We start from the raw sequence: 144,179 nt of genomic DNA on the forward strand, positions 1-144,179 counted from the left end.
AGGTCTGGGGTGGGGCTGGGGTAGTCATGATGACGTGTCTCTGCAGTGTTTCTGCTGTGTAACATCTGCCAGTCCTTTCCCGTTCCTATTTGCCAGCAGCAGTTTGGTTTTCTTACAGGTATTGTCTGATCAAAAATGTACATTTCAGTGATCTGGGAAGTTTTACAGTAGTGAATACTTTGGCCATCATCCTGGATTCAGATAACTCTGTTAAGGCTTCCTGTGCTAGTTAAACTGTTCTCAGGCTTAACCTGTCATTCACATGCTTTTTGACATCTTAGTTCTCTCCTGGAGAAAAAGTGTTACAAAGATCTCCTAGATACAGAGGTGAATATATGCCCAGATAAGCTCTCTGTTACAACTGCTACCATGTGTTTGATATTGCTGTTGAGTACATGGAGAACAAGGGGTATGTTAGAAGGTATTTAATCTTTGTGAAGCCTCCTTATGAAAAATATAATAAAATGCATTATAAAGCTCAATTTTTTTGGTGGGCATTGAGACAAAATGGTGGAAGTAACATATGATTAGTATCTTCTTTCATCTTGATGGGTGAAATTGTAACTCCAGGCAAGACAGCAGAAGGTATGTTAAAGACTTAACTAAGAAAAGAGCTCACCTTCTGCAAAAAAAAAATTTGGATTTGAGGCTGCAAGCCACTGTCTGCAGCTATTGCTTATTTGGTGCCTAATATCTTGCAGAGACTGGAAGATAGTGAAATGTTTTGCAAAATACAGATACTCTAAAGCCTGTCTTCATTTCAGTGCTGGCATCCTTTCAGCCATGGGCAGGGGTGCTATTGCTGAGCACTGTCTGCACCTGCCTGCAGAGCAGCATCTTCCATCTGTGCTGTCAGACTGCTCTGCTTAGTTGGCTCTGATGGTTTCAGTGGCCTCCAGTGTATTACATCAGAGATGGACTTTGTCCAGGGATTCAGCCTCAATTTGAATTTACCACCTCCCCTCCCAGAAGCTAGGCTCTGAGGTTATTTTAGGAGTGTATATATATGTGTAATGATTCTCATGTGTTTACCTCAGCAGGATCTGATAGACTGCTGTGCTCTTTTCTTTATTTCCCATCTTTGACATAATGAATTGTAGCCACAATTGCATGAAGCCATCTACTATGTAATTTTTTCCAATGGTGACTTTTTTTTCTAAAAGGTCACAGACTACACTACTGCTCACTGTTTACTTAAAGAGAAAGAATGTAGCCACATATGTTCACATATATAAACCATAACTGGGCTGATACTGTACTGTGTACAATGGTTTTTTTAAAATAACCAAAAACAGACCAGCACATGTAGCTTCAAAAGCTTAATGTACAAGGAAAAAGGAGGGGAAAAAGCTGAGGTTTTTTTGTTTCAATTTATTTACAAAGTATTGTGGGTACTGCACAGCAAATAAATGGATAAGTTGTTTGAAGTTTCTGCCCAATCAGGACATGACTAGCTAAAAAAACTGAAAGCCTGTTGTAAACATTTTGAAAGACAGTTATACTGACATGAGCTCCCCTGGTACAGTGTAACTGAAGCATATCTAGCACCAGTGTTTCTGAACAGGGCAGGAATGGCTTTGTAAAATCCTGCTAGGTTGGTGATTTCTGCAGAAAATAAGTCAGAGACTCTTGATGGTGTTCTTGTTAAGAAGTCTATAATGCCTTATGATAACCTTAATACTTAGCTGAATGGGCTTTGTATCTTCCTGCCAAAGGAGGATACAAATGGCTTTCAAAGTATACCAGTAAATGATTTCTGAGCTTCAGTTATGACTGCTCTGTTCCAAAGGCTGAGGAGCACATGACATTTCCAGCTACTCAGCTCTCACTCCAGGACTGTCAAGTAATTTGACTAGTGTGGTTCCAGGGACCTGGCAGAAGGTTTCTTTTCTTTAAAAATTTGCTAGAGTGATTGCTACATCTTCTAGTTTAAATTGGAGAACATGAGAGGGACTGTGCAGAAAAACATCAGGTTTTATCATGAGGATAAAACACTGAGCAGAGATGTGCTGGAGAATAAGCCACAAAACATTGTAAAGGAGTAACGTGGGCTACACATGGCAGTTAAGGAGGAGTGGAGGAAGATAACTCATCGTGATCTTTGAATACATTCAACAAAATTTGGTATTGATTTATCAGACCTGTACCCCAACTGTGGATTACTCCATATATTATGCAACACTCAGGGGACATAAACCATGCAACCCCAGGATCCATGTGGTTCTTATGAAAGCTTCTGAAATGTCTGATTCCTCCCCTTGTAATTCACAAATGGTCTGCACATGCAGACCTTGCTGCTTATATCGTAGTGTTGTCGTGTGAGCTCTTCTTTGTTTGCTAGTAAAAGTACATTATTTCATCTTAAAGAATACATAATGAGGGTTACAGGAGCAAACAGCAGACCTAGTACAGGTCTGTAATTAATTTTCTATTTCTGTTTTTCCAAGATACATATACGTGTGTTGAGATATGCTAAGTACATGGATGTTGTTGCAAGTGTATATGCAGCATATCAATGACCATAGAAGTATGCAAAAAATTATCTTCACTAGGACCATGTGCCCTGGCAGTAATGTGCATTTCCTGCTAAATGTTTATTTTATTGTATCTGTGTTTACTTAGATGGCTTAATATGTGCTTTGAAGCAATAGGCTGCATTTGTGCTTGTTTCCCTGACCAAGGATTATGTGGTAGACAAGCAAACTACCTCGGTAATGAATCGTGCTGAAGAGAATTTAACACATTTGTATCCTCTGAGTACTCTTCTTTCTGGATTGAAGGGTTGTGCTCTTGGAAGTGAAATGATGCATAAGGTTAGAGGATGATCAGTTGAAAACCAGTTGGAGTGACTGATAAGGCTTAAGAATTCTTGCTTTGATTGACAGTATAATTTAATATCAGCACAGAGGAGTCTGTTGTTGGATTGGAAACTATGCGAAGAAGATTGCTTGGTGATGTACACTGTCTTTGCAGGATAGCTGTGAACAGACTGAACTAAGACTATCTTTGTTTCTTCTGAAGACCTGAGAACAGGATGTGTAACTAGCACAGGATTCTTAAAAATAGCAGACAAGAATGTATCCTTCAGATAACCCTCAAAACTTGCTGAAGGACAAAGGGCTCTTTTACATACCAAGGCCCAAAATACTGAATTTCAAGGAGAATAGTCTCTACCATAGCTGCTGCTGACCTATGCTGTTGGACTCTGTTAGATACTTGGTAATTTTGTTCTTCTCCTAATTTATGCACTGTGTTTTCCTCTGGTAAGTTGTCGATCACACGGAATTCCTTGTGACGAAATAATACAGGTCGAGGTTCCTTCAGAGCTCTTCTCTCTCTCTCTGCCCATAAAGGAATTAATTGAAAAATTAGACCCACCAAGCCTGAACCATTCTTTCCCTAAGCACAAGAATTTTCTCCTCTGGTTGCTGTGCTTGGTAGATGTGGTCATCTGCTGTTTTTTGAGGAATTTCATTGAAGTTTTAGGACAGTGAGTGTAACAAGAAAAATATGTGCCCATTTAGGGAAATAAAAAAGGCAGGCATTTAGTAGGGATCCATTTGAGCTTATAAGAATATAGAAAGAATTTCTGATTTGAAACAGGAGTAATTGTGCTGACAGAGGGAGGCTGACTTATACCCAACTAGTTATCATGTGATTGTATTACTCTATAAAATCTCCTTCACAATTGTATGCAATATGTGATACGGAAAAATTAGTCCTTTCATTTCTCTGTGTTAGTGCTTAATGACATTAAAAAATGCAAAAGATTCTGTGTGAAATGGAGAATAACCCAAAGTCAGTAGAAAACTAAACAAAGCTTACAGTGTCAGCCAAAGTCCATTGAATTCAATTGCATGATTTGTATCAGGCCCAAAGTAACTAAATTTACAGATTATCACAATGTTTATTTCCTGATTATCAACATGTTCATCTTCTTACTAACTTTCTAATGGAGTAGTAGATTTTTCCAATAAAGCTGAAAACTGACTTCGTTGTTTTACGAGGGGAAAGGAAGAACCTGAGATTACACATTGATTTCTGAATGCACAGTGCTGCATAAACATCTGAAATTATTAAATATTTTCTATAGAAAAAATACCATTCACATGCTTAGAAAATAAGGCATTTTAAACATAATTGATCTGCTGTCAAATTTAAAGAAATCTGCAGAAATGTTTTTAGTGAAAAATAATAAATGGTGGATGAAGAACACTTCAGAAATGTTGCGCTCTTATACCACATCATAAGCTATAGTTAGAAAAGGCTGTTAAAACAAATCTGATTTCTGTAAATGTAAACCAGCCACCTCATGACACATTTTTCAACTGAAGTTTGTAATCTAATCCTAGGCCCAGTTAAAAGACTGGCTTAGTAGTAACGTAAGCCAGGTTACACCACGTGTGCATGTAGTCACTAGATTCACAACCGTTCATGCTATGTAATATGACTTGGATTACTGTGAGTTTAACAACTCCAAGGACTCCAGTTTGAAATAGGAGTGTGAGCACTGTTTGATACTGTTTTGGATGTGTGTATCTGTGACCTTTGCAACAGTTTTGCTGGAGGACAGTCAATTATTCAGCTGCTGTAAATGCACCACATTCCAAAACCATCAGTGCATCTACATTCTTTTGCACAAGCTGACACTCTCTCTCAGAAGACTGTGTATTATCTTATCCTAATACTAACAGTGAAAGCATGTAAATAATTTATTAAATTTATTAAGAGGAGTAGACTAGGCTGGATCACATGCTGTAAAATTAACTCCAGCTTAACTGGGAAAAAAATAGATTATTATTTTCAAAAATGGATACTTAGAAATAGATTGTGGTATTCATATTTGGGCAACTGTGCAAGGGAAGGTGCTGAGAATTGAATTTTCCTACTCATATGTGCTGAAAAGGCACTAAAAACTATGACTCTGTTTTCTGTTCCAAAATCTCATTACCCAGTAGGACATGCAGGAGATATCCCACTGAGCTGTGGCAAGCCCACCCATTGTGTCCTGGCCTGAGAGCACCAGTGGTTCAGTGAGCAGAGCAGTGGGCTATGAAATGCAGAATTTTCTGGTTTGAGGTTGATCTGTGTTGACATGCCGCAAAGTAACCCACCGGTTCCACCAAAATGTTTATGGTGGAGCCAGTGGGTGGTCTCCCATCAGCCAGGTATGTAGTGAGTCCATCACTGGGAGCTGGAGCGTGAGGGAGGAGGGAGGGACACTCTGTGACACAAAGTTGCTGTACCAGAAAATAGAAAGATACACTGGTTATGAAGTTATGTGAGCTGTTTAGATATCAGGTTAGCGTAATCTGTCATATAGTGACACTTTTCCTATTTATAATAGGTTGCAATTATGAAATATTCTCCTTTTGAATTATTTTTTTCTATATAAAATTCATTTGGTTCATATCATAAGTGCCTCTCCAAGCTTATCTGCATATTTCATTATAATTCATAGTTTTCTACGAAGGTAGCCCCAAACTAATCAGTGCTTTACAAGCTAATCAGCTCATACTGTCACAAGTGGCATAATGCAAGCAATTATGCTTTAATTCAACTTCTAAACAAGGAGGAGAAAAAATCAGATTGAACAAAAAGAGGCTTATCATAAACTCATGAATTGATAATCATGATTAGTGGAGGGTATCTGGGAGAAGATGTGGTTAAATCTCTTGCCTGTGACCCTTTCTTTGAGTATGGTAGAAAAATAAGCACCCATACTCCTGTGGTATGTTGATCCAGCCAGCAGCCAAGAACCTGTTATCTTCAGCATCTTCTCCTAATCAAATCTATCATCACATCCACATATTAAAAAAAAATATCTTTTTTTCTTAGACAATCTCACTATTAAATATATGTGTCCTGGTTTTCTATATGTCACATGCATATTCAGGTGAAAGGACAGAGTGTTTCTCTAAAAAAGCATAATTTTGACAGTGAGTGAGGATTCCCAGGTCCTATTCTTCATTGTGTTCTTGAATCCCAGTAAACATATGGACAATAATTGTCTAATATTTCTATAGAGGTCTGCAAGGAAAGGTGATATAAGAACAAAATAGTTTTGCTGGAGAAGCTAACTTTTAGTAGGGCTTTGTTTTAGAAAAGTGCATCTGTAGTTTGGCTGATAATTCAACATAACTGAAAGAGAAAACCTCTATAACCTTGCCAGACAAGCCAGGTGGAAGGGAAACCTTTCAAAGGAAAGGGAAGTAGTAGAAGTTCCACCAATATGTCAAAAATGGACAATATAATGTCTAATCTGGTTCAGAAAACACAAACCAAATAAACCTTATTTTCCTGGAAAACAAATCAATATCAAGCCAGAAGATTCATCTTATTTAGCACCACTATAAATTATTTTTAACTTGCGCCCATAAGGAAGCAGTCATTAATTCAATTACAACTGCTATTGCATTAGAATTGGTGTTTCAGGAATAGATGGATTGGATTGCCCTTGAATATTTGTCTTTGCCATTTTGCAGAAATAATGAATGGCTTAAAAAGGGTAAAACAGGATAAACTGCAGTGCTGACAGACTGTGTGTAACTGGGTCTTAACTTGGAAATGAAATTGAGATCCATAAGAGAGCATAGGGTTATAAATGCAAGAACTTTCCTATTTATCTGAATTAAGTCTAGTGTAGTAGTCAGGATTTTTTCATGTGCCAAGAAATTCTGCATGATATTAGAATTTTTAATCTTATTTCTTTTTTTGATCTTATTTCTTTAAGAATTTACCTATTCTCTAAACTAACAGAACTATAGTTATCTGATGAGACTGAAATACAGGAATTTAAAACCAGTTAAAATAAATATGCTTTTGTATAATATATAATGTCCTTTGGCAATGATTTCCATCAATTTAAGTACCAGAAATTAAAAGGTTTTAAATATCATTAAAATGTAGATGGTGAAATCAACTGTTACATATGCTTTTTAAGATTAGGTTATATACTCCTGAGCCCTACAGCTGGAATATATGAGAAGAAATCTCACTTTTATCAGGTCTGGTCACCTAACCAGACTAGAAATGGAAGAACTAGACTTGTTCTTCAGGATGTGTGATGTGCAACCGGAATGTGAAATGGGCTGTCTAAGCACTGCAGAGCTGGACACCAGCCTCCATTTGCTGCATTCAGCAAGCAGCTGAAGGCTGGCTCAGGGTGCCAAGTGTATGTCATCTACACCAGTGGCTACGTTTATGTTGAGGGTTTTATAATAGGGACGTGTAGGTAAAGTGCTCCTGAAACTGTGTAGTATTAGATGTTGAAGGATTCTTGAACTGGGTAAAGAAATGCCAGGCAGATGCCTTTAGTAGTCATTGCAAGTCTGGGTAGTTGAAGTTAATGTAAACACTTTAACACAAAATTAGATTTTTTTTCTCCTTTAATGCCAGGTAAGCTCTGTGGAAGCACAGTTGTAAATAAATTGTCTCTTCTTCTAACCAGCATCTAACCCCAGACAGCAGCCAAGCATGCACACAGCTGCTCACTTGCTCCCCTCACCAGCTCCTCACACTGGGGAGAAAATAGGAAAAACAAAATCAAGAAAACTCCTTACAGCAGATAAAAGCCAATTTAATAGGTGAAGGAAAAAATGGGGTGGGGGGAAAAAAGTGAAGCAAAGGAGATGGCACACCACCTTCCACAGGCAGACTGATGCCCAGTCAGACTCTAAACAGCCACTTCAGAAGCAAAAAAAACCCACCTTTTTCTTCTTCCAGTTTTAGTTTTGAGCTTGAGAATACATGGTATGGAATATCCCTCTGTCAGCTGCCCCAACTATGTCCCCTCCCAGCCTCTTGTCTACCCTCAGCCTGGCTGTGGGGGTGTAGTGGAAAACAGAGGTGGCCTTGACACTGTGCAAGCACAGCTCAGCAATAGCCAAAACACTGGTGTGTTGTCAGCACTGTTGTAGCCACAGATCCAAAGCACAGCACCGTATGGGCTGCTATGAAGACATATAATTCCATCCCAGTCAGATCCAGCACAACCTCAAATCAGACTACTTTTTTTTTTTAAATTTGCCTTTGTATATCCTGATTTACAAATTCAAATTTTCCCTTTTCTTTGAGATCGTTTTCTCACTCAAGCAATGTCAAATACTCGGTTTTCCTCAGGTGGTTGCCACATTTCATTGCTGCTGTGACTCCTTTGCCTATTCACTTCTTCTCTCCTGTTTTTCACTTAGCACAGTGAGGACCATATTTCCTTATGTTACCAGCAAAATCTGTTTTACTTATCCTGGCATTCTTCTTGGTACTTGTGGTAGGTCTTCACAGGTTCTTCAAAACTGTTCATTTGGGGCCAACAGAAAAAGTTACTAGCCCTCTTTGTCACCAAATGTCTTTCAAATTTCTCTCTTTTATGATTGCCATTTTATCCAATACCTCCAAATCATCTCTGTTATGACAGACATCTGCCCTTGTCTTGGCAGATCGTGGCCTTGCAGGCACATAGAACATGCTCACTTTATTCCAGTTGTCAGAATCACTATTGTGAGATTCTGGGGCAATGCTGCATCCCCATTACAGTTTACTCCCAGACAAGGTGTGTCTGGTTTTTAATCAAATTGCTGTGTATAATGCCTAGCTCTAGACTTTGTGTCACTGCATGTTTGCATATACTTTGTATTTGTCTTAGAGCATTTGTGAGCAACTTACTTTGCTATCATATTTCTCTATGACTGGAACCCACTTAATTCCTTCAGTTTCTCAATGTCTTTATTAAAATTGACATCCCACATCCATTGTCATCTTTGCACAACAATTCTTTCAGGTTACTGGTTTTGAGCAGCTGGATGCCAATTTTACTCCCTAATTCCCAGTGCTAAGAAGCCTTTGTAACCCTTATTGGCCTGCAGGAACAACCCCAAACTTGCACTGACCCACTTATAACTATTATTCTGCCAAGGTCTCCTTGCCCAGCTTCAGACATTCCTCGTGGCTGATTCTGCCTTCTCAGGTCAGTTATAATCTCCCCTACAGCTTTTCTGCCTTTCTTTTCATGTCTTTAGGTTAAAAAAAAAAAAAAACCATGTTCTGTTTTCACAAGGAGTGAAATTAGTCATACAATTTGCCCCCTTCACCTGCATTAGATGAAAGATATTACAAATACTTGTTGGATCTGAGGAAAGGGAGTCTTTTGATCTGTTTTCCTTTCCTTGGCATCTGTGGCTCAGGACTTTTGAGCTACTCCCAAGACTTCTCTCTGAGAAGAAAACATTAACAATTTTTCAAATTTCATCACCTTTGGAAGAAATGAAACATTCCAGTGACTTCAAAATGTTTAAAATTCAAAACTACTAGTGATATTATCCATGGCTTTTGTATGTTGTCTTAAATGTGGAAGATGCACCCCAGAAAAGACATCAATGAGGTTCCTACACCAAATGTAATTGGAAAAAGTACCACAAGACAAGACAAAAATTGTTGCAGAGGAGTTGTGAAACTTTTGGCAGTTATGAGACTGTTGACTGACAAGTTAATATAAATATATTAAACTGTAACATATGCTTTTTTATTAATTTAATGTTGTGTTGCTGTTTATACATGCACTTTTTTGGGTGTATATATAAAGTAGGTCACAAATTTCTATTAGAACTGTATAAAGATCCTGAGCCTAGGGAAGCTGGGATAATAATGAAAGCTAAGAAAATACAGCTAATGAGATGAAGTGATGGAAAGGGACTTCTTAGTCTTAAAAAGAAAAAGCAAAGTGGAGATAAAAATGAAAATACAGAAATAGTTTTAAGAAGAACAGTGATAAGTCGTCCTTCCGCTGGGCATAGGGAAATTAGTTTAAAATGCAGAAAGGAAAACAGAAGTTTGATAAGGAGAAAGATTTTCTGATTGTACAGGCTTTGAAATGCTGGAGTATTGAAAGAGGCTGAGGAACTTCCCTCAGCAATGCTCAACAGACACCTGCCAGGATGGCATAGGTCTGTTCTGGGAATCTCTTCTGCATCCCATCTCTTTTCTTATACTAGCTCAACTTCTATTGCTACAGTATAGGCAAGATTTTCCCCACTTTTGCTCTCACAGAAAGCTGATTTTTAATATTGTTAATGTTCAAGTAATAACAACAGTATTTCTAATTTTTCTTTTTTATTTTTTTCTAATTTTTTTTGAATGCTTGACTTAGAGACATACCACACCTTCCCTCATTCAGTTCAGTTTTGTTCACTCTCACAATTTTGTTATGATTTTTGCACTACAGTAGATTTTTCTGCAAGTTCCAGCTCCTTGGCAGCTGTGATCAGGTGAAATGTTGTTTCTGATCTTTCTAAACTAGTAAAAAAATGTATTCATCATGGGAGTGTTTCAATAACAGGAAACACTCAAAAAAACATCAAGGGTAAACAAACTATTTTTCAAAGACATTACTGTTGAAAGACAAACTCGTGCTTTTGGGTATGCCTGGACCACAATTTTTGGGGTAGACGGTGCTGAGCCCGTCTAGACTGTGCTAAGTTATTTTAATGCATTTCCGCCGTGTTTCAGGTGGGAGAGCTGACTGGCACTTACATGACTTCTTGCTTCAGTTCCTACATAGCAAACAGGAGATGTCTCTACTTTGTGCAAATGGCAAAAGTGCCAACTTTTAGTGAAGTAAGAAAAAAAATTGTCAGGACAAAGATTTTGTACATGGAGAGAACTTTATACTGATGTAAGTTGCTTTCATTGAAATCTCTGGGTAACAGTGAGCTTGCTGGGAGCAGCTCTGTATTTGATTTACATAATTTGGCTTTTTAATTTGTATATTTTTTGTATGTATTGCAAATTATTAGGAAATATTTCTGCCCTGCATATGAGCAAAACCTAAGCCTGATACATTTGGCTTTAAGGGGATTAGATTCTGAAGCTGGGTTATTTCCTTTCCTAGGATTGAACAGAAAGTAAGTTTTCCTTATGAGCTTTATTTACCTAAGGCTGAAATATTATAATGCTTGCATAACTTGTTAAAGTTCTTTTGAAGTTTGCAGAAGTAGAATGAATAAGATCTCCAGTCTGGCCCAGTGTTTCTTCAGAAGATACCTCTGAGTAACCACTGAGATCATACACCATTTAGACTTGCCTTCTTTCAAACTCTGGCAGCCTCAGAGCAAAATCAGCCAAGACTAAGAAATTGTTCTCCTCCTCCCAGTGTCTCTCAAACTTTAATGTTTCAGTTTCGTAAAGGGCTTAGGAGCCTGGCCTTGATCCGGGCAACTGTTTGGACTTTGGGAGTTGTCATCCATATAAAGTGACACACTCAGATACTGTTAGGCATTTCCCTGTTCAAACCCTGCAGGATAAGGATCTTGATCCTGGTAATTTCTACCACGTCAGAAGACAGGTGCCCAAGCTGCACATTTCTGGAAATGGGGAGACACTTTAGTGGAGAAGCCACGCTGCACACCTTCTTTCCTGTCACATTCTTCCTGAATTATCGGTTACTGACTGTGACTCTGAGAAATGAGACACCGAGGCCAGATCTGTGATCTGACCCTGTACCACTGGTGTTAACAAGTTTCTGGCTGTAATGTCACTCCCTCAGCTGACAGGAAGTGTCTTCTAATCTTTAAATGCTAGAAATGAGCATTGCTTTACTTTGCCAAGCAAATAATATCTGAAAATTATGAGACTGACAAATATGCCTGTAGTCCTGGTGTTGCAAACCACTGGTTTGCCAGGGCACAGAGGGTGAAATCCTAGTGGCACCGATGGCAGAGGGCCCCTTAGCTCTTCTGTATTATTTTTGTGGGACCAAGTGTTTTAGATGATAAGTTCAGAATGTTACTGCCCTGCTTACCTCTTAATTCTTCTATTCCAAATAAAAAGTGGAAATCAATATTTGAATAAAACATATTTAGTAGGAGGTGTAAAATACTGCTCTTATTGTTATGAAGAAAACTCCCACTGCTTTGAACTACTTGGGAGTTGTACTTAATGTCAGTCCCATATGTCTGATAAGATTGGAAAACATCTTGATGTCTTAAGAGAAGCTGATAGTTTATGCACAGTTAATATTCTTAGGATATGTGTTTTTCCAGACCTCATTTCTGGAGTGATCATTCTAATTATTGTTAAATACAGTCAGAAACTGGCAGTAAATAAAACAATAGGGAAAGATCGTTACAAGAACTCTCACAGAAACTTCTTGGTTCATTCAACTAACAGATGAGCAGGTTGACTAGCAACAAATCACACTTTCTCAGTGACAGTTGAATATCTTTTAGTTGGAGTGATACTCAGGCAAGAGTAAAAGATGTCAGAGAACATTACATTTAATTGATACATCAAATGATTAATAATGGGTGAAATTTGGAGGTCCTTCCTGGGTTTTGGATTCAGTGCTCTACTTTTATGGAAGTTTGCTGAATAAACAGTAAGGAACAACTGATTCTGAACCTCAAAATGTGACCCAGTAATACTTACCACTTATGTTGTGCTCTAAACTTCCAGAGCTCTTCTGTGGGTCAAATCTTTAACACAAAGGGGCTATTGAAGTGAGCATGATTTGGTCAATTAACCTGTTAAATCTTTGCGTGCAAGGCAGTCAGAGGCCCACAGTGATTTTGGAGAGGGGTTACTCAGATCCAGCAATTTACAATATGTTGAGAATCCCATAGAGGTTGTATCCAAGTAAGGGCCTTGTCGGACCCCTGCTCCTCGTGGAATAATAAATTACACAGAACTTTTTTGAATTGGAAAAAATATATTAACATGTCTGTTACTCCATCTGGAGAGAATAAAATCATAATGTTTTATGATAAATTGTGTATATTTCTTGTATACGTACCATCTATGAGATATTTTTTCCCCCGAATTTGAAACCACAATGACCCGTAGAAACTGGTTTTTATAATGCACCATCCATGGAGACTGGAGGAATATTAAGGATTAATTAAAAGCATAAGTCTCCAAAGATGATTAGAATGCAAACTAGGCCTAATTTCCTGCAGGATCCACTAAAGGCAGCCAAGGTTGTAGCAGAGAGACAAAAAGGCTGAACAGCTGCTATATTTAGATTAAAAAATACACTATAGCCAAGGATCCCACGGGTGGGAGTCGAAGGGTCAAAATGACATAGGCAGTAGGAAGCACAAACCCAAACTGGGGGATACTGTCACTGGATTTCAGTCACACAGAAGGCTTCTCTGAGGTGACTTACCAGAGCAAGTTAAGCAGGATTTGGTCAGTCTTGCTCAATGTCAGCTTGAACCTGCTTTCATAGATGCAGAAGTGCCTCATTGCTTTTTGCATGGACAGTCAATTTACTTCTCTGACACCCCATCTAGTATGCAAGAGAGAGACAAAGTGCTAGCATATCCCAGGCAAAATCAGTTTTGTGTGACAGTAATATTCTTATTGGCAACTTGGGAAGGCCAATTCCATGTAGCTTGAATTGTCCACCATGCTGATTCTTCTCCTGGTGCTCCCCCCCACAAACATGGCCTGTGACTGTAGCTGGCTAGGAAGAGAACCAAGGTTTTCTGCCTGTACCAGGTGAAGAGATGTATAGACACACATTATGTTTAAATTGTGAGGTTGCGAGTAGCAGGCATAAATATTTTTCCTTCAAAAATTATCATGACATGATTGGGTTTGTTTTTAATAAAAATTTCAAATGTAAAACTTTTTATATCATTCCTATGTTGTGGTTCTTAGCAATTACCATGCTGCTTTCCCCTTCTTCCAAAGCTTTCTACATGCTAATAGCAGCTTCACATATTAATTTCTAGCACCATCCCTGAAGCCAGATCTGTCATCACAATTGCTCAGCCATTCGACTCACTGTGGTTACTGGTTTGATGGATTACAACCAGGATTTTGAGCCCAGAGCTGCTTTGCAATAGTAATCAATGCTGAACATGACAAATTATATCTTCCTGAACACATATTTGGCTAACTGCCAGCATCTCATCTCACTTGACCACTGTGTAGCTTTCTGTCTTTTTAATCACAACACTTTGGTAAGGGGAATGTAGCCAATTGTTGGTATCCCTGGAACAAGTACCACAACTGCATTTAACTGTACTTTTAAGTCCCACAATAGATTTTATTGTGTGTCTGGTGTTTTCTTGCTCTGAAGAGCCATTTTAGAAGAATAGGTATAGGCTTGTCTTTTCTTTATTGCTTTTTGTTGTTTGGGACTTTGCTGTTCAAAATGCAGCTGTTCCTTTACATAATTTAGTTAAAATTAAAAACTGCTTCCTAGCCTGTTTCATTTCAGCTCAGTACTTCTGGGGCTTAAGGTTTGATATTGCACAGTCAAGTTTGCAATCCTTAATTTACAGCTGTTACAGAAACACAAATACACAGCAAGTATTTGGTGAGGTCCTCTTCATTAGTTCTTATGGTGAATACAAAACTTTGGGAATTTTTGACACAGATATAAGTGCTATCAAATCTCCAAAGTCCTGGAGATCTCATACATGGCAAGGATGAACCCGTTAAATACTGAAGCAAGAACTATAAAGTAGAAAATAACAATGATGTTCTCCCATTGTTTTGTGTGGACATTACCCACCATTTTGAGAGCCCTCTTAAACATGCCTCCTCTCCTTCAGCTTTCTGGTTTTAACAAAAGAATAAACTATGTGGATTTGATTGGCAAAATGGATAAACTTCCTCAAGTAAGTGCAAACTTAGTCTCCATTTAGGAAGTTATTTGCACTTCTGCTTGATATTTATAGTCTAATTTAATGAGGTGTAGGAGAGAGGAGAGTACTTTGAAACCCAGCTCAGCAGCTTCAGCGTTTATTTGTTCACATGGGATATTTTCTTTCATGGCGCTTGAAGATCTTTTCAGTAAGTGACGTTCTCAAAGATGGTCCATAATTCTTTTTCAGTATTTAATTCAGACTTTTCAATTGTGGAGCTATACCATTCAGCTCGTGGTTTGTAGAGATGAAGGTAAAGGTTTTGAACTGTGCCTGCCAAGCAATGTCAGCTGTTACTGTAATACTTAATACTACTGCAGCTAATAGGTGTTGGATGTGGCATGGGAGCTGTGGGAATGGTGGGGGGTCTGCTCATAAATTTTCCGCTATTTTTTTCCGCACTGAACATCCAGTTTAGAGTTCAAGTGGAGTAATTTTTGCAACCATAAACAATGATGCATACTGAAAAGCTGCTTTTTTTAACATAAAAAACCTGTTTACTTCAAAGGGTTTATTTAAAGCTGGGAATCAAATGGCATAACTGTTGCAGCCTGCAGCTTCACTCTATCTCCTTTCTCCATTTCTTTATGTCTACCTCTGTTCCTGGGGGGAAATTAACTCTTACTTTGCTGTAGACAAAACACGGCTTACGTAATATTTGTGACATAATGGGGGAAACAGCTAAGTACTTTGTTATTTTGTGGTCAGCTCATCAGGGTAAACTTGGATTACATGACAGGTTTTACAAGAGGGAACAGGTTGTTCAGGTAACTGTCTTCCAAGACCTACATGAGCAAACTACACTGTTGGGTGAAGAAGACCAGATGGATCTTTTACGATGTCCATACACACACACACACTGAGCCTCTTGTTCAGGAGAGTGAGACTTATTGCCTTTTGCTCCCCCTCCATCATCTCTGTCTTCTCAACCTTCATTTCCAGTTGTTTTCCAGCCTGTTTGTGCCAGACTTCTGTTTCACTAAGCCTTGCTCTCCTGACTTCTCTATCTCCTTTTTATTGTTTCTACCCAGGAATGATGGGAGAACTCATACCAGTAGTTTTATTAATGCAGCTTTGTTGAATGGGATTGATGGAGGATTTTTTAATGTGAGAGTGACTGCTTAATTATTTGACCTGCGTAGCTCCAGATAAAGAGCCAGCTCAGAAGCTGTGGCATTCTCTCCCTCTGTTTTTATTCTTTAGACATGGTCTAAAGTGTCAGAGTAAATCAGAAAATGCCATTCTGATGCCCCAGGAGCCTCTCCTACACCAGTTGTCCTATTAATATTGATAACCTATTGGATATGCAGATGCAAGCTATAATGATGGCTGGCATGTGACATGTTGTTGACTACTCCTTTGGTGCATTCCACTTACTGTTTTACACACTTTCCTGGTGAAGCCATTGTCATTTCACTGTACCATGTTCCTTGTCAATCATATGTGTCCTGTAGGCAGCAGCAACATGCTGATCCCTGTGCTCGTCTGTGAGCAACAAAAGAAGATGCACATCAGGTTTTTTTGGCACATTTTACCCCAGCAAAATATTTGTTCTGAGTTTTGTTTGATTTTTTTTTTTTTTTAATGCATGTTGTACTGCAAACAGCATAATCAGGTGGACAGCCTTCTGTTCCACCTTTTCTTTTCATTAAACTTCATATCAGATTGAGCTTTTAGGACACAATGCAAAATCTGGCCTCAAACATTAGTTTCTGTTAAGATTCTGAATTTGGAAGTCAACTGTCAGTTCTGCTGAGGAAAGAATGGGGCAGAACAAAATGGTCTTTGCCTTGCTGTCATGGTAATGGCAGTGAAGTGCTGATAAGTAACAACATGCATCTATGTGTGAGTTAACTCCTTATGTATCCTTCAGGGAGAAGTACTCTGGCATAGAATAATATCTTTCTCATAAAAATTTGAAGCCAGACTAAGGATTTTAATTAATAAGGGATTGTATTCTTGTATAATAAATTGGGTCACAAATGGTACATGTTCATTATATTCTAGAAGACTTGGGGAGCATGACTACAGAAGGATTGTCTGACTTCCATTACATGCAGTAGGGCACTTGTACAAAGGACGACCCCAATGCTGTTTTGTTTTGTTTTTTTTATACTGTGTATATACATACATATATATCTCTCTTTCAGTTTTGTCTTCTTTTTTTTTAATGTCACCTCTGTCTTCTCTTAGTCCATGAGCTGTCCTTTCTGGTCTTTGGAAGTAGCAGGCTGTGTTTGTGCATTAAATCAAGTAACTGCATCTAGATGGATTTTGTTCTTGTTTTATCCAGTGCTGTTTTAAGCACATATAATTTTAGGATAACTTCCAACAGCTACTCTAAGGTAGGCTCCTGGTGGAGGGCTGTGTTCAGTCCTCACACAGCCTTCCTGTGCAGCCATGGGTGAGGCACTTTCTGAGCTGGGACTCTCTCCTTGCTGAACGAAGGTGTTGCTTTCCTGGTGCAGAGCCATGGGGACACTTTCCTTTTGCTTTTGAAGATTTTGGATTCTACAGTGTTGAGCTTCACTTCAATCTTTTCAGAGATGAACCAAAATCTATGCTTGGCATCATTCCATATTAAACCTTAAGTTACCTTGTAATTTCTGAATCACTTTGCTGCCGTATTTTCTGCTATGATCATTGTACTTCTAAAGCACAGTGCTGATTGATTAACCCTTTTCCCCCCTTGTTTTTTTGATACCTGTAGTTTCTTCTATCATTATTATCTATGTTTTAATACTTTCCTTTGATTTCCTGTGTGCTGTGTAATAACACTAAAGATGTAATACTTGCATTTGTTGTTTTTTTCCAGCTTGATTATATGTTTCTGCCTGTTGGCCAACCCTTTTTTCAAATACTGTCAGACGTCACTGTATCAACAACAACCTCAACTTCCAAACTCCTGAGTTCAGTAGGTAAATCATAATTTAAATGTGCCACTTTTGTTATTTACATTACTTCTCAGATAAGTTTCATGCTGATCTTGAAACCACACTTCAAAGCACTGAATATTTTTGCTCTTCTCTTTTTCCTTCTGGCTAGGATTATTTTGTGCAGATGACTTTTTGATGTGAAGGAGACCAGAGTAATGTCCATATGCAAAGCCCTGAGTGTGGTCCCTACTTTGCATCGCTCCCTGTTACATACATTTGTTCCTTACTCCAAATGTGTCAGTTAAACTCCCATAAATCTCCAAATGACAGGGGAATACTTTGTTATCAGATTGAGTGTTTAAGGGAGATTGTCTTGATTTGTATGATTAGTAAATGATACAGTGGTTTTTACCTCAAGATTTTTGGGTTTTGTTCAAACTGAGCTTGGCATATTAATAGCAGAAAGTAAATTGTCACCTATAAACTCGCCCAGCCCCTGTCAAAAAAAGTTCCAGTTGTTGTAAATTATTCTTGTTAGCAGAACAGAGAGGAGGGCAAGGGCTGAAGTAGCATTTCTTTTTTTTTTTTTTTTGGTCCACTGATGTGGGAGAAAGGATTATAAATAGTTTCTACTATAGGTCATTTTGTACTGTAAAACTTGGAAGCAGATCCACATCTTTTAGATGTCAGTTTTTTTCATCTGCATCTGTCCTTAGCTCCCATGTGAGATTAATCAGACATTTAGGACTGAATCCACTTTAGAGAAGTGGGACAAGATTTAGTAAGTAAATAAATAAATTAATTAAAAAGTTATGGTGCCAAATTAAAGGTTCTCACAGAGTTGCAGCATTTGTACACCACATCTTCAAAGCTGGAGAAGTTTGCACACTGGACTATGACACAGTACTAAGTTAGCATGCTTTAGAGTTACCGTCATGCAAAAGAAAAGGGCTTTTTTGCTACATTTTGTTCAGTGTGTTTGCTTTACTGTCAACACTCTAAGTTGGCTGTACATCTTTTAAAGTCAAAAGGGAAAAAGTGACCTCTGTGTCACAAGAGCCAGCTCTCACAGCACCTCCCTTACTTGACTGTAATGTTCAGAAGCTCTCATTTAGCTTATGAACCCTCAGATTTTTTGCTCGCAGTATCAAGTCCAGACAGAGGACAGCAATGTACCAGAGCTACCCCCTGCTCTCTTGTTGCTGAAGGTTTTGGAGTGGACCAAACCCTTTCAGAACATAAAGCAGTAAGGCTGCTGGAGTTAGACAATGACAAGAGTTGCCCCAGGGTTACTGAGGGTATTTTACCTACTGGCAAGCTGCAGTAAAGTAACTCAAGTAACACTGTAACTGTTAAGGTCATCCCTGCACTGAGGTTTTTCATAGTTTAACTTCAGGCATCCAGCTCTGGTGATTATGGGGCTGAAGGCTCCTGCAGAGTCAAAGGGACACCTATAGCTTCCCTGACAGCCCAGGCACGGAGGCTGCTGGCTTAGGCACTTAAGTTGGATGCCTGAAGCTAAACAGTGAGACCAGTCTCTTTAGCCCAGGGTCTAGTCCAACCACAGAGCAGGAGTCTACCACTGCTCCTAATGGAGACACCTCTTTGGCTGTTTCTTTAGTCCTGAGTGCACACCAGCACCCTGAATGCATGGTGGAAGTCCTCAAAAAGATGAGCATTAACCCAGCTTCAACATCATGGGACTGCAAACCATTTCAGGAACTCTTCCAGCCAACCACAGCTTTTTTTTTTTTTTTTTTTTGAGTTTGGCTGATGTCACTGAGAGCTGTCTCTCTATCTTTCCCCTCTTTTTCGAATGCTCCCTCAGGAGCAGGAAGGCTGTGGACTCAAACAATCCCATATATAAGCATAGAATATTTTTTCTTCCTATGCCTTTCCACGCATTGATGAGTTAAGAGCTTGTACAAAAAGAAACAGAGAGAGGACCAAAGATATCAAGCCTCATCTTATTCACACACTCTGCTACAGCCCAGAATCTGCTGCTGTGCAGAGTGCCCTTCTCCACAGTCCTGGGAAGACGATGAGGTTGTTCACCCTGTGTGTTGCTCAGGCAAGAATGGGTGCCAAAGTCAGAGTCAGAATCCCAGGACCTGATATATCATGGTGCATTGTTAGCTGTGTTTGTTTTGGGGGGCTTTCGGTAATTTTTCTTCTAGGTTTTTGTCTCTCTATTTAATTATCCTTTTCATTACTGATTTCCTGACTTAATCTGAATGTGCATAAATCTGCACCATAGATTTATCATCTCTATAGAAAGTGCTTTCAGAGTGGTTGTGCAGCTTCCCAGAAAAGGGACACTGTTGGAAAATGAAGCTTTCAGATTCAACAATAAGCCTACTATTATGCTGATTTTCGCCAAGCTTTCCCTCACTTCTTTCCCATTTACTACAAGAGTGAGCTCAAGGCTTCTTTTTGTTTGTTTTTGAACTTCAGTCATTCTTGAGTGTTTACCACCCTGCTCAAGTCCACTCACTCTGAAACATTAGACACTACAAGATACAGCTGCATTGCTTCTGGAATCAGATAATGCTCAGGTTCTTTTTTTCAACTGCATGTTTCTGTGAAGGTTTTAACCAGCCTCTTTGCCAATCTTAAAAAAACAAACAAGAAAAGTAAAAATAAAAATATTTCTTAAAATATTGCACTTTGACTGTTACAGTCATTTGAGGACATTGCATTTTTAACTAAATATGAGATCTCGGAGAAGCAGTTGAAATTATCTTTAATATAAATAATCTCATTGCAAAACAGATTTTTGTTTATGTATTATATAGTCTGCGTGCTCATAACTATTTAATCAAATTCAGGTCTTGTCTGAGCAAACATAATGGCCATTGACTTATGTGTGGGTTGTGAATTATCCTTTCTGAATCTGACCTGCTTTGAAAGCTAAAAAAGCTGCCTTCCTTGATTTTTTTTTCTTGCAAATGGAGAGGCTTTTCTATTTCTAAAATTTTTCTGAGTGAGGAATACAACTTTCTACTGATAACACATAGAAACCCAGCCTCTCTAGGGTTTTGGTCCATTGTGACTGTCAGAATTTTTTATAGTTCTCATGAATTTTCTTTTTCTTCTTTCCTTGTTGATACTCTATATAATGCTCTTTAGGACTCCACACAGGGCCCTTGAAAGGACCTTCTGTCTTTTCTTTGCTTGGCTGCTTTCTCCTAAGCCGAGGATGTAAACATCTATCTCCTGAAGACATATCCCTGTTAATCACTTCTGGTGCCTCTCTTTGAACTTCTTTCCGTTAACGTTGCAGTTTTTAACTGCTGTTAACAAAAGCCAGGATAAAATGTTATTATCAGCCCTTCTCCTGGCTTAAAAGCCCCTTGTTACATTTATGCCCTAGATTAGCAACTGCTGTACAACATAAGCTACGTAATTTGCTGTTTTCCGTATCTTCGCTCTCAGATCTGTTGCCAGACCACTGTGACTGTACCAGTTTATTTCCAAATTTTTGTGTTGAATCAATTTTCCCTTGTTGCGAGCCAGAAACAGTTTTCTGCCAGGGGAATTTCAACTGATTTAATTTGTTGCCAATTAACAAACTTTTAATCACTGATTCTGGTATTGAAACCAACACACAAATACGTATTTAGAGAGACACACCTCGGTTCCCTTTCAGACACCTCTCCTCCATGCTCCGTGGTCTCCAGTCCTTTTGCTGCACATGGCACACAGTCCCTTTGGAGAGGCAATAGACCTCACTGAATAGCAGATTAATCTTTTTAGGTAGTTCATTGGGCAGGACTTGGAAGATCCATGTCCTGTTTCTTCAGCTGGGAAGTTGTCTGCACCATTTCTTTCTATGCTACTGTCTCTTATCTGTAAGCCAGGAAAAATGGCAGTGACCTGCTTCAGGTAGTACTTTAAAACTGATTGCCAAGAAGCAGTCCAAAAAGATGTGGTACCACGGATGCAACTGAAGTGTTGGAGTCTGTCAATCTTGTGGGAGCAGTAGGTGTCTGAAGAAGTGAAGCGATACAACTATTTCATAGGGATATATTTTTTTACCTTTGCATTCACTTGGCTCCTGTTCCATCCCTAGCCCCAACAGTAGTCAAGTGGGACAATATACAAACCAATATCATGTGTGAGGGGTGTTCCTCCCCTTCAGAAACAATGAATTTACAAATGCTATGTTGTAACATCCCTCTGTATTACTACAGCTCATTATCTGATGTTAGAGTGGGACATGTCAGTTTTCAAGATCCTTTTCATGACAGGTTGCCAGCTGCTGGAGCTTCAGTATCAACTGGATCTCAGTATAAAAATCTTTAAAGAAAGGAGAGAGTGGTGTGGTATTTTTAGCCCAGGTTATTTCAATGGTTCTAATCCATGGGTAAGTTTCATAAACCAAATGGAATAACAGATTACAGTGCCAGAATGGAGTCAGGGAGGTTGCAGGAGAGCAGGAAATCACAAAGGCACCTTTACTGCCAAAGTTGCTGCATTGTACAGCTACACCTGGAGTGTCTCACAATTGTCATGTACACTGAGGTCTGGAAATTCCTTTCTTCTTTTGCAGATGGAAAATTGAGGCCCCTAGAAATTAAATGAGTTGTCTGGGGTCACATCAGAAATACGACCACGGTTGTGTAGGAAATTATGAACTGGGGATTTAATGCAAAATCCAAAGCTGGTGCTCTGACCAGTCCATCTCAATTCTAATATAGCCCAAGTGTTCTAGCTGGGATGCTTAATTGTTGTTGATTATCATTTTACCTTTATCAATTACTATCCTCTACAGAGAAACTGAATGACTGCAACGTGTGTTGACCATAAGGTTCATACTGCTACTTGGCATAAATGGAAGATGAGAACTAAACTCTGGGCAGCTGGTGTCCTCTTTTTGAAGCTGTAAGCTCAGCATCCAGCCAAATATACTGCAAGTCAATGCAGATTTGCACATTTGCAGCAAAAATTAAAAATCTGGTGGAGTAATGCTAAAACTCCTTTAGTGCTGCTGTAGAATCTGTGTCACCTTGTCTGAAGATCAGCTTCTAGATATCGGCCCTTTATTCCCTAGAAGAAAAAGCTGGGAGATGTTGCATCAGTCTCTATATGAAGGGCTCCTGTTCCCTGAAGATTTGTTTGAAGAAGCTATTCATGATCCTAACTGTAGAATATATGTGTTCCCTTCTATGTTCCCATTCCAGCCTCTACTTTCAGTTGCTGCAGATGGCAATTCCTTGTGCCAGCTTTTGCATGCACCTGAAGGCTTTCCAAAGCTGTTATTCCTTCTCTGTTTGTTTACAACTCAGCCTCCTACTTAGTGATTTCTCACTTGTGTTTAGTACCCAGACAACTCCCCCCTCAAAACTGTCCAAATACATAATTTCTTCCAACAGTAGTAGATGAAAAAAAACCACCCAACCTTGGGAATTAATTTCAGCATAGACAGAGTATAAAAACTGTTTTGGAAAATACATAAAAAGTAGACCACTTAATTTTCGTTTAACTTTTCTAAAGAGATTTACAGTTCATCTTAAATAATTAACACAAAGTCACTACATTTTCAAAAGCCAAAAGTAAAGATCTGGAATGAAGTTTCAGTTCAGGTTTTTCTTCCTGCTATGCTGTCACACAAAAACCTAAGCTATTTCTGGCTGTTCTTATTTTTAGATTGTTCTTCATATACCATTTACTGTCATTGAAGTTAATGAGAAAATAAAAGGAGTGACCTTTGGCTGAGCACATACAGTTTATGCATGAGCTAAACAGCAGGATCCTTTTTCATTCTTCTTTTTCCCACATTCTCTTTCTCCCTGCTCTCCCCCATCCAAATATAATTTGTAAAGCCTTTAGAGCCTTTCATCCTATGTGTTTCCACTGTGTTCCTTTACATGAGTCTCAGGTCCATGATTCACATCTATTCTCTTGTGCTGAAAGGTCAGTGGCACCCTTGTTTTATGAATATAATCCACTATTCTCTTGAAATTCAGAATCATTTCCAAAACTCCCAGGCAAAATTCATACCGTTTAGGGTGCAGATAAATGTCAGCACTATTATAAAGAGCACTCTCACAACACAAATACAAGCCTGGACATTCAAAGTTATGTTGCTTAAAATAAAACAGTATGTACTGAAGATCCGAATAGTTTTGAAGACACAATTCCAAGTGAAATGGTAATTCTGAACCTGTGGCCTCACCGCAACGTTGAATATGTAATTCACACCCAGCTTTCTGCAGCCAGTGGATGAGTCCATTCAAGGAAGCCACTGCGACTCATTAGAGTAGAAACTGCCCAGTGAGGTTTCCTTGGGCACCACTGTCACACTGAGGTGGTTCTCTGCCAGCCCACCTTCCTGCCATGAGGCAACACTGCCAGCCCTGCAGGTGGGTCGGATACATTTTTATTATAAATTGCACGTTGAATGATTTTCAATGCTGCAGTTTGCGAATCCTTGGTTGAAAATTATAAGGCCCAAATGCTGCTTCCAAACTATGTTTGAAGGTGAAAGAAGTTAGTTTCCTGGCTGAGAGCAGGGATTTAAGTAGAGGTGTGCTATGACCAAGAAAGTCTCCTTTGTGCTAGCTGGAAAAGAGGTCTGCAACCATTTTGAGAGGGAACACTGATTTTCTAGTACTTGTGCCACACATTGCTAACAAAAATGAGTACTGGTATGTGTCTGGGTTAAGGGAAATGTGATGACAGTGTAAGGCACCAATACTGATAGTAAATTCAGATTATAGTTATTTACGGAAAATTTGCTTTTTTTTGGTGGTTGTTGTTCCCAGCGTGTGGTTGTACCTCTGCATTCTAGTGTTTAAATTTAAGTGGATAGTTATTTATTGCTCCTTTAGCTTTGTCTTAGCAACCCTGACTGTGTATTTTATTTGGAGCTTTTAGATAGTATTGTAGAACACTGATTGCTGAAAAACTTAAGTTTTTATAGTCTCGTTGTTTGCCACGAGTATTCACAAAGATTACAGAATGGGTCAGGTTGGAAGGGACCACAGTGGGTCATTTGGTCCAACCTCCCTGCTTCAGCAGAGCCATCTCAGAGCACATGGCACACACAGGATTGCATCCAGATGGTTCCGGAATATTTCCTGTGATGGCAACTTGACAACCTCTCTGGGCAACCTGTTCCAGTGTGTGGCCGTTGCACAGTAAAGTTCTTCCTCATGTTCAGGTGACACTTCCCGTGAATCAGTTTCTGCCTGTTGCAGAAACTTTCTCTTATCCTATTGCTCGGCACCACTGAGAAGAGAATGGATCCATCCTCTTGGCACCCTCCCTTTAGATATACACGCAAATGAGGTCCCCTCTCGGTCATCTCTTCTCGAGGCTGAAATTCATCCTCTGGCAATCACTGATGTCGCCCGTTTCCTTTGCTTAGCGAGAGGTTCGTGAACAGTTCTTAACACGAGGCTCAGCGGTGTCACCGCGCGTCGCGGGTCTTTATTTGTGCGTGGCAAGCCGGGCACACGTAAATTATGTGCCCGCGGCCGGAGCCAACGCCCGGGACGCGGGGGCCGCTCCGTCCCACAGACCAGAGCGGCAGGACGGACGGCAGGAAGCTCGAGCCCCGCTCCCAGCGGCCGCTCCCGGCGGGTCCCGGCGCTCCCGCCCCCCGCGCCCCCGGCCCCGCGCGCTGCCCGGGGCGGGCCGGGGGCGGGGCTGGCGCGCGGGGCGGGGCGGGGCGCGGGGCGTGTCCGCGGGAGGGCGGCGGTGCCACGGCCGCGGGTCCGCAGCCGCCCCTCAGCCCCCGCTCGGCCTCCGCCGCGGCCGCACCAGGTAAGCGCTGCCCTCGCCCGCCCTCCCCTCCGCGGCACCTGCGCGGGGCGGCGGCGAGCCCGCCGGGAGCTCCGTGCCGAGAGGTGCCGGGCAGGGAGGGAGGGGTGCGGCTGCCGTGGTGCCGCGGCGCCCCACCCGCCGCTCCATCGCCTCGGGTCCCGGCGCCGAGCCGCGGAGGCGGGCGGGCCCCTCCTGGCGGCGCGGGGACCGCAGCCGGGCCGGCCCCGGCTCCTGGACCCCGCCCGGCGTGCGCCCGGAGCGGCTCCGCCAGCGCCCGAGAGCCGCTCGCCCTCGGCCGCCGCTCCGCCGGAGCCCGAGCGGGGCTGGGCTGTCCAAGGCTGCTCTGTAGCACCCTTGGCCATAAATGATTAACTGCGCGCCCGGGGAGGCGGGTGTCGCCGAGCGCAGCCGCCCGTGCCCGGCCGCCTTCGCGGCCAGACGCGCTGAGCCAGCGGCGCGGTCGTTCCTGAAAAGCCGTCCTGGGCTCTCGTACGGGCTGTGGGAACGCTGCTGCGAGCGCCGGCACTCCTCAAGGTAGACCCCGGCTCGTCTTTCTGCACAAATCCACCCATTTGAGTGTTCTGGTTTGTTGGGGTGTTTTCTATCTGCGCCGAGGTAAAAGACAGACAAGGTGATAGGGGGTTTTGTTGTTGCTTTTGTGTTTGGTTTTGTTTCGTTTTTTTTAAATCTCCATTGTCTTTTTTACTGTGCATAAAATATTAATCATTAGGTATGGAATTCTTTGATAAACAGTGGCAGCTGGCAGTATTTTATTCTCTGTCAGAATGCAATGCCTGCTTTGTTGAGCTGTAAATTAATAGTGTAAGCTTTTCCCCACCCTCAGCCTCATCATTGTGAGCTGTGAATCACTGGTACTACCAAATTTGTTTTCTTTAGGAGAGCTAAGAGGCACCACAGAAAATCCATCTGTTTCATTCCAGGTCACATTCCACTGGATTGATTTGGTTGATTTCAGCTTGAAAATGTGCTTCAAGGCAACTAATGATCTTCTGTGGCAATTCTTTTTTCTTAACTTTTAAATTTGAATTACCAGTGTATGCATAAAACATCTTTCTTCTGTCTCTTTGAGCTCCTAATGTAATCATAAAGTATTTTCCAAAACGTGATGATTCAGGAAGGTAAACTAAAAACTTTCTACATAGAAAGTGGAAAAGAGTGCTGCATGCAGAATGTCAGGCTAACTAGGAATATAGTTTGCACTGGCCATGAAAGAAGCCCTGAATGGTAACCTGTTGAATGCCACTGGCTAGAGTCCTCAAGCTGCCGTGAGCAGGACACTGTGCCCTTGCCACAATTGTTTCTGTGAATGCAGTCAAACCGTGCAAGTGCAGAATGATTTCCAGGTCAGAACAGGTTGACGAATTTTGTGAGGCGCCATCACAAACTGCTGGAGCTGAACGCTGCTGCTAGGCTGTGAGTGTTCTCCCACTAATTGTGTTATGGGAGTGGAAGGAGTTTGGTCCTTTATGAGAACAGCAGGATCTGTTAAATGTAATGAGACACTAATCAAGATAAGGTTTGTACTCTGTCAGGTGCTGTATAACCATGCAAGGAGGTAAGGTCACAACTCTGGAAAATTTACTGTGTAAGAAAGTGTTATGATTAAGATGAATTAAATTAAGTACCCTTCAAAATGTTCTCAGGGTTATTCTTAAAGCGAAAGGTCCTTTTCCACAGTCCTTATGCCCAGGCAAATGCCTGAGAAGAAACTGGTGCTTGAGAATTATTGTTTTGTCTGACATGTAGCAATGAGCCTAAAAATCGAACACAAGCATCTTTCCGTGTTGAGAGAGGTTTGGTTCTGAATTTAGATCAGTTATTCTTATCTAGTCCTTCTGGCTCAAAAAAACGGAAATGAGGCTATGTCAGGACACCTTCCTGCTGTTGCCCGAATTTCAAGGAAATACATGTCTGGAACTCTTATTTTAAAGAGAAAGCACAAAAATATTCCAATGGTCTACGATGTGGTTTATATTTTCTTTGAGTTTTTCTCTATCAATCGTGGAAGTACCAAAGCTATGCCTATCAGCAGTTGTAGGCAACCTGTATTTGGTATTAATTCCCCCTAACTGGTATATTTGTGTTCCTTTTCACCTACACATGGGGCCTCTGTTGTCATTCTAGCGACTGTGTTTCCTGGCACGTTTTTAGAGGCCAAGTCTTAGAGGTCTTTAGACACTGTTATAAGCAATGTTAGTCATGCGGAATACAAAAAAACCCCACCTCAGCCATTTTCTCAAAACAGTCTGGTGTGGCACTTCACAAATCTATAGGAGAGGTCAAACTCCACTTTGCACTGTGCACTGGAGGATAAAAGTAAAGCTGTGTAATGACTTGGAGAAGAAGACCCAAGGACGGTGAGACTTTGCACAAAGATCTAGGGAAGAAAAATAATTTACAGTTAACTGTTAATTTTAGTTGACTTGTAGCTAATATTAAGGATTTTATTGTCTATGTTACTCCAGGGAAATACAACTCCATACCTATAGCTGATGCTGCTGTCTCCTCCATGTTCTTCTACACTGTTCCAATCCTTCAGTTTTTTCTTCCTCCCACCTTCCCTCCTCAGATGCTTCACTAGAGTTCTCATAGATTTCTTGAAAACAAATGGTAGTGAAATAGTTAACTTCAGTAGCAAAGTACCTTTATTTTAGACTGGGCACCTTCCCCTCCTAATAGTTGTTTGAAAGCAATGCTCCATATCATTATTATATCAAAGAATTTGGCCCTGAACTTCATGGAGACTAGCAGGGGGTTTTGTACTTCACACCTCTATGCCCTGGGGGTTTCTGAGCACCTTGGGTTTCAGGAAGGTGGCGTAGCATTATTTTGCCTCTACTTTGCATTTTCAAGATTCTCTTTACAGCCCTGAGAACTCTAAGCTCTTGTTTTGGAGACCATGAGATGATGGGGTGTGTAGTTACCTTGTGGGTATATTTATCGTGGCAGGACTTCTGCTTCTGATGTATATCTGGAAGTGGCATCATGGGTGCTTCCTGCAGAAAAGATTTTGGCACCGGTACTGCAGTCTGGTAACATGCCAAGGACCAGCTCCTTGCCTGATGTAATTTGATAGGGCAGTCAGAAGAGCTAAATCCAACTGGCACCTTGACCAACAGTGTGTGCAAAATTTTGGTTTCGGGTGCCATTAGTGGGAGCGCAAGGAGTATAAATTTTGAGATGTGGAAAGAAGCTGGGGAGTGAAAACTGACACTTTTTGAATGTTTAGCTTCACAGTACATGGGTGGAACATATGGGTGAAGAGGGCAAGTCTGATAGCTGTGACTCTTGTTTCTGAATGGAAGTACAGTAATTCCCTAGTTCTGAGTATAGGGTAGAAGAAATTTGGTTTAGTTTATTAGCTTCTACTGTCATTCCTGCTGAAAGTTTGTCCATGTGAAGCTTGTTTAGAAACTCTGTAATGAAATCAGGTGTGTAAATCCCATTTTGAGTGTGTGTGTGCATTTTTGCATGTAGAATCCGGGAACTGAAGTGTGATTGGGGTGGGTGGAGAAGTAAAACATTTCTTACTTCTGGGAAGTTGTCAGCAGTAATTGACCTCTTTTTGTGAGGGACTTCAGAAACAGACTTCAAAATTAGAGTCTAATGCTTGTTTCTCAATATAAAAAAAGGTCTTTTTCTTGAATAGGCCATCTTATACTTTATGAGTGGTGCCAAATTTGCTCAGTTACTAAACTGATTATTAAGCAACACTGACAATGCTTTCACTTATTATCCCAGTACAATTATACTTCTACTAGATGTTGTACCAAAAAAGCTCCTGATGATTTTCTGTTTACACAAGGCAAATAGTGCTGCAGACCCTAATTAGGGTTTGGGAATAAAGTCAAAACTCTGCATGTGTTTTAAACTTCTCTTGTAGAACAACAATAATACAGAATGGCTGCCCATCTTTTTGTAATACAAAAGAGACTAATCTAAAAATATGCTCTGCATGTACATAGTAGGAAAGGACTGTGGCATAACATTTTCAAAGCTTGTTCTTTTCTTGGTCTGCTTTTAACTGAAGTTATGCAGTTTCTTCAAAACCCAAGAATTACAAATGAATCTGCAATACTTTGTGACTCCTTGTCCTTTCCTTCAGACAAAAGGCCCTTTCAATGCATTGTGGAACAGTCACTGATTTTCATGTGGTCATTCAAGAAAAGGATAGCGATTGGCCTTCATAATAGGCCTTTCAGTACTCTCTCTAGTGGTTTGCTGACTGAAAAAAAAATGCCTATGGCTGTGTACTGTGTCCAGTGTTTAAATTACTGACGAATGTATCTCCCAAGTGTTGGAAAGGCAAGAGTTCAAATGGCAGAGAAGCCTCACCTGTTTGTGAATACTGGCGTGCTGCTGCTCAGGGCTGGGGACAGATTTTGGCCTGTGTGAAGTGGTACAGTTTTATTGGATTTTCTTTGAAGGTCTGTTCTATTTCTTTCTTTTTTTTTTTTTTTTTAAGTGGTAACTTAAGCCTGTGCTTCTAAGAGGGCTGATGTTATTTTATGTCCTGAGTGGTGCTGAGCAATGTTATCTGTTCATGCTGTGCATAGCCAAGTGAATTGTCAGAATGATTTCTTGGGAGGTGACTATCCTCGAAAGTTGTGGGTGTGTTTTGAGTTAGCATTCAAGGAGCAGCTACCACTGGTATATTGACAGTGCAGTCTCATGGAGTTATCTTTCTGGGCTGGTAAGGCCAACCTGCCTGGCAGCATTTCAAAATAAACACCTTGTGTTCAGGAGAGGTAGACTGGTGTTTGTTGCCCCAGCTTTATGTAAAATCTGAGCAAGAATTTGTGGTGTTTGACTGAGTCTTACCTGGAAGAGCACCAGAAGATATTGTCTGTGCTATGAGACATTTCTGAGTGGTGGTAGCTCTTCAGGATCCTGGCTGATTTTTTTTTTAGAAACCTGTGCAATACTTGCCCTGAAGGTTCAGCACTGAAGTGTCTGCTTGAGTGCTGTCCATGGCACCTGGCTTTCCTCACTGCTAAAGACTAGTGCATGGACTTGAGGCTTTCTGATTGGGTTAAGTACAACTGCCAGGAAAGAGTATTTGGACTCTGGATGAGTCTAAGCTCAAGCATGTAGTCAAATGGTCTTTTCAGACTAAATTACTTAGTAATATATAAAACCAGCTTTCAGTATGTATTGTCCCATGCACATCCACTTTGTGGCTTCCTCTTCTGTACTACACTTAAGCTATCCACTTTTAGTATTTAAATTACAGTGTCGTGTATGGTTCTCTGTGTAAAATTAAATGCAATAAAAGCACTGCACATGCAGCTTGGGTGTGGTGGTACTTCTCAATGGGAATGTATTCAGAGCTCTGGCTTATGCTAGTAGTGAAAAAACCTACGAGTCCCAAAATGTCATCACTATGGGACTTCTCCTTTATGTGTTAATGGAAGCAATAACTATCTTGTGCAGGAACATTAGCCTGTGTAGAATTTGATTTAGTGGTCTTTTGGACTTGGTCTGAATGAAATGTTGCCTTTTCTGTGTTTCTGTTATCCAGTAATAACTTAGTTCTGGCTAGAAATTTTGAGTTGGCTGGTTTGTTAAAGTGCTGGCATGAAGTTATGCTTTGGTGTTAGAATTGGAGCTTGTGCTCTGTGTGCTGGATATGTTGGCGTGAGGGGTGGTGTGGAGATAAACTGCTTGCACAGCACTCAGGTGGAGATAAGCTTTGCCATCTGTTCCCACAGCTACTGAGGTTTCTCATCTTGTTATTAGGATGAAAGAGAGAAACCTACTTCTTGTTAAAGTCCTTGAGAGTTTCTTCCTCCACAGTAACCAAATTACAGTGTATACAAACAAGTGGAAGACAGAAAGGACTAGATGATTCATCTGGCCAGGCGAGAGGCAGCCAGGTCTGAAGTGTCAGGAAAGAACAGGAAAAAGGAGTCAAAAGATCAGGTCTACTATCAGATGCAGAGTTCTAGCACAGGTAGGACAGGAGGTGCCTGGGAAAAGTCTGCAGTGTGAGGAGAATACAGGTGAACTAGAGCAGCTGCTGTGTAAGAAGAGTGCCTGGAGGCTTGTAGCAGTGAAGAGAGCAGAACATGGTGGCTGGAAGGAGCCCTGGTGGGGAGGAAAATTGGGGAAGATCCCAGGGCCCAGAAGGAGGTCTGGCAGTCAGAACCAGTCTGATTGTATCTGTTTAGTCACTCAAGTAGGAATGGAAGCTCATGAGGTGAGAGTGAAAGGGTAGAATTACAGGGAATATCTTTTCTATGCAGTGGTAATACAGGATCAGGGCTTACCTAGCTCTCATGAGGTTTTCCTCGGGTTTGGCCTTTTGGTTAAGGATCTGTTGGAAATTGTGTGCTTGCAGCATTTTATATGTTACTAATTTAGAGCCAGATTCTCTTAGGGCTTACACTCAATGAAATCCACAAATACAGAGTTTGGCCCATTGTCATTGCTTCCTTGTCACTCAAAAAAACCAGCTCTCCTTTTTTTGTCTGTTGCTAAAACCATATACCTCTCTTAAGTATTTGTGCTCTTGGGCCTTGTTAGTCTACATATGCTGATTATCTACCAAATTGCTGGTGGATTAGAAGATTTTGCAGAAGACAAGAGAACATGGTTGGCATAGAGTTGATTGCGATAATGTAATTTTTTTAATGTAGTAATTATTATTTTATCCTAAAAGAAGTAAAATAAATATACAAACAGTGATGTGTTGGAGAAGCCTTGAGCAGAGCAGACAATCAGCTTTCCATCAGAACTGTGATTCTTTCGTGTTTATCTTTTTGTGTGAAAGGAGACTATGGAAAATGTCGTCATTTTTCTGGCACACACTGAAGACAGAAAATCTTCAACATCGTTGGAGTTGCACTTTTGTGATACTAGTGTAAAATCAATATCTTTCCTTATGATCTTTTAAATATTTATATTAAGTTCTCCTTTTTTTGTTAGTTTTAAAATTAAATTCATTGGGCTTTTTCGATATGAGATGGTTCTAATTGTGTACTATTGTATCTGCATCACAGTGTGGCCTGTAGCCTCACATATTTTTCCTGTCATGAAGGACACAAACTCTTCACATGTCTGAAATATGTGCAGTCTAGGTGCTCTGCAGCTTAGTTTCTAGGGAAGGGATATTTCAAACTAAGGTCCTGTCAGAGCTCTGCATGTATTGGCAGTTTTGCAGCACTTTGATGTGAGTAGGAGTTTGGTTCTATGTCCTTAGCCAGGATTATGGCATGAGAGACAGCTGTGGAGCAGGCTGCAGCAGCGTGCTGCCTTTTGCTCCACGCAGTGCTCAGGCCTGGAGTGTCTGCCTGTCCTGTGAGAGGGTCCAGAGTCCACAGGGTGTTTTGGGGTGAGGGATACTCCATGATGTGAAGTGTTGTATTTCATTTTGTAGTGAAGAGAGTAAGCCTATGAAACCAAGGAAGATCCGAACAAGGATGTTTGGATGTGGATACCCTGCCCCTGGAGGCCAGATTGGATAGGGCTCTGGGCAACCTGATCTAGTGGTTGGCATTCCTGCCCACAGCTGGGGGGTTGGAACTAAATGATCTTTAATGTCCCTTCCAACCCAAACTATTCTATGATTCCATGATTTGGTGGTCTGAAAGTCACTCTGCTGTTGCATAATATTGCAACAGATGGTCATGTGTGTAAATTCATGGATTGCACTGCCATGAGTACAATGAGGATTGCACTGAAGAGATGACCGAGAGGGGACCTCATTAATAAATATCTAAAGAGGGGTGCCAAGAGGATAGTTCCAGGCTCTGCTTGGTGGTGCCGAGGTCAAGAGGGAATGGGCAGAAACTGATGCACCTGAACACGAGGAAGAACTTTTTTTACCATGAAGTAACTGCACACTGGAACAGATTGCCCAGAGAGGGTGTGGAATCTCCCTCACTGGAGATATTCCAGAACCATCTGTGGACCTAATCTATACAATGTGCTCTGGGATGACTCTGCTTGAGCAGGGAGTTTGATCCCATCCACTGTGACTCATTTTGTGGTTCTGTGATCTCTTGGCAAAGAATGATGGGTTTTCTTTTTCTTTGCTACTAGGATGAGGTTTGGGTTAACAAGTTACACTGTATCCAACCCTGATTATTTTGCATGTTACCCTATAGATGAGGAGAGACTGGAAGTTTTTAATTTCTTTCCTGGTGTTGGAATTTCAGAGATGTTGAGTGCAGGATGTTTTAACTGGAATTGTGTACAGTCAGGTCCTCTGAAAATCAGCCTGTAAGTGAATGATGGTACCTTCCAAAGCGTTTCAACGAGAATTGCCAAAGAGCAAAACCTGGTTTCTTAAGCTGTAACAAGGGACTTTTTACATGGAAGACGGATCATCTTCTAGTTGCAAAGTCTGTTAAGCTGCAAAAAGGTTAGTCATTACCATTGTTGCATCATATTAAAAGAATGAAGCAATGTAAATGCAGTCATTATTTAAACTGAAAAGCACGATTTTAAACTACTGTTCGCTATTTTTCATAAATAATATCTTCTTCGTTTGGAGAGCTGCTTAGCCTAGTACTAAAGATTCCTTTTCTGTGAATTGAAAAATCTCAGGTTTGTTGTTACTGATGGCAAAACCCAGACATTTTCTATCGTGGTATGTGCTCATTCTGAGCTGAACTTGGCCTACCAGGCTCTGTACCCTCTTTGAGCTGCATGTGAAGTCAGAGCCCAGGTCTTCAGAAGTGGTTTAAGAGAGAGAAGTGGTCAAACAGCGTGATAGCAAAGGGCTGTTTTTCTGCGGTGCCAAAAGGACCTGGGCAAGGACAACACGTTTCAAAACGCTGGTCTGTAAGGCAGGAGTGTGGTGAAGGTGCTTCACCACCTGGATGGGAGTGGGGCTCTTGCCAAGCTGCCTTCCTGCTGCAGGCCTTATGGCTGGCGTGGGGAACCGCTGGAGCTGGTGCCAGCTGGCTGCTGGGGTGGCTTGGGAGGGCTGCTGCTGAGTGTGCTGGTTTTGTTGGATTTTGTCTTTAAACAAATTTGGGACCAGACTCCCTAAAAGGCTTTGTCTTTTGCTCGTTTAGGATTTTTTCTGGGAGGGACCTCAAGGACTCTTATGCGCTACATTTTTGGACATTTTCAGTTTGCAGTACTGACCACAGAAAGAGCTTTGGGAAGTAATCTGCTGTTAATTGAAATGGAAAATACAGCAGATGGACTCTTAAGAGAAAGGCCATAAATTATTAACTGTCTGTGTTAATACAGTTGTAGAAAGGTGCCTATTCATGGATTAAAGTTTAACACCCCCACCTCCAAAAAAACCCCAAATAAAACCAACAATGTAGCCACAGGAAGTTCCACCTGAATATGAGGAAGACCTCCTTTACTGTGCAGTGACCATGCACTAGAGCAGATTTCCCAGTGAGGTTGTGGAATCTTTCTCACTGGAGATATTCATAAACTGTCTAGATGCAATCCTGTGCCATGTGCTTTGGGATGACCCTGCTTGAGCAGAGAGGTTGGACCAGATGACCCACTGTGGTCCCTTCTAACTTTACCCATTCTGTGATTCCATGAAAAGATGTAATCATTTCAGTCTTATTTTGTAATTTGGTAATTCTGCTTTTAATGGTCAGCTTTTACAATGTGTTGTAGTCCTGAACATACACCAGGAGTTGTTTCTCTGGCTTCTCAAGTTCATTGACTTAGATAATTCACTAGAAGAGAGGTACTTATGTACCAAGGCAGCTGAGATAATTCTAAATTTTAACACATTTGTGATCAAGGTGAATATGAGGTGGTCAGACAGTGTGAGTGTTTGAAATCCGCAGGTATGGATGTTAAGGGGTTTGCTTACATGTGAAAACTTCAGTTCATACTGAAGACTAAAGTTGTGGGTGATATGAGCAGAGGTCCATCTGTGAAAGCCAGGAGGCCTTGGAAACAAGCAAGATAGGTTGTAGCTCTTGTATGCCACTTCCCTCTTCTATTTAAGCAGCAAATATCTTAGGAAATAAAATGGGAAAATAAACAACATCAATGTACTATGAGTTTGCAAAGCTGGAACAAACAGAAGGCTGATGGTTCAGAAAGCAAAGGTTGGGCTAGAGATGGTAGCTTGGCCACGTTGCATGCATGTAATGTTTTCCATCCAACTTTCTTTTGTTAAAGAAATGTGATGTTACTTTTTTTAGTGTACCATAAAATATGCAGACTCTGTCTTGTGGGTGAGTGGATATTACTGGAATAAACTTTACTCTTGGTGTCTCAAAGGCACTTGGAGCAGAGATACCAAGTTCATAAGTCAGCTGCTGAGGCTCAGTGGCAGCAGTAAATGCATGTTTGTTCCTAGGAAAGTAAATGTAGACATGAATTCAGAATAAATCATCCATATAGAAGATGCTATGCCAATAAACTGAGGCAAACTGATTTCCTCTAACATGGGATGTATCTGAGTTCACTGAAGGCATTCCAGATTTGCACCAGCACTTACTTTTATCCAAACTTACTAGCAGAATAGAAAACCACACTGTATTTTTTCTTTATTTTAGCGAGATTCCTTTGTAACTAAAAGACTGACACAAGCATTTCAGCTGAAGCCCAGGCAAAAATATTTTAAGTCATCAGAGAAACAGTAAGTTCCAGCGTGAGAAGTTTACTTAAAAACTTTGGGTGTTATTTTGTTATTTGTATGTCATTCCCATGAAAAAGCCGCTTTGACGTACAAATTACTGTTTCGTGGAACCTTCTGTCTCAGGGCTGGGAGAGCTTTGTGCTTTCCTTTGTGATGTGAAATATCACATGGGAATGAGATCTCATTTACACTCATGACAGAGTCTGACCAAGATCCCCTGGGTAATTGTGCTCCTCCTTTCTATTAAAACTTCAAAGAGGCTAGAATTATATTTACATTTGGAAATTGATTTCATTCTTCATTTTTGTTCGTTATGATCCCATTCTTAGAATCCGAATGCACAAGGAAAGAGAGTATTTCCCCATGCTAAATGGAGAGAAATAAGGATTGGAGTTTTGTATGAGAAGGAGTATGTCTAATCTCTGTGCTGTACAAACATGCTTTGTGGTTGTGTTCAGCTCTTGTAGGAGTGCCACGGAGGAGAGAAGAGTGTGAAATTGTGTAGACGATAGCTGACTGGGAGTTCTCAGTCCTCTTCCTGTCCACACATCAGGCCAACTGCGATGGAGTGAAGTGCAATCAGACCATATAACATATGCTGGACCCTGGGTATAGTGGTTTCTTTCTGAGCAGGATGCAGTGCAGTAGAACCTGCTCCAGTGGGTGGTGCAGGGTGTACATCCCTCTGCTGGGCTAGTTTCTGCTAGGGATTCACAGGAGGTGCTCTCTTCTTTGAACTTCAGATCCACTTACGTTGTTGTAAAGGCAAACTTAACACTGTCGTTATGACGTGATGTAGTGTTGGCACACAGCTCTACTTTTTGCATTCATGGTGTGATGTTTTTCCAGAAGCAAAGGAAGGGTGTTAGTAGACCAAGATCCCTGAAATTCCCTTGTCTCTGTGTCCTAGTGTTACTTGGAGGGGACATCTTTAGATGTGGTCTCTAGTTGGGGCTTTTTGGTGATTTTAATTCTTACTTATTGTAGTCTTTGATATCTGGTAATGCACAATAAACCCAGTATCAGGTGGATATCAGTATGAGGAAAAGTTGGAAACCTGTTCTGCAGGATTGAGCTTTTTAATGCACCCTGTGGACTCTCAATACCTGCATATTGTGTATGTTAAGCTCAAATCTGCTATAGCCGAGTTGTGTTGCTTTTGGTACTGATCTCCCTGCCCTACCTGTGAGACTAAGGTGCTGTTAATTGCAGTGTAAACTCGGTATCCACAGCCTTGATGCACTGTCCACCACACGTTGGCTGTGCTCAGTAGACACCCTTTGTTTCCTAAAATAAGCCCTCATCAATTAAAAGCATATGCACTCAGACATACTTTCTCTGCCTCTGCTTATTTAGATAAGCAAATAATTTTAACTTTTAGAAAAGCATCATTTGCATACTTCTCCTTCTTAGACTATGATTATGTCTTGAAATGTATATACAAAAATACATACAGTGGCTTTTCTATTAAGAAAATGTCTGTTTTGGAGCAGTTAAATTGCTTTATAAAGTGCTGAATAAAAACTGTTTGACAGAGTGAGGACACAACTGATTTTGCTTAAGTGTGCAAACTATGAAGTACTACTTCCTTCAGAAGCTTCTGTCCTGATGTTGGGAGGCTGAAGACAGATTACCTGGAGGATGTGCCAGTTGGAAAATGGTGCTGATTGCAGTCACATTGAAAATAAGGTGTTTCAGCTGTAATTCGTTATAGAAGCTGTAAAACGCTTAATTGTTCTGATGTGCTAGAGGTGAAATGGAGGGTAGGTTTCTGACCAGAAAATAACATAGTGGATTTTTTTTTTCAATTTGGTTACACTTTTTATCACCAACCTTTAGCATTAATTATAAGGCTATGTTCTGTGTAAATGAACATACTCAAATTTACGTGGGTCCACAGTGAATATTCTAACGAATCTGTGGAGGTTATTTTTCATTTGTTAATGCACTGTCTGAGACACAGTGTTTTTGAGTTCCCAAGCCTCAGCCAGAGGAAGCTCTCCTGACAGATTGACCTTTCAGTGTGCAAAAGTGGCAAGTAAAATTCAGGGTGGCTCCAAGTGGCAGCAGAACTCAATTCAGAGGGAGGCAGTTTTCACACAGAGGCACGAAGAGTCCACAGATCATACAGAATCTTTTCCTCATTCTTTTTAGGGTCTTGTGGCCCCTGAAGTGTAAAAAATGGAGATCCTATAGCTCTCCTAGGCACTGAACACATCCTGGCTGATCAGGGTATCAGCAATTGTCTTAAGCAGTGCTTTCCAGCTTTGTGACGTTGCTTGGTTACCATCATTCCCACAACTCTCAAATAAAGAAAGCAAAGTAAATGTAAAAAAAAAAAACCTGGTTTCTATTTATGGGCCAGGCTACTGTACAGATCCAAACAAAACAGAATTGTAAATCCTCTACAGCTTCTTTAATGATAATTTTTTCCTCAAGTATTCCACTTGGCTACTCCCAAAGGCTTTCTGTATTAAATATGTTTTTTCAGTATATTGGACTATTTCTAGGATTCTCTACAAGTTCATTAAATTCAGAAGCTGGAATCTTGACAAATAATAGCTTGTGTTGTCGGGCAGTCTTGCTAACTCCAGATGGGATACTGCCTTTTCGGCCATACTTTATGTGCATCCTCAGTTCAGGGCAGGGAAGAGGGTGCAAAGATTAGCTTGGAATGTGTTGGGGAGTATTTTCTTTAGTAATAATAATGAAGAACTGTCATAACCATTTGGCTCAAGATGTCATGTCATTTTTTGAATATTTCCAAATGTGGCTTCAGAAGTCCTCTTCTGCCCTTAAGGAAATAATTTTGACATGTGTTTCAGGGAAAATTCTCTTCTTAATTCCAATTAGCTGATCTTGACAAACTATACAGACACTCTGAGAACCAAGTAGACCATATGTGCCTGGGTAGCTATTCTGTTGTTCTGCCTGCTCCACTGGAGAGTTCTGCAAAGTGGAAAGTATCAATTTTTTCCCTTTCAGACTGAAATAGATAACTAAGACAGTCATATTGCTGTGTTACAAATAAGTCTCTTTTCATGAAGTTTATTCCCAAAACAAGGCTTTTCTGGGAGCTTGTAGATGGGTTTCTTGGTGCAGAGAGCTTTCTGTAAATGTACTAGGGTCGTAAATAGTCTGCCTGGAGTTGGTTACAGAAACCCTCTTACTGTTTCTGATAGTGGAGAAAAGTAAAATAAGTGGAGATATGTGTAAGTCAGACAGAGATTGAGGAAAAATAAACGTATCCAAGTAAAACATTCCCAGCTGTGGAAAAACTATCCTCATCTATCAGAAGTATGGTACATATAGGAAGCTGACAGCAATTCTTGTAGGAAGTAGAACTTCTAAGCATTGCCCTATGCTCATTGTCTGAGAGCTGGTGCTTTAATGGGGCAACAATTAGGTCCTCTAACCATTTTGGGCTTCCAGTGGGTCCTGTTCCTCTGACAATGGACTTCTAAGAGAGATTTCTCATCTGGTGAGATACTAGGTGTCGTACTGTGTGGTGTGGAATTTCCAGTGTCATCTGGCTCACATATGTCTGTGTTACGGATCTATTCCAGCTCCAGTTCTGTCAGGAAGAATTGGGTTAGGCCATTAATACTTTGAGAGTAAATTGTTGACTGATGTTACATTAGGAGGAGTAACAAACTGAAATAAGAAGATCACTGTTAGGAGAATAAGGGTGCTTACAGGCTCTGGATGAGGACTTGTTTTAAAAAATGTGTCTATAAAGCTTCTGAGCCCATCTTGATGCTCTAGCTCACATCAGTTTCCATACAACAAGGAAGAGCTTCAAAGACCAGAAGAACTGGATATTTAAGTCCTTTAAGATGTATAGATCATAGTAAACACCAGAGTTGGTTTGTGTTTTAGATCATGCTGTGTCATGCTGGCCAAAACTGAAAGAATGCTGGTTGTATGTCTGATTCCATGCTATGAGGGCCTTCAAGAGCAATTTTTCCCCTTGACAGGACAATACAGCATTTGCAGGTTTCCTTCCTTTCTGGGCCAGTGTTGAACATGAATCCTCTTCTTTGCCATACTGTGGTATTCTTATCCGGCTTGTGCCACTGGACAGAAATCTGGCATAGGATGAGAGCTGGTCCAATCCTGAAGTTTTTATTTGGTTATTTCCCAATCCTGAAGTCAACAGATTCTTTTGCTATACAATCTCTGGCAAATATCAGATGAGGATGGTTTTAGTCAGAGAGCTTAAGCTGCTTTACAACCACATGCATCTTTTGTTGTAATAAGAAATGCACGTTGTGAATGTGGATATGAATTGTCCTCTGAAGGCTGGATCCTGCTGAGTGTGCTTAACACTGCATTCCCTGGCCAGAGCTGGAAACTGTAGTGCACAAGATGGAGCATCATGGGTTAGTTGTAAAGGCAGGCAGGGTTGTTATTAATTGACTGAATACTGAGATGCAAAACAGGATCTTATAACTGTGTTGAAGTGTAGCAGTGACAGACAAGGAGCCTTATTTGCAATGACTGCATCAGAGCTTACAGTCTGTGTTGGGTGTAAGGCTGAGACTTAACTGTCAAAGACAGGAAGGTTTGCTTTCCATGTGCTAAATAACTGCACTGGCCATTAGGGAAATGTGACTTGCTAGCTGGGCCAAAATCAAAACCCCAAAAAGGACCAAAAAAACCCCAGTGCCAAAACTGTCAACAAAGTCTCACTTTTTTTATGTGTGTGTACCAGCAAATGCCAAATAATCTTTGCACTTGGTCATATCAACATTCAGTAGAAGATTCCCTGCCTTCTGTTGACTTCCTTCTCACCTAAATGTTCCATCAGTGGCCTCACCAGAGAAATATTCTGGAAAGAAAGTTAGCCATAGTCCATTGTATGCTTGTGTTATCAGCATTCATCCCAGCTCAGCATGCCTCTGATTTCACCTATAAACCTAGTTTTCAATTTCTTCTGAAAAAAATAAACAATAAACCAATCCAAACCAAAGCCAAACAAACAACTCTTAGCAGACTGGGACAAATTACTTTCAGTTAATTTCAGTGCTGATCTTTGTCACCAGGCTATACTTAGCACTGTATTTTGCACTGTGTATAGGATATGTACATGGGAATTGGAGATTATGTTTGCTGTTAGGATCTTTGAGACTCATAGGTCTATAGTGGAATTAGCAGAGTGCAGCGTTTTAGGTTTTCGAGCTCTTCTGTGTGATAAGTATATTGTGAAATCCTAGGTTAAGGTTAGGGTCAGATTTATGCATCAGAAGAAAAGTGGTCTGAGAGCTTGTTTTACTTTTCTGAAAAATAAAGAAAATTTTTATAAGATGAGGACCCCTGTCTAGAGTGTTATATAGCTCATGGTATGTTTTGATTCTGCTCTGTAGATTCATTAAGGCCTGTGTCACAGTGAATAGCTGTTGTGGTCTAGATTTAAATTTAGTACCTGGTTCTGGTGCTTGTATGTGTCATATATCACATTAATACTAGGGTTAGGGAACTGTTGAATAGGTCAGAGTTCAAGATGGAGAGGGATTTAAGTACTTGGTTTATTTGTATCTTCTACAGGTCTCTAGAACTGCAATGAGCATTGATTCCTTGCTGGTTTTTTTGGCTTATGTTAGATTTGGGGTAGTTATTTGTCACTGGGCTCTGCTGGATGTGCGGTTTGGTGATGTGATATCTGAGGCTCTGCATTTTTCTCTTCATTCCCTGCAGTGAGGGACAATGTGTTGAAGGTTCTGCAATGGGGGTTTCATGTCATCTACATATCCTTCATCAACCATGGCTCTGGTACAAAGGAGTATGGACCACTGTTTTTTAGAGTCTGTATTCTATGGCCTGCTGAATGACAGCATGCTTTCCTGTTTTAGGGTCCTTTTTTGTTTGAAAATAAAAATCACCTCAAGAATTGACCTTTCATTATGATGGGAAATTACCTGAAACATTTGTAGATATTAAGCAACAGTATTTTCTGTGAGGATACATAAGTGAAATAAGTGTCCTTTTATCGATTGTGCTTTTACTCTTGATTTCCTTTCTCCTCCCTTGAGTCATTATTTCCTGCATAATCTTTTCTTTGAAAACACGCTATGGAACATTGAGACAGTACAAAATGGTGAGTTAGGAAAGTGATCAAATTATGGAGAGATGTCCCCTAGAATTAAATTTTTTTTTCAAGGTATTAAATCTTATTTGGTCAAACATGATAGATGTGGTATTGCTTAGAAAGAACAAACCTTTACAACACACAATAAAACTTGGCAATTTTTATAATTTTGCATATAGCATACAATTGTCTTGGGTATTTGTTGCTTTATGGTGATGCAAAACAAGAACCTTTCAATTTAAATTTTTTGTTCTTGTTCTTTTGTCTTTTAAAATAGTCTTTAATAATAGCACTCAAAGGACAACAATTATAATTCTAACTTGACTAATTTCATACCATATTTCTTGACCACATCAAGAAATGGCATTCTGACATTACCTGTCACTTTCTTCAATATCTTATGAAGTTTAAAAGGACAAAAATTGTCAAAAGAAGTCAATGAGCAGGAGGAAAATAAATAGATTTTTTTTTAAGTTTTAAAACTCTTCCCATTTTGATTTTTTTTTTTTTCAGATTTCAATCTTCCAGTGAAGTTGGAGAGGATTCTCTCCCACAGCTGGTGTTGAAGATCAAAAGTGGGGTTTAGCAGGCAGTGTATTTTGCAGGAAAAAAAGCAGAATCACTAGGGTGCCTCAGTCAAATAATGTGCATGATCTATTTGCTGTGTTTAAATCCTAAAAATACCACCTGCAGACTATAGACAGTGCTAGAAGGAGTTAAATGTCCATATGTTGGTGTAAGAAATGCAGTAACTATTAGGAAGATTGCTGTCTTACTCTGTTTTAATCCACTTGCTCACTAGAGAAAAGGAATGAGTTCTCAGCCCTTCCTTGTGTCTCTCTGAAGGAAATAAATTACTGAGTCTTGCCCTTGCTCGCACCAAAGAACAAACTATTGGTAAGGCCATAGCATAGGCCTCTTCCTGAGTGCTTGGTTGGGATATTCTGCTCAAACACGAGGAGCTGGGTATGCTTTCCTCACCAGGTTTCCAACCCCTCTATTCATCTCATGGGTCTGTGCCTGTTGTGTAGATTCCAACACCCAGAAGTGCTCTTTAACACTGACATGTGTGAGTACTTGTATTTCTTCATCGAAGCGTCACATTTTAAATTGCTCTATTCATTCCTTTGATTTTGAACATAGCTGTGACTCAGCAAGCCATGCAGAAATATGTGTTTAAATTGCAATGGACTTTGGGACCTAAGCTGTGAGAGTCTTTGTTGTGAGAGCCTTTGCCAGGTGAAGTGCTTCAGGGAACATCTGGCTGTTTCGGATGCAGAAGCAATTAAGAGCTTTCTGCCATGCTTTAAAGTAAAACCTGTGATGCTGACAGGACTTTAGCAGTCTAAAATTCACTTTGGCAAAACATGTAGTTTTGTAAGGATAAAATGGATTAAATAGGACAGCAGTCACACACTTCTAGTCTGTTACAGAGAGTATTTTGTAATACAGAAGGAAAAATTAGCAAAGACAATCTAGTCATAGTGGCTTAGTAGAGGCTGATTTCAGCAGTCTGGATGTTCAGAAATGTCACAATATACTTTTAGGGGTTAGCTGGGGGACTGCTGAACAGATCTTATTCCAAAGCAAACAAATACCAGTCTGCAACCCAATAGCAACCAGAGAAGAACAATTTCTGTCTGACATGCATGGTAAACCATTGACCAGTTCATGATTGCCTTCTCCTTGCAACTGTGGAAGAGAATGCAGAACTTAACTACTTCCTCCTTGATAATGAAATGGGAAAATCAATTTCCATTTGTCTGTGTAGGAAGGTAAACAGGCTCTCAGCTTTCCATGTGGTTGTGTGTCCTTAACGTTGGGGACTGTTCCTCTGAAATGTATATGCAAATAGGCAAAGACCTTGTACTGTGAACAAACTACTGGTGTCACTCTTTGGGTTTTCCTTTGTTTCATCTGAGTTAGTATTCTTGAGATGATAATGTTGTTTTCTGGAGAATGACCACAGTGAAACTGCACTAGTGGTGCTCAGAGAGCTTGATTGGTAACTGACCAGTTACTGTGACTTGCACCTATGACCCTCTTGAGTGAATGGATAGAACAATTTGCATTGCTTAGGTTTATCCTTCTGCACATCTCAACATGCTGGCTAGTTTGAGGTTAAAACATGTATTTTAAAAATGGGTTTGTTTTAAGTGGGACAGTTGTATGTGTGGTCAAGAGTAGGGCTAACAGCAAGGCTTAGGTAATTGCCTAAGCTTTCATGGCAGTGAAGATAAGCTCTTAAAAATGATAAGCCCTGTAAAAACAGGCAGGGGCACCCCATGTGTTGACCAGAGCAAGAAAGGAATAAGAAGTGGTTTTTTTGCAAAAGGAAAGAGCAGTAAAGTAAATCAAGAGTAAATTAACTAATTACCTTTTTTTTTTTTTAAGTTCCAGCTATTTTTGCAGAAGATAGTCTCTTGGAGAGGATAGAAAAATAGGAACAGAAACTGGAGTCATTCACAGTGGTAAGATACCTTTTATATCTCTCTTTGCTAGTCATTCAGACAGGAAGGTTCTTTACTTAGAGGTCTATCAGTGCGGGAACAAGAAGCCAGGAACTTTGAGGGCTTCTTTCACCAGGGCAGTGCAACCTATTTGAACGTCTTGGAAGCTGAATCATATAGAAATCATAGAGTGTCTTGGGTTGGAAGGGACCTTAAAGGTCATGTAGTTCCAACCCCAGTGCCAAGGGCAGGGGCACCTTTCACTAGACCAGGTTGCTGAGACCCCATCTAGCCTGGACCTGAACATTTCCAGGGATGGGGCAATTTCATTTTAAGAGTCTTTCACCCCTCCAGATAAATTTCTCCTTTATCTTCTTTCTCTGTGTCACTAAGCTGGCCAGCTTATATTATATTGTCCTACTGCTTTTCCTCATTTCCCTCCCTCCTTTTGTAATTGCTTGAACCACTGTGAAGCACTTGAACCACTGTGTAGCATGGTTTGCAGCTGCAAGTTCTGCCTAAGTGATATTCTGAAGTCATATTGTACGTAGTCTAAGGTGTTCACAGGGTAGTGGGAAAGGGCAGCTTTGTTGTAATAAAAGCAAATGAATTAGATAAACACAGACTACAAAACTAATAAATGGGGTCTCTGTAATTACCTCATTTTAGAGCTGGTTTAAACCCCATGGTTTTTGCCACTTATTTCAAAGAAAATATTTGTTTAAACCTATCAAGTAATTCCTTTTGCTGTTTTGTCTGAAAGTAAGCAGTTTGTCCAGCATGTTACAAAAACCTGAGTTCAGTCTGTTCCAAGCCTGAATCTAACAAATGGGCTAATGACCTCATCATTCTGTGAAGTTCTAATAAACCATTTTTTTCAAATGTCTTTTAAGGTTCTCCAGTTTACTTGCAGCTTAGGACATCTGGACTGTGGTTCCTATGAATAGCTTCCTGAGAAATCTTCAATGAATCACTTTATGCCTCAATTTTAAATCTGTAAAATGAGATAACAATACTCCTGCATTTAAATGTGGGTGTCAGGATGCTAAATAGATTATGTATTGAGGTTTATGAAGTGCTTAGTCATTATAATAAATAGGCTGAAGGAGAACTCTTCTCATTTGCACGTGTTACTCACTGCATGCACCCTCTTTCTTTGGTGGAGGGCAGTTATGCTGTTTCCTAAGGATTTCCTTTTTGCTTCAAACTTTTACACAGAATTGCTACATGGCAAACTTTCAAAGCTTTTGGTGGTGGAAAGCTCACAGGGAGTGGCTGAATAGAATCAATCTGGTAGTTAATAATTCAGCATGCTAAACTCAGTAGTGGTGAGCTGTGTGATTTCCTCAAAGGAAAGAATTAAAAATATACGTGGCCAAAGTGGTTCTTGCACATCTGCTGATTGCAAGTGTGGCTGAGTACATGATGAAATATTACTTGTCTGGCTATGAGCTTTATGTAACACAACTAAAGTGAGTCATGGGGTCAGTTGATGACCAGAACTCGAACTGTCAGAAACAGATGGCCTGCCTAGAGAGCAAGATACCTTGGAAGCATCTCCACCCTTGTCAGCAATGTTATACAGCACAAGGACTTCTCAGAAGCAGTGCTGTGATTTCAGTAAAAATATGATAGTTTTTCAGCTGTACTTATCTTCCACATCAGAAAAATGTCTTGTGGCTCTGAGAGTAAGGAAACTTGCTGTCTTGTTAGTGAAGGTCCATATTTGTGAATCAGGTCCTATATTTGGAGGGGCAGTAGTAGGGAGATAGGTAAAGTCCTCAGACTTGCAGAGGGGCTAGTTTTTCAGCTCTGAGAAGCCTTCAGGTTGCTATTAAAAGATGGCTGGTGTGTGTAAATGTTCCTTCTGGACATGAGGCCAAAGTTTTTAATCAAGTCAGAAAATCTTTTTCTGTACTCTCTCTCCACTTCTTTACCCCTTGGTAGAATGATAATCTTCTTGAGACTGTAGTTGGGCTGAGGATTATACTCAGCTCAGATATTTGGATATAAAGTGTCCTAAAACATCTAGAGAAATAATGAAGTTTTGTAGACACTGAGTACTGAGGCAAGTTCTAGATCAGAATTTGAGAAGAGAATAGTACACCAATCTGGAATGGGTTTTCTGTTTGGCTTACTGTGGTGGGTTTATCCTGGCCAGCAGCCAAGCACTCACACAGCTCCTCACTCACTCCCCACAGCAGCTTTTCACAGTGGGATGGGGGAGAAAATAGGAAGAACAAAATCAAGACAACTCTAGAGATGAAAACAGTTTAGGATTAGTAGGTGAATAAAAAAAGCTTGGTTCAGGAGGTAAAAAACAAGCAGAGCAAAGGAGATGGCACATCAGGTGATGGCAGACCAATACCTAGCCGGTCTCCAAACAACATCCAACTTGAAAACAAAAAAAACCATATTTTTCTTCCTCTATCCCGGTTTTTGTTCCTGAACTTAAAGATACATTGTATGAAATATCCCTTTGGCCACTCTGGGTGAGCTGTCCCAGCTGTGTCCCCTCCCAGCCTCTTGCCCACCCTCAGCCTGGCTGTGGAGGGGGAGAACAGAGGTGGCCTTGATGCTGTGCAAGCACAGCTCAGCAGTAGTCAAAACACTGGTGTGTTGTCAGCACTGTTGTAGCCACAGATCCAAAGCAGAGCACCATATGGGCTGCTCTGAAGAAAGTCAACTCCATCCCAGTCAGATCCAGCACAACCCCAAATTATAGTGGTTTTTTTTTTTTTACTTACTAATGTAATACTAAAAAAAAGAATTATCAGAAGAACAAAATCCTATTGTAAAATATTAAGAACAGAGTATTCTTGATTAAAAAGGTTTTCTTGCATGTGCAGATGTGACATTTTCGTTAGAATCATGCACACTTCTGAAAGAGTTCAAAAATACTCCTGAGAATGTGCTGAAGTTTGTTTTTCTCTGAAAAATGTCTCAAAAACTTTGTTTCATGGAATTCAGTAGCACTTAAGTCCTTCTCTGAATAGGACCTGCATATTCAAGCTGACTCTGTCCTGCAGGAGGAATTCTGGAGAAAGGTCTGATGTTCACACTGGGCAAATTATCTCCAAAATGGGTAGTTTGTTAATTGCCTATAGATGCATTTTGTTACTGTCTGTATAAATATGTAATTTTGTGCCTTAAATAATCTACAAGTCTTATTTACCATGAGACTGGACAGATAAAATGCTTTCGAAATTGAAACATAAAGAATTAGAATTATGTGATTATCCTAGGAGATGGAAAAACTAAAAAAAAAAATCTGAAATAGGAATGAAATCTTAGTTCACTTCTTAAAAAAAAAAATCAGGGACATTACTGTCAATGTCCCTATTCTTCCCTGCAACACCTCATTTTTGATCATGTATGCTGCTGTCAATGAAAAATAAATGGCAGCTGTGTGATGCAAAGAGCAAAGATAATTCAAATTCGAGTTCACTGATTACTTTGATCAGTATTAAAGTCTGAAAGTGAAAGCAGGTTGAGCTTTCACATAATTTTTAGAGGGAATAATTGAGATTAAAGGAGACTTTTGAGTTCTTGAATTGATTCTTTATTTTTAGGATATTTGGTCTGCTCTGTTATTTCTGGCCCTTCTTTATTGCACTTGTTAAGACAGATAAGCATTTGTTCATGGTGGTGAAAAGCATCACAAAGCCTTTAGTGAATGTTCTAGGTGGCCACCTTCAGATCTCTTACTGGGTTCATCAGTTGATGCTGTCATTCCAGGAGAGAGGTGACATTATGGGCTTTGGTTGGTCACGCAGTAAGCACAGTGAAACTGAGACTTCAGCGCCTTCATATAAGGTGTTATGCAATTTCTCATGACTTTTTAACACTGAAGCACTGATTTGAATGAAACTTTTCTTTAGTGATGGGGAAGACTGAACATATTCATGAAAAGGCAGGCAGCCGGTGAAGGCAGAACAAAATTGCTCCCTTCCAGCATGTTCTGAAATCGTTCATGCTGTAAAGGTTCATGATTAGTAGTTTTTCTTTGCCAGTGATAACTTCCATTTTTTTATTCTCTTTATGGAGCATGCACTCGGAGTAGTTTGGAAGAATTGTGGATATCTTTGTCCCCAGCAGCAAAGGAACAAATGCCTTCTCTGAGGGCAGTAGGATGGAGTGTGTATTCTGCTAGAATGGAGGATCAAGACAGTAATTTGTGCCCTGTCTAAAAGCAGGGTGTATGTGGGGAGAAAGTGGTGAAAGAGTTCTTGTATTTTTCCTCCAAGTGCACAGTTCAGGCAGTTTAAAAACAGCTAAAGCATTTCCCTGTTTACTGTGCTCTGATTGTGAGCAAGGTGGCTAGACTATCTGATTGCAGTTAATGAGCAGAACCCCTGGAAAAGTAGTGAGGGATAAAATTCAGGTCTTGGAACAACTCTACCTATGTCAATATTATTGGGAACTCTGCATATTTAAGGAAGGCAGCCAGTGGACCTGAATCTCATCCTGGCTTCTCATGCATGGGTCTCTTTTTTTTTATTTTTTTTTTTTATTTTTTCATTGTTGGAGAGTCCAAATACTGAGCAACTACAAGGATCTTCAGCCAAAATCTTTGGTTCTCTGGGTGCCAGTGATAGAACTCTGTTAGCCACAAAATCCAGTCACAGCTCACATCTGCTGCCTGCAGAGCCAGCCCTGTTTGTTTTGGTGTATGGCTAAATTGGAGATATGAATTTGTGGCGGCTCTGACTGTGCTTTTGTCTAGGGTAAGAAATCTGTACGAGTGACTGCCAGAACCGCTGGTTATGAATGAAGATGATAACTTCATGCATGGCGTCATGAAAATGCAGTCAGACACTTAGGAAAAAAACCTGGGTGTTCAGGAGTCACCTTTGCCTTTACTTGGGAAGGCTCTAGAAGAGTGAAGGAAAGACATGACTTATACAGGGCTTTACTGGATAAACGCTGAGGTCAGCGCTTCTGTGTTTGCACAAGCCACAGTAACTTCCTGCTTTGTTAAGCTGAACTTCGCTTATCCCAAGTTTTGCTGTGATTTGGACTCTCTGGGAAAAGATAACTAGCTAATAGGGAATTCAATTAGCTTTTTGGGGAAGCCTTGTTCAGCAGATGTTTGAGAAATGTTTCAGCTATGCTGCGGTAGCTTAACCCATCCCAACAAACCTCCTGTTTGACTGGAAAACTCCTAGCCAGCTCAGCTTATTGTCTGCCAGTTCTTGCTGCTTACAGAATGGTTAGAGCAAGTTGAGGTACTGGGAGTTTGACTTGCTGAGAATTTGACTTGCTCAGTATGGTAACTCGGTTAACCAGCACATTTCTTTGATAGTGCCTACGTGCAATATATGAGAGCTTGTAAGTGCTATTGTAGTGTTCCTCATTAACAGCAATGAGAAGAGAGATTTAGCAGTTTTGAAGGGGCAATTTGAAGTTCACGTACAAAATGTGCTTTTCTGTGTGCTTATGGTCTCTTGACCCTGACTGGGTGCCTAGTGCCCACCTAAGCTGTTCTATCCCTCCCATCTCTGATAGGGGGGAGAAGACATAACAAAAGGCTCAGGGACAGATCACTCTGCCATTACCATCACAGGCAAAACAGACTAGACTTGGAGAAATTACCTTAATTTATTACCAGTCCATAAGAGTAAGATAATGAGAAATAAAACCTAAATTTTAAAAGCCTTACCCCCAGCCCTCCCTTCTTCCCAGGCTTAACTTTACTCCCAAGTTCTCTGACTCCTCCCCAGAGTGGTGCTGGTGGATGGGGAACGAGGGTCACGGTCAGTCCATCACATGTTGTCTCTGCCGTTCCTTCCTCCTCAGGGGAAGAACTCCCCACACTGGAGCAGGGGAAGAGTGTGTGGTCCCTGCCATGGGACACGGCCCTCTGTGAAATTCTCCAACATGGGGCCATCCCATGGGCTGCAGTTCTTCAGCATGGGTCCCTTTACAGAGGGTGCAGTCCTTCAGGAACAGGCTGTTCCAGCGCGGTTCCCCCACAGTGTCACAAGTCCTTTCAGGAACTGCTCCAGCATGGGCTCTTCTCTCTGAGGGTCAGCAGGTCCCTGCCAGGAGCTTGTTCCAGCATGGGCTTCCCACAGGGACACAGCCTTCTTTGGGACCCACCCCTGCTCCTATGTGGGGTCCACCACAGGCTGCAGGTAGATCTCTGCTCCCCTGTGGACATCTATAGGCTGCAGGGGCACAGCTGCTTCACCATGGTATTCACCACAGGCTGCAGGGGGATGTCTGCTCCGGTGCCTAGAACACCTCCTCCCCCTCCTTTTCCACTGACCTTGATGTCTGCAGAGTTGTCTGTCTCACATATTCTCACTCCCTCTCTCTGGCTGCAATTGCTCCTGCACAGCTCTTTTTTTGCCCCCTTCTTAACTATGTTATCCCAGAGGCACTACCATGGTTGCTGACAGGATCGCCCTTGGCCAGAGGTGGGTCCATCTTGAAGCCAATTGGCATTGACTCTACCAGACATGAGGAAAGCTTCTGGCAGCTTCTCTCAGCAGCCACGCCAGTGGCCACCCCTCCACTACCAAAACATTGCCACACAGACCCTGTACAGCATCTAAAATGTGCTGGTATCCATGTTTGCCCAAGATAAATGGACTTGGCATCCTTTTAGCACAAGGTAAGGCCTTGTGGTAACTGCAAATGAGAGCTTAATTTGATGCTTTTGAACACTAGATTTTGTGGAGCAAATAGTATATTTACATTATCCTCCAAAGCTGTGTTAAATATTCATCTGCAGAAATTCTGCATGGATGCAAAGTAATAGTCTGTCTAACATGCTACAGATTTTATCAATTCATGGACTCTGGTGTCCCAAAGATCACTTCCAGGGAGTGGGCACAAACAGATGAGCTGAAAAGTGCTCTAGAGTACGTATCTGTGCTGTACAGTGTAACTGAGTTTAGCTGTCTTTGAGAAAAGTACCTCAAAAATAACACATACTTTTATTTTTTTTTAAATGTTTCTCATCAAATAAACAAAATACCTTCTTTTTATTCTCTGGATAAAATTACTCCATTTGTTGGTCCACATGTCCTGGCTAGTCAAACAGCTTTACCAGGATTGCTTTTGCCAAGTTAAGAAATCTGTAATTTTTTTTTTTTGTAAAAAAAACTGTTATACACCTGGCTAAACAGGAACCTTGGTTCATGCATGTCAGGCAGCACTTCATATGCTACTGACCTTCAGAAACAGAAAAGTTCTCTGGCATTGTCTCCTGAGTATTGGGGTGGATATGAGAGGGAAGACTGGTTAAGGTGCCTTTGCACATTTTGGCAGTACACAGTCTGCATTGACTGACTGTGCTTTTACAATTTTGATTACATGGGGTGGTGTGGGTTTCAGCTGAAAAAGAATAAGTTGTTTCTTTCGTGTTTTTTTTCTCTAAAAAGTACAGTTCAAAGTCCGGTAAATGGTATAATAGCCACATATTTAATGTGTAATAGTAATTAGGTTGAAGGACTGTATGAACAATAAGTAATTATAGTTTAACTTATTTATATGCTTTTGTTGTTGTTTCCAGGAATACCTTTTGATAACATAGAAAATGGATGTTTTCTTTGGCAGTAGGAAGGTGGGGGAGGAGAGGAAGGACTAGCATTTGTTGTAAATCTGGGAATACCAAAATGTCATTGGTAGTGCTTCTAATGTAGTGTCTGACTCTACAGATACTGTTAACATGGGAATACTGCTGGACCTGTGTGTTCATTGTGGGTATAGATCAGGCCATTTTACTAAAGGAACTTGTAAACATTTTTAGAACTTTTATGTACATATATTTTGTGTGTGTACATATATATAAATGTAATAATTTAAAATACTCTTCAAGGAAAAATTTGCATCTTCTTCAGAGGACCTGTATGGGTGACTCAGTTTTAGAAAATGAAAGGCTGCATTTAGTTTCAGTGTTTGGCTTTGGAAGGTTCAGACTGCTGTGGCACATGTAAGTCAGATATTTACTTTCAAGCATATGCACAGCCTCACTGACTCATAAAGTCTGCTTTGAATATATGTTACTCACCTGAGGCCTTGCTGCATTAAGGCCTCTTCAGGTCTGTCTTGCCTCCAGTTGAGTACTTGGCTTTATCAGCTCTCATCAGAAGCCCTTTACTTCAGGGAGTTCTTTTAGAGCTCTGTTAAAGTTCTTCCTTTTCTCAAACTCACCATAAACTTGCCAGCTCATGAGTGCTGTGCTTCCCTGGGTGCTTGGCCAGGCAGCTCTGATGACTGATCCTTTTCTGTCTGCACCAGCCCGCTGGTAGAAGTTTTATTCCTTGTGATAATTTTATTTCTTAACATCGAAAACAAAGGTGAATTTGAGCACTTCCTGACATTCACTTTGGTCCTTCTGTTCTTACTGTTTAGAGAAACCCCTGTGATTGAGGTGAGGTGTGCTACCACTTTATATACTTTGCTGTTAGCATTCCCATGCCATACTCTTCCAGCAGTCCACATTTGGGCAACCGCAGAAGCAAATGAACCGGCGCTGTCTCCTGGCATGCCATTCTGAGCTGAAATAGGAGCCAGTGTAAATGACTTAATAGCTCAAGTCCCTGGCAAGAAGGACTTGGAAGATAATACCTCATTTGTAAAAACTGAAAGTTAACCTTTTTTTTGTTTTGTGTTGCAGGAGGGTCATGCAAATACAGAATTTGAGTAGTTTTTTTTTTTTTTTTTTTTACTATTTCACTGCTCTTTATCAGTATGCTTGGCAAGATTCCTTCAGGCACTTCAGGAAGAGCAAGACACTAATGTTTATTTTGGCAAGTCTTACTATGGAAAGTGAGTTTACTCAGTCTGAATTTTTTTTTCCAGATCCCCCATCCCTCCTTCCTGCCTATCAGAGAGGATCGTTTTACTGACCATGTAGCTGAATCCATTTATTGTGAATTGGGCTCTGCTCTACCAGTGTAATATATGTAGTAAAACTGGGAATTCAGTTTATGCTGAATCACAGTGATGCTCTGCAGATGATCCTCTAGGATGCCAGCCAGCAGAACATAGGCTCTAGTCTCTCAGCAGAGATTCCCTTGCAGACTGGAGAGGGTATAGAGCCCCTGGGTGCAGTTCCCAAAGTGGAGAATATTGGGAGCCAAGCAAGTGGCTACTTTATCCTGAGCAGCCACTGGCAGTTGTAGTAGTGATGGAATGATGCTGGGTTTCTTGCCTTTGGACCTTCAGAGTGAAGAAATGCCTTTGCTGGCTCTTAACTGGTTCTAGGAGATGAACACAAGAATGGCCCAGGGTTAAAGTAGACTTCTAATGTAGCAGAAGACAGATTTGGAACAGGCACTAGACCTTCAGTATCCGTAGGCTGGGGACATTTCCTTGTCACTAGGCTGCTGGGATAATATTTTTGGTCTCTGCCATTTGAGCTGTTTCATTTTCTTTAAATAAGCGTTTATAGGACAGGACTCTTCATTCTTTCAGAAGTTCTGATTTAAATGAATTGATAATTTCCTACTCTGAAATTAAAAATAGTTGGGAGACTTTGTGCCTTATCCTATTTCAGCTTTTTAGTATTTTTGTAGTTTAGTATAGCTTCTTAATGTGGTGTGGAGTCAGTGCCATTGAGCGTTCCCTTCGTAGATAAAAGGGTGGGATAAATTGTACAGGTCAAAAAGAAGAGCACTGGGAAGTGCTGTCACCTCAGTTTAGAACTAATTGTGCATTTGACCACTCATGTCCTTTCAGCAATATATCTGATAGTTGTTCAGGTGACAAAGCCCAATGGATAGGGAGTTCAAACACATGGTACTATGTACAACCATTTAGGTGGGAAACTGTTGACTTCAGATTACTGGCACTCTGCTTCACATGGCAGGTTGTGCAACTTCAGAAAAGCTCTGGCTTGAAAATAAATGTTTGGCTACTAATCAGTATGATAAAGAGGATGGGAGGAATTTTCAGAGGTTGTGCTTAAGTCACTTGAATGTTCACCAGGAAATAGCTTTTCTATCCTGTAAATACCCTTTCATGGAAAAGCCTGCTACTTTGTAACAAGACTCCCTTCCAGAAATCTGACATTTTTTGAATCTGAATTCCTAGGTTTTGTTTAAGAGATGTACTGTCATGTGTGGTTTGGGGATGTTTTTCAGTGTTTAGAATGCTGTGTAGTTTTAAAAATAATGGTACTTATTTTATTTTTGTATTTATTTTATTTAAAATATGATTATTTCATAAAGCATTTTATTGTATTTATTGTTTCCACCCACTGCTACTGGACTAGAACTGTTCTTGGAACACTCCAAGTTAACTAAACAAAAAAACCTTAGTGGAAATAGCATTTTTTGGTATGTATATGTGTCTATATACATATCTCTATTTATCAGCACTTACAGAACGTCTACTTTGTACTGGTACCTGTCTGTGCAACATAGATACGTTGCTCTACACAGGACTCCCACATCCCCTTCTGTAGCCTGATTCTTCATTCCATTAATTTGCTGTAAATAATGCAGAGCTGGCCTTTCTTTATACATTTGTATGGGTTTTTAAAACTGATCTCCTTTGCTCAGAAGCAGGATGAAGTTAATGACCTAAATATAAACTACCCTTTTGGATCCTTCTCAGCCCAAGGTATGTTCTACAAAGTTACCAGGGTGTTATACTCAGAGGTCTCTGGGATGGTAACTGGTGGTAACTGTTACAGGGTGTCAGTCACTTGCCATGAATGAACATCAGCTAGTGCAGTGACACCAATCTTTGGGGAAGCCACACTGAAACTTGTGTTAAAGAAGAGCTTAGCTTAGGACAGGCCCAGCATTCAAAGGCTGTACAGCAAGAGAATTTGCAAGCAACCTTGCTTTTGTAACAAGGGTGTGTTGTCTGTGGACCAGTTACAGGAAATACACCCAGAATCTTGTCTGATGTCTGTCAAAAGATAGTTTTATTTCTGAATACCTGTAAACTGTTTGGATTAAATATTAATGGAGTTTGAGGAAGATGCCAGTCCAAGTACCTTTCTTCTGACCTTCTCTCAACTTGATCTTGATGAGGGCTAGAATATTCCTCTGCTGGACTCTCTTACAGTGGAGGCTGCAACACCTTGAATATTGTGGCAGTTTGGGGCACCATGATATAAGAAAGATATTAAGCTGTTAGAGAGTGTCCAAAGGAGGGCAATGAAGATGGTGAAGGGCCTTGAGGGGAAGCCGTATGAGGAGAGGCTGAGGGCATTTGGTCTGTGCAGCCTGGAGGAGACTGAGGGGAGACCTCATTGCAGTTACAACTTCCTCATGAGAGGAAGAGGAGGGGCAGGCACTGATCCCTTCTCTGTGGTGACCAGTGACAGGACCCCAGGGAATGGTCTAAAGTTGTGTCAAACGAGATTTAGGTTGGATATTAGAAAAAGATTTTTCACCCAGAGTGTGGTTGGGCACTGGAACAGGCTCCCCAGGGCAGTGGTGAAAACACCAAGCCTGACAGCATTTAAGAAGTGTTTGGATGATACTCTCAGGCCCATGGTGGGATTGTTGGGGATGGTCCTGTGCGGAGCTAAGGGTTGGATTCAATGATCCTTGTGAGTCCCTTCTAACTCAGCATATTCTGTGATTCTGCAAGAACTCCCTTCTTTCTCAGATTGTAATGTCTGTCATTTCAGAAATCCTCAAGGAGGAGGTGATGAACAGTGGGGGACCATATGCCTCTTTTCTGTAGGAATCCAGACCTACATGTGGAATCAGTGGGACGTTTTATTTCCTGCATCATGTTTCTGGCTCTGCAGCCAGTAGGTTTCAGGCGGAGTGTGGTGACCATTAGGGAGTCTGGCTGCATTAGGTGAGCAGAAGGGAGAATGCAGAGACAACAGCTGCGTTCTGTGGTTGAGACAAGCGTGACCAGGGGCGGTAGTTGAACTGGGCCCTGCAAAGGGGGAATATTCTGGAATGTGTGTGCACTCACGTACATATGTTTATGCAGGCATTTGAAGAAAAGGATTCTAAAGGCCTCAGATACCATGAAACTTACACTCGGGCACTTAGCTAGCCTGAAGGGGCTAATACTCGAACTTCTGAAAAGCAGGAAATAGAAAATGATGGTGTGGATATGAAATTTCTCCATACAATCTTTAGAAAGGCAGAAAACAATACTGGGAAAATACCAGTTACACTTTACGTTGTTTTTACTAAATGTGTTCATATCTAATGACACAGAATGCTAAAAGGACAGCTGGGAGGACACTTGTTATTATAGCCTAGATGCTCCTGACTCTGGTTATGTTTATGCATTTATTTTTTAATTATTATATTCATCCCTAGACACTAGACTACAGCAAATAGGAGATCATACCCATTGCTAATCTCAAGATAGTGAAGACAAGTGTCTAAATCGTGCTGTTTCTGTAGTTTTGCAACCAGTGGCAGGGTTTTGTGCACAAGTGAGGAAATTAATTATTGTAACTCATAATCATATGCATGCTAATGTTTGCCCTTTTGGCCTTTGACCTAATGTAAATTTTTCTTCTGCTATTTAAATAAAATCAGTGTGAAAACAAAAATAATTCCTTTCTGAAATACTTGAATTTTTGAATCTTGCAGTTTTGTCAGTCTTTCTGATACAACAATATTAGCTTAAAATTGCATCCCAGCCTTCATCCGCAGTTCTCTAGTAGCGCCTCTTTATAATGAAAGTCAAAGTGAAATGTGAAATGGAGGCCATGTGTCTCTGATTTTGATGATTTTGCCTTTACCTGGAGCACAGGGAGGTCTGCAGGCAAGACAGTGTAATCTAATATATATGGATAGATAGGAATCCCATTTCAAAATGAGATGTAATTCTGTAGAGAAAGTAGGAGCGGAGAAGATGAAAGCATAACGCAGGCTGCTACGATCTCATTAGATACTGTCATGGTTTAATCCCAGCCAGCAACTCAGCACCCCACAGCTGCTCATTCACTCCCTGGTGGAATGGGGGAGAGCTTTGTATGCTGAGCATGACATCATATAGTGTGGAATATCCCTTTGGTCAGCTGTCCTGGCTGTGTCCCCTCCCAGTTTCTTGTGCCCCTCAGCCTCCTCGCTGGTGGGGTGGGGTGAAAGGCAGCAAAGACCTTGACTCAATGTAAGCCCTGCTCAGCAGTAACTAAACATCTCCGTGTTATTAGCGCTGTTTTCAGCACAAATCCAAACCACAGCCTCATACTGGCTACTGTGAAGACAATTAACTTCATCCCAGCCAAAACTAGCACAGGTACTTAGCGTTTCCATCCTATTTTTTGAAGGTGGCTCTAAAATTGTGGTTGCTTTGTTCCTCTCATACCTTGCATGCTAGCTTCTTGGAGCTGGAGGATTTTGACTGAACTGTTTGGAAATTAATTTTTTTATTTCATTTTTAATTAAAGATAATTTATTCAAATCCACATTCTAGCACTGTTCTACTTCATGAACAAATTTGAGTGGCAAAGTTGTAAACTATAGTTGCTCTGTTAACAGAGAAAGCTTACTTGGTGGCTGGGGTTAGAGAAGCACTGGCAAGGTTGCTGTCAGTTAGACATGGGATTCTTACTGTGCTGGGTTGGGACTACCTTATAAAAGGAAACAGTTGAAGTGGCCAGATGAGGAACTATGTCATTTTTTTGGGGTGTAGGAAACTATTCATCCATAAACCCACAGCTGGGAAATCTTTCCAACACCAGACTATTGTGTGCTGTTTCATGGGGAATTTTCTGTTCCTCATTGCCAAAGTTGCATCTTCAGATGTCAGAAGTGGTGGAACAGGTGTCACACAGAGTCTCCACTCTGATAGAGCTTACTGACCGGATATTTTCACAAATCATATCTTTCTGGCAATCTTTATGCTTTCATAAACTCCTTTCCCCCTCTGTGTATTTGCAAGGAGATTTGTTAGTTTGTTTGTTAGAAGGGGAGCATGTTTCTTCTTTCTCTGATACAGTTTTGAAGTCTGAAATTTAAATGTGCCTGGTTTTGCAGTAGGAGTAGGACTCGGAGCTGTTCTTGTGATTCTTTGCTTCTTTAGATGCAGGCAATCCCACCCATGCAAAATGCTGTATAAAATGGAGTGTTTGTCAACTTTACCTGAAGGCCTGTGTAGCTGGAAGGTGTCTGTGGGCCAATGCTAGGAAGGTGGCAGGCATTCTCTGGAGCTTGAGTACAGAAGCAGTGGGATTTTAGAGCTGCTTGGAGACAGAAAGGAAACTTCTGTAAAGGCTGGGCAAGCAGCCATATAATGAAGGCTGTGGCAGGTGAGCTCTAGCATATTTTTTCTGCAGTGGTTAAAGGCTGTTTCTGTCTGGCTGCCCTGCTGGATGTTGCTGCTCGCAGTTAAGGTCAGCAGGACAGAGCATGTGCCAGCACCTTGGATGCCCTGGTTCAGGTTTGTGTTAGCTTAAACCTACATAGAGTAATATGAATTGCTTCATTTGGTAGGGGGGAGAAGTAAAACACTGCCAAAACTAATCCAGTCTTCTGTGCAGCATTTCTTTGAATGCTACTGAAATGCTTCATTTTACAAGGCAAGTAAAATGTCTCCTTTGGATGCGTGTATTAGATATAGAAAAAACACCCTTTTGTCAGTACGTGAGGTCAGGATGTAACAAGAAACGTGAGAGTGATCTCCTGTTCCAGGTAATGCATTTGGAAATTTGTATCAGAAATTAATGACCCATTTATATAAGGGCTTTTGTAGTTTGGTTGGGTTTTTGGGTTTGGGGTTTTTTTCTTTTTTTTCATTCCTTTTTCTTGGAAGTCCTATTGGCGTGATATGCAGTGACATTTCAGGAGCACAAATACAAGCAAGAAAGCTGACATTCAAGCTGAGAACCTCTCATATATACAGTATGTTTTGTGCATTTAAATTTAGTGCTGGTGTTAGCTTAATCTTGGCCACTGCAGAAAATATTGTGTCAAAGATCTTTTTCCAAACATTCCTTTGTGTGCCTGCTGTTGGTGACACGCAAAGTACTATTGTCCCCTGCCTTTAGGGCTCAGTTGAGGGCTGTGTTTTGATGTTCCACAATTCAGACAGAAAGAAGCTTCTCTGACGAGTTCAGGATGAGAATGTAGCAACTCAAATTTAGATCCTAGCCTGGAGATAAAGCTTGTAAACTTCAGTGGGACTATTTTGTTTGTAGAATTATTGATGTGCTACAATCTTTTGTCACAGGATTAGAAATGAAGTAATTGTTCAATACAGAGATTAAAATACCATCAAAGGAAAAATACTAGTTAAGTCAATAAATCAGTTTATGCTACAATGAGAAAATTAAGTTTATTGGCTATTAAGTATAGCCATAAAGGATGTTTTTAAAAATTAGTGCTGCACTGACATTTTCCTTTTAATGTATCATCTGTATTTTATGTAACAAGCAGTGCTGGACTGAGTTATATAAACGAGCAAGTGTTTTATGCATGTTATTTCAATTATCTGTCCTTGGAGAAGGTGAATGAAAAATAGCTCCAACTCAGTTTTAGCATCTTCATTTTGACAGCTGTAATATGCATATTAATGAAGAGTGTGAAGTGTAGAGGAATAAGTCTTTTTGTTCTTAAGAGGAAAAGAAAAAAGAGAGAAAGAAAGAAACTGAGGGCATGTTATGTGTTGCATGCCAGGTCTTCTTCAAACAGCTTGAAGTTGCAAGCTAGCTGAATCAGCACCACATTTATTGGTGGAAGGCTATAATCACAGTAACACCTGCAGTGTACAGTAAAGAAATGGCAAGTCAAATCTGGCAAGGTGTTGAATGAAGTTTTTATGTCTGGTTTTAAACTGAACCAGAGCATTGCTACAAAGAGTAAAATGGGCTAAATGCTGTATTAGAGTTTAATCAGCAAAATGATTTTACATTTGAAGAATTATTTAGCTGGTATCTCTGAAGAAACATAAATTAAGAGGTGTGGGGCTTTCACAAAATATCATTATTTTGATTAATTTGCTTTGTACAAGATACAGTTTTAAAATATACAGTTTTGGTACAAAATTGGTAAAATATATGCTGAAAAAGTAGACTCTGAGGATTTAAAGGGACCAAGATCTTTTCCCATTATTTATTGTTTTTTATAGATTAATAGACTTCTAAGGCTAGAGGTTTTTTGTTAGCCATAACTCTTATTGAACTTGTTTCTGTGTTGTGTGTTGGTTCTTCAAGAGCAGTTTTTACTGGTCTTCTTTTAATGTTGTTATAAGGTGCTGGATCAGATAAGTGTATTTGAATTGGTATGGGAGAGGGTAGGCTTCCATCTCTAACGTTACAAAATCTGCTCAGTACTAGATACAAGGGCAAACTAATCGAATTTCTTAACTGTTCCTTAACATACAGTTATCTGTTAAGCAGAGAATAGGACCAGTCCAGCATGGGTTTGATGTCCTTAGGTAGAAGGCATGCTTTTATGAACAGCAGTAAGGGAGATGAAGATTTACAGAGTAATTTTAGAGCCGACCTTTCCAGTCTGGATGGGAAATTTGATTAGCTATATCTCATGTTCTTTGTCCATTTGGCATGAGGAATAGCTGACAGCAAAAGACAAGAAGTACATTAAAAAAATGTTATATAGGGGCTACAGGCTACAGTCATTTCTTAACACCTTCCTTTAGTGTTGGAACTCACTAAATATTGGAAATGGAATTGTCCCAGCCGTATATTCCTGTGATCTTCCTCCCTGCTCTGTCCAGACATTTTTAACTCTGCTTTTAGCCTTTGGGTGGGTTTGACAAAGAAGCTAATTTGAGCTGTTTCATTCTTGATGTAAAGAGGGGCAGGGAGGGGAACCTCCTGGTCTGAGGTACCAGCAGACTGGAAGGCATTCAGAGTGGCACAGTGGCTCAGTTGCCAGGAAGAAGTCGTATCAAACATAGTGAGACTCCAGCTCAGTGTCTTGGCAAAGTGTTTGGGCCTCTGACTAAAGACAGGTAAAAGTTATTTGAGTTCTAATACAGTATCTGTTCATGATATAGTAAAATGGAGATGGCACGAGCGACCTTACTCATTTCAAGCATGTTTTTTTAGTAGCTGGCAATGGAAATAGTTACTTTTTTCTTTTGGCACCTTATTTTTTGAGGGATTCTGTAGTTTAGTGTCTGCTGTTCATCAGACAAAAACTCAAATTAATTTCTTTTTCTTCTTCCTATTATCTCTTCCCCGTTTATCACAGGAACAGCCTGGTTTTGAAAATTTTTGAAAATATATTTCCTTGAATCTCATCTGTATAGTTAGAAAATGGATGCATACAGAAATAAATTACAAGATTTAAATGCTGTCAATGGATACTGTAAGAGAAGTGCTTAATTTCTGGAGTTTGAACTCCACTAAAGTTTTGTGTTTCAAAGAAGGAATTAAGGGAGGATTGTTTAAGTGCATTAAAAGAGATTTAGAAGAATTTTTGGAACACATGTATCAGTCCACATAGCAAATGCTCAAATGGGAAAAAGAAGGAGGCATTTCCACTTAAAAACTTGGAATGGACTAAGAGTTTGTTCACATATATGTACATCTGCACCTTTTTATCAGTGTACTGTAAAAGTGGTGACCAAACCAAGCTTTTATTCCATTTGACTTAGTCTTTGCTGTAATTCTTTGTGTGACTTATTTTTAAAATGTGAAGATTGAAGCCTGTTCCTTACAGAAGTTTAAGGCACTTGGTTTTGATGAAAGCAGGATTAGACAACTGGACTGCTTTCCCTGTGTTATCTTTTCACCATGTGGAAGAGCGTCTCTCACTCACTCAACCACATAACTGGAAATAGAAAGTATACTGCAGCGTTTCTTAATCACATGCAAATTCCATTCATGTGCCCAAGTTTTCAGAGCAGACTTATGAGATTTAACTCTACAGACCCTTTTAGTTTCAGTAGAAGCTGTGTGACTAAATCCTCTGAATTAGTTTTGGAAAAAAAACTCCAGCCAACGAACAGCCAGCAGCACTTGTCAGCCCAACCTCCTGGCACATTTAGCTGCTTTTTAAGACTGGATTGACTGACAAATTTTCTGGCAAAAATCAACGATGCTGGTGAATGGGAAAACAGAAGCTGTTGAGTTTATCCAGGGTATTCCTCCTCTTTAAAGCCTCAGAGTTATCAAGTAATAATGAATCAGGTCCAAGAGACATGGCTGGGAGAAGCGCGATATGCCTTCTATCCAGATTCAGAACTGTGAGGCATTTTTAAAATGTGTTTGCAAAACTAATTTGAGAAAGTATGAAATCTGGACTAGCTTTGCTTTTCAGCAAGATTGAGCACTACTGTGCAGGGCATTAAGTGTTCTCATGTTTCTCTAGTGCTTATAGGTAAGCATGTGCAATTAGACTTTATAGGTGTAGCTTTGACAGGTTGGGACTGAAACCTCCAAATGAATCTCTGTGTTTTTCTCTCGTTTCACAGACAGTATTCTCACCTGAAGAGAGATGGCAGAAATCAATTCTCCTGTAAATATCAAGGAAAAGGTAGGTTCAAGTAACAGTACAATGCAAACCAAAATGATATTTGCATACATATTTTACTTCTGCTCCTTCCAACTCTGTTCACATACTAAACTTTAATATGCATTGACTCTGTGCATAAAGTTAAGTACACAGACAAGTATTGATAGGATTAGTATATGAATCTTGCTTGAGGAGAAACATTTTTGCTTTTTTACAGACAGTGTTTTGTCAGCTAGACTTCTCTTATTCCTTTGTGATTCCTGTGTACACTGATGCTGTGGAGAATAGCATTTTGTGATGATTGCTGCTGTACAAAATACAACCATTGTATTTTGAAACATGCCCTTCAGAAAATAATTTTTCTGACCAAAAATGTTATACCTGTACTACTTAAAGACAATTCATAAAATTAAAGGCCCAAAAAGAGTAGATTACTTTTTCCTATGAAAGTATGTCTGCTTTTAACTGCATTCTATGTGCTTGAGTGAGTCTTCTCCCTATCCTTGGCTAGTGCTCATCATCCTTTCAGAAGCAGTAGAGGACCTAAAGCTAATTAGGATACTAATATGAGGTAGGTCAGAGATCTTCTGTGACTCCCAGCAGACAGACTGTGAAGTGACAATCTAACCTATAGATACTCCCCACCAAAATAAATAGGAAACCAGGACATCTGACAAACAATAGGAAAAAGGCAGAGAGAGAGAGAGAGGGAAAAGTGGTGAGACTGTAGGAGTATAACAAGACAGAGTTATATTTTAAAAGAAGATTTTGAGATTTCACCTGAATCGTCTTTTATAAAATCAGGTTTTGTTCTATTTCATGTTTGGGAAGAGAGAGGGACCTTTGCATTAGAGAGTTCAGAAAAGGCTAATGGGTTCCATGCTTTACACCTTTTTTAAGCCAAATTCGGCTATTGATACAGATTTTAAGGCAGTGTGACAAATGTTAGAGGCCAGAATCCAGTTCAGTCAGGGAGACCAAGTTTGTCCAGATACCAGTGAAAAGTTGATTAGGCCTTTTCATGAAAAGTTCATGAAAGGTGCATAAGGAGAAAGGATCAAGACTGATTAGATATCAAGGAAATGCTGAACAGTGAGGGCAATGTTAAACTGAAAAATGTAGTCATCTTCTACTGTAACATGAGACCTGCCTGTGGCACATTACATGTCCTGCAGGGCAGCAGGTACATGACATATTCTCTTCTCTCTGAGGCTGTCAATGGAAAGGAAAAGAATAAAAAAATTGTGAATGATTCCTTGGATTAACTCTTTTCTTGAACCAACATAAAAATTATTCAGCAAAATAAAAAAAAAGTCGTTTGGATTGAGGAATGTGTGAAAGATACTGTAAATGTGGCTTTCTGATTCAACAAAGTCCCAAGAAGTGGTAGACAACTAAGATGTAACATAACACCACAGCATGGCAGAGAAAAGAAATAACCTTGAACAAGAGGTCGATGGTCAAATTTTACTTAAGTTGCTCTTTTGCTTCTGAGTTCATGGATAATGAACTTTTCCTTCAGACAGCGTATTTCTCAGAACTGATCATGACTGGTAGTTAATGGTTTAGACGTTGCATTTGGTTTATACAGACTTGATGAACCATGACAACTGTTGATTCTGAAGGTAGGTTTCTTCAAGTTGCAGTTTGCTAATGTTTTTTCCTGGAAGAATGGTCACAGGCTGTTACCTACCCACCAATACCTGCATGAAGCTGCTGAGGAAAAGGCATAACAAGTGATGATTTATACTAAGTAATTCAGGTGGGAATGAGTTCCTGTTCAGACTGTTGTGTCAATCTTTCACTGCTGACTCACTTTTTGTGCTTTTAAAAGGATGTAGAACTTCTTTTGCTTTATATCCCCTTGCGGGAAACACTTCCTTACCTGTTGCACTGCCCAGGTACCCGCTTTTTGAATAGTTTTACCTCATATTTGTTTTTAACATCTCAATCGCTCATTGTGCTTGAGGATTTGCATGTCAACGTGAATCTGTATTTTGGTGATGAATATCTTCCTTAGTCCTTAATAACAGCACAGGGTTTAAATATTGAGGAGCATGATGGATTTTGCAGTAGAAAGTAATGTCATTAAATCCTTTCCCCAGTGCCACAGTGATCAAAGGTAAACTACAGTAACTCTAAAAAAACAACTCAGTAAATCAGTTGAAGTTCTGCATATTTACTGTATAGCTTGACATTTTTTATCTGTCAGTTTTACAAGTGCAGGATTTTACAAATCATGTGTTTGTCTTTTGCGAATTTAAGAATGAGGAACTGCAACAGGACTTTTACCCACACTAAGTCTCCACTATTCCAAGTGTGATATCTGCTGGGAGTGTTTATGAGCACATGCATTTTAAAGCATGAAAATAATTGGATCAATACATTCTGTTATAAATCCTCTACTCTTTATTCCTGTATCTTCCATCAGTATTTAGTGCCACTAAATCCCTATGCCAAAGTGAAAACTTAGTTTAGTAGCAATTAAAGTTTCATTGCAAAATCACTGGGTTTTATTCTGGCAAATATAGACCAATAACCTAGTAAATAAAAGGTTAGTGACTGCAGACCATAAACCTCATGCACTCTACATACATCAGCTGAGAAGCTGTTGTACTCAGTGTACCATTCACCTGGACGAGTCTGTCTTGTTTTAAAATGGGATTACCATGGCTCAGAGCTCCCATTTAGTATCTCGTGTTTGGTTTACAGTGTTGTGCCTCTTCCTGTCAGCAGCAGACTGAGTAACTATGAAGTGACTGTAGCTTCAGAACGCTCTGAGTGATGCACTAGAAATACGAGGAAAGGGTTGAACAGAGAAGTCCTGCTGAGTTGGCTTTGATTAGATTTGCGCATAGACTGCTAAAATGTAAGGATTTAATTTGCATGTTTGAAAAGAAGATATAATTAGTTACAGTGTCCTTGTTAGAGAGTCAAAATCACTTCCCTTTCTCACTTCAAAAACTTACAAAGCAAGATGGTCATGCTACACAACACTGAAGCAGCGATTTTAATGTTTACTTTTATCTACCTTTGGGGGGGCAATATTTCTGGGTAAGAAAACCAAGGTTTATGAATATAATACTTTTGCCAAACTCCACAAATCCATTGCCATCAATGCAAATACAGGAGGAGAATAGAATACAGTTCCTTCCTACTTTTCCCTTTCTTCTACTTCAGTGCTTGCAAATCATAATGTGCGCAAGACTTTGATCTTGCTGTGACTTGCATGGAGCCAAAGGAGCTGTACATCTGTTAACAAATACTTATTGTTGTAAGTCTCTGCAAAAGTAGCACAAAAGTTTCTCCTTAAATTGGATGTTCTTTGTGATGAAAACATGGTACAGATCCCATGCAGGTTTTAGCATAATGTTTGTTCTTTTGTTTTGTGGGGGTTCTGGGGGTTTGGTTTTTTGTGGTTTTGTTTTTTTTTTTTTCCAATGGTGACCTTTCCCTGTGTTCTGTCCATCATCCACTTTTAGTTATTCAAGAAAATAAAACCTCTGTCACTGTTTTAAGGGTGATGTGAGGCCGAGGCAGACATTTTGGGCATTACGCTCACACACAGATTCTGTAAATCCCTACCCCTAAATTTGAGCCTTAAGAGAATGATACTGTAGATACTTGTATAATTCATTCTTGGCATTTCAGCTGAAATAGTTCATAAAGTCAATAGGTTAAACATTCTATTTTATGTCTTCTTTTTTTTCCCCTTGAGAGATTTATATAAATGTTGGCCTGTGATGTCAGGAAAGCTAATGGAAGTTTCCATAGTTGGCAGAGGCTCCCGCAGCTGTGGGGAAGCCAGGGCTGTTTCAATTACCATATTTTTGTGCATGTGACCCACAGATTTTCTGGAATAACATAAGTTATGCATTTCAGCAGCCACAAGGGTCATTACATGCCTGCATAACTAGTATAAGGAGAAGTTTACCATCAGGATCTCTCTCAGAATAATTCCCTTTGCCCTGACCCTTGCTGTAGTCTTCCTTCACTATGGCACTCTCCCTCTTGCCTCTGATTATACTCATTTCTGTGCCTGAAAATACAGGGTGAGTAAGGACTTACTTTTTGTATCAGAGTTTTTGGAGACTTGCGTGTTATACATAGTTCAGATCATATGCACAAAAGTTCACTGGATTAAAGGATAAAATGAGCCAAACTCATTGGCTTAAATCCAAAATTCATAAAATCAATGGAGGTATTCAAGCATTAACCTAGTACATCACCAGAAGAGGTGCTGAGATTCTGAATTACAAGGCTTCCAAAGAAGAAGCAATTGGAATGAGTAATACAAGTGATGTATTGTCTCCTGCAACAATTAGACCCTCTTAGTTTAACAAGAGAAGAGTGAATATCAGGCACTCCCCAGAATAGCCATTCAGCTCTGGCATGTGACTTTGGTTATGATCCAAAAAATATTGGGAATTGTTTAAACTTCAGGATTTGCTTTTGAGTCTATCTTTTTTTTTTTTTTTAAGTTTATTTTGTGTCTAAACATGTTTGAATAAGTGAGATCTGCTGTCAGCTGGAATTAGCAAAATACTCATTCAGATGAAAATCGTCCTCTTGAGATTCTGTTAGGAGTGAAGTTTTGCTGTAGTTCTCCTGAAAGGCTTGCTTTTTCCTTTGTCATTTCAAGTGTCAGAGCTGGAGGAGCAGATGGATAGGACTGCAAGAAGGAAATTTTATTCAGATGTGGTTTTGGAGGTTTCACAGTTTTGTTTACGTTACACCATAACTGTGGTTTTTCTAACCGATAAAAGAGTAGGGTTCAGGGGAAGGAATGGAAGTAGTATGTAAATTTAAAGTCATACATTACAAAAGCAGTAGTTTCCAATCTGTGATTCCACTATTTCTCCTTAAAGTTGACCTTCACAGCTGTTCTTGCCCATGTGTTGAAGTAGATGGGACTGTTCAAAGACCAGTAAAGTTGATCTAAATGCACTTTTGTCACTTGATGAGCCGTTTAACTTGGTTAAGAATATCACAGATTCATGTCTGTAAACACTGCTGACATTGTTCAAGGAGAACAGTTCTTACTAAGCCTCAACTTTTCAGGAAACCTGAAAGAACCTACTAAGTGTCTGGCTTTCTATTTGATTAGTTTACAAATTTGGGGACAATTTTGTATATCCATGACAATTGCCTAAAGCAGTTTACTTCTGCAAGTAGAACTTTTTTGTGCTTATTGAGAATAAATGATTGGAAGATATCAGGGTAATAAACAGATCATGTAGTGGAAAGAGAGGCACGGACCTGATCAAAGCTGTTAGTTTGCTCAAAGGGGATGTTAACAACATTTGTTCGGTGTGTCGGGATGAACTTAGTTAGTAAAGCTTTTGGAAAAATATCTCCAGTGTAAGAAATAGCCTCTTAATGCAACAAAGTCGAATTGTACTCATGAAATATGTTTGTGTAGGAGTTCAAAACCTTTTAAAAAATTGTGCCATTAAGTGGTTTTAAGATACATTTTCCTGCTTAACGTAGCCAGGACATCTGCTAATGCTAAATTCCTAGATTATAGAAACCAGCAGAGTTCTTCAGGCAGCCCTCCTTCCGCACTTCTCTTGCAGGATTTGGATCAACCTCAGTTGGAGGCATAATATAGTTGAATGGTGTGTATGTGTGCATAAAGATTTACTGACATACAGTAAAAATAAAGTAGGAAATGTGACGTGTTTGTTGATAACAGTACTTCTAAATGAATTTAGTTCTGAACTTAGAGAAAATCTGTTGATCTCAGTGTTTAGTACAAAGGAAAGGTGGATCTGTGTTAGTTTTCCTAAGCAGCCATAAGTAAGAATATTTCTGTCTGAGTGACTGTAATAGTAACTTCAAGGGGATTAGAGCAGCTGTGTTCGGGAGTTTCAGAACAGCCGTGAGCTTTCAGCAAAGGAGTTTAATTTGTCACTATGTCAGAAATATATAAACAAAATCTCTGAACCCCGGATATGTTACTTATTCACCAGAAACATCCTCTTTGAGATGATGCCAAAGGGGAGCAGATGGAGCAGAGCAGCAAACAGGCAGTGATTGAGTCCATCTTGTTACAGTTGCCTGGGAACCATTTGAAACTTGACAGAGAACCTAAAGGACTTAGAGGAATGCACAGCAATATCAGCTTGGTTCTGTATGTGGAGTAGGTAATCTGGTGTCACAACTTTCAGGCAGGCTCTGTTTCTTTCTGAACTTCACTTATCAGGGAAGTCTTGTGAGATGGGTGTTTGTGAGGGCTTTAGGTAAGATACCGTTGAATTCAGTGTCCTTTTTTGTGTGCTGTGCTCCTCAGCTCCTCAGAGGTAACCTGTTACTGATTTTTTTTTTTTTTTTTTATTTTCAGGCAAGTAAAAAATTTGCCCCAAGTGTGATTGTCAATAATTTAACAGTAATCATCAGAAAAATACTCAAGTATATTGGATCAGACCTTGGGGATTTTATTGTGGAGTAGAAGCAGCTTATCTGAGGGGACTTGAAATCTTCTTCAATTTTGATATCACTTTTGGGCAGTCTTCAGCATTTTGTGTAGGAGACAGATAAAAACATCCTCATGACTGTGGAATTCTGGTCCTGATGAGATGCACTCTGGCTCACATTGCAGCAAGCATTAACAGGACTTGAGCAAGCATTTCAAGCTAAGTCTGTGCTTGAGAAGTGGCTGAATGTCTTCTAAAATTTGAACTAACTTTAGCCCTATCCAGAAGAGTAGCTAGGTCCACAGGAATTAAATGCATGCTTGCAAGGTATGTGTCTGGATTGTGGGTTTAAATGGATATGGACCTGGGTTCTGCCTTTCATGTTCTTGAGTGCACACAGTTGTTTTCAAGATCACAGCCTTATATTTTAGATTTGTGATTGCTTTAAAGTAGCTTTTGTAAGCTGAAATTCTGGGAAAGTTTTTTCAGTAGTAAACAAAGTAATGTGCTTTCCTGTTAGGCTACAGGAGGGAAAGCCCAGGAATTTAACTATTGTCAGTGACATATTCTCAACTAATGCTGACATTAACAGCATTAATTATTTGTGGTTCTGAAGGTATGTAACTGAATTCTCTTGATGTCCCGGAATGCTATCTAGCATCCAGATGATGACAGAAGTTCACTGGGAATCTACACTGGATAAAACCAGGATGATTCACAAAGTCGTTAAAATAGTTGACTTCCCTGCAGTCTGCCTGATCATGCTGTTTCTCCTATGATCAGGTTTCAGAAAGTAGGAGAAAACTGTTTTCTCCCACATAAACAGAAATAAATCCAATAAAGTAGACTGTTGTGAGTTTTGTTCTTGCAGACTGTTTGTTATTAATGCAGTACCATTGCATAGTAAGAGATTTTTTGGCTCTTGTAATTTCTTTCATCCTTTAGGATGCTAAATATTTTTTAAAAGGAGTTTGTTGATGGGAAGTCACACATCAGCTTATTCTAGTTCCATAATCTGTTGCTTACATCTTGAGAAGATGGATGTTTTGAGGACTGTAACTTTAGAGAGATAAAGTTAGGAGTTATCTCCTGCCCTGGAATCATCCTACCGCACTTGTAGCAAAAATGAGCTCTGTGTAGTTTTCTGGATTGGGAATTGGTTGACTTCTCTCACCTGGAGGCTTGTAAGTTAGTGAGGTGTTTAGCTGTGCTAGCAAAAGGGCTGGTTTATCACCTGAACTAGCAGGTGAACCAGAGAGGAGCCAGCATACCTGGGCTGCCTAAATCCAGCCAACGTTCAGCCCTTTAATTTAAGTCCACCTTGTCATCTTGTATCTATCAAGCATTCCTGGAGCTTTGATATGCCTCTCTTCATCACAATCTGTGGTATGTCTGTTATGACCTACAGCATTTGTGCTTGGCTTATGCTGTCAGGAAGGTTTCCTACCATTCCCTTTGGCTTTTTCTTTTGTATTTTTATGTCCAGAAATATATGGGACATGTTTTGTGTGTGGGGACAGAGCTGAGTTTCAGACATAGAAATCTACACATATATTTGAAATCAAGGTAAAAGGACTAAGAGTTGGAATATTGGTGACTGTGACATTGGCATTTCTAGGCTAAGGCTGTCATATGGCCTAGTTTCCCTCGACATGCCTTGTCCTCCTTCCAGATACAGTCAGGTCACAATTTGAGACTTGTAGCTGTATGTCTGGAGGTCCAGAATTTGCTGGCTTTTTCATTGCCTGTGTACAACAGTTCCAGTGTATTCTGGATTAAAACATCAATCAAACAGTGCATATGTTCTAGACCTGATGTCTGGCACACAGATCTTTGTCTTTGAAATTCCAGGAAAAGTATGGTAACAATATGCCATCTTGTTCCTAAGAATTTACAAGACAAAATACTTTGTTTCAGAACAAAACCTTTTGGGATTTCTGCTCTGTTGGAATTCTGGGTTTATATCAGCTTTTGTTGTTTCTGAATTTATATATATACATATATATTTTTTTTCCCCCTTAATATTGATGTATGCTACTGATTGTTGCGTATTTTAGTTTTCATCTGTTTTACCCACATAAGTCACTGCACAAATCTGGAAAGGAGAAACACTAACAGCTTGTAAGTATCCTGGGTATCATAGCATACACACAGGAGGGGAGAAAATTAAAAAAGTGTAAGCAACTCCTGATTTGGAATTTCCTAGGTCCTGGATGCTTTCCTGCGATCTGATATTCTTTTCCTGAGGAATTTTTTCAGGAAGTGTCTAAAATTTTTTTATATTTTAAGTAGAAAGATAAACAAATGTTTATTTCGTACAACCCTCAACAAAGAATATTCTTAGGTGTCATCAGTAGAACTGTTGAGCTCTGCAGTACATTGATATTCCCTAAATCAATTTTTTTTATAGTCCAGCTAAAACAGGACTGTGTCCACGGTGTTGGTCATGTACCTAATTTCTTTTCTGTATACTGGCGAGTATTCTTCCTAAGATCATCATCTTGCTTTTTTTGGGTTATCTCCATAACTAGAATGTTTCCATAACCTTTTTGTATTTAATTATAGTACTAGTTGGATGAAGCACAGATTAGCTTTTAAGTCTGATTTTCCTATTAATGAAAAAATTTTTAACAAAGACCACACAGTGCAAACAGAAAGTCTTCAGTAGTAGATTCTGTAGTGTAAAACATAGTCTGCCTGGTCGAGTTCGTGTGTGTCAGTGTTCTCCACCCCACAGATGTTCTTCTTAATGTCTTTGAGAAGTTTCCAAACTGCACTGTGTGGCGAGTTGCCTGATCCATCCTGTGGTCTTAGCCTCTCTTGGTTGTTTCCAGATGCTTCTTGAGGCTTCTAGACCTTTCATAGCAAAGAAGGACCTAGAAGCCATATGAAATCCCCATGCTTTTATTTAAAGTTGGTTAGAATACACTAGATATTTCCTTTTACTGTTTTTCCTGTAAGCAGTTACCACAAGAAGATTATGCAATTTTGAGTAGGCAGCGAGATGATCCACATGATTGTGAAAGAAGAGGGGAGTTTTTTGTGAGAATATGAAGATATAGTCCACATGGTGAAAAAGTTTGGGAGGTACCAGCTTGAACTTAAAATGGACTGCAGCTTGTGGCCTATTCTACCCTGGTGTCTTTGCCAACTTCTATTATTATGGAGCCAGCTCAGTTCATACTTGTTGCAGCTTTATCAGTAAATAGCGTGCCTGTACCCACAATCACTAGGTTAATTAACTCCTTTTTCCAGGGCTTTCTCTGCACATCCTATTGATTTGGGTTAGTTTTCACTTGGATGCCTGCAGTACATAGCAGAAAGCTATACTCACTACTTCCCTCCCCGTGCATGCACATCGGCTGAAGAGAGAAACTTGAGCAGACAGAGGATTTTCTCTGCAGTTTCTGGCAACAACAGTCTCTGCTTCAAGCAGTCCACTTGACAGCCTCGTCTGTCTGAACTTCAACATACTCAGCCTGTGTTGAGTAGATATTCCAAAGCAGCCAGCTGTTGTCTGGGGACCTGGCTGCTGGGCAAGCCTTGCTTGGTTGTAGGGTGGCAACATTAGACAGATAGGCCTTTGGAAAGTGTCCTTGCGAAGTAGTCAAGTGCTTTAACTCCACTGCCCTCTAAATTATGTGTTTGGCCTGGGCTGTCCAAGGCTGGACTTGCTGCTTGAAATGTGTTGTGGGCAAATGTGAAGCTGCAGAGAGAGGTGTGACAGGATGATGGACCGGAGTAGAGTGTAGATGTAGTAAAGTTGTGTGCTGAGTATCAACCTTTTGTAGTGCTGAAGTCCAGCAGGCATCACAAATCTGAGCCCTCAGTCACTGTGCATTAACAGAGCCTGAAATGATTCATGGTTTGTATTAGAATACAGGACAGAAATACAGCAGTTGAGGAGTGGGGTGAACGTACTACAGCAAAATAAGATTTTTTGGTCATAAATCTGAGCACTTAAGTGTTCTTGATCACCTTCTGGTATCTCCATTGATGGAGACTCCATACAGATTGTCCTTCAGCATCTAACCAGGCAGCTAAGGCAAGGAAGTGTGAATTCTCTTGCCATGTAAGCCAGCCTAGTTCCCTTAAACAGCTCTATCTTCATGTATTATTTTTTTCACAATTATTTTTCACGGTACAGTATAAGACCACCACTGCTTCACAATTAGCATAATGGCATTGTGATGCAGTAAATAAAGTACACTTAAATCAAGAATGTATTCCCACAGAAAGATGACAAAGAAGGGTGTCAGATAAACATTTGCAGGGCAATAACAAGTTTCTGATTGTAAATACCTGCTGGACATCTTGATATAGAAACTCAGAAACCTAATTTTGAACAACTAGACTGGTTTTGGCAGTGGTCATCTTTTTCTTTTTTCAGAGTACTGTCATAGGTTTTTGTTTTGCTAATTACGTTTAAGTATTTTTATTTTACTCTGACCTCATAAAGCTTGTATAGCATTAAAATAATATAGCAATTAATTTCTATATAACTATTTACTTTCTGCTATATTACTTAGGGATGAGAAAGTAAATTATCAGTGTGACTTCACAAGGAATATTATATTTTAAACATTGCGAGTTCAATTTCATCTGGTATCAATGGATACTGACAGTACAGCAATAACAAATGCTGGGAAATTTAAGCACGGTGTGCCAGAGTCACTTGTGGGTGTAACACCTCATCCATCAGCAGAGTTTCCTGAAGGAAGCATTTGGCTTCCTATGTCCTTTGTTCAGGATTTTGTTACATAAGCTTCCTGGTCACTTGTATATGGAACAGCGAATTGAGCAGCCACTAGAGCTTTTGAAAATGATGCTGGTTTAGCCTGTGACTGTTTTCATGCATGTGACTGTTTTTCAGATATCAAAAAACCACCAATCATAACTTTGATGTAGCAAGGCCATGCAATAGCCTTGTTGTAGTAATTGAGTACTCACTAAGTTTGTGTAGGTGATGTATCAAGACCCATGGCAGCAAATAGAACATTTAGGAAAGAAGCATAAAGCCAAATTCTGTCAGCTTAATTAAGCTAGTTCTCCCACTGTTGCTGAGGGTAGGATTTGTTTCCAGGATTACTGGCTACCAGTTCTGTGATTTGGTGTCCTGAAGAAATTGCTTCATTATTTGCATGGGCCAGGTAAGGACAGAGTGGGTATTGCTTTGTACAGACACATTGCTGTATGCTCCTGAGCGTGTCACGTGTAACAGGCATTTATGTGGATGTGCATTGGCACAGAGGTACCTTGTTGTTTAAAGGAGTATGATAAACCCATATGCTATTGTCTTCTTTCTTTTCCTTCCAGATCAATGCAATACGATCAATTGTTCCGAACAAAAGCAATAATGAGATAGTCCTGGTGTTGCAGCAGTTTGATAACAATGTAGACAAGGCTGTTCAAGCTTTCATGGATGGTGAGTATAGTGCACTTTTTTCACTAAGGCACGAGGGATTCAATTGCATGCTAAAAGTGTTTGTTGTCTCTAGTGGCTCAAAATAGTGGGCAATCACCAAACATCAGAAGTTCAGCAAGGGAAAGTGCCCAATTCTGCACTGGGATGGGGCAACAACCCTGGATGTGTGTACAGACTGGGGAATGAGATGCTGGAAAGCAGTGCCCTGGAAAGGGACCTGGTGGTCCTGGTCGATGACAAGCTGAACATGAGTCAGCAGTGCCCTGGCAGCCAGGAGGGACAACTGTGTCCTGGGGGGCATCAGGAACAACATCACCAGTCGGTCAAGGGAGGGGATTGTCCTGCTCTGCTCTGCACTGGAGCAGCCTCACCTTGAATATTGTGGCAGTTTTGGTTAGAGAGTGTCCAAAGGCAGGTAACAAAGATGGGGAAGGGCCTTGAGGGGAAGCAGTGTGAGGAGCGGCTGAGGGCATTTGGTCTGTTCAGCCTGGAGAAGAGGAGACTGAGGGGAGACCTCATTGCAGTTACAACCTCCTTGTGAGGGGAAGGGGAGGGGCAGGCACTGATCTTTTCTCTGTGGTGACCAGTGACAGGACCCCAGGGAATGGTCTGAAGTTGTGTTAGGGGAGGTTTAGGTTGGATATTAGAAACAGGTTCTTCCCCCAGAGCGTGGTTGGGCACTGGAAGAGGCTCCCCAGGGCAGTGGTCACAGCTCCAAGCCTGACAGAGTTCAAGGAGCGTTTGGATGATATTCTCAGGCCCATGGTGGGATTGTTGGGGATGGTCCTGTGTGGAGCTGAGGGTTGCACTCAATGATCCTTGTGAATCCCTTCCAACTCAGCATATTCTGTGAAAATATATTATGTATTTTTTCTAAAATCTGATCAGTGTGGCACTTAGTTAAATTTTTTTTTTTATAATTGATCCTCCTGTCTGCATCTTTGCTTCTCTATGCTATGAGTTTGACATGGCTGTTTATCTGTTCCACCTGACTTTGCCATTTTTTATACCATTTTTGTTGCAGACCACCTCCTTTATTCTACATGAAAGTCAATGCTTTTAAAAGTAAATATGTCAGGAAATGATTCACTCTTGAAGATACAGTAACTAATAAGAATTTGGGATAGTTCTGAAGCAGATAGCCAGGCCCCTAAACCCCTGAACTTGATGCATACATTGAATTGACATTCAAACCTCAGTCTGAATTTTGCAAATAGCCTTGACATTTATAATGGCTGAGCCAAGACTCCATCGGAAGTTTGAACCATTCTAAATCTGGATCATCGCTAATGAAAGGTCACTTGTATTTAAATAACACTTTTCTGATAAATATATAATGTCAAGTATTTTGAACTTTCACCAAAGTCTGTGAGAAACCCTTTGCGGAAATGATGGCATACCGTGAGCAAATCTTCTCAAAATCTTTGTAGCTGGGGGCTGCATAAACACTACTAGAAGTTCAGTGGTCTCAAAGGCTCTGTATTTCTTAAAAATTTCTGCATTTTTGCTATCTCAGCAAGTTGCTTATTTGATATGTATTTTACTTAAGAATAGTTTGGGGTTTGGTTTGGATTAACTTACTAAAATGTATCATCCAAAAAGCATCATGATGCACTAGGACTTAACAGTATGCAAAAAGCAGGTGCAAGCAAACTGGACTATTTATAAATGCACCATAACTCTTCTATCAGATTTATGTGGTTCTTTTTGATTCAGGCAACTGCATAGACATTCTAATAGATCTATGGAATTGAGTTTGTCTGTGCACACACACAGGAAAAGGAAAGTGTGAGGCATCTAACAATAATTTTGTTTTCCTGTAATGTATGTCCTGGGGAAATAAGTGGAGGATTGTTCCATGACTATTCAGTAAGTTACTTTCAATTTACTTTGTCTTAAGTTGCCGTTGGTTGCTTGTGGCCTATGAATTGTTTCCAATGAGCACTCAAAAGGGGAAGTGTTTTCATAGCCATGTGTTGTCATCTGCTGTATGGAAGAAACAGGGCAAGAGTGCAACAAAGTCGTGAAGAGAAGCAAGCTGTTGTACCTGTTCAGATGTTCTTTGTTTGAACTTCACCAGTTTGTGATTACTGTGCCTTGCCTTGAGAAGTCTGTGAGCGAGCATTTGAGAACAGCCAATATTTGTTACTGTCTGGAAACAATAGCAAGCCTGAGAAAAGATAGGTATCCATGCAGCTGCTGCTGTGGATAGAATGAATCTAGCACTTGGAGTATTTTTTCACGTGAATGACAAAAACTGCTAAGATTGAAATAACGCTTGCAGAGAAATCATTGCCAGAGGCAAAGAAAAACATGGGGGTGGCTGTGCTGAATGAAAAGGCTCAGCACCTCCATTCAGTGCTTCTCTCTGAGGTGCTGCATGCTGAATCAAACAACGTTCAAATTTAGTTTCCTGAGATTATTTTCCATCTTGCTTTGTATCTGGAGTAGCATTTAGGTGATGTCTCTATAATGAATTTACTTCTATATGTGAAATTTTATTTAAATGAAAGAGGGTTCAAATGTTTTATTTGCTATGCTAGTGTTTACCTAATTAAGCATAATCAGAAGGTCTGATCAGCTGCTTTGTAGAGGTGTTCAACAAATTACAATGATGAGTTCAAATGAGGGCTTTGGGACTTGGACAGTTAGTGCATTTCCTAACAGGAAGAAATGGAGTTTAGTTGGGAGAATCCTTAAAATAACCCTCACCATGCACAGAATTCACAGGGAAGCTGAGGGAAGCAAAGCAAAGACACCACCAGCCAACACAAGAAGGGTGTTGGTTTATACTGTGAAAACAGTTAACAAAGCTGTCACGTGAAATCACATACTTTCAGCAGCACAGAGTAAAATGGGCAGCAAATGTTAGGGTTTATTTCTTCATAATGAAACACAACACCTGTCAAAAGATAGCAAACCTTTAGGAGAGGGGATTGTACTTACATGTACATAAGTATGTATGTGTGTCACTAAATATAGGTATGTATATAGTTATACACAAAATAGAAGCTTTCTTAGCCTTGTATCTGCATTGCTATGCCATCTAGGAAACAAAACATGGCTTTGATGGATTCCATACACATTTTTTAACAAATTAGGCTTAGCACTGCTAGCAATATACACAATCTTTCCTAATGTGTGTGATAGTCTTACCAGATAATCTTGGACCTGCTTTATCGTGATAGAAGAATAATTTTGGTACATCTGAAAACCTCACACGTCTCTGGCTGAATACAAATTGATGACTCATGGAAGTCTGAAAACAGCAATTCTTCTTGATACTAATATCAAGAGTTCACTGAAAGGAATGAGAAGAATGTCTGGATATGAAATCCATTTGAAAAGGATAATAAATGAGTACTTACTAGATTTGTACAGTGCTTAAAATTCAAGCACAAGCCCTTTGATCTGATTGTGATTAAAAAGATAGTGCCTTAGTAATTTGGATGACGATTCAGACTGCATGCTTACCATGAGCATCTATTTTCAGCATTATGGTCCAGGAGAAAAAAATAATGATGTTAACCAGAAGGACAACAGTTTTCTTATAACGTGGCAGCTGGCACTGGTCTAACCAAGGCTCTGCTTACTTTGTTCCATAAATTTGTCTGATCAACTCATTATGGCTGACAGACAGAATTTCAAGTATACGAAATTGTAAATATTTTTCAACATAAGTTTTGACTTTTTTTTTCTACTAAGCTTAAGTTTACTGCATTTGTGCAATGCAGAATTTATGCAGGAATCCACAAAATTACTCTTTTGGATGCTAATTAAGTCTTTATTTTTTATGCTCTTATGTCTTCTGAATGCAACAGGTAACACATAGAAAATATGTGATAAAAATGCCAAGAGTTTTTTAAAGTTTTAAATGCTCTAGAGTCAGGATGGACTATCTGGTTTGTACTCAGTGTTTACACTAAGGTGCTGAGATACTTCCCTTTTCAGGCAAGAGATTTGAGTGTTGATTTTTCTGAGGCTTATGCTAATGCTTTAAGGTACACCCACACGTAATCATTTGTGAAATGAAGTCCATAAAAAACCAGTAGTGCCAAGTGGACCATCCACTGTATGTAGTGCAATCAAAACAGGTAACTAAGGAGGAAAAAGGCTTCAGTACCTATTTTGTTCTCCCCATGTAATAGAATTTGCAACAAATGGAAATGCTGCTCAGCTAGGAGACTAGAAACTGTTCCTGAACACGCTTCTTTTTCATAGCTGAACTTTTGTTCAAATGTTTTATCTTTGCTTTCTCTAGGCAGTGCAACTCAGGTTCTAAAGGAATGGAATATGACAGGGAAAAAGAAGGTAAGAACTTGCTCTTGAGCATCAAGGCATTTAGATCTGTTCGTACTTGAATGTAGTGCTTTTATTTTGGCCAGTATTTTGCCTTTTCTGGCATAGGTGACTTCATTCACATGTGTAAACAGAGTACTTGAAAGCAAATGTGTGTACTATTTTTAATCCTATTCATCTGTCACTGTCTTGCTAAGCCCAAGTGTTCTGAGAGGGTTTCTGGGACAGCCCATGTGTGTACATGTGTGTAGGAGCCAGACCCTGGACAAGTACAGAACAAATCCCAAAACAGCCCATGTGCAGAAACAATTCAAATAACCAACTGTATCCTGGATAGTCACAGCCACTTATATTGCTCGAGTTTTTGCTGCCAGGTGTGAAAATAACTTGTGCATAGAAGTCTTCTGTTAGGAGTCATGCATTAGGAACATTATCAAGTCAGATACAGAAGCATGAAGATCATATCCCAGATATGACACTTGAAGTATCTCCAAGCTGTAACTGTAGCAGAAGGCTGCCCTGTGAGTCACTGTGAGCCTGTGAGGCTCCTCTTTATGGTTGGAAGAGCTACAGTAGCAGTGACCAACCTATGTCCATGACCACTGTCTACCTGATCAAAGCAATGCTTTAAGGGTTTGTTTGTATTACTGTGTGGATGTTCCCTGAGTGGTTAGGAACTGCTTGTTCTAAGTGCAAAACATTCTGAGCAGCATCTTAACAGAGGCTCTGTTACCATTTTACAATGCAAGTATTTTGTGTGGAAGGGCAGGGAAAATTAAGTTGGGGGCTTCAGGTTTTATTTGAAACAGTTTATATATTCAGATGAACCAGTACCATGTATCGTATAGCACAGCATGGCCTGTAAATTCCATTACACCAATGTCACTTTTATGGCATTTTAGGATTGTGGACAATTTACTGATTGTATTTTGAATTTGTATGATTTGCATTGAATGATGTCTCTGTTGTTGCCATATTTCTCCATTTAGAACAACAGGAGAAAAAGAAGCAAATCTAAACAGCATCAAGGCAATAAAGATCCTAAAAACAAGAATGGACCTGAGAAGGCATCTCAAGAGCCCCAGGGAATACATGACTGTCATATGAATGGATGCTCTAAGGACAACTCTTGCCGTGGTTCTGCCAATCAGAAACTGGAAACCACTTCTCTGGAGAACAAAGGCTCAGGATTTGTAGGATCGGCACTGGACTGTCCAGAAATCAGAGGTCAGCTCATCTGACAGAGGGCACGTTTTTAAGTGGCAATAGCCAAGCCTCCATTTACATAAAGATCATGGTATTTTTAATGCCTTGAAGTAGAATAATATGTTGGAGAGATGTGTTTGTGCAAAATAATGCTCGTAGCTATTAAAGTCATGCAAATAGATCTATATCTGGGCACTATTCACCTTGCAAAATGTGGTTTTTACTTAGAGACAAAAGAATAAAACTGTAATTAGGGGCCCAGCTGATACAGAGTATTACAGGTAGAAATACATAAGAATGCAGGGTTAGAAAATGGCTTGAGTGTCAAATGGTTAACAGAAGGATTAAGTCCCTCATAGGGAGCAAAGATATCTGAGCATTATGAGCTCATGGCGTATTACTGGATTTCTTTATTGCTCAGTCTAAACTAGTCCATTTTTCTTTTCCTCATCTTCCCTGAATAGGCTAGGCACAGTAGATCTCCACTGGCTGTCCCTAACAGGGAAGGGAGGGCCTCTTAGTACATGCATGTTTCTGCTGGGGTCTAGGAACCACTTCTGAAACGGGGGGGAACAGTAACACAGTTCTTCTCCCCTGGGTCACAGTAGATGCAGAGTTATGATTATAGCAACATCAGTGAAAAAAACTCGCTCCTCTGGGGGAGAAGCTCTGTGAAAGCTTTTGCCTACAAGTTCATAAAGCTCATAATAAATTGCTGTCAGTATTGGTAGTGGTTTTTCAGCTCTTCACATTTCGGACATCTGACAGCCCTGGATTATTGCTGCTGTTAGTATTTTCTTCCTGTGTCTTAAGCAGTATTTGAGACTATTAAAAGAACTTTCCTTGAAATCACTTTTTCCATGGTTGCAAATACAGCTCTTGAATCTCATTTTAAAGGAATGTGCCAAATGTATAATTGTCCCGAAATGAATTCTCGGCTGCTTTGGTGGTCCCAACTTCTGATCAATTAAATGAAAACTCTGCAACTTATAGCAAGCAAACAAAACTACTTACCAAGAAATCAAGGATCAGAGATACACTTCTTGCCCTTGCTAAAGACTCCCACTTACTTCAGATAAAATATTTCATAAGCCAGAAGACTCTGCATTTCCATAATACTAAAAGCATTCTTGCCACTTATTCTGCAAGAAGGAAACTTCTTAGAGTGGCATTTTTTGAAATGATACATGCATGAATAAAGTACAGAAACTGAATTGTCTATGCATGGGGAGCATTTTCTAGGGGGTAAAAGACCTGAATGCAAGAGTACCCATGCTGTTAGTGATCTTTTTCTGTCACTGGGATCGAGTCCTGTTTTTTTTCTCTTTGACATGATACAGTGAAGAGTTAGTTGTACATATAAAGGGCAAAAGGTATCTTGAAATTTTTCTTTGCTTTTGCAAGTGACAAATGAGATATGACCATAGCTTTATGATTTTTTCAACTTTTATATATATCCTCTGTTTCAAAAACAAGAGGGAGAGAGGGATTTTAAAAAAAAATGGCAGAAAAGAAAGGAAATAGAAAGGAAAATCTGAAACTTTAATATTCAGATTTTTCTTGCATAGTAAAATAATTTCCTGGCAAATTGTATAATAGAGAGGAGGAAAGAATTTCTTCTTTACTTTCAATTGTACTAGAATTCTTTTCTTCACAGGCAGTGTAATAGCTACTTCCTTGAAGTCAAAAGCCACCTATGTACCTATTGTTACATTTGTGCTGAAATACATGGAACTAGAGTAGAAAGGTGATCAGGATATTTCAGGGGCCAGCATCTGTGCCCTTGTGGTTTCTGAGCAAGTCGTATAGACTCTTTTAAAGCAGTTTGAAATGCTGAAGTGAGTCCAAAGTGCACCAGTTTCATATTGCTCCCTCTTGTGTTGAAATCTCCTTTGTATTGTCCTTGTCTGGCTTGTTTGTTTTGGTTCCTTCTGTATCAAATTAATGTTACTCTAGTCATTTCACCATCACCTTCAGACAGTTCACAGATTAGAAGGATCACAGTCAGGTGTCTGTTCACAGTCCCTTAATACTTTCCTCCCCATGAGGAACATGAGGTTGAAGCTTTGCCTGTACCAACTCTCAGTTTGTAAGATCAGGTCTTTCAGAGCCATAAAATCGTGGCTGCTTGGAAGGAACTTCAGGAACCAGAAGGGAGGATGCAGTGTAGTGAGTGTGTCTCCATAATGTGTCCCATGCTAGAAAATGATAGAGGAGACCATGTGGCTATTGCCTTTAGTTCAGGTCTGCTTGTTTCTTGCCATTATTCCATCTTTCTTAGAAGTATTTTGTTGTACATATTTCTGTACATTCCCTTGTAAAGAAGCTGTGTTGAATGCACTGGAAAGATATTTAATGCTGCCTTGCCATGCTGTCACTTGTTGGGACCTGGGTAAAACCAGATACAGATCAGATACTGATCTCTTTCCTACTTTTTGAAATTATTTTTTCACGTAGGAAGATTTCGAGTGAATCTTTCTAACTTCCTGTTTATATCTCAGGAGGTGTGGGTTTTTTTCTTCTTTCAGCCGATCTGTGAGCTTCACTTGATTTAAAAGGTATTGAACTGGAAGCTGTTATAAAAAGATAAACCACTCATTTTGAAGATGGCAGCTCAGCAGATTTCAAAGCAAGTTTATTTACTGGCAGGTGTGGTAATACTTGACTGTTAATAGAGCAGATGTCACACGTTAGACTAGTGCTGAAGTTCCAAACCTCCGTGTACTGAACCGTGCAGCAGTTGACTTGTAGCTACTATTAGCCAAACCTTTGATTTCTCTTTCAAGTATTTGAAAGAGACTTTGTCCCTAGATTTTGTTACACATGTTTCTTAGCTGGCCCAAGTCTTCGGAGATTTGATGAAGACTTTAAGGTATTTTTCATTCTGTTGATTGTCTTCAGTCAGATTTGGAAGTCTAGTTGCAGCATACCAAATCATTGCTTGCTAGTCCATGTTGGTCGTCTGGCTGATGGGTTTTAAAGTCACTCATGTGTCATTTTGCAAGAAACAGTTTGTCAAAGTATATTGCAGACAAAAGATGATTGAAAAGTTTTTAGAGTATCGTTGTTGTAGATGAGTTTCTTTAGGCAAAAAGCTGTCAAATTTGTTATTTGTCTTGACAAGTGTACCGAAGCTACTAATTAAATTTAGTTAAAACAATTTTGCACTTAAACAACAAATTCCAGAAGATCTAATCTTCGGGACAGAACCCAAAAGCCCTGGCCTTTCTCTGTAGGTTAGCTGGTAGTCTGCTTGTTTCTAACTATCTGTTAGAGCTATTTAGCAAGGCCAGCCTTAACTGACAGTAGAAAGAATGTTCTTTATAGATCAAAGCTATCTGCATTAGTGTGAGATCTCAGAAGAAGTTCCTCACTATACTTGAGACTAGTACCTGCCATGAACCTTTGGCATGCTCAGAGTGCTGCATTACTGATGTTTCTTGCTTGCACAGATTCACAGGTTTCTTTAATTTCTTTCACTGTTTTCTTACTGTTTTATGTAAGATACCTTTTCTGATTTCAGTCTCACCTTTTAAAGCCCTTAAACAAAAGCTGGTTTAAAATGTGAGCGCTGATGTTCCTCCTTGTTCCTCTGGTGTTATGTGATTGCCATGAAAACTAAGATATACTTTACACCTGTCCTAATGCCCAGCCAGGGCAAAGAAGTCACTAGTTGATAGGCTGCAGCTATCCATGTGGTAACCCTCAGTGTAAATCTCACTCCAGCTGTTAATCTGACAAGCCCCTTTTCTCCAGACAGCACACACCATCAGCTGAGTAAGGTGATGCATAAAGAGCAACTTCAGAACAAACTATCATTCATTCATCAAAGTGAATACAAAGATTAGAAAGAAGAGTTAACACAACAAATCATTTTCTATGCTTGTTTCCTTAAGTAAACTTCACAGTGGCAGTAATAGCTGGCCTCACCTTTCAGTTTTCATAGTCATTCTTGGGCTGCTTGTCTCTCTGTCATGATACTGATATCTTGAATCCTTTTGGAGTCTTGGAAAGAGGAAACCAGGTCATCTTGCGGCAGCCAAATAGGCTCAGGCATTGTTATCATATCCCTCTGAAGTTGTTGAACCCAGGAACCTAATCTTTGACATAGTTTCATTTCCTGCTTAGTTCCTCTTAGCAGCTGCTTTTGATAGAAATCTTTAATCAGGCAAGGTAAGTATTTCAGGTAGGAATGTTTAATCAGTGCTTTTAAAATTCTGATAAAATGAGGAACGTTTTTTAGTATGTGAGATATAGAGATATATAAATATATATATATCTCAACATTAAAGTCTCCTGCTTTCCATAGCAGACTTCCTCTCTAGTTCTATTCTCAAATATTCAGGCTAAAATGATAATTGATAGTTTACTTTTTATGTTATGAGGTATTTTTTCATATCAGCATGAAAGAGTTGATTTTTTTAAATGAGTTTTCCTTTTTTAGACTGTTGAAACATAGAAGTGTTCCAATTGGTGTTTAATAACCAAAACAATTTCATTGTTGTGATGGCTGTCTGAGGTCCTGTGGAATGTGTGCCAGTGAAAATACCTTTGATTTTTCCAGTGTTTAGGCATAAAGTCATTCTGCCCTAACAATAAGGCTTCATATCTTTCCTAATCTTATAACTCCCTGTTTTCATCCTTAATGTTTTCTTGCAGACAGAGAACGAGAATGCCAGAGATTATCTGTGGAATTAAGCCCAAAGAATATGAATGGAGTAGAACAGCATGAGCCTCCTCAGTCATCAGTTCAACTCCAGTGTAACCTAGGCAGGCCAAAGTCAAAATCTTCCTCAGTTAAATCATCCAATGCTACAACCCAACTTGAAACAAAGACAGATGATTCAGTTAAAAAAAGAGGTAAATTGGATCTCTGGTTGCTGTGTTCTGACGTGGTAAGAGAGCTGAGGCCTCTAGGCAAAAAAATGGGAATTCACATATGTGAGGATGGTGTGTTGGAAAGTGAGAGCAGAATCATGTTCAGCATAAAAAAATGAGTGGAACAATTTATGGGCTATTTAACATTATATTAAATGAAATTTGAAATAAGTAATTCTAACTAATAGTGCCTTTATAATATTTATTTGTTTTGGGTGATGAATTTGAGCAAGCGTTTAGAAACTGAAGAGCACCAGGGAAGGACTATGGAATAGTTGGATTTATGGACTTCAGGAGGATAACCACTTCATCCTAATCTGGGCAAATAACACTTTGAACTGTTCCTGCCCCCTCATTCAGAAAAGCCAAAGCCAGCTTTCTGACACTTGTGCAATTTTGGTTTTCTATTTTAGGGCCAAACATTGAAAAATCAGTAAAAGACTTGCAGCGTTGCACTGTTTCTCTAACCAGATACCGTGTGATGATCAAAGAGGAAGTGGATAATTCAGTGAAGAAGATCAAAGCTGCTTTTGCAGAATTGCACAGCTGGTAGGTAAATCAACTTCAGAGATCCATCAGCACCACCCGAGGAAAGGGGCTAATTAGGGCACTGGCGTTAGTGGGGAGGGGTCACTTACACCCTCTTTGCTTGCAGCATTTGATTGCAAAAAACCAAATACATGATGCAATTGAGTGACACTCCTCACCAGTCAGGAAGTAATATATGCATGAGTGTGTGGTTGCTTGCATACATAAAGTTCTTCGAAAAAAATCACTGGGTTTTTTTGCCCTAAATGATCCATCTTGACCTAATTCTTTTGTATCAAGTCCAGTGGCAGCATATCTGAGCAAATGAAAGCAGTTCTAAATATCCTGTCTGTAGGATTTTCTGAAGTCTCTTTTACCTTCTTTAAATCTCATCTTTCTATACTGTTTCTTTGATCTTATCTTCTTTGGCAGACAGTCCTTTACTGTCTCTTCACATCCCATCATCTTTGGTTCTTATCCACCATTGTTTTTTCTTTCCCACATAGTTTCTTCTAACTTTCCCATTCATCATTTCATTTCCAATTCTCATCTTTAGTTCATTCTTTTTCTTCGTGCTTTTATGTCTTTAATCTATTTATTCCATTGTAATTTTGATTACTTGTGATATTCAACGTTGTATTTCTATGCCTTTTGAAAATTTATAGCAGAAATAATTGCTGTAGTAGCAAGTTGCGTATTTTGTATGTTCTTGTCATAGAAAAATATTTTCTGCTTTGAGTTTTACTTGGCCTTGGTTAAGCATAGATGTCATATAAAACCTGTGTATTAGACAGTTGCAGTAAACAGAAGAAATCATGTTAAAATGTGCAATACTTGGTTACAAATCACAGAAGAATACAAAAACCTTTCCCCTTTAATTCATCCACAGTATTTGTCAGTATTTGTATGAGCATATCTTATCTAAGTGCTGTAGTATTGGAAGAAGTTTAACTCTGGACTTTACTGGTGTATTCATTGTTTCCAGTGATGCATCAGAAGTGACTTCAGTGCCACTGGGGCTCCACTTCTGTATGGGCAGAAAATCCAAGTGCTACTGAGCTAATTTTGGGGAAGATTCTGTTTCACTGAGCTGCCCATGTACTTACTGTATAGCAAGGGGAGCTTTGTTTCTGTCCCTGTACTCCAGCAAACACGAACTGTGATCACCAGTTGAACTAAACTGCATAATGTTGTCAGGGTTGCTCTGGACCCAGTATAGTGATGTTTGCTTATCAACTTGAATGTAGTAATTAGATTGCTGCAATATGAAAATTGAATTCATTAACCCCTTGCACCTTTTTTTGGTAGTTCTCAGAGGGGACCTTTTCTCTGAGTAAACTCATAGTTGGATCTCATTTGCTGTATAGTCCACACTCTTTTTTTTTTTTTTTTTTTTTTTTGGTAACAGTAACAGTTAATTCAGTCTTTAAGCAATTGTTCTGGTCATGGAACAGGCTTAGAACTCTGATAGGACCTAAAAATGTAGGGGGTAGTAAATTCAGAACTAAAATTCTTCATTATTCATGTTTCAGCTTGAAAAACACTGAAGTATATTGCCTCATGCTAAAATGTGTTACTTAATAGAGGAAAAGACAAAGTTACCCCAAAAGAGTATGTAAATGCAAGTACTTAATGATGAAAATAGCCTGGAAAACTTTTGAATAGGCTTCATTTAATTTTGCCTCCTACCAGCTTTAGTGCCTAAATTACTGAAGCTAGAAGCTCTAGAATAGATCTGTAAGAGATCTGTGCTCTGAATATTTGTGCCTTGCAAAGCAATTTCATGCACGTAGCATAACATTGCAACAAGGACAGTATAATGTCAGCATATGTTTATGGAAATCTCAGTGCTGGCTATATTGCTTTTGGCAGCTCATAAACCTAATATTTAGGTTTTTCTTCAAATGAATGAAGGGGAATTTTGGTTTAAACAGTAAAATGCATGACTTTACACCTTCTTTGCTGAAGTTAAAGAGAGTTTTGTGATATTTCCTATGACCTTGTGGCCTAAATGCTGAGAAAGATGGGCATAGCTGTCTTCAGTGCCTTGTTTAGGAAAACTTGCTGCCAACTGCTGTAGATTTACTGGATTTGTGTAGAAATCAGCAGAACCATTGATACATACAGCTTCAGACCTCATAAAGTGAACACATCATATTCCTGGGCTGGATGGTTCAGTGTGTGTTATTTACATGGCAATTTCCTTGCTTCAGAGTTGAACAAAACATGACTAGTGGTAGCAGGAGGATTAAAGTATTAAATGAGCACACAGCCTCTTGCATATTTATCACCCTTCTTGGGTGTAGGAATTCTCTGTGACACAGTCAACTTGCCTATCAAGGAAAATTAAGCAGTTCAGCTAAACTGTTGCTCCCAGAGGACTGTGGAGTGACCAAAAGCAAGGGCATGATATCACGTCTCCATTGTGATAGTGATTCCAAAGCTTTTTCCAAGTTCCTCTCCAGTTGCTGCTGGAGTGCAGGCTGGTTGAGATGTACAGCAGATAAACATAGAACAGCCACTAAATGCTGTCCATGTTCAGAACTGCCAGGAATATTTGAGTGGGCTCAATACCATAATGTAGATGGGAGCTTAACACCGCTGTCACCCCCTAAGGGGTTTTAATGAAGCTGAATGAAGTCAGAAGCTTTAATTTTGCATTGCAGCTGAATGCTGAAACACATACTACTTTGGTGTCTCTTTTGGGTTTATTTTTCTTCCTTTGGTAACAGGATAAAAGACTGTTTTTGTGTCCTTTCTTGCATTTACAATCAAGGTCACAATCAAAACTGAATTGCAAGAGTCAGTAATATTTTTAATTTTTTGATAGTCTGTTTTGGTTTTTTAAAATCTTTTCATGATTTTACTGATCACAGAAAGAATGAAGTATGCAAAGACAGTATCATATATCTTCCTCCTACCTCCAGACAGTATGTGAAACCATTATTATGGAGATAAATGTGTGTCCTGAAAGCTTCAGCAGAAAGACTCACAAAAACTTTACTTTTTTTGCAGCAGAAACTGTTGATTGGTAGTTGTCAGTGGAAATCTGTGTCCGTCTCTGGCTGAGTATTTCACAGCTTGACCTAACAAGTGAAGGGAAGTTACTCCTGAACATGTTCAGTCACTACTGTGCTGCTATTTGAAAAGTCACCTTTCTGGCAAAACAGTGCAGACCCTCCCACAATGTAAAAAAGCAGTGCTAGGGAGCAGATGTGCTGTGAACACCTGTAAAAGCTTGGGGAAAAAAATGCAATGCTTGCTTCCGTTTTAACTTTTAAACAAAATGGAGCAAACAACAGTCCCAGAAAGATGCTTATTTAAAAACACTGCAGTGAGATCACTTTTCTCTTTCTTAAAGAGCCTCCCAGAAGTTCCTGCCAACTGGAGTAATTCTCCATGTGCTCAGAATAGGTGATAACAACTTGATTTTGTACAGTGCTTTTCATGCCAGAGGGCACCAGAGCATTTTACAATCCGTGGGCTGGTCCAGGCAGGGCACTTTGCCTTACAAGAAGTCTTTCTCAGTCTCATGTCGATTGTGCTTCTGCTGTGATCTGGCACTGTTGTCACCCCTTCTTGCTGGGCTTTCTATGACATGGCTTTCCCAAGGTTATGAGAGCACCGAGCAAAGCAAGCTGAAGGGCGGTGTGTCTAAAGCCCACACGTGCCTGAAAGTTATGAGGAAGATTGTCCTGACAGTACTCCTTGAACCAGCATTTCTCCTCATTGCATTCAGCTTTGCTGTATGGTTTTCAGGAATACCTTTGTGTGAGTGAGAACATAAGCTGCTCCTCTTAATATTGAATGTAAAATATGTCAGAGCATAGCCGTGTCTCACAGTAGTGTAGAGCACAGAAAAGAAGATTACCAAATAGTTCTTAAGTTGCAGGGGTAGGTCAGAAAAGCTAATTGAACTCCCCTCTCACTAGAGTGCACTTGAGACATTTGTTGCCAAGCTTAAAACCTGCATGCTATAATTGTGTTCTCGCTTTTCCACCAAGAGACTGAATAACCATCCTGGGGATAAAAGGAGAGCCCCAGGAAATCTGAGTGAAATGTGTAGAGCACAAAAGGAGCCAGAGTTCCCCGTAAGACCCCTTGCCAGAAAATAATTTTCACATATTGGGCATTCACACAGTCATATGGAAAACTAAAAGGAAACATCTGCTACTTGCCCACATGGTCTGCCATGAACAGAAAATAGTCTGTAGAAATAGTAGGAACCAGGTTTCATTACACTGAATGCAGAACTGAACCACGTAAATTCAAGTTTCTCTACTCTTTGCATCTCAAACACATTATTATGTCCAATGCTTTTTAGAGAGCATGAAAACCAACACAGTTGATTTTTTGGAGTGAAGAAAAGCACTTGAATGCTCCACTGTAGGCTGGATAAAAAATTCATTCTGACATAATGCTGGGAAGATGGAGTTTGGCAGTACCAACAATTTAAAAACATATTAAAATAGATTCAGAGAACAACTAGAAAGCATGTGCTGCATGTTTGGGTAAAATTAAGCAGTTTTAGTATTATTTTCTAAGTCAAAGCAGAGAAGTGGTTGAATAGGGGAAGAAGTAATTTAAAAGAAAATAACTGTGTCTGTACTAACTTGGTGCAGAGCAGTGGTCATCAATGCAGAGCAGTGAGTGAACACAGTCACCCCTTTTCTGGGATCCCTACTTGACAAACTGTAAAGATGATGGTTTTCTGTTGCCCATAGCCCTGACTGTTTGTGTTAGTGATGTGGTAGTTTGGAGCATGGGCAGATGCCTGGAAAGGCCAGGACTAGTATTGCTTTACACTGAACAGACTTCCTGTGCTGTTTCTCTCTGCATTTTCAGAATCCTTCCTTATGAGCTTTCTGTCTGTGTGACCACTGGCCTTTGGTAGTCCTTATGCTTCTAAAGTACAGATTTTCAAGTCCTCTTGCAGTTTGTTGTGATATTTGTTTGCCCATCAGTCACACAATCTAGTCTTTAACTTTGCCAGTGCAGAGAAGGAAAAAACAGTCTCCTGGCATTTAGGTGTCCTTGGGCCCCACTGGGTTTTCAGGTACCTTGAAAGACCAGTGCTTTGACCAAGACCCCTAGGCCCTGTCCCTGCTACTTGGGGGATGTGAGAGAACCTGATCCAACAGCTCTGGCCTCAGACCAGGTACTTCCCTGCAGAGCTGCAGCACTGGGAGAGGGGCTTGTGCTTACACTCTTCTCACGACCTCCAGCAGTCTGGGATCACCCCTGCTGTGCATCAGTGGAGAGAAGGAGCAGAGTTCATGAAATGAGGGGAGTTAGGTTTCAACGAGATACGTAATGTCCCCTTTCTGGCCCCTTTGTCTTTTACAGTTCCTTGCTTCATCTCTGTATTTTTTTACCAAATTTGCGAAAACAGATTACAGAGGTGAGATCCAGAAGTGGATTACAGTCTCTTAACCTGTTGCTCATACTTGATGGCCTTGTGTCTCCCCTCTTCCCTCCCAGTTGTTCATAGGTGTGTTTGTCATCCTCAGTACAATACAAGAACGCATGTTTGTTGGGGCCATGCAGGTAGGCTGTTGCTTTTGTGCATGTCATTGTTGTCAGACATAAACTAAACACAAGAAGGAAATAATTACCTTGAAAAATTTCAACAGACATTAGACCAAAGAACCGGACTCTTCTTCTCTCTTTGTGGCCTCTTTCCAAGGTGCTTTTGGGAAAGTTGCCTCTTCTCTATAGCAAAGCTCAACAACCATCTTCTGCCTTGCCAGAGTGTGCTTAGGATAAAATGTATAAAACCAGTAAGGTATTCAGATACCTCAGTAGTCAGATCAAAACTGAGACTCAAATAGGAAAGAAATACTTTACAAATTTACATGAAAATTTGCAGGATGTTAACAAGCCATGGCGCAGCTCATACTCAAAATTGTTAAGATGCTGCCAAATCCCAAGGTGATGCCTTCAATTCTAAATAAATAAAATTTAGAAATGTTCTTTCTGGAAAAGATTTTCCATGCCAGTTTTCAGCTTAAATGTTTCAGTGAAAAACTGATCAGGCAGTAAATTTCTAGTTGTTTGTAAAGAGGTCTTAAAAGAAAATTGCAAATAGACCTTTAATTATGGTGGGTTTACCAGACCCCACTGTGCGAGCTGGCTGCTAAAGAGAACAATGTTAGTGAAGATAGATAACACAAATAAACACAAAATAAACTTGAATAACTAAAAGCCTTTGGGCATTTTCAGTTCTACTAGGTGGTACACTGCAGAGGGAAAGATTTCAGTGACATTGATTTATCATGTCTTTTTTTTAATCTTCTTATTGTCACACTGTATTAGTGATCAGAATGATCAATGCTTACTGTGTAAACATTGTGCATATGCTACTATGGTGATCAATTAATAACATTCCAGCACTGTGAACATTTAAATAATATTGAGCTAATACTGGAAGAATATAATTTACTGAAACATTGCAAGATATATAATGTAACGGCTTTTCCTACAGGTTTATTAATATAAAGAAAACTTGTATAATTTCTCCAATTACAAAGTAGCATGGCTACTCAGTAATCCTGTAAAGCTTGTAATCATCCATTACAGGTGATCAGGCATTATATTTACAATCTCATTACATCATTCTAGTTCCTTGTGCTGAAAGTTTGACAGGGACAGTTCAGGGATTGAGGTGCAAGATTCTTTTGTGAAATACACAGTTGATTTAGAGGTTCTTATCAGTTGTCTTTTCACCCTGCTTGTGGGTCAAATATGTTCATGTCAGAAGGGAAATCTGTGCAGGAAATAAGGCATAATACTTAAAGACCAATGTGGAGCTTATCAGGACTGTCCCGTGAATTTGCCTGTAATCTTAGCTCAAATATAGCAGAGACAGTAACAGTACTAACATCCCTCAAACTTTGTCAGAAGCTTGTCAATCTGCACAACTTTAAGGAGCTACTGGAGTCTTTTCCAAAGTGTTGACAGAGCAATGTCACTGGAGAAGGGTGTTTGAAGTCTAAGCTGTCAAACTCCAGCGGTGTCCCACAATTAACTCCCTTCCTCCTGAAAAAAGGGCTCCAATTGTACCTCAGTGTTCCAGCAGCTCTCCTGGTGAACCAGACCCCAGAGGATGCCCATGAAAAAATATCTCTTTCCCCCTTCCAGATGAAGAGCCCTGCTGGAGTTGTTCAGATGCCACAGCTGACACTGTCTTGCTGAGTCTCCAAAACAACAGTCATTCTCCAACTGTGCACAAAGCTGGTTCAAGGGAGAGTGAAGCTTATTGAACACCTCAAGGAAAAAATTGACATTTGGGGGGGTTTAACAGGGTTTTCAAAGGACTTGTTGGAGTTACACTTATCAGTAAGCTCTGTGCTGTGCAGTTGGGGCTTACCTTTGTGAGCTGTGTCAGCATGTTTGCCTCCATGTCAGCTTGATCTTTTTATTTCCCCATCTCTTCAGGCACAATAGGTTTATAATAATGCCTGGAAGAGGCAGAAGGAAGGAGAAGATTCTGGTCATCTTGAACCCTTGTGATTCTCATCAGTAAAGCTATAAATCAGCCAGCCTGGCAATCTGATGCAGCTTTTCTGAAGAGGCACTAATAACTTTAATCATTTTAGTGGGATTTTGAGGTATTGCAGCTGACTGAAAGTGTATTTTCTTTTTCACTGTGCAAACACTAAATTTCATGCAGTAAACTAGAGGAAGATTAATTTGTTTCCACTAATGTCAGAACAAATTCAGAATTTATTCTGAGTATGAAATTGTGAAATGAGGCAGCTGTCAGCATAATTTACCCCTACCATTGCTGTGCCAGCAACTCATTGTAGTTTGGCATTTGCAGCTCTTTAGCCATTGTATACTAGTGTGAATTCTGCCTGCCTGTGTAAGGCCAAGGCATGACTACTGTCCATTTGACCAGGAATAGAATTATGTTCTTGCCTTCGGAATCAAGCAAAATGATTCCTAGAGAGCTGCTATTTCTCCTGCTGCATCTCATATCCCTACAGCATAAGCACCGGCTGTGTCCTCTACGTTAAGCCTCTGCCTTGCTGTGTCCCTTCAAGAAAATTGTCTCCCTTCCCACCTCAAAATTTGCTAAATCCTGTGCTCCAGACTGCAGATCCTCGCCTGCAGTGAACAGTGTTATGATGCTGGCAGCTAGAGTTTGGTACCCAGGTCCTGATCCTGCAGAAGTGACGGGTAAGAAAAGGACAGAATCAGCCCTTTCGGGAGAGAGGTGTAGTGAAGGGAGACAGAAAAGAAAGAGGTAGTAGTGTTACTCTGTTTTGGCTCCAGCATCAGTCATGGAGTACAAGACTCACTTGATTCAGATCTGCTCTTGAGTCTGGTCAATGGGAGAGGGGATTTGAGTCCCATTATTTGGTCTACTACAGCAGGGGAACCTGTGAACTCATGATTAGGGCATGGATTCAGGTACAATCGGAGGGAGAAGTGGTGCTGAGTTGTGTGTTTGTCACGAGAGTCTCAAATGGTATATGGGAATATGTTCAGTGCTGATATTCAAGTTAAGGAGAAGGCATGCTAAAGCCTGATAGATTTTTGGTGCTTGGAATAATCAGAAAAAATTGACAAGATTATGACTTCTCCAAAACATCAGCTAAAGTAGTCTGTTCATGATTTTAAACCTGGTCCCTAACATCTACAGAAGACCTAAGAGAAACAGCATAACTAGAGAGGAAAGAATGAGCAGAATGTTTTCCCTGAGGTGTCTTTAGATCTGAAATGCATTCTGATCCTTGCTCTGCTAGAGCTCAAATCTGGTCATACCTGAGTGTGCAGAAAGTTCCTATAGCACCCAGTATCCAGTTCTCCACAGCACAGCAATGACTGCAGGCTGTACACTGGAGTGTACCAGCTTGAGACTACATTTAGGTGTCAAATGGACACTAAGAAGCATTGAAAGAAAGTGCATTCCCAGGAGGCATTGATGAGCTGAGCTTTGAGGAGTTCTCAAAAACACTAGTGCTGTGGTCTGATCATGATCACCATACCGAGCCTCATTAAGGGGCTGTCTGAGCTTTATGTGAAAATGGTAAGATCCTAGCAGGAGTGAGAGATTTGATCCATTGAGTTTTCCACAGTGTTTTTGTCCTTTCTCCTTCTATACCTCTTAACATTTAGTTTTTTCTTCATATTTGTTTTGTGGGTTTTTTCCTAGGCCAGTTTTTCAGCTTTCTGTCTGTGGTTTTCATTCGTTTAGAACTTTGCCAAGTTCTTGCTGGATGACTTGTTGCTCAGTTTTGCACTGAAGTGCTTTATGTGACTAGAAAGGACTCAAATTGATTCATACACCATTTCCTTAATAATTGACCCTTATGCAAACTAGGAAAAAAATTAACATTTCCTAGTACTGATTGGCCTAGGAATTCCTAAGGAAACATTAACGTTCCCTATATATGACATATGGTAATTTATGAATTCCAAGGTGAGAAATGTGGTTGTGCACTTCCAGATGAGAATTAGTTTGTTCCTTTCCTTTAAAGACAGAGAGATTGCATACTGTTGGCTGGTAGAAATTAGTGCAGCTGCATTGTCTTCAGGGAAGGGAAACCTCATGAAGATCTGTCTGTTAAAGAAACTTAGTTTATTGCATTAATTAGTCTCACGTTGACAAAGGTACCAAACGTTTTTTCTGTCTAGTAACAGAAGAGATATGACTATAAAATATGATAAAGGACTGCTATGGCCTTGTTCCCATTCTGGTATTAAAAGTGGTTTTATTTGGCATCGAAATAAAATGCTATTGACCAAGCAATTTAGTAAGGATCTGCTGTTAGAGTTCAGAGAGGACAGTCATGGAATGAACTGCACTAAAACACACATTTGATGAGCTCTGCTGTTGTGACCTTGTTGATTGAATATGTTTTCCAGACAAAAGTTTGTTTCTATAACGTGTGTAGTGCACTGGGAAGGCACTTTTGTAACAGAGACAGAAAAAGCAAAAATATACAGACTTTTAATTTAAGGGAAAATACTAAAGGTCATTAAACTCTCTTTGTGGAGGGTAGAAATAGGTAAGAACTTAAAAGACTCATTTCAGCCACCTGCTGTGAAAGCCAAGGAAGTTTATTATACCATGTAGTTACACAAGCTAATTGAAAATAGATTAATTCTGAAAAGCTATCACTATTTAGATGAGCAAGCTGGAATCATCACCTGCTTATTTGGAGTTCAAGTTTAATGCTTATGCCTGGAGAATATTGAGTGCCAACTGGAACAAGTATGTCCTTTCATTTTAAGATTTGCTCTACCATAAAAAACCCCTGCTGTTTTATTTCCTCTGGTGTGTACGTCACACTAAATTGATCTGGCAGGCCAAAACAATATTTTTGGTCTTGTTTCTATGTATGAAACAAAAATGTGTTACACTGCAATTTTATTGTCTTGCATTCTTTGCCATCAGCCAAAACCTGCTTCTGTCCCTCTTGTTGGCTGTTGAGAGGCAGTGTAAAGGTCTCCTTCTCTGGAGGTGACATGGTAGGCTGGGAGAACCCAGGGGTGGGACTCTGCAGAGCTGCAAAGCTCCTGTATGAGCTTGGTTAATTTATGGGAAGATTTCAAGGAAGCATGCCATGGCACTTGAACACATTCTAGCTGGTAAATTTTTGGTTGTCAGCTGTGTTTGCCCTGTGTTCCCCACACTGCCTGCTCACCAATCTTTCCCTGTTTTAGTTAAGGACCTGTCAGTCCTTCTCTACTCTTTAAGGCTTCTGTCTTTCTTTACTGCCCACTGAACTCTATAGGATCTTGCCTTTGTTGCAAAGGATGTTCTAGAAAAATGTTTTGAGTTTGAATTTTCCATAATGTCTTTCTTCAGTAGAAGCTGGTTCATATGTAACTCAGTGTCTTCAATGCATACAAAAGCTTATGTTTAAGAATGATTTTACTAAAAGGATTGAGAACTCCACTCTTCCTTGAGTGCATGCCTAGATGTACTCCTGGTATTTTACCTACTTTTTGCAATTTCTCCCCTCTAGAAGCTACTTGCATTTACTCACTTATGCAAACATAAACATTAGTATTGGTGGTGTTTATTAAATGTGAACTTAACTTTAAGAGGGGAACTAGTGAGGGGAAAGTGGAATGGCACACCAGAGCACTGTCCAGTGGAGAACATTCTGCAGTGGTGTTGTCTTACTGAAAAATGTCTCTGGGTTCATGATGTTCATATACCAGAACTACTGTCTGCTCTCAGCAGACCCACCTGATCAGTTTGTACTTTGACAACTTAAAAGCACTGTCAGGGATTGTGCACCAGAGGTTTGTGAAAGGAGAAGCACACAATTCCTTTAGGAAAGCCAGGTAAAAGTTGAACCACTCTTTCCCAGTCCTGGAGAGAAAAGGGGTCAAGGAAGCTGACCTCTAATATGAAGGTACTCTAATGCTTGTTTACATCACAAACCATTTTCTTGTTTGCCCTGACATATTTTGCAAAAATATCTCTATTTAAGGAAGAGAAGGACCACTTGCCACACATCTTTAATTGTGTTTTATTCTTATTATTGTGCTGCATTAACTTGGGTAGCAGCAATGGTGTATGTGGCTTAATTAGGAAACAGACCACTTGGTCATTTGAGGGTTTCTGTGCTGAGACAGTGCTGAAGAGGTAAATCAGAGTGACTTCCACATCTGTGCAGACACGTGAGCAAGCCAGTGAGATGTTTGTGTAAATCAGCATACACTGATCATCACTAATCTTTTTGTAGTCAGCTTACCTAGATGTTTCTTCAGTTTCAATTTTTTAAGTCTTATCCATTTCAAAACTGCCCATAATTAAGGTCTGAAGTGTATGTGTGGTTACAGCTTTTAATTTTGATGGAGTCCTAGCATGGATTAAATTATGGTTTTTTTCTTTCTTTTTTTTCCTTTTTTAGCATCGTAGACAAAGAAGTGTCATTAATGGCAGAAATTGATAAAGTTAAAGAAGAAGCCAGTAAGTAAAAAAAATACACAGGGAACTTTTGGAATAGCCATGGGAACAGTTGTTTTGTTTGGCAGAAAATTACACAGTACATAAATTTGGTTAGCAGCATTCCCTCATCTTTCATTGTGTGTATATACAGTCAAATAAGGCTTTGGTGTTCCAGGGTAGTTCCTGTCTATAGGGATTATGCATCAAAGTTTCAATATTGTGAAATTAAGGTGAACTAAAAGTTCATATGAAGTAAGATTTAAATTATTTATTCCTTCTGCTTATCTACCAGAGCTTTTTGACCACTCCTTTTTTTTTTTTTTCATTTCTATGGTTTGTTGATTACTTCATTTTCAATTTTCAATCACTGTTTGCTTGCTTATATTACATATATGAATTAGAATACTGGAAGTTACATGGGGCATATGTTATTGTGTGCCTTGTGTAGCTTTAAAGGATAGTAATCAAGCTTGTGAATTAGAACAATTAAAAAAAATCAAAAAAGATATGTTTACTGCAATCTGTTTTCTTAATAATCTGTAGGAGTTGATCTGATTCCATGCTTTCATGTTGTCTCTGTTTTTTGCATAGATTTTCATGTATATACATTCTGATTTGGAAAAAAAAAAGGCAAGATGAGCCATGTATACCACATGATACCACAATATCTGTTTATATTCCATCTGGTATATGGTATTTGTATTTACCCCCAGTAATCAAGAGTTTCAATAAGGATTGCTAAACAAGAAACTGAAGAGTAACCAAAGCATTGTTAGAATGATACTTTGTCTGGCAGATGAAAATATCACTGCTATGTGTGCATACAATCCTTTTATTGATTTGTGAATTTAAAGACCTTCCAAGGAGGGTTACAAATACAGGTAACATTCTTGAATGCTTCATTTGCATTTGGAACTCTCACTTAGTTTACAAATGTATACTAGTTAAATTTTTATTTAAAAAAAATACTCTAAATCCTCTCTGATGCTACCTAAGTTTCTTGCAGCTGTGTATCTGTGGAAATTAAAAGGTAAGAGTTGTTACAGCAAAGATTAGCATTAGTTTCTGTCTTGAATTTCATATGCTAATTTTTCTAGGAATAACATGAGATAGATGTGGATTTGAACTTCATTGTTATTCTGGGGAGGAATTGTGGATGGATACATATCAGCAACTTTTTGGTTGCCTGCAGAGACCAGATAGCCATAATCAGCTACAGGGCATGCACTCACTCCCAGGAAAACCAATGGGAGAATTCCCATCGATCAGCAGACGAGGATCTAACCCCTAAATGCATAAACAAAACCACATTTTGGAAATCCACTGTCCAGGGCTGATGGTATTATAGGGCCCTTTCATTAATCTTGGCCAGGTTTAATAGTAATTTTTGTAGAAAGTAAACCTAATTCTTATCTACAGACATGCAAAGTGCTGCATTTGCACATGACATGTTCTGTTTCCTTGTTTTCATGCCAGCTCCCTGAATAAGAGTGGATGGCCTCTGTACCTGTTTCTGACAGTGTGGTTTCTGCTGTCTCTCAAGGCTGTTGTAGGCTGTAAAGTGCCTTCAAAAACTTAGGCAGAAAGTTGTTATAGGACTGTAACATGCAAACCAAGAGATAAATAATATTATTTATTTTCATATCTCTTTGCTGCACTGGAGGACTGTTTTACAGTGGGTAATCTTACTGTCAACACTAGGAAAAATTCCAAATATGATCATTTCAGTTTTTAAAAAAAATGGGTATTTGGCCGGCACCTCATGCGGAGATGAGTGCTACTATCAGATGAGATCATGTTTTGGGCAGACACTTCAGCAAAGAGGATGCTGATCTTGGGGAGGAACAATATTAGTATTACCAAGAATAAGCAATAAATCAGAACTCTTGGGCAAAGGAAACCAGCTAGTAAACTGGTTCATTTAATCTGATAAAAGTTTCTTATTCTTGTAGACCGTATTCCACAAAAACAAAATTAAAAGATCATCTAGAGACATAGATACACACCTGCTCTTAGCATAAGTAATAATGTAGGCACAGATTTGCCAACAGGGCTAAAGGAACTGTAGCCACCCGCTGCCTTCCCTATCCTGTGTGACACACACTCCCCCATCGTATGGTTTGTTTGCTCCCAGATAGCTGCAGAGGTGCAGCTGAGTCTCCCTGTGCCTGCTGGACCATGTTGTACTCAGTGAAACACTGGAACAGGTTTCCCAGAGGGGTGGGAGATGCCTCATCCCTGGAAACATTCAAGGTCAGGCTCTGAGCAACCCAGTCTGTTCAAGATGACCATGCTCATTGCAGGGGGGTTGGACTAGAGACCTTTAAAGGTCCCTTCCAACCCAAACTATTTAAGATTCTATGGTACTTTAAAAAGAAGGTGCCATCTGATTAAATAAATGATAATGGGTTGAGAAACAAGCTGGCTGTGAAATATCATTAATTCCAACCTTAAAAATGGCATTACAAAGTGTAAGCTGGTTACATGACTTGCCAAGTCTGCTGTAGAAATCTGTGGCAAAAGAAGGCAAAGCAGCCAAAATCTCCACAGCTGTAATGGAGTCTGTGGCCTTAGAATAGTTTACAACTACTGCTCACCCTGACTGTATGTGTAAGGTCTAGGCAAAGGACTATGATTGGTTTTATTTTATGTCTAAGTGCTGTATTTCCTCTCTACCATAAGTACTGATCCCAACAGCCAGTTAATCAATTGTTGCTTTTACACTGAGTCACCATGTAGGTAATAGAGTTTGCATATATTTCATTTTCCACCAAAATTGTAATGTGGTATTATCTTATTATTTTGTATGTTACTAGATCATTGCTCTGTGGTTCATGGTTAATCTTTCCCTATAAGAATATAACTGTTCACCTCTTCCTTATATAGAATATACAAGACAGGCAGTAAAGAATATTTAGTACTTTTTCATAAAGACTGTTGACCTTCAATACTGCTTTACAGTTGAAATGGCAACTGTGTATATTCTGCGTGTGAAAGCAAAATTGCGATGCCAATGATTTTAATGTAAACTGTATACAAAGGAAGTGAAATAGCCCTGTGTAGATAAAATATAGCATGTCTTCAGAAACAGGCTGGTGACTTAATGTAATGCTTCTTTCCATGTCTCCGTGGAAGACTCCCTGATTTTGTGATTAAAACTAAAGCACTGGAAAACTCAAAGCAATATGCCTTTACCCCTGTTTGTCTAAATGTTGAAGGATTGGTTTAACTTTGGTTTTCCGACAGCTATCCCGTTTCCAGGTCTTTTTCAACATCAGGCAATTCAGTTAAATAAGCTGATTGACTTAATCTGTGCAAGCTGCATATTGGAAGTCCAGTTGAAGTCAAGGGTCCATGTATTTGTCTCACATGTGATGTACAGTGTTAATGCCTAAAGACTGATAAATTCCAGAGCAGTTTACCTTCCTAGCATTAACGACTGACTATTGGTATTTGGCAGTGGAAATCCTGACTGCTCGGCAGAAGAAAGCTGAGGAGCTGAAGAGACTGACGGACCTCGCCAGTCAGATGGCTGAAGCACAACTGTCTGAACTCAGGGCTGAAATTAAGGTCAGGCATTTACTTCTGCTTGGGTATTTTAGCTGTTTGCAGAACAGCCAAGAAAGAGCTGTCATGTTAACATGCCCGGGCTGTTCAGTCCTGCTATAGGCCAACGAGTAACTAGCTTTCCATATGGAAAGCATAACTTCTTAAAGCATTGTAGCACCTCTGGGCAGTGTACAGATGATGTACAGAGAAATGTCAGCTGTCTCATCAGTGTAGCAGTGGGGAGTTTTGCTGTTTGTGTATCATTTGTAAGACTCAGTTAACAAGTAAACTTGATAGCTTCAGATTCAGTGACCAAACACATATTCTCTGAGGAAATGACCCACTTCCCAAGTGTGGGAGTGATCAGCTCCCACTGGGCTGTGAGACATGTAATTTGGTAAGGACGGGAAAATATTTGGTTCTGCATAAAAATCCCGTGTACAGGGCAGGGTCAAGAGTTTGTTGAGCCTTACAGTGAACTTAAGATCAGTTGTTTCCTTTACCATCCATATGGTCTTTTGCTCATAATGTAAATCACTGTTAACGCATCTTATTTTGCAGCACTTTGTGAGTGAACGGAAATACGACGAAGAGCTGGGCAGGTCTGCCCGATTTTCCTGTGATACAGAACAGCTGAAGACCCAAATTCAGCTCTGTGGAGAAAGTAAGTGCTGGTGATTTCTCACATGGAATTTCTCAGAACACAGTGTTCCACTTACCCGTTCAGCAGAACTAAAGGCACCTGTGCTGCCTGGGGGGGTGGGGTGCAGGAAGCCCACTGTGAGTGGTGTCTCTGGATGCAGGAGGCTCGCTGAACACACACAGGTCACCTGTACAGTGTGCGACATGTTCGACTCACTGTGCCTGTGCTGCACACTCCATCTGCAGGTGTGCACTGCCCACTTTGTCAGAGATCCACAGGTGTTACTCAGATCAGTTGGAGCTTTCAATCTAAACAGGATTTCCAAGTGGAAATAAAAGTCAGCTCTGGGGAATATGCAAATTCAGTAAGTTATAAGTAAATAGTCAATAGGAAGCTTCTCTGTGTGAGCATAGTGTTGTGAGGCCAATGCAGATCTCTCCTGCTAGGAAGTAACTCCCCAGCTTTATAACAGTGTTCACTGGGTTATTCACTGAGTTTTTCAGGAGATAAATGGAGTCTCAAATCATAGCATAATTAAGGTTGGAAAAGACCTCTAAGATTACAAAGTTCCCCAGTCAACCACCATGTTCACCACTGAACTATGTCATCAGTTGCCATATCCACATGTTTTTTGAACGCTTCCAATGCTTAACAACCCTCTCCATGATAAAATCTTACCTAATATCTGATCTAAACCTCCCCTGGTGAAACTGGAGACTATTTCCTCTCATTCTGTCCCTTGTAACCTGGGAGAAGAGACTGATCCCACCTTGCTACCATTTCCTTTTAGGTAGTTGTAGAGGGCAATAAAGTCTCCCTTCAGCCTCCTTTTCTCCAGGCTCCTCTTTTCAAATCATCTACCCTTCTGCTTGGAAATTTACGTTCACTTTTTTGCTTCTAGTATCATGTCCCTTTTGCAAAATAAGAGATTGCCTATTTCTCATCTTTGTCATGCTTTTTTCCCTCCGCCTAAAGAAGTAAATGCTGTAATGCTTTGTCCAAAATGTTACCCTGTCACATCATATCCCATCAGTACCATTATCCAGGAGAAAACTGTTAAAACAGTACTGAACTAGTGCATCTTAGTGGAAGGAAAATGATAAATGCTTTCAAGTAGTTACTCAAAACAGAAAAAGGAGAAAAAGCTACACAATCTGCCAATATGATCTTGTGACTGCACAGTTAAAGAACTGACTGCTTGGAGGCATAACCAGTTTAACTCAGTAGACCATAAGAATTGCTTTTGCAGAACACTTTGAAAATACATCTAACCCTATATCCTCTCTGTCGCTGAAGCCAACTCAGGATGTTTCAAAAGAAGGCATAAACTTCCCAGTAATGCATCTAATTGTTTACAGTCACCTCGTAGACCCTATCTCATACCCTGAAGCATAAGAGATTGAAAATTCTATAGAGATTATCCTGACTAATAATACCACAGCTGCTATTGATACAACCATAGACTTTTTTTTTAAACTCATTGAACTACTTTCCTAAATAACTTCCAGCTGCAGTTAATTCAGCAAGTTAATTATTTATACCTCATTTCAGTAAAGCATTACATAAGCATAGTTTGATGCAGGCCTGTTCAAATTGGGTCAGTGAAGTCAGAAGAGTAGGGGAGCAGTGTCATCCTAGAAATGACTGATAGTGCACTGACTGTCTGAAGAACTTAGTTCTTACCTGTCCTCAGTGACTTTAGATGAGCAACTCATGATGTTGGATGTCTTTGACAAGAGCTTTTCAGTGCAAAAGATGTTTCTGTTAGCAGTATCTCACAGTGAGGCCCATACTCTGCTAGGAGCTGCAAATACCACTCAGAGGTTATATGAGGCCTATAGCTAAGAACAGCCACTGTTGAGGGCTTTAACAAAAGCAATAACCAAACCCACAGAGCTTGTGCAAAGCAAGGCATGTTCTAACATGAGGAGAGGGTAGACAGCATACACTCACAATGAAGGCCAGGAAGAAACAAAAATAATTGGACTAACATATAGCCAGAATGCCCAGTGGCAAGTTGTATCCTTCCTTGTACATCTTTTTTGTTAAAAATAGATTTTTGTGAAAAGCACCTGAGTCTTTATATGGGTTTGCATGTGCAGCAGTCTAGAGAGCAGTAGAATTCAGTGACAGCTGGCCTCAGTGAGCTTCAGAGAGAAAATTCAGTCCATTGTGCAGATCATTGCATTGTTTTGCTGAAGAGGGCACCTAGTAGGAGAAGTAGCTGATGTTGTTACAAGTAAGATCCTCGAATAATCTAACAGATGATGCTCAGTTACTAAAATTTTTCCTTACCTTCTTTCTCTGTACTAAAAGTGAAAAAATAGAAGTACCTCTTGGATAAAACAGCAGCCGTCTCTCTGAAGCGAACCTCAGTTTTGTCATCTGTACCAGAAGGAAACAGAAAAATTCCATAATCAGAAAAATTAAGATCAGGAACTTTGTTAGCCTCAGCATCTCCTTGAGACTGCTTGGGGGCTATTTCACAGAAACAGCTTTAAGAGCCTGTGGAAATGCAGAGAAGAATAAGGATTTTTTTGGTGCATTTCACATCCAGACATGACAGTGCTTAGTAAATCAGGCGATGTCAAAATATTAAGAAGTAGGGAGTAGGAATATACTGAGATGAGCAGTAGTGGTTCCTGATGGTGCAGACTGCCATGGTCTACATGAAGTTGATTACTGCATTGCATTCAGTTCCAGTTTTTATAGATATTCATGGTACAGAAGAACCTTTTTTACCCATCTCCATAGAGAGGGATAAGCAACAGGCACTAAACTATTTTTTTCTTCATCTTAAAAATGTTTAGACATTCTAGGGCAGCTTTCATGGCTGTTGCCTGTGTTGTAGGTAGTACATATGTAGACAGCAATGACAGCCATGGTTCCATGATCAGAGAATAATTTGGAATAGAATTTAATCTGTGATGTCTGCAGACACAAATTCCTTTGACCTCAAGCAGTCAAGAGAGTTACTGGCATATCACTTCCCACATTTCTTCCTTTGTTGCATGAAGACTCTTGTTACAGGGGCATTATTGATAGGACAAGCAGTGCATGGAGTGGTCCTGGCAGCACATGTTCAGCTCAACCGATTAAAAGTTGACAAGCAAACCAATAGGTGCCAGGAATTTTGAAAAATTCTCTTGGGTGACGAAAGCTTGGCCTTCTGCCAGGCTCCTTCCAGTTTTAGTGCAGTGCCATCACATTGGCTTTTCTGTCTCCAGAAGTGCTTCACAATGAGGCCATTTTATAGAAGTAAAACACTATGGCCTAACTCCAACCCAAGTTGTCTAGCTTACTTCATTATTTAAAGTGAGGCTGGAACAATGCTTCCAAAATGAAGTGTAAGCAGAATAATAATACATTCCTATGTTTAGATGTTGATCATTTAACTGATAACACATAATCTTTTTCTTTTATAGTTTCTCACCCAAAGAACAACTATTCCTCAAGGACACCATGCAGTTTAGTGCTGTCTTCAATGGCCTCTCATGCAACAACTGGCAAGCAAAACACACACACACGAAAGTCCTCTAGTAATGCCAAGAACTCTGATAATAAAACAGCCAGCATTAAAGTACAAAGTCATCCTTCTTCCAATCCTACAGAATCTTCTTCTCAAGGAATTCCAACAAATAAGCAGGTAAGAAACCAGTTATGAACTAAACTAAATTACTTAAGAAATTTCAGGAAAATATGCAGCATTGAAAGTTGTTAATACAAAATCAAGTACTGGTTTGCAGTCTTTATATTTAATTAATAATTTTTGAAAATATGCAAGCATATATTTTCCAGTTTCATTTTCGAGTCAGCGTGAGCATTCGGAGTGGAAATACCAGAAACGCCATATGACCAAAGACGACTGTCAGGTGTTCAGAAGTGACCAGTGGCAGTTAATAGACTGAAAAAGAAAAACCCTCCATAATAGCTAACTGCCCTATGCACTGTGATGGAGAAACATTTAGTCCTGATACTTACCAAATGGTCGGCTGATGTGCTGTTGAAGCACAGTTATTAGATACATTTTAAAAGTAGAATCCTGCTGGGTTTAAAAGCATGTTATTTCAGAAGCTCTATGACACAGCTTATAGTATTGTCCTATATTGGAAGCTATTTTGTTATATGAGCACCTTAGAATGTCCTTCTACTGTTGTTCTTAGGTAAAGCTGTCGCTGAAGTTGCTCTGAATTTTGTCCCAGAAGGGATTTTAGGATCAAGTAGACACCTGAAGGGAAACAAAAGAGCATTACATAGTGTCAGTACATACATGGAATCAGCTGTCCTGGCAGGCATGCAAATAAAGTGTAGTTCAACCACTTCCTAGTAAAGATCAGAGCATCCTCTGAACGAGATATCACAATGGACATCTGTTCCACAATGTGGATGCTTCACTTGACTTTAGTTTACGTATTAATTTCTGTTCTTCCTGCAGTCTTACTGTAGTATTTTCACAACACTTTACTAGGAAAGGTATTTTCATGATTTTGGAAAAAATCAGTCAGTGTCAAGTTCTTCAGCACTTCTTAACTGCTCAGAGAATCGTAGAGTACCCCAAGTTGAAAGGGACACACAAGGATCACTGAAACCCAACTCGAGCCCTGCACAGAACCATCTCCAGGAGTCACATCGTGTGCCTGAGAGCATTGTCCAAAGGCTTCTTGAACTCTGTCAGGCTTGGTGCTGGGACCACTGCCCTGAGGAGCCTGTTCCAATGACCAGCCACACTCTGGGCGAAGAACATTTGCCTAATATCCAACCTAAACCTCAGCTTCATGCTGTTCCCTTTGGTCCTGTCACATGTAACAGTGTTGGTCCTTTTGGTTTCCAAGGCACCTTCATATGCAATTTCTGTTGACTACAACCCACAGAATCCTTTCCTCAACAGCTGCTCTTGAGCTGTCTGGTTTTTCTGTATTCTCTTGAATCATGGCAGACTTTAATTTGGCATCAGTTGTGAACCTGCCATCTATATTTTCAGGCTACTCAGATGTAGTATGGTACTCATAGTTCAGTTTTTAAGTGTAATAAGGAGAGAACTGTAACTGTCAAAAGTGTATAGTGTCTTACTTCTCCTAGTTACACTGTTAATTCTAATTGCTATATTTCCTGTCGTGTTGGAAGGATTCAAATAACCTAACAGTTATCCAATTTCTTCCTGGGTAGAATGGGCCTTCTAGCCAGAGACGAAGATTCAACCCACAGCACCAAAACATGCGGCTCAATGGATCTCTGAAGGCACAAGGTGCCAGTAATGAGGCAGATCAAAATACAAAGAGCGGCGCCAGGTCTGAGCACAGAAGACAGCAGCATAACAGCTTCAGATCTAAAAATAAAGGAGCTATGAAAAATCAAGAGCAGTCTACAACTGCAAGGACCACAGAGAATCCGACACATTCGGAGAAGACCCGTCGGAAGCACCACACACCAGACACTGCAGATCACAGGCCTTTCCAAGGCAGTGTTGGCAGGGTGTCCCAATGCAATTTATGTCCTGCAAGGAGGGAGGTCTCTGCTGATGCCACTGTTCTTTCAGTGCCAACTGTGACTTTGGTGGCTTAAAATGTCACAGTGATGGCAGGCAGAGAAATTTAATCTCTTCATTTTAGTTTCTTGCTCGAAATGCTTGTTGGTGAAGAAAATAAGTCAGAACATAGTCTTTTAAATCTGTTGCTGCTTAAAACTTGTTGGTATCTTTATTACTTACTAATTATCAAAATTAAATCATACTTTCAAGGCTTTCCCCAATATCTTCACATTTATTTTATCGTGACAGTATGGAATCTTACCAAAGCAGCATTTACTTCTTAGAAAAATGAAATCTAGATTGGAAAAATAAATTGATAATTAAATTCATAATAGCAAAAGCCTCTTGTAGATATGTGGTTATACCAGTCAGCCTTATTTTTTGTAGAACAGCCTGTGTTAGAAGGATCCCAGAAAGTCTCTATGCTGTGGTTTGCAATGAAATCAGATGATCTTGGAGAATTTTTCAGCAAATCTCTATACATCTCTTTCTTTCTGTGCGTGTATACACATACATGCATGCACACTGTATACACAGAGTTTTGTTATATACAAGAAGAGTTGAAAAGGCAATTCGTTTGATTTTAGCTTATTATTCCATAATCTGAGATCTTTAAGTTCAAGTATAAATTGTATTAAATGTATTACATATTGGTATTTTTCATGGACAAACTATTTTTATGAGGCTGAGGAAATATGCTCATTTAAGTTTGGAATGTATATAATAATGGCTATTCAGATGCACAGCCCTGTTCTCCATCCTTATCAGCCACTTTTCTATGACTAGTTGGATTTATTTTTTTGCATATGAAAAGTTGCAGGTCTTCTAGACTTGAATTCAAATTATTTTTCTATACTTTTGCTGTAGGAACCATCTGTCCATAATGAAAGCTATGACTAATAAATTACTTAGTCTTTATGTTCTGATTCTGTATTTCAGAAAACCTGTTTCTTCCAAAAATTAAAATCTTCTTTCTAAAATATCCCGGTGTTTGCTGCTTTGCAGTGCCTAACCTTTGTATCTTATTCAAATTGTATTTGCTTAGTTCAGCTGGTATCAGTGGGAGGCTTTCAGCTCAGTTTGGATTGGACTTTGCTTTTAGTTGGATTCTAATGCCACAGTGCATGAAACAACCTTGCCATGAGAGCCGTCTCCATCCTGAGCACACTTTTAATGTAAGTTATTGTTTAACATAGTAAGGTGTCAGACTCCAGACCTGGCATCAAGTGAACTAGTGACCTGTGTCAGAATCAGAAAGGCGCAGAGGGTCAGTAAGATTGACCTCCTGTTGAGGTTTCAGTAAGAGCAGGAGGATACTTAAAGATCTTTAAAAGTTTATGCCTAGGTTATTGTTTACTATTGCTTTTTACCAATTTTCTTCTGCCTAATTTCTGTTTGTCGACTGCACAGTTCCTTAGTACTAACTGGTTTACTATTCCTCTGTGGCCCTTGAAAAGTAATCTCCAAGTGTAGAGTGAGGTGCATTCCTTAATTTTTATTCCTTTTGATATCTGTATACAGTGTCCCACATATGAATATCGGTAAAACCTGATTTTAAAAGGCAAATAACTCATCTTCATCTGGAAGAGTGGTGAAAGAAAAATAAACGTGCATAGATAGACAGTGGCTTTCTTAGTATTGCAAGCACTGTTATTATCCTATTTAATTACCTATCACACTTTTAAGCTGAATGTTTTTGCATAGATGGAATGGAAATTCCAGAATCTTTGTCATGCAACACCCATCAGATAGGTAGCTTTTCAAAATTTATCTGCTTCCTTACAGATTGACCTGTAACCTCACTCTAAGAGATGTAATTACAAATCCCAGGGAGATATTACATGGGAATCTTCTTATATTGTCCTTATGTAAGTTGTGAAATTTATTTGTCTCTTCTCGTAACCCTTCCTAAAAAAAAAGAAAACCTAATTTATCTGTAATGACATTTATTCCTTTCCAATAGCTTCTGCACTTGACAGGATTACTGAAAGTTATTTTATTCCCTAAATCTCCTAATTCTCACAAGCAGCCTTCTACAAATAAATAACATCCATAACATAAGTCATAATTCAGCACAACAGGACCACCTTGTGCTCTTCAGTACCAGCTAAGCTTTGAAGTACTGGTGCCTCAGTATGTGACAGACCCAGGCCTAACAGGTGAAAGATGACATTTCTCTCGTGATGCAAGAGTATTTTCTTTGTTGAGAGCTGCATGGGTTTGGTTGGGCTGGGGAGTGGGCTGGTTCTGGGGGTGCTGCAGTTTTAGCACACCATGTGTTGTCTGGTATCTGCTGATTTTGGAAGTTTATTGCACTACACATTTTAACTACATTATGTGGCTGTTCTCTGAAGTGTAGCTGTGCCAGAACAGTATCTCATCATCTTTAATTTTGTGTGTCTCTGTGTGCTTGGAATGATATCTGCCAATTTCTAGGAGTGTTTTACTGTTCACAGTAGTTGTGAGTAACCAAATGCTCTTGGGCCCATCTTCAATGGAGCTCTGGTTTTATTTTCTCATGACAGAGATGGCTACGTGCAGTACTCCTTTTAATGTTGGGAACTTGTACAGGGGTCAGCCAGGGAATTAAGGGCAGGGCAAGGCTTGGCTTCCAGGCCAGTCCTCTTTTATGAAAAGTGCCCTCAATTTGCAAAGCAAATACAGCTGTTTGACATCACTCAAACACAAACATGGAATTCCCACTGCACTTTGTATGCTCTTTCAGAAGTGGAAACAGACCCTAAAGGGCACTATTGTAGAGCAGGTTGGATCTGTTTATCTTCTGTGCGAGATTAAACTCAGAGTAAGGGCAGAACCCAGCAAAATAAAGATCTAAATACACAGCTGGAAAACTAAAAAGAGAAGGTAACTTAACACAGTCAAACTGTTTGGAAAACTTAGATTAGTTAGCCATGTTTGGAAAAAAAAATTTAAAAAAGTCACTTAGTGTACTTGAAAATGTCACCCTGAAAGAGAAACTAATCATTCTGGAATGGAAACATTGATCTTTCAATGCTTTCCTGGACCCTGTTGTCGTAGGGGAACTCCAGGTCTGAACTTGTATGAGTGTGAGTCGCTTATCCTATGAAGTGATTGGGCTGCATCAAGATTTTATCAACCAAATACATCCTTCCTGTTCATATACTTGTGACTACAGCAGAGGCACTGGGATCCAGAGGCCTCAAGTTCCAGTACCACTGCCAGTAACCCCTGTGAGGATACAAGAGAAATTTGCCAGAAATTTGAGACAATACAACTATTAAGACAAACTACTAAAACAAGCTGTGCACAATGTTTGTGTGTGTTGTACCAGAGAGAGAGGGAAAAGGCAACTTTGAAAAGGGTCTGAATCCTTGATGCGAACTCTGGGCACACTACACAGCTGATCATGTGATGCCATGAATTTGTGAAGTAATTTTTGACCAAGAGTGATCAAGTCTGGTATAAACAGCCAAATGTTTTTTGGCAAGAAGATAATTATTTAAGAAGATACACCCAAAAAGCTCAGAAAGCAGCAAAGTTCTGTAACATCAGCTTTACCTGTTTCTACTGCTTAACAGCTCTTATTAACAGCTGCTGCCCAAAATGAATCTAGTTTTTTGTGAGGCTTTTATACAAAATTTTACTTCTAACCACATTTTGACTCTATAACTGCAGCTAAGGGACAGACAGCTTCCCTCCCAAGTTTTTGATAGCATAACTTGGCCTCCTGATTTTAATTGTGTGAGAATCTGTCCTTCATGGACTGGAAGGAAATAAGTAGATCAAATCTGCTTACTCCAGGGTAATGGTAGGATTTCTTTAGTAGACACAGGAAGATTTGAACTACATAATGTTTATTATCTAAGCAATTTAATGTAATCCAGTTTAAAAGTGTATGTTTCTGCTCTGAAAGAGCTGGTACGGAAATAACTGGAACATTCTGAAAGAAAAATGAGTTAGCTTTAGTATTTCCATGACTCTTCAGCTAAAAACAAACCTGATGAAAACTCTCCCTGAGGATCAGTGACAACATATGCCTATCACATGAAATAATGCTTGTATCAAGTTCTCCATACTCTTGTATCATGAGTTCTCCATACTCTGAAGCATACAGGTAGAATTACATCTATTTGAATCACATCTTGGTGATAACTGGCCCTCTGCATGTGTAATCACGGAGGAGTCATTTTATAGAAATCTAACTTGGAATCATGATTTTCTTGTCTCCTTAACCCGTATGATGCCCTATCACTGATGATTTGGAAAGACTGTAGCATGAAAGTAAGAACTAAACAACTGGAAAACTGACAGCATTTGTAAGAAAAAATTTATTGCATCAGACTCTACTGGGGATACCCTGTGTCAGCCTTTGCAGTGCAGATATCAGATCCTAGATTACTGAACTGGAGTCACCTTCTGAACATGGTCTTTTCTGAACCTGATCTCTGCTATAATGAATTTTAGAAAGATTCATAGTAAGCCACTGTCACACCACTTGACAACACATCTAGTGCCAGCTATAAAACTGTAGGTGACCTTTAGCAGTTTCCCCAGTTAAACTATCCCGTCTGCACACTCGGTGTGTCACAGTTTATCAGTGCAGATGCAGTATCACTTCTTTTCTTGAGTTAGACAAGTGAAATGTTAAGTGAAATATTAATGAAAGTCTGCAGCTGGCAGACTTTCAAGAAACTTGGGACTATACAGTTTTGAGGAAATTTCAACCTGTAGCAAACTCAGACTTGCAGAATTTCTGCTCCTTGTCCCAAGGCCTACAAAAACATTCTGTTAGCCAGGTTATGGGATCACTCATCCTTTGACTGGTAAATTTAATTTGTTTTCAACTATTGGCCTCCCAGAGAAGATGAAATTTTATTTCCACATTTTAAAAGGCTTTGGGTAGATAAGGGCAAAGCTATTATGGTGAAAGTCAACATGAAGGTTAATGCTATTCATCTATCATAAAACTGTTAAATATCAGTCCATCAGTTAAAAGAAACGTTTAACAAGATTCTGTGATATAAAAAAAACATTTTGGAAGTGCTTACACAGTTAAGTTAAAAGGCCATATCCAATCAAAAATAAATAAATAAAATCAAGTCCTTCAAAAAATAATTGATCTTTCTTTACCTCTCCACCAGAGCCATTTTCCTCTTTTATCTATTGAAATTCAAGGGAGTTCTTTTTTGTTGTTTTTTATTCTTTTAATCACAAGCTAAGTATGTCCAGGACAAAGAGAAGACTCATTAAAGCCACTGTAATGCAAATGACATGAACGTTTCTCCAAAAATACCATGCTACTAGAATAATTAAATAAACACTGAGGTAGTGCAAACTCAGAAAGTCCTGTAGGATTATTCTCAAAGCTTTTTTCTTGTATGCATGCAAAATTCTGTACTTTTTGTGAGCTTTAGTGACAGTTGGATTCAGTGATCTCAAGAGTCTTCTCTAACCTGAAGGATATTCTGTGATTCTGTGTTTATATAAGCTTTCTAAATTTGTCAAAAGTTGAAGAGGAAAGAAATAAGCTTTAGGAAGCTTTGTCAAAAGATTTAGAAGTGTATGGTAAAGTGCTCAGCTATTGAATAAAAAGTCACACAGAAGTATTAAAAACTGCCTTTCAACCAGATTATTAGGAAAAACATACTTCACAGACTTAGTCTCAATGATGAATTGCATGTTCAAAGAATAGTAGTTTACATTATGTTATATATTTCCATAATTTTTGATTTTTCCTTTGTTCAGTGAAACTTTTTTTTTGTTGAGTTAGGAAGAGCCTCAGTATTGTGATCTTTAGGTTTATTAAGAAAAAATCTCTAGCTTAAAGATTCTAAAGGTCAGCTGCTCTTTCATATACATACCAACAGCAGAGAATAACAGTACTGCACACTTTTACAATGTCTCCTTAAAAACATGTTAGTACATGAAAAATTGGGGGTTTTATTTGTGCAGATGATGTGTCAATTCCTTCTGGTTAGGAGAAAAGCCTGAAAATATGATGGCTTCTAAATGATCTAGAAAATAAAACATTTAAAGAATCCTTCTGTAATTCTAATAGTCTCAGGAATGTTAAGAACGCTGCATTTTGGCAATGCTCTCAATGTTTAGAGACAGCTGTATTTACTGCACTGGAAGAGCAAAAGCACTCGTAAAACCAGCGAAAAAACCCAGCACCCAACTGTAAGCAAGGGTACAAAACAAAGCCAGGTTTTGTCCACTGCTTTAAACCACCAAAAGGGCTCTTTAAAATCAGTGATCCAAATTCACCTTTCCTCTCCTGATAGAAACATACAGTAGCTCTTCATTTCAGTATCATTCCTCAGCATTTGCCCTGGCACAAGGATGTCTCCTCTAGCCTGCTCGGGGGGAAGGTGGGGGGCAAAACCCAGGGCACCTCCAACCTCAATTTCTGTCCTTTGCTGCACAGAAGCTGAGTTTGTCCCCTCCTAATTTGAAAGGACCTGCAGAAGGACATGGGAAGGCCACTGTAAGTCAGACCCATGGGGTTCCTGCAGCTCAGAAAACCCACCCCACAGTGTGTGACACAACACAGCGAGGCTGCAGCCGCCTCCCCCAGTGGCAGATCACACCCTGGTACCAAAGTAGTACATGTGTGTCTCTGGGAAAAAAATGGCCTTGTCACTCCCAAGGCACACTTCTTCCTTTCCTGTATTTCTGAATTTCCTCAGAGTACAAGCAAAGGGGGTCCCTTTCATTGCTGTTAATAACAAAAAAGGGCGATTTACCCTCACCAGAAGTACCAAGAAGTGCACTGAACTTCTGGAGTCTTCACAATATGTTGCACATGTTGCGCATGTATGTTGCACACTTGTGGCAAACTTGTATCTAAGAAAAGCTACTTGTTTTTATCTATTTTCCCCCACTTTAAAGGTACAAATTAAGGTTAACTCCAGTTATTTTTAACAATAGTTAAAGTTGATAAAGAGGTCTTCTTTTTTGCTGTGCAAGTACTCCCTTTAAAGTATAGCCCAACAGAATGTGAGATACTGGAACATTAAACTGCACGTGCTCCATGTTTGGTTTTTTTCTTTAATCCATTTTTCTTCCTCCCTTCCCAACATGTAAAAAATATTTAGAAATAAAGCAGAAAACACACTTCAATGCTCACTTAAAACAATTTCTTCCTATGCTTTTCATGAATTTCATCACCATTTTACACCTAATCTTTGATAAATGACCACACGAGATGATGATCTCTTCTTTGACCAGATGATGCAAAGCTGTCTGGTCTATCAGGCTGAAGTCAAACATTATCCATCCACTTTATCATTCTTAAGTGTAATACTTTCTGCTAATACAGCTGGTTCTTTCTTGTTCAGTACCACAGAAGTAGCAGGAATTTCACCAGCAGCACTGTCCTGTTCACTTGTTTTACTGGATACAGAAGAAGGCGGCTGAGATGGTGTCACAAGAAAAAGTGGAGTTCGTTTCAGCTTCACAACTCGGTTGTTTACAGGCTTCTTAGTCCCTGCAACCTTGAATGTCATTTGGCTTGGTGTCCCACTGCCAGCACCCTGCCTTCCACAGGGCACCTGGGGATTGCTGGGCACCAGTGAGCATGTTGTGGATGTGGTTTCAGAAGCTTCTCTGTGCAGTGTCAACCTTTCACTGCTGGGTCGTTTAAGAGTTGCTGCAGAACGTGAAGTACTGCAAGCAGCGACCTTTAGTGAAGCTGAATTCTTGACTTTTATGTGGGTACTTGTTGAGGGACCTGAGAACCTGATTGGCTTGGGACCCACTTTAGATGGCAAACAGTCTTCTTCTTCAGTATAGTCGATTAGTCGTCTGTAATATAGGGAACTTTATTAAATAAATGAACTATATATGTAAGTTATTCTTTTTAGAACGTTTTTACAAACCAGACAATATGTAACAGCCATCCACAAATAGGAAGTTATTTTAACTTTTGCTTGTTACAATATCATTTATGGTTCCCAACAGTTCATCCTACAATCAGGCTTGGCTTTCTATGAACACAACAACCAATCTCTTCTACCTCTGTAAGATGACATTAAAAACTGTAGCAGTAAAGTGGCTGTAGGGTGGCTCAGATAACTGTGTAACAGAACCTGCAAAAGGCTGCTTTAAGTTAATGTGTTGAGAATGGAGGTGTAGTCAAAAGTATCCCCATTAAACTGTAGAGAAGAAATTCTAGAAATTCCCTCTAAAAAGAAGGCATCTCACATACGTGAAAATCAGTTAACCTTTTAAAGTTTGCAGATAAATTTCTGTTTTAGCAGTCCATTTAACTAACACTGCTCTCTGCTTTTTGAAATTACTCCTTGCCAGGCTGCTGAGACCTCTAAAATAAAGTTAATTTGTTTCTAGCAGGCTCAGTTCTTCAATCAAGCTCTCATGATTATAAGACATTTTATAAAAATGTAAATAAAAACAGAAAACTCAACATGCATAGCTATTTAAGGAACCTGAAATTAGAGGCAAAAAAAAGGATTGCACTGTATTTGTGCTTAATTTAAAGCCATCTGTGTAAATCAGCATACCTTTTATAAACTGGTGGCATATGATGCAAACTGCCTTTCAGAGGGCGTTCTTCAAGAGTCCAACATTCAATCAGCTCCTGGGGCACTCTCCAGTAGCTGACACCTGCATTTATAAGCAACATTGTGTCGATGAGCTGAGAAACACAGCCAGCATCACCTGTGTAGACATCTGACCAAGGGAATGTGTGTGTTTTATGCAGCAGAATTTCAGCTTTGAAACTGCTGCCACAAACATTGTTTACAGCCAGCGCGCTTCTCCATTCATGTCAGCTCATGTCCCCTCCTTGGAACATCCCTTCAGTCTTCTGCCCCCCACCCCCCCAAATAGCCACTACTTTGGAATATTTTACATTACAAGTCAAAGTTTATGAAGAGTTTTTATGATAGTTAATTAGCAAATATTTTTCTTATTTTTCTGTTAAAAAGTAGTACTACTGGAATAAAAAATTAATACTCTACCTCTCCCTTCCCAGGCATCGAAAGCATCCATCATCTTTTTCAGTTCAGCAACTGAGTAATAGCTCCAGATGTACTGGACATTATTTCCAGCTTCTCTAGAAATATTGTTTTAAAGGTAATGGTTATGTGATAAATTTAGCTAAGTCCTTAAAAATGTAACACTGGTGAAATGTATCCTTCTTTTTACCAAATCTTAACTGTAAGGACTTAGCAGTAAATGTTTATAAAGTAGAAAGGAAAATGTTACTTGAATTTCATTTTCATTTGGATGAGAGGTTCTTGTCCTCCTGTGAATACCTATTGCTAAAAATGGATATTTCATGAAAGAACAGATGTTCATAAAATAATAATTACAGAATTAATGGTGTAAAATCTATTCTTCTAGATCTCAATCATTTATTCAAAGGGAAAATACAGTAGGAGGACAGATACCTGATATACTATGTTTCCAAAATACTCTTGGAATAAATATTAATATTTCCAGCCTAAATTTAGGAAAATATGCATCTTAATTATAATGATTATGAAACATGAAAAGCTCTCTCTTAATCAAAAGATACACAGTGAAGTGCACTTCTGACACTGTACTGTGGGACCAAGAGAAAGACAATTTGCTTCCAGTCATAAGTACAGGTCAACCAATAACTTCAAAATACTGCCATAAAAATACATGAATAGTATAGTAGAGATGAACATGTTCTTTATAGAATTAAAACCATCCTTAGCTCTTGGTGTTCAGCTGTCTTAGAAGACTGCAAAATACAATTGCATGGATCATAACTAACATTGCAAATATTTCTGGAAGTTTTTCTGGATAGGGATTCATTCACTGTATTTAGTGTAAATATTAGAAAGTAATTTTAAATTTTTGAGACATTTTAAAAATAACAACTCAAACACAATGAGCACTTACAGTAACTACATGCCAACCACCTTGTGTGGACTCTCAAATTCTTGTACTCCGTGCTTAGTTTTTATTTTGTTTGTTTGTTTAATGTTACCATTTGTATTAGCCAGTTGTTTTTGGAGCTGGAAAGAATCTGATTCCTTCCACGGATTTATAATACAATAATGCTATGTTATGGTACATATGACAATATTAGGCATAATTATAATATGTGAGTATTTATTCTCATTTCATAGTGCTTTCATGAGTCACCTTACCTTTTGTACATGCTTTTACTATGAATTTTCGTTCCTAGCACCTTATTAATTGCATCAGTCCCATCAGCTCTTGTGGCATACACACCAATAATTGTACTTTCACAGCTTGCTCCAGATGTGTTGAGATAGTGCAGGACCCACACTGTGGGCTTGGTACAAACTAAATCATAAGAATCACAGAAATCTAACAAAGCCTGGAAGAAACATAAAACAAAAAATACGGAATACTGATAAAAATATAATATCTTTAGTTGAATAAACTTTCATATTTAAATTTTCTTAAGTGGACCAGTGAGCTCTTTTAAGTAAATCAAGGATGTAGTTTTTCTAGAATGCTGGCTACAGTATTTCTTATCTGATGTTAACAGAGATTGTTGTGAAGCTAAGAGAAGTTTATGGAAAGGCAACAGAAATACTTAAAGGCATGGCAGCTCCTTAATATGAAGAGAAAGTGAAAGGCCTGGAAATGTTTTATGCTTTTCAAAAGGAAATGAGTAAGGAAGAATGTGAAGTACATGGAACAATAGCTTATTAAGAGAATGTAGATAACTGTCAGGACTAACACAGACAGACCTGGTAATATAAATTAATTTCCAATCCATTAATTAGAATTAGCTTTTAAGTTTTACTCTAAAATAGACAAACATTAGGATTTTCAATAGTATAGTAATTTTCCTTTTCTCCTTCCTTGTTCTAAGAAAATGTCAAAGTACATTTTGTCTTTTGAGTTTTAGGATGCATTTATGAAACTGAAAAAAAAAAATTGAACCTCTTGAAGGGATCAAATCTAATCTCAAGTAAAATTTGAAACCAAATAGGGAACTAAACAATGTCATTCCCACTATGCAAGTTTTACAGCAGACTTGCATGTAAAACAAGAGTCAAAGTTAAAGTATTGCTGTATTGCAATGATGGGAAAAGCTGCTGTCCTTAACTACTCTGCATTATCAAATCCAGGATTTCTTAAGCTAAAATTCTGAATTTACTCGTGATTCAGTGTGGTGATTAAGAAGCACTAACTTGCACATACTATAGTTTTAGTATCTGGTGCTAATGAATGATGCAGATTAGAGAGTACAACTCAAAAAATATAAGAATTGTTAAGACCTTTTTAAGCTCTATATTTGACCTTGAAGAATATGTCTCCATTTCATTGGCCAAATGGTCAGACAGGCTGTATGGATAAGGGATTCCAAAATAATCTGCTTCTTCCTGCAGTGCAATTCGAATTTGTTCATCTCCAGGAATCCGAACTTCTCCGTGAAGATAATCCAAAAGATACTTAAACAGGCCTCCATCTCGATCAATTAGACAAGCTCCTGAAAACATAAATAAAATTATTTAGAATACTGCTTCCAGCAAGTGAAGACAAACTTGTCACTTTCTACCAAATCATCAGGTAAAGCCTTTTGTATAAAACTTGTGTGCTAGTTTTACTTAGGAGGAGTAAGTATACTGTCTCTGTTCTTTTAAAACTATATTTTGTTTCCGTGGAATATTTGTTATTTGACGATAAAATTTTTAGTGCAGAAAACATTTCTTTGGAATTTCAGTGAGATCACTAATCTGCATAGAACAATGTCAACATGCCACCTCATCTGTACTACACTCTGCTTAAGATGTTAAAATCTAATTCTAGACACATTTCTAATTCTACCTGCAGGTACATCTTTACTCACTGTTCCAGGGATCTTTTCAATTTTGGACCTAGACTATTTAAAAGAGTTAAAATAGCATCAGCTCCAGTACATATCTAGTCAAACCTTCCTTGAATATTGGTCAAGTTTTACTGTATTTTTTCTCTCCTTTGCCTGCCAGGCTCAAGGACCCTACAGAAACCAACCAATCCATACAGGGCTGTGTACAACAGGCTGTTCACTGTGGCTGTGAAGGATAGTGGCTAAGTCCTGCCCATACAAATGTCAAACATTTCAGATATTTTGAGCAGTCCGACGTGTACAACAAGGAACTACTATTCTTCAGCCATCGTATCTTTAAACCAGACATACTTTGGCAGGATTTCCAAGTCACAAACAAGTGTGAAATTTGACCCATGAATAGTTTTATTCAAACTTTCATATCAAGCCATGGTGGTGAAAAATGCAATCCTTACTGGGTAATGAAGTGTTCTGAAACAAAGATTAGACCCAAATCTCCTTCTGTAATGAACAGAGATAATGAGATGCCTCTGGAGAATATAGGGGTTCACAAACAGGATCTGAGTTAAATGCCAAATACTCTGCCAACTTCAATTTATTCCATTTTCATATTCATACTGAAGAAGTACATTCTGAAGCCACAGTTTTGACTGGGATAAGGATGTATTTGCCACAGAGCTCCCTGGTCAGAATGTCGTATTTACAGCTTCAGTATATTTACCTGATTCATCCACTTTTAGAGGAAAGCGTCCACTAAACATAGAAGCCAGCATTGAGTCCTTAAAGCGGCACAAAGACTCCCGCCTGGCTGTGTATAAACATCCTCGCACATTAAGTCGTAGAACACTCTGGACATCTTCAACCTTGCCCTCTGCCATTGCATTCACCAATGATGATGTTCATTACGAGCTGTTCAAGCCTGAAACAGATACAAACAGAAGTAAATCTAATGCCATTTACAGACTGAACATACCGCATATGAGACCTAAGCATTAGGTCAGCTCTTACATCTTACACGATACCACTTTGAAAACAGTTCTGGAGATGTATTAGTGTAAATAGCGAAATATTCCACACCTTTACTATAAAAAGTGATGGCATTTTACTTTGCTAGGAAACACAAAGGTTACTCTTTTGAGACAACTGGGGAAGCACATTTACGTGGTCAGAATGTGTGAGCAGAGCACTGGAAGGACATCCTGGGAAATCTCGTTTTGAGGATAGGTCACAGCACTACAAATGCAATAATTTTGTACTAATAACAACGCGGCTTCTTTAAAATCCGATCTCTAATTAAAGCTGTTTTCACCAGCTGGGCCGCTCGCTCCCTCCCTCCCTTTCGTGGGGCGCTGCTCCGCCATAAAGGGGAGGCGCCCGCCCTCCCTCCGGGCTCGGGTCGGGCTGGATGGTTCAGCTCTGCCTGGGCAGGGGTCCCGCCGCCATCCTGCGTTACCTGCGCCGCCGCCTCCCGCGCCAGGGCCGCCTCACGGGCCTCGGCTCCGCAAAATGGCGCCGGGGAGGGCCGGGCTGGGGCCGAGCGGGGAGCGCAGGGGGGCAGCCCGTGTGCCCCTGCGGCGCCATCGCCAGCACCATCTCCGGGCGCGCCGCCGGCCGCCCGAGGGTCCCTGCCCGCGGGTACGGCGGGTTCTCCGAGTGCAGGGAGCCCTGGGGCTCGGCTGCCGCTGCCTCCCCGGCGCTGCCCGGAGGAACTCCCTGCGGTACGGCTGTGGTACCTGCGTCCTCCGAGGTGAGGCTGACCTGCCTACAGTCGGCTACTCTGAAAGGCACAAACCCTTCCGAGAACGTGCTTTTTTGGTTTGTTGGTTTTTTGGTTTTGTTTTGTTGTTTTTGTTTTTTTTTTACAAGTACGTGTTCACTCGGAGTGGGTTTGATTCAGTTGCTGGTTTTATAATCCCAATAATCATAGAATGGCCTGGGTTGGAAGGGACTTTGAAGATCATTTAGTTCCAACCTCTCTAATGTGGGCAGGGACACCTTCCACTAGACCAGGTTGCTCAAAGCCCTGTCCAGCCTGGCCTTGGACACCTCCTGGGATGATGGGGCATCCAAAGCCTCTCTGGGCAACCTGTTCCGGTGCCTCACTGCCCTCACAGCAAAGAAATTTTTTCCTAATATCTAATCTAAACCTACTGTCTTTCAGCTTGAACCCATTACCCATTCTCCTGTCACTGCATGATCTCGTACACAGTCTTGCCCCATGTTTTCTGTAAGTTCCCTTCAGGTACTGGAAGGCTGCAATTAGGTCACCTCGAAGCCTTCTCCTTTCCAGGCTGAACAATCCCAATTCTCTCAGCCTTTCCTCATAGGAGAGGTGCTCCATCCCTCTAATCAACTTGGTGGTCCTCCTCTGGACTCACTCCAGCAGATCCATGTCCTTCTTGTACTGGGGACCCCAGAGCTGGATGCAGCACTCCAGGTGGGATCTCACCAGAGGAGAGTAGAGGGGCAGAATCCCCTCCCTTGCCCTGCTGGCCACACTGCTTTAATGCTGCCCAGGACACGGTCAGCTTTCTGGGCTGCCAGAGCACATTGCTAAGTCATGTCCAGCTTCTCATCCACCAGCACACCCAGGTCCTTCTTGGCAGGGCTGCTCTCGATCTGAGAGCAACTTGAGCTGTCTCCTACCCCCCATGCTCCCATTTTATTTCACAGTGTGATGGAGTCCCTCTGGCCAGCCCAGACCAGGGCAGTGACTTCAGACCAAGCTGGAGCCCAGTTACTTCTGCAGCTGCACATCCCAAGTTGCAGCACCAAGACAAGCGATTTCACCAGGGTGATGTGCTGCTGGTATGTGCTCCCAGTCTGAAGATGGAAAGGTCTGCTTTTATTAAAGCAGGAGGGAAAGGCAGGAAATGGTAGCCTCAGGTCAACTGGTGTTTTCTGCCCTGCTTTGACATGACTCCCTGAACAGACCAGCTCACTCACCTGTGTGGCAGCAGCAGTCTGTTCAGTTCTACCTATTATATATAAATGCAGATGTCAGAACTTTTAATTTTGCTTTGCTGTTGCTTACATGTAAAATATGTTTTTTCTCTGGTTTGTTTTTGGTTGGTTTTGGGGGGGGGGGTTTGTTCGTTTAGTTTGTTTGGGTTTTTTTTCTTCAGATTTATATGCATTTTTCAGAGGGAACCACTTATGCACTAAAATACCACAGATGAATGCTATTTCACTGCCATGTCTCAAGTGAAAGGTCAAGAGAAAATGGCCTTAAGTTGAGGGAGAGGAGGTTCAGATTAGATATTAGAAAAACAAAATTTCACTGAAAGAGTGGTTAGGCATTGGAATAAGTAGCCCAGGTAGGTGGTGCAGTCACCACCTTTGGAAGTGTTCAAGAGATGTCTGGATGTGGCACTTGGGGATAAAGTTTAGGGGTGATTATGGTGGTGTTGTGTTGATGGTAGGTGATCTTGAAAGTTTCTTATAACCTTGATATTTCTGTGATTTTATGATTCTGTAATGTAGGCAAGTGCCTCACTCTCATACAGTCATTTCACAAAGACTTTCAAAGAGTGTCCCATTGAATTGCTTATATCTGAGGTAGAGTTGTGTGGTCATCAAAATGTGTTTATAAACAATGGAAAGGTAAAGAAAACAGATTCTTGTTATGCTTTTGTGTCAACCTTATTATGCAAATTTCCATACATGAAAAGTAGTTCATATGTCATGCATCATAAGATGCAGCTGTATTTAAAAAAAAAAGTTTACAATGTTATGTCTAGTTCCCACTTAATTCTCCTTTACTTGCTTACAAAGTTTCTTTTTGCCATAACCTACAGTAAGAACTTATCACTGTGGATACAACTACCAAATAATTAGTAGTTGTGTGCAACAGTTAACAGGGCAAAACTTTGGTTTTCTGCAGACTTTCTGGAAGATATGAGCTGACTATATGCTTAGAATATATAATATAAAATATTTTTATATATTATATATAATATTTCTTAGATAATAAGATATAACTGAATCCCAGATATTAACAATATATTTTAATTGCTGCCTGAAGTCCAATAAAAATTCACTTACTTAAGTGTACACTGCACATATAAGAAATGTGCCTTTACTGTATTTAAATAGTTTACTCAGTTATATCTGCAAATCCTATTGATTTTTGTCTTGTATCATCCTAGTTTTTAAGTCATAATTTCCTTTTGGAGATATTTTGTTGCCTATTTAAGGTATTTAGAACTTCAGCCACGGGTTCACTTGCTAAGAGGTGAAATCAAAGGATGTGTAACACAGAGCAGCTATAGTTCCAACTCTGTTGCTTGCTATATTGTGGTCTGTTACTGTTACATTTTGATTTTTGAGAATACCTAAATATTCATAGGCTGCTCTGTTTTCAGATAATATGTGAGTCCACAAACTTGTAATTCAGAGTTCCCTTCAGTCAAGTGAAGAACATTAAAGGAAGGAGCCATATAAGCCATATTGCATCTGGTCCTTGTAGGGAGAGAATAAAGTCTCTTTGAAATTGTGTAACTCTGATTGATCCCTTCTATTTAAAACTCACTTCTTTTTATCTTAATGCCAGTTTACATTAGAATGGCAGTTAAGGCTACACTAAACACCTCACATGTAATTATTCTTAGCAACTAAACATGCTACTGTTGCAGCAAAGAGATAAAATGGCATGCCAAGCCCCATGGCTCTCATGTGCTCCTTGAGCAGTCCTTGGCCAAGAATGTTCCCAGAAGCCAAGTCTTTGATGCTTAATATCTAATTAATTAAATAAGCGCACAATTTACAACATGCTACTGAATGCAATACAGACTGATAATCCATGGGTGTTGAACTTACTATAAAACAAGTGAAAACAAGTATAATAGATTATTTTTGTAGAGTAATGGTATCTAGTTTAACTGTGTCTTTAGTAAGGATAATGTGTGTTTTCCCTTACTCACTGGGAATAGTTCATACGTACCAGTTGCTACTTAAACATGGCCATTTTTATCAAACGTTGCAATGTAGTTTAAGTGTAACTTCCAGTCTTTCTCACTCTGAAACATTCACTTAATGAAGCTGGAGCTTTTCATGCTGCTTTCCACCTTGAAGCTGGCTTGGTTTTGCCTCAGAAGTCTGAAAAAATGTTCCTTCATGTATTTCTGCACTGTGAGACCAGAACAATGTACACGGTTTCACTCAATACATGTATATACACACATATACTCAATGCAATAGGTTTTGGACCTCAGATTTAACCATGTGAACTATCATGACTATTCAAGCTTAGTACAGCATGTACTTGGCATAGAAGCTTGAAGCAAAACCAACCCACACAAGCGAACTGCCTTTTGAGCTGCACCTTTTGGGAAATGAACACGGGTGTTTTTGTTTTGGTTTTCACTAGTTTCCCAAGGAAGCCGGGCTTACACACATCCTCTGTATATTTGTGTTTCAATTTACTAATTGCAGTCAAATTCGACAGAGAGCAAGAGGCATTAAGAAATGGATTTTTCATTAAGCTTGTGCAAAAAAGGTGTGATTAGAGAAAGATAAGTTCTTAATCCTATAATTTCAGGAAAAGGTACAGCGTGAGCTCAGGTCTTGTTGGACATCAGAGAATCCACAGAGGGAGAAGTCGTTCTACATAATCTACCCACCAGAAGTGCTTTAGTCATAGCTCACACTTTACTACACCCTACAGGATTAATTCCTCAATGAAGATTCTTCTCAGACATGAATATGCAGGTATCTAGTAAGGTACAAATTCAAATCCCACATGATTAGAGCTTTTACAACAGGTCTGTGTGTCTTTCCCTCACTCCTTTTCATTTCTATTCAGTTTAAAGACCAATAGGATCCCTGATGGATGACTGAAACACAAAATTCTGCTCTTAATACACATTTAAGATATATAGACTGTGAAACTTGGCAGTGGTTTAAGTTCTTCCCAACTTTGAGCAGCTGGCAATTAACTGGAGATTTTTACATGTGAAGGGGCATAGTGTGGAAGTTCCTCAGTGGATAAAGGAAAGTTTGACCATGGGTGGAAATGCAATGCTTCACATTTTGTTTTAAATTTATTGCCCGCAGTAGCGACATAAACACTAAATGGAAGCAAATTGGCAATTGCCCCTTCAGGACTTGAGACCATTGTGGAACTGGAGGATATGCAAACTCGTTATTGGATCTGGAAGAAAACCCTGCCTTCTGGAAAGGATAAGGAGGTAAGCTGTATTTGATTGGTTTTCTATTTTTAAAGTTACATAAGGTTATTTGCTCTTTTATTTGGCCAGAGTTTTACAGTGGCTACAGTCACTTCCAAGTTTCCTTGTAAGGGAAAATGTACCAAAGGTATATAATGTGTGCTGGATCAAATCTGTATTTTAAGGGTTTTTCCTAGAAGCATAGGGGTTTGCAGCTACAGGGCCACACTGAGAAACTGTGCCATATATCATAAACAAAAAAAAAAAAAAGGTAGAAAAGAGAGACTCTCCAGATGCTCTTTGCAGCAGATTATGAAGGTAATAAGTTCATAAAGATCCATTTTCACATAATGCTACTGATACTTCATGTGCAATTCCTTTGACTTACTTTATAGCATATTGTAATGTTAGCACACAGAAAGGTAGGGTTTTCATGATGATTACTCGACTACAGAACCTGATGCTGTTTTTTATTTCAACCTTCTGCATTTCTGTAAATCTTCAAATAAAACACTAACTCTGTTTACTCCAAATTCACTGATTCCTGGATCAAATGTAGGAAGTAATGTTCACATGAATTATAGGACTGGGCACATATAGCCAGTGAAAGAGAATGTATGTGAAGAGAGTGTTCAAGAGCAAGGGCTTTTGGGCTCAGAAGAGATTTTGGGGGAAAGCATTTAATTAGACTAAAGGACTTCCTTGCAATTCACAGTTCTAGTATTACCTGAACCAAATTAAAAGTGAGCTTGCTCAAATTCTGTTGTCAGACTCTTGTCCTTGCAAGTTGGTAAGTGTGCAGGCAGCATGCATTGATAGAATCTATTGGGTTTTAAATTAATCATTTCTGTCTTCATAAAAGTCTTGATGCCTGTCTATTCAGTTTGTCATTCCATCTACTACTAATAGCTCAAAATCAGCTAGAAAAAATTTAACTTTCCATTGAGAAGGAATTACATGGATTTCTCCTTTTAACCTAAATGAAGTCTTTGAACTGAAAGCCAAACATATCAAACTCTTCCTAAAAATCTCTGACAGCCAGGTGGAATACCTGTAGTTCCCTGCTTCCTTCCTCACAGTGTACTGAGACTGATGCTAAGTGTTTATACAATTAATATTTTTTTTCAATTTTAGCTTTATTAATGGTTAGTATTTAAAATGGTTTTGCAAAGGCACATTGTTGTGAAGTTACAGACACCCCACTCCTTTTTAAATCACCCAGAGATGCATGAAAGAACTGGAACCGTGGATTAAAGGTTGATGACTTCTGCATCTCCTTCTTCTGGAGTGTCCTGGACCGTTGGTTGGAGCACGGTTCAAATAACTCCAAGGTCATGGGTTCGATCCCCATGTGGGCTATTCATTAAGAGCTGGACTGGATGATCCTCGTGGGTCCTTTCCAACTCAAAATATTCTGTGACTCTGTAAGTACAAGAACACGTGAACTATTTTAACACAGGTAATTCTGCATGTATGTAACAAAAGTGCTACAATGCCTTTCCTGTTTTATCAACCAAGCATCAAAAAGGATGGATGTTGGCCGCGGCATAAACCAGGCTGTCGACACGGGAGGGGTTTATATCCAGCTGTTCCGGCCTGGCTGTGCATCTTCCCTTTGAATCCCGCAGCACACCTCGGCTGTTGGCGGCTCCCTGGGCAGTTTGTCCCGAACGCCCCGTCAGGCCCCAGGCTGGGCCCGCAGCGCCTGCCCCGCGCGCCGTCGCACGTGCCGGGCCCAACGGCCCCGCCTCTCGCGGCCGCCGGCGCGCGGGCAGCCGTTTGGCCGCGAGGGGGCCGTGAGGGCGCTGAGGGGGCCGTGAGGGCGGCTGGAGCCTCATCGGAGCGCTGGGCCGGGACACCGCCCCCTGTCCTACGTCTGCTTGCGGGCCGTTTTTTCTCTCTCTCTGCTTAAACTTACAGCATTTATAATCCGGTTTATTTAATTGTGTGAGTTTAAAGTCTGTCCTGACGAAGCACAAGGTGCTCTGGTCGTGTTGTGAAGTAATAGGACCTTAGGGGTTTTATCTTTTAAATGCAAACTTAGATAGTTAACTTGAGGGAATGGACAAGCTAAAAAAAAGTGGGATCATTTTAGGTTAAAATATTTCGCCTCTGTGTTAATCTTTCAATGTGTTGATTTATTCATTAATCTGTTTTAATTATTTGAACAAAGGTAAAGACTGAAGCAATTTTTTCGATTTCAGACCTTATATCCTTGTAAGAGATAATGAAACCTAATTTTAAGAAGTGTGAGCAAGATAACTTATTTATTTATTTGGACATTCCCCTTGACAATGTACAGGTTCATTTTGATGATGGATAAAGAAGCAACTGCTAAATCACCATCTGCCATGTTCACCTTGAATGCTATTAAAGGGCGTAGGAAAAAGAGGGATGGAACATTACAAGCTGCAAAATTGAATGCTTCTTTAGCTTCTAAAATCAAAACTAAGTTGATGAGTAAGTACTGTTAAAACTGAAGCCATCTACTGTACTTAGAATGTATGGCTTTAAAAGGAATAGTAGTTGTATTTAACATGATTTGCTGAAATGCTGCCTGTTAAAAATACTAACTTATGTTGAGAATTTTAGGAGAGTCTGACAGCTAAAATGTGATTGTAAGTTATTTATTTATATAGTTCTCAGAGTATTTTGGGTCCATGCTTCTTGGTGTGCTAGTGTTTTTGTAAAGAGTATAATCAAGTGCATTTACAACACCCATGTCCACAGCCATGCTTGGGGCATCTAAAAACCGAGGAATCAAAATGAGTAAAATCAATGAACTCTTAATATATAGTTGCCATGGTAAAACACCTAGTATTCCCATCTGCAAAAATGGGATTTATATAAAATTATTCAATGAATAATTTTATATAACTTACTGAATCCAAGAAAACTGGAAATATTAATCTGCTGATTTAGTCACTTGTCACTTAATCACTGGGAAACTTTGTTTTCCCAGTTAGTCAACATTACATTCAAACACAGGTCTGCCGTGGTAAATGGTTGGGGTTTGTTTCTGGCTCAGACAAAAATACCACTATGGAACATCTCAGAAACTTTTCTGCAAAAGATTGGGACACTATAAATGTAGTGAAACACTGTTATTTGAGAGCTCTGTTTCAAGCAGCATGTTCAGTGAATGTTGACTTCTGCTTCTCTTTCTGTGAGCGGTGCAGGAAGATTTTTTTGTTGTTTCTATATATATTTATATATTTTTGTTCTTTTTGTATAGATATTTTAACTTACTGTGGCTTTATGTAAAAATACTAATTTTCAGTGAAAAATAAACCATATAGATGAATAGTGCTAGTGTCCTTTAGAAATCTCCACACTGCAGTAATAGAAATAATTCGTAATTCAGTAAGATTAATAGTAATTTCAAAGCCTAATGTTTGGAATAACAACCTTGCACTGTTATTGTCTGTTTCCCAAGGCAAAGAAATAAGGCCTTGCAAATTTTGGATAACAGATCACAGAACTAATAACATAAGACAATGAAGAGCTGTAGTAGGAGCAGTTTTCAAACTAGCCTCGCTCCTTTTTGTGCTCTTTTAGAGTATTGTCAGACTTTTCTCTGCTTTGAGTTCAGGTTAACTATGTGCCTACTGTGAATGTGAGGGAAAAGCTCCCGACATTTTGGTAATATGCAGTGCCATTGGAAAAAAAAGTTAAGTTCTTAAGCATTCTGTAACAGATGTGTGTAGGTAGGTTTTCATTAGGATAGTGGAAGGTATATTTTGAATTTAAAGCTATGAATTTTTAAATGCTTTCTTCTTAAAAGAACCTTAGCAGAACCTGTGCATGAAATAAGCTTGAACATGAAACAGAGTAGCCATCAGACTGACAGCCACAGAAACAGTTTTGCACTGGAAAGTATCCGGCTTTGCTGTTGTTGCATCAAAACTTGCAGATAAAAATTTGTTGCATAGTGATAGTTCACACAGAGAGGGCCTGGAATTGAAGCTGGTGAAAATAACACCATTTTTGTCTCCTTTAGATAACTCATCTATGTTGAAAGTATCTTTACAACAAAATAACAGAGCATTAGCCGTGGCTTTAAGTGTTGAGAAAGAAAATTCTCGCAGGCTAAAGAATGAGAGGATTTGTCTTCAGAAGGAAGTAGAAAAACTGCAGCTTCATAATATCTTGCTTCGTCAAAAACTAAACAGTTTGGTATGCTGCAAATAATATAATTTAAACTTAGATCAGATAAACCAACCTTTTATCTTTTTTGGAAACTTAATGTTACTTCTTAAAATGGTGATTTAAAATATATATCTCACATTTCTGAAGTTGTATAATCTGAAGCGTAGTATTTAAGTTTGATTTTTCTTTCATAGGTTTTATTGTTCTTACTATTTTGTCTATCAGTGTGTATGTTTATCCATAGCCACTTTAGTGTCAGCTTCACCTTTATATTTATAGGCATTAAGATGGTATTAAAATCAATTTGTGCTCAATTAAGTCTAAAAAAAAATTATAGCGTAGATTCACCTTTTGTCTCTTCTTAAGACAGAAGCCACTTAAAATATATTTTTTAAATTACTTTTTCTTTTACATTCAGAATAAAACTCTTATTGGAATAGAAGCATTTTTGAATGATCACCTTTTAACTGCAATAGAAATAAGCAGTCCTTCTGAGGTAAGATGTTTTTTGAACTATTACCATATTGAACTCATTTTGCATGATAAGATTTTCAAAGCATCAGATTGAGTGCAATGTTGAAATATATATGTGTGGTAAAACATTTATGCCAGTTCTTTAAAACTTGGGATGAAACACTGGTCTAGTGAAATAAATTAAATGTTGCTGCACTGAAAGTTTAGGATTTAGTCTGGTTTACAAAGTATCTAAAAGTTAAGTATCAGTTAACTCAAACTTAGTACTTCAGTATATGGTGAGCAAGCTACCTGCCTTCCTTGCTTAGTGCTGCAATAGATATCCTACATGTGGAAACTTAACCAGAAAACATAGTCCATGTTAGTCCTTGTCTCATGGAAAAATTGCAATTAATTTTAAAAAAAGGAAAATACTGCGTTTTCTGTTCTAAACTGTTGTTTAGTGTTACTCTGTGCTTCTATATGTATAATGCAGTTTGCACTGAAAAAGTCTGTACAGTGCTTTGGGATGCAAGTAGGTTTTGAATTTTGATGAACTTTGTTACAAAGTATTTTCCTTTAAAATTATTACCTGTGTTGAATATCATGTGCCTTCCATCAGTGCTTCTATTTTTTTCCCCCATTCATTTTTGTTTTTTTTTCCCCTTTGAGTATTTCCAATACTTAAAACATAAGAGAATATTCAACTATTTGTACTTCCCCACTGTTCTTCTTTTGAAAGAATCTGCAGAGTTCCTTTCCTCTGTCAGCTGATCCAAGTAGCCCTACTGATGACCAGTTCAAGAGTGCACGTCAGTCAGCGAGGTAGGAGGTTATATTATTGGTTAAGTGTCTGTGGATTTTTTTTTTACAGCTAATCTGTATATTGTCCTAGGTATTTTTGAGGTAATGAGAAACAATTTCCTGTCTAATTCAGACATTACCTATTTACAACTTGGAGTTTAGGGAGAGAGTGTGTAGCAGCGAAGGGACTAAGCCAAGGGAAAAACACAGGTTCGAGAGATTCTGGTACGTGAATAAACCAAACACCGTTGCTAGTTGGCAAAAATAATAGCTATTTATTAGGAAAAGGTGGCCAACCAGGGAAAAGGGAGAAAACAAAACAGGCGCCTGAGGGAGAAGGATTGGGGCGGAGGAAAAAGTGCACCAAAAGACCCTAGGAAGAAGGCTTCCCCCCCATACTCACCAAGGTATCACCTGTAAACAAGTCTTACCCATCCTAACCAAATAATGAAATCCCTCTGCAGCAGCTGCGGGTTCATGGGGGGTGGCAGGCTCCCACTTCAAGGAGGCGTCCCCGCTGAAAGCAACTTGGTCCATCGTGAAGAGCCGGCCCCCCCCCCAAGAAGCGTCTCTGCTTTTTATAAAGTTTTTTGAGAGCACCTGCCCCGGAGAGGTGTGGCCAGCACCGCCCCGTCAGGGCTCTGAATCCCACCCCTTCTGTTATGTAAGTGCACCCCTCCTGCGCGTGCGTGAGCACCTTGGAAATCCCCTGACGCAGGCGCAGTGATTTTGGGGGGGTCTTCCCAATTGAGTCTGGGGGATGGCCTTCAGCACCATCATCATCACTTTGTCCTCCAACTGCCCCTGACGAGCAATTGACCAATCACAACAGACCAATTAAAACAGTTTACATAGAAGCTCTCCCTCCAAGGCCAAGTTCACTGGTTTATCAGAAGACTTGGCAGGAGAAAATATAAACTAACTGCAGGTGGCTAAGGCCAAACACAGACCAAAAATAACATCCCAGCTTCGTCCCGATACATGCCACCGCGTGGTCTGTGTTTGGACCATGGCACCGGTGAGTTTCAAATAGAGAGAGTCCCGACAAGACTGTCCCGGTCATCATGTCCATCCCCGGGGAGGAGGTCCGCGTGTGTTCTGGTGATTAGTTACTGGACAGTCTCCGGTTGACAGATATCACGGTGAAACGGATGAGCCGGTATGTCCACTTGCATGGGCTTAAACACTGCAATAAAAGAACTTAGAACTCGGTTTGAACCATAGGACAACTTAATACTTTCGATACATCTTTTATAGTATGAAGCGGTCGACTGCCAGCCACCATTTTTATGGGCCTATGGGGAGCCATTGCAGGTCCCGTACACCGGGAGTGTGGTCTAGCACCAGACAACCGCCTGGTTTAATCATTGCCCCCTCGGGCAGTTTTCACTCCTTTTGTAAATTCAAGGCCTCATCGGGGGCAAGCCATCCTGCCATAGCGAGCCCCTGACTGCAATCGAACCCCTCCACCTCATGGAGTGGTAGTGCAGGTACCTCTTGCCTCCATGCTATAAAAGACAGTTGTCCACAACCGGAGGGTTCCGGAAGGTTGTGAAATCGTAGCACAAATGAAACAGAACACTCAATGTTACTGGTTTGAACAGGCCGAAGCCCATGGAAGGTACATAACCGACAATCCTTTCATTACCATCATGCCTACCAGGCACAGGTCTTAGTTCCATATACTTCGCATGAGGTTGCCCGCCCGAAAAGGGTGTTACATCAGTCCAAAGGGGAAGGGGAACGCCACAATCAATTGCAAAGATACAAACAAAAAATATAAGTACCGCGCGACCATCATTAGGAAAACTATCCCCCTTTTATCACAAGTAACAGGAAATAACATGTCCATGACGTTCAGCTTTTTGGATCCTTTGACAGAGTGACCCCCTAGATCCGGTGCAACGAGAAACCTGCTAGATAAAACACAAAAACGTGTACCATTATTCAATACATGCAGCTTGCTTACTGCAGGAATAGGCATGTTCATGATGGTTGGACTATCCGTGCGCACTCGCCCGGATACCTAAATGCAGAAGGAATGGGAAAATGGTTATAGGTCGACACCCTCTCCCACCCTCACTCTCCTCGTCTCGGGTGTGGAGTGAGAACTCCTTTAACCTCTGTTTGACCTTCAATTGCAATAGTAACAGCCTGAGAATCATCGGCTGCTACAATCTCAGCAGCCACAGGACTCCTTTTTCCTGGGGCTTGGTACCACACCCGACCACCTGCAAACCATTTCTGACGGCTACTATAAGGCTAAAATGGGTGTCCGCTGCTATGCAAATATCTCTGCCTTTGATATCCTGTCAACGGACCAGGAAAGTCAATTTGCCATACTTCTCCACCGCGTGATCTGCGTTTCAAATGCCCTAGCGGTAATGAGAGCACTTTGCGCTCCCTCAAGAATTGACAAACAGTACACTCGCTAAGCACTTGCTGGGTAGCTATCTGGGGCATGAGAATGTCTTGGGCCCTTGCCCAAGCAAGCATTGCATCCTGCCCTGCGTGCCCAGACTTATCGTGTGCCCATAAGGCCAGGGCACGATCTCCTGGTTCATGTGGGCATCGACATGGAATACACGAACGTCACGATTCTTCAGAGCATTCCAGATCTGTTCCCAAAAATCCTTGCCCCACCCCTCTGTAATTTACAGTCATCTGCCAACTCCCATCGAGCCTCTCCACCGGCCAAACTGGACTACCAAACGACGAATGTGCACAACGCAGCACCTGGACCTCCAAAAGGTCATCTATAATCTGTTGGATAGCTTCATCCCCACCGGGTATTCATTATTGCTTGATATTTACCACCTGTGTAGCAACAGGTATCTCTGCAACTGCCTGAACACGCCCCACTCGAATTGCTCGGACACTTAACCACCGCGGAGTCCCAAATGTCCATAACTGCTGACCTATCGTTAAAGTGTTACCTTGTAAAAGATCTATACCGACTATATATTCTCCTATTGCCGCTATCATGACTTGACATCATTGCGGCTGCCAATGTCCAACCTGTAATTTTATTTTTGTCTGTACACTTTGGACTGGATGCTCCCCAAGTCCCCATACTGACGACAAGTCCCCCTTATGCTTAGTAGGATTCCCGTGTAATATTGTGACCTCCGCCCCGGTGTCCACTAAAGCCCGCACCTGTTGCAAATTAGTAGGTCCCCACCAGATAGTACAGGTGACAAAGGGGCGCGGGTCACGCCTAGTTACACGGATCTGTGGACCTGGGACTTGGTCACTTCCCTATTCCATTTAAGGGTGGAACGTGGCAAGGGTCTTATCTAAATCCTTCCAGGGATATTGTGGTTCCATAGTTTCTAAGGCAGGAACTGAGCTCACCCCAGGTTCCACCGGGGAGCTGCAGCCCAACTCCCATCTTCGCAACATAGTGGGGAACCTTTTGGATGCTTGTGTTCATCAAGGGGAGGAAAAGCAGAAAGTGCAATGCAAACAGAAGGAGGAGAATTTGGGACAACAAGCGGAGGTGATCCTGTGTGATTTCTGCCTTCAGGGTCCCTATCCAGCCCTGAAGCCTCGCCTGACATGCACGGCGCCCCCCCCATGCCAAGCCCACCTGAGCGAGCACAGCACAAAGAACACCCAGGGAATGGAAAAACTACGTCCTGGTGGGGCTCTGCGGCGCCCAAGTGTTGGTTGAGAGGAAAATGCCCCAGCACGGCAAATTGCTGGAATGCTACTGTGAGAAGGACAAGGTCCCCACCTGCAAACTGCGTTCTGCCCCCAGCTCCCACAGGGACCACAAGACCATCAGCTTAAAGGAGGCCCCTGGCCAAGCACAGTGTTTCTCCCAAAACTCCAAAGGGGTGAACAATCCTCTGTAAAAAGGAGTTCCTGGGAGTACAAATGCTGCTGAGAAAAACTTGGAAATGGACAAAACAACACCGCTTACAAATTATGCAAGCCATAAGTCTGGTAGGAAACAAGCAGTCTATTTTGCTGCGTACATAGCACACTGATCAACATAACTAGTCTGCTTTGGCCTCCACCCAGGAGGCTTGAAGACACCCTATCCACAATGCTACAGATGTCATTGGAAAGGCGCACAAGAGGGCCTTGAGGTCAGCAATACCCCCCACGACAGCTGAACCAGCAAGGTAGCAATATAGACAACTCCTGATTTAAATCCTGGAAAACAAAGAAAAGCTCAAACAACCCCCACTACTGTCATAGCAGATACAAATGCAATTATTTGATGGTCTAAGGACCCCATCCCGGCACAAGCCTGCATTACTGCACCAAGGATAGTACCTTTGACAGCTTGTATTAGCATAACCCCTAGCTAGTTACGTAACTAGCAGCTTCTGTAACCAAGTATCTCAAAACCTGCTTCCCTACAGCAACTGGCAGCCTTTCCACGGATTGTAAGAATGGTTCCTGAGTACCTGGATGCATAGCGGTGCACCTTGCTCTAGGTTCTGCTGACCCTGCAGCTTACATTAATACTTACTGGTTTATGGTCTCTACTCGCTCCAAAACTGGCGATCTCCTGCGCAGCTCACACAGTTAAGGAACAGTATCAGTTGAAAACTCTACCTGAGATTCTAATTTCATCATTGTTCATTACACAAATCACAACATTGGGTATGGACAAGACACCTGAGAGACAGACACACGATGACTGAACCATCACACCCGTTAGTAGTAGTTAGTGAACACAAATGAACCATATTTAGGATATGCTCTCTTCTATGTGATGTTCAGGCTGGACCTGTGCTGCTCAGCATCCCTTTTAACTCCATTCAGAATTCTTGCTGCTCATGATAAGCTTTGTCACACATGTCGGAAGCCAGTGGGGTCCTGTGGGAGAGAAAACACACACACACAAAAAAAACCCACACCCCCATACTTTCCATGCTGATAATTTAATACCTACCTATAGTATCAGTTTGTGATCCCAGTTCACACGTGCCCACCGCGTGAACTAAATAGCCACCGCGTGAACCCAAGATTAACACGATTTTTAAACTTTCAGGAACCTAAACTCATAACGACTGGGAGGCTAGCAGTTATTGTCTCACTGCCCCCACAATTTCACTACTTTTGTTGGGCTATTGTAACTCCACAGTACAAGAACAGCCCCAGTACAGGTTTCTAGGTGGCCTCAAAGAACACTCCAGGACTCCTGGGTCCACCCAGCCCGCTCCATGGAAGGAGCACCCCCTCCCACATCCCGTTTCTGGGAGGTTAACAGTTTTGCTATCCGATTCATACTGGACTCAGCAGGGGCGGGGCCGGGCGCGGCAAAGGCCAGGGCCCGGCCGGGAACTGGGCTCCGCAGAGTCCCAGCTCGGCAAGGGGAGGGGCCGAACGCGGCAGAGGCCAGGGTTCGGCCAGGAACTGGGCTCTGCAGAGTCCCAGCTCGGCAAGGGGGGGGGGGGCCGAACGCGGCAGAGGCCAGGGTTCGGCCAGGAACTGGGCTCCGCAGAGTCCCAGCTCAGCAAGGGAGGGGGGCCGAACGCGGCAGAGGCCAGGGTTCGGCCAGGAACTGGGCTCTGCAGAGTCCCAGCTCGGCAGGGGAGGGGCCGAACGCGGCAGAGGCCAGGGTTCGGCCAGGAACTGGGCTCTGCAGAGTCCCAGCTCGGCAGGGGAGGGGCCGAACGCGGCAGAGGCCAGGGTTCGGCTAGGAACTGGGCTTCGCAGAGTCCCAGCTCGGCAAGGGGGGGGGGTCAAGCGCGGCACGGGGCCGCGAGCAGCTCGGAGGGGAGGAGGCGGAGCCAGACGCGGCGCGGGGCCACGGGCAGCTCGGGGGGGGGGGAAGGAGCCGAGCGCGGCAGGGACTGAACTCGGCTAATAACCTATCCCGACGGGGTCCAGTTTACTACAACAGCACTTCCCCGGCTCAGCCCACTTCAGGGGCGACGCGTCCCCCGCGGCTTTGCTACGCCTCCCCGGGGCCCTGCTTCACAGAACAGCGTTTCCCCGGCGTAGCCCGACAGAGCCCCGCCCACTTCAGGGGCGGCGCGTTCTCTGCCGCCCGCGGCCAGACAAACTACCAAAATAAAAAAAAACCCACCGCCCCGGGACCCCGCTAATGACCAGCGGCGCGTTTCCCGAGGCCGCTGTTAGAGCCCCACCCTCGCATTCGGGGCAGCGTGCTCTGCAGCGCGTTTCCCGAGGCCGCTGTCAGAGCCCCACCCTCTCTTTCGGGGCAGCGTTCTCCGCAGCGCGTTCCCAGATCTGGGGTCCCTACAGGACCAGCTTCGTCCCGATACAGAGTGGTAGACAAAACCTGTATTTGAATAATTCCCTGCTTGCTTCATGTGATCTCACTAGCACAAAGCAGGATTCTTTATCATCAAAAATACATTTGCCCAAAGATAGAACCAGGTTTCATACTCGAGTTCTCGTTTTCTGCTTTTATACATTATTAAGGAAACATTTTAACAATGGAATGTTATGTTAGAAAATGTAATAAAAATCTTCACAGTAAAATTTCCTCTTTTCAGATCTGTAGAATTGCCAGTGAGGCTTCCTTTAATCGAAACAGCTAATGCAAAACAGCAAGGTAGCCCTTCTCTGGGTGAAATACCAAATTCCTACAAGTGTACCACTAATTTGTCAGAGGAAGTGCATTCAGATCAACTCAAGTTTGCATCATTATTGCCTTCTGGTACAAGTAATCAAAAGTTAATTGAAACAGATCCAGTGGAAACAGCTGTTGACAAGAATAAATTTTTTAAAGGTATGATGTATTTCTGTACAGGTGATTTATTTTTCAGAGCTCTCTGAGAATTAATATTTAATAATTCACTACTTGATGTGCAATACAGAAGGTATAGTAAGATTCCTGAACTGTAATAAACTAATGAAAAATAGAATGCTCACCCATAAATATATGTGTCCTGACAATCACTTGTGGAATAGTGTTCATTGAAATAACACAACTGAAATGTAACAAAATCAATGTGAACAGAATAAAACCTTGTAAGAACCACATAATAACTGAAGTAGTTATAGAAAAGTATATTTCAATTTATGTCCAATTTCAAAAGTGCAACTTTGGTAAAATACGAAATTAGCTCTAGTTAACTAAATTTTTGAGGACCAACCACAGAATGTGTGTATTCAGTTAAAAAAAAAAAAAATTTTTATTTTTTCCTACTTGTGGTTCAACCCTCAGTAATTTTATAGAGAGTAATTTTTATAGAGCTACACTCTATTCTTTCTTTCACTAAGCTGCTGAATTTTTTCTTTTTGCAGAAAATCAACTGTGCACAGAATTAAGTTGCAATAGTGCCCTTGTGACTCGTGTCAAAAATACACAATCCTTAGGACAGTCTGAGGAGCTTACAAAACAGCATCATGGTAGTTCATTGCTATCCTGTGGAAATGTGACGGAAAGAAAGAAACATGCAGTACTTCATAAGTCAAAAACTCAACCTAATTTAAAGGATTTTGATAAAAAATGTGGGTCATTGAATCTGCCTAAACATGGTATCAACAGTGGCAGCAACCCCAATGATACAAATTTGCAGGAAGGTTCAAATGACTTGTGTCACATGATTCCCTCACCTCTTAAATATAGCAATGAAAGTAAGACAGATTTTAAGAAGCTGCTGAAGCCTGAAGAAACACTTTATGATGCTGATATGGAGTTGACTGCCAGTGATGCTGGTGAACTACTCACAGTTACAGCAAAAGACAATTATAAATTGCACCAAAATAAAATTAGTAATGCAAATTCTGACAAAATATTAGCAAAGTTCAGAAAGGTAAAATATTCTAAGAAGGATAAAGAAAAAATCAAAAGCAAGACTGAAGTTGATTCAAATTTATGTGCAGAAGAAAGGCATGCTGGGGCTGACAATAGTGAAACCTCAAAAACTACTGGCTCAGAAATTCAACTATTCCAAAGTCAGACAGAGCAGGTACCTACAGGAGATTCTGCAGAGAAACAGAGTAAAACAAGTAAAGCTAAAGATAGGAGGAGGATGTACCAGGTTAACGTAGTGAGTCCAAGAAAACAGGAGACAAATGAAGAAACTTTCTCAGAAATGTCTGGAGACATGGAAAGCAAAATTCAAAAGGCAAACTCAAGCTCACCTCTTAACAAGATCCCACCAGAAGTTTCTTGTACTGAAAATTTGCCATTCCAAGATAATACTTCTAAGGTGTTTCCTTTACAGGGTGACTTTCTAAATACAAATGAGAAAGATAGCAGACCAACAAAAAATAGGAAAACTTTTCAAAACCCTTCCAAAGCAAACACAGCAAAATCCTTTGGAGGGGAAAATGGCCAGGATGAAGAATATATTTCAAAAAAATCTCAAACAGAGATAAACCAACTTGACAGCAAGACAAAACAAAACCCTAAAAATATTATAAAGAGAAAAGACAATAAAAAAAGTAGTTACAGACAAAGTAGAGAAACTGCAAATGACAGCATTCATAAAATTAGTCAGAAAGTAGACCAAAAGAGAAGCCCTTGTTCACCAGGCAGATTAAAACGTACATTGGCAAGGGCCGGCCGGAAAACATACATAATACCAAAGGGAAAGCTTACACTGTTCTCAGCTTGTAAAAATCAAGAATTAAAAAATAAGGATTCATTGCATGCAGAGGCTGGAAATAAAGTAACAGAAACTCAGCAAACACAAGTAGCTTTAGTTACTCAGGATGGTGTAGCTCTGAATACACCACAAGCTAAAGAACAAGTGCATGATGATGCTAACATGTTAAAGAAAGCAGATTTCTCAGCAGTGGCAATTAAACCCCTCCCCATTAGTAGTTCTTCTGGTAATCAGGTAAAGCAGAAACAGAGATTTAGTTCTGATAATACTGAGACCAGACAAGAAAAAAGTTATTTCAGGCCTATTGATCTGGGCAGGCAGAATATTTTGGATGATCAGGAAGTCCCTCATGAAATAGGTTCCTTTATGAGTAAATTAAAGCCTATTATTCAAGTTGAATGTTCTAAGAATATGTCATTAAATGTAGATAGCTTTTCCCAGGAAGGTCTAGATAGCTTTTCCCAGGTGTGGCTCCCAGCTCTTGATAACCAAAATGCTTCTGTCAACTTCTCCATACTGCAAGACTCTGAAATCCATGGGGAAAATGATCATAATGAAGTACCGAATGCTGAAAAAGCAGAACAAAATCTGGACCATATTTCTAAAGAGAGTTACAAAAATGCTCTGACACCTTGTCATGGTAAGTGTAGTGTAGCATTAGGGGGGTATTTTGTAAACATACTTGTTCTTAACAAGTTCCTGTTTACTTCATTGTGTCTGAGAAAATCCCAACACCTAGAAAGTATCCTAGCTCAGATTAATATTTGAATTCTGAACTATCAGGCAAATACTGACAATTGTGTGAGGTATCAGTCTTTGTAATTTGTAGTCGTATCTTCTCATCTTCAGTTCCTTCTTTGGAAAGTGGATCCCATAATTTTTTTACCTTTACTGAGAAATTAGTAAACAGTACCGGTATCAAAGACTGCTGACATAAAAAGCAAGCTAATTAGTTGATCTTCATCCATTTAAGAGTAATTCAAAACCTAGTTAATTTTCCATCCTACATCCAAATCCCTATCTTGAATTGAAAGATTGCTATGTTCATTTTGTGCACATATGCCCAAAAAGCAGCCATAAAGCTGGAAAATTCAGTACTGGAGAACTCTTGTACAATTTGACTCTTCAGATTATACATGTATACCCTCCCCCTGCATTCCAGGCCATGAGCTGTGTGCAGTTTTACTTTTGTAAATGCAGTAACTTAGGGAGTTAACTGCAAACTGCAGTGCTCATGTGGCTTCCTGAAAACATCCCATGACCCATGGCAGACCTCAAACAGCTCAAAATTTATTGAAAGGTGCTGTAGTGGCATTTTCTTTGGTTGTTTTTACCAGTTTGTGTTGAGTGTCTTTAGTAGGAGCAGTAACCCAAGTACCTGAATTAGGAAATACCTATGAAAAATAATTATTAATTGAAAGTTTACTTAATTATTCAGAAAATATTTAAAATGAGGCATATAAACTACTGTATTTACAGGGAGAAAGGCTTTCCAAGATCTGACAAATACTGGTATGCAGTCTCACACTTTTGTACCTAAATCCCCCCAAACTTTGGAAGAAAACTCAGCAGCACCATCCAGACGAGGAAGACCCACTATTTGCTACAAAGAACCCAATCTACACAGGTAGGTGAGGGCAAGTAGATTGGGGCTTTTGTTTGCCTTTTGAGTCTGTAACTGTCCCCAGTAAAGATAGTTCAGCTGTTTATTTGGGGATTTAATAGCCTATCACAGATCTCTTCTGCAAAGATACTTCAGTGTTGGTATAAAACTTCTCCGGTGTGGCAGGATTTCCAAGTTCCAAAGTAAGACAACAACAGTATTCAAATCTCAAAATATAGTCTGTAGTAATAATGAACAATAGTGAATCTTAATGTTTATCATTATATAAAGCCCTTTAGATGTGGATAATTGCAAATGTTATACTTAAAGGTAAACTTATACCATAATAATGTCCTTGTAATATTGTCAAGTGGAAAGAAAATTTATGCACTAATATTGTGTAATTCAGTAGTTTTCCTCTAAGTAGCTGTATCTAATATAAGAAATCATTTAAGATATATAAATTTGATAATTTGTTATATTAGTTAGCTATATTAATTTTATACTTCATTTGCCTCTCATTGTTCATAGCAAATTTAGTGGCACAGGATTTTTGAGATTGTTAAAAGGCAAGACAATAATAACTATTAAAATTTAAAAGAGGATTTGGAAGCCAAACTTCCATTAAGAAAACTAATCTATTTGCACTTACATGAATAGATCTAAATCTAAAAGGACCTTTAAGTTGGTTACTTCTAAAAATATTCTGGATTTTTTGAAAGTATAATATTGATTTAAGGAACAGTTATGCTGTGTTGTGTGTATATTAGTAGGAAGAGTATTCATGAGGTAAAGATAGTATCAAGGCTTCCCTGTAACAGTGTTGAAAGTAAAAGGGTTATGGCTACTTACTTCATTACAAAGGCGTAAAAAGAGTATGCCTGTCTTTTCTGGCAATAATGTGACAGGAGAAAAAACCAAATCCACAAAAGGAAAAAAAATTAGAACACTGTTCTAATACACCCTAAAATATTTCTTACTTATGTAAGTAAACAATTTGAAGTAATGAGCCTATGGACAAGGAGGTGCTAAAACTAATGTAGGAAGTGTCTTCACTTTACCACTGGCAATTCAGAAGTGTTTATACCAGATAACTTGTAAAATAAATGGAAGGGGATTAGGGTTACACTGTTACTTTACTAATTGATTTAGATGCTAAAATGCTAATTATATATAATATTATATATTGACACATTGACACTCTTTTACCCCAGAATGATAAGGCTCTGTATTTCTGAGAGAGACAGTAACTAATAACAGAAAAAAAGGTTGTTGTCACTTAAGATTTCAGATGATTTATATTTTATTTGCAATTATACTGTCCTGAATGGGTGCTGTTAGGCTTTTTGTTTAAATAAGTTTTGAATTTTGTCTTATAGGAATATCACATTAATATGACAGAGCTCACATAAAAAGACTACTATTTTTAAAATTATTTTGGAAAGCAGTAGTTATCTATTCCTTGCTATTTCAGACATAATTATATTCCATAAATTTAATTTCTTCAGTGTAGCAAGCTTTCATTAGGAGTATTTACTACTTGAGTTATTTTAATTTGAATTGTTATTATAATTACATTATTATAGTTACATAGGTGCTTGATGATATTCATGCACAATGTCTTTTTTCTCTTTTCTTTACAGCAAATTAAGGCGTGGGGATCGGTTTACAGATACGCAATTTCTGTGTTCCCCAGTCCGTAGAGTAAAAAATAAAACAAGTTTTAAAAGTAAATCAAAATTTATTTGAAGAAGACAAAAGAATTGCCTTTATGAACAATACTTCTAAAATGGGTACAATTGTTTATGTTTAGCAATATAGAGTGCTTATTGTTCTTTGATTAGTAAAGTTCTTCCAAAGTGAAATTTTCTGAAAAAGAGCCTCTGAGAAAGGGCACAGAATACTTCACTGAGGAAGGCATATACGTGTTAGGTTCCACTCGTGTTTTGCATTTCTGGTCAGTAATTTATAATTTCTTCAAAGTGTTTGCAGCACTTCTTAAATTGTAAGAAAAGTGTATGTTTTAATGTAAATTGAAAATAAACTAGCTTTGGGAATTTTAATGTGAGTTTTTCATATTTATTTTGAGTAGAACCATTTCTCAGTGCTGTTTGGAACAGACACATGCATCCCAAATTTTGATAAATTTATTGAAATAGATGGAGACAGTCCCTTTTTTTTGATAGTTGACTTTGGGATTTGACAGAATCATACTGAAATTTGAATAAGGAAGTCTCACTGAGGAATAGTGGAGAGAAGTCTAGTGTCCAGAGTACATGCCAGAGGCTGTACACTCTATAATAGGTTCATGAATATTATAGAAATTAGGCTCATTATTGGTGCTCAGTTAGGTGGTGATATCATCTTAACTGTCTTTCATTGTTTACACAGGTGGCTCGTTAAGTGTCTCTGTTTTGGTAATGCCTAGCTCCTGTTTTTCAGCCCAATTTAGAATACCCAAGGACGCTGCTGCTTTCTCACGGCCCTGCTATCTCAGACTCTCTCATGGGCCTAGTCAGACTGCGTCTTATACTTGAGCAGCTCATCCATAGCCTTAGCCATGTTCATATGTCCTCGCATTTCTAACCAATCCTCTACAATTTCCCCCGTTTTTATTTTGTGCCAACAACGCTTTCTTTGTCGTAGTATTTACACGTCTAGTAATACAAGAAAAGGCAACACGAGCTATTACTAAGATTACAATAACTGTCAATATCTATCGTAGGCCTTCCTTAATATAACTTAGAGCCCATTCAGAATAAGGAATCACTATGGTTCAACAGAATCACGTTACACATCTCTAAAATCTTGACACCGGCAGAAAGTATTTTTAAGTTTACACATTCACACATTCACGTATCTTTTTTCTTTCACACAACATTCAGGTGGCCACCTCAGACACGCTCCTCAATCACACACACATTTTCAAGTGGTCATTGGCTGTGCACTTCTTGTCAGTTTCATAATTCAAAGGAAATTTATGGCATAGCCGCCATCAGCAATCTGCAAATCCTGCATAACTCTCTATGTAAAAGACAAATACAGCAAGAAAGAACAGAATATTATCTTGGAAATCTTCAACCCTTCTTATAGAGCAATGCTATTTTATCATAAAGGCAATAAAGCTACTTTTGCAGGGGGCAAGACTATATCCCCTTCCGTCTCCAAATCTTCTACCTGCACCCTGCCCCTGGGGGAAACAGCCAAATTTCATGTAAGAGAAGCAAAATGGCAAACTATAGGAAATTCTTAACAACCTTCTGCAATATGCAAAAGCTAAGCACGGATGTCGCGTCATTTCTAATCTTACTTCAAAGGATTTTTCGTCAGTCTCCCTTTCTGTTTTTGAAGAAAACATTTGAGAATGCCATGAGCACACTGCATGCTTAACACCTATTGCTGTAAAAACAATGCAATCTTATTTGATTTATAAGTTGGGATATTGTTAATTTTAAGTTGTTTTTTCTCTTTTCCCTTTTTTCCGTGTTTT

The 144,179-nt window shown here is 39.9% G+C and overlaps 3 protein-coding genes across 10 annotated transcripts; 2 read left to right on the plus strand and 1 right to left on the minus strand.

The window, feature by feature from the left end:
* The first annotated feature begins 25,191 nt into the window (after positions 1-25,191).
* Positions 25,192-108,164, plus strand: SPATS2L (spermatogenesis associated serine rich 2 like). Of its 6 annotated transcripts, XM_064662017.1 has the most exons (14): positions 25,192-25,294; positions 44,371-44,447; positions 62,757-62,818; positions 74,530-74,638; positions 78,900-78,949; positions 79,927-80,164; positions 83,900-83,974; positions 84,803-85,003; positions 85,435-85,570; positions 97,426-97,484; positions 100,924-101,033; positions 101,574-101,676; positions 105,081-105,301; positions 106,822-108,164. In XM_064662017.1, the coding sequence occupies exons 3-14, from the start codon at positions 62,780-62,782 to the stop codon at positions 107,215-107,217; spliced, it is 1,737 nt and encodes a 578-aa protein (XP_064518087.1). In that variant the 5' UTR covers positions 25,192-25,294; positions 44,371-44,447; positions 62,757-62,779; the 3' UTR covers positions 107,218-108,164. The 6 variants fall into 6 exon arrangements, with proteins under 6 accessions (XP_064518087.1, XP_064518081.1, XP_064518083.1 ...); XM_064662011.1 differs by lacking the exon at positions 83,900-83,974; XM_064662012.1 differs by lacking the exons at positions 25,192-25,294; positions 83,900-83,974 and adding an exon at positions 25,520-25,828.
* A 6,117-nt stretch (positions 108,165-114,281) lies between these two features.
* On the minus strand, positions 114,282-121,259 carry KCTD18 (potassium channel tetramerization domain containing 18). Of its 2 annotated transcripts, none has more exons than XM_064662023.1 (7): positions 121,236-121,259; positions 119,689-119,886; positions 118,417-118,628; positions 117,310-117,503; positions 116,146-116,240; positions 115,687-115,789; positions 114,282-114,970 (listed from the first exon to the last, which is right to left on the minus strand). In XM_064662023.1, exons 2-7 carry the CDS (start codon positions 119,843-119,845, stop codon positions 114,436-114,438), a joined length of 1,296 nt encoding a protein of 431 aa, XP_064518093.1. In that variant the 5' UTR covers positions 119,846-119,886; positions 121,236-121,259; the 3' UTR covers positions 114,282-114,435. The 2 variants fall into 2 exon arrangements, with proteins under 2 accessions (XP_064518093.1, XP_064518092.1); XM_064662022.1 differs by lacking the exon at positions 121,236-121,259 and adding an exon at positions 120,421-120,505.
* A 5,176-nt stretch (positions 121,260-126,435) lies between these two features.
* SGO2 (shugoshin 2) lies at positions 126,436-142,752 on the plus strand. 2 transcript variants are annotated; one of them, XM_064661980.1, is made up of 9 exons: positions 126,436-126,558; positions 127,437-127,594; positions 129,135-129,310; positions 129,702-129,779; positions 130,479-130,561; positions 137,023-137,258; positions 137,777-139,726; positions 140,566-140,713; positions 142,333-142,752. In XM_064661980.1, the coding sequence occupies exons 2-9, from the start codon at positions 127,447-127,449 to the stop codon at positions 142,436-142,438; spliced, it is 2,925 nt and encodes a 974-aa protein (XP_064518050.1). In that variant the 5' UTR covers positions 126,436-126,558; positions 127,437-127,446; the 3' UTR covers positions 142,439-142,752. The 2 variants fall into 2 exon arrangements, with proteins under 2 accessions (XP_064518050.1, XP_064518049.1); XM_064661979.1 differs by lacking the exon at positions 126,436-126,558 and having other exon boundaries at positions 127,416-127,594.
* Positions 142,753-144,179: the final 1,427 nt, after the last annotated feature.

This window comes from Pseudopipra pipra, chromosome 7 (genome assembly GCF_036250125.1).
Source record: "Pseudopipra pipra isolate bDixPip1 chromosome 7, bDixPip1.hap1, whole genome shotgun sequence".
NCBI classification, from domain to species: domain Eukaryota; kingdom Metazoa; phylum Chordata; class Aves; order Passeriformes; family Pipridae; genus Pseudopipra; species Pseudopipra pipra.

What these genes read in the sequence shown, in the direction of transcription:
- KCTD18 (XM_064662023.1), bottom strand. Translation starts at nt 119,845, where the DNA reads ATGGCAGAGGGCAAGGTTGAAGATGTCCAGAGTGTTCTACGACTTAAT. An exon ending in CAAATATAGAGCTTAAAAAG is followed by an intron (nt 117,504 to 118,416) that starts GTCTTAACAATT and finishes TGTTTCTTCCAG; the next exon opens with GCTTTGTTAGATTTCTGTGA. An exon ending in CGATGCCTGGGAAGGGAGAG is followed by an intron (nt 115,790 to 116,145) that starts GTAGAGTATTAA and finishes TTATAAATGCAG; the next exon opens with GTGTCAGCTACTGGAGAGTG.
- SPATS2L (XM_064662017.1), top strand. Translation starts at nt 62,780, where the DNA reads ATGGCAGAAATCAATTCTCCTGTAAATATCAAGGAAAAG. An exon ending in ATATGACAGGGAAAAAGAAG is followed by an intron (nt 78,950 to 79,926) that starts GTAAGAACTTGC and finishes TTCTCCATTTAG; the next exon opens with AACAACAGGAGAAAAAGAAG. An exon ending in TGATTCAGTTAAAAAAAGAG is followed by an intron (nt 85,004 to 85,434) that starts GTAAATTGGATC and finishes TTTCTATTTTAG; the next exon opens with GGCCAAACATTGAAAAATCA.
- SGO2 (XM_064661979.1), top strand. Translation starts at nt 127,429, where the DNA reads ATGTACAGGTTCATTTTGATGATGGATAAAGAAGCAACTGCTAAATCA. An exon ending in GTCAAAAACTAAACAGTTTG is followed by an intron (nt 129,311 to 129,701) that starts GTATGCTGCAAA and finishes TTTTACATTCAG; the next exon opens with AATAAAACTCTTATTGGAAT. An exon ending in AGTGCACGTCAGTCAGCGAG is followed by an intron (nt 130,562 to 137,022) that starts GTAGGAGGTTAT and finishes TCCTCTTTTCAG; the next exon opens with ATCTGTAGAATTGCCAGTGA.